This window comes from Anopheles bellator, chromosome 2 (genome assembly GCF_943735745.2).
Source record: "Anopheles bellator chromosome 2, idAnoBellAS_SP24_06.2, whole genome shotgun sequence".
Lineage (NCBI taxonomy): Eukaryota > Metazoa > Arthropoda > Insecta > Diptera > Culicidae > Anopheles > Anopheles bellator.
In genome coordinates, this window is record NC_071286.1 from 41945174 (window position 1) to 42080833 (window position 135660).

General features: G+C 47.7%; 7 protein-coding genes across 7 annotated transcripts in view; 4 read left to right on the forward strand and 3 right to left on the reverse strand.

Annotated features, from left to right (window-relative positions):
- Window positions 1-8981, reverse strand: part of LOC131207549 (ETS-like protein pointed) — a 101571-nt gene extending 92590 nt beyond the window's left edge. Inside the window, exons 1-3 of the mRNA XM_058200166.1 lie at window positions 8889-8981; window positions 8397-8582; window positions 3260-3380 (exon numbers count right to left, since the gene is read on the reverse strand). Coding sequence (XP_058056149.1) covers window positions 3260-3380; window positions 8397-8582; window positions 8889-8981 — 400 coding nt within the window. The remainder of the gene's footprint in view (window positions 1-3259; window positions 3381-8396; window positions 8583-8888) is intronic.
- Window positions 8982-23249: 14268 nt separating this feature from the next.
- Window positions 23250-24049, forward strand: LOC131209339 (ATP synthase-coupling factor 6, mitochondrial). Its single transcript, XM_058202390.1, has 3 exons — window positions 23250-23300; window positions 23468-23619; window positions 23694-24049. The coding sequence occupies exons 2-3, from the start codon at window positions 23468-23470 to the stop codon at window positions 23857-23859; spliced, it is 318 nt and encodes a 105-aa protein (XP_058058373.1). The 5' UTR covers window positions 23250-23300; the 3' UTR covers window positions 23860-24049.
- A 13-nt stretch (window positions 24050-24062) lies between these two features.
- LOC131207550 (DNA polymerase epsilon catalytic subunit 1) lies at window positions 24063-30827 on the reverse strand. Its single transcript, XM_058200168.1, has 3 exons — window positions 30781-30827; window positions 30597-30720; window positions 24063-30536 (listed from the first exon to the last, which is right to left on the reverse strand). Exons 1-3 carry the CDS (start codon window positions 30825-30827, stop codon window positions 24063-24065), a joined length of 6645 nt encoding a protein of 2214 aa, XP_058056151.1.
- Window positions 30828-31033: 206 nt separating this feature from the next.
- Window positions 31034-32865, forward strand: LOC131210158 (DNA polymerase epsilon subunit 2). The gene is made up of 3 exons (XM_058203363.1): window positions 31034-31137; window positions 31199-32429; window positions 32531-32865. The coding sequence occupies exons 1-3, from the start codon at window positions 31067-31069 to the stop codon at window positions 32795-32797; spliced, it is 1569 nt and encodes a 522-aa protein (XP_058059346.1). The 5' UTR covers window positions 31034-31066; the 3' UTR covers window positions 32798-32865.
- A 10161-nt stretch (window positions 32866-43026) lies between these two features.
- Window positions 43027-44955, reverse strand: LOC131207551 (mucin-6-like). Its single transcript, XM_058200169.1, has one exon. The coding sequence runs from the start codon at window positions 44953-44955 to the stop codon at window positions 43027-43029; it is 1929 nt and encodes a 642-aa protein (XP_058056152.1).
- Window positions 44956-51521: 6566 nt separating this feature from the next.
- Window positions 51522-121590, forward strand: LOC131208662 (dopamine receptor 1-like). Its single transcript, XM_058201474.1, has 6 exons — window positions 51522-51578; window positions 109159-109339; window positions 109488-109667; window positions 109727-109856; window positions 120089-120343; window positions 120826-121590. The coding sequence occupies exons 1-6, from the start codon at window positions 51522-51524 to the stop codon at window positions 121361-121363; spliced, it is 1341 nt and encodes a 446-aa protein (XP_058057457.1). The 3' UTR covers window positions 121364-121590.
- A 12001-nt stretch (window positions 121591-133591) lies between these two features.
- LOC131207552 (uncharacterized) overlaps window positions 133592-135660 on the forward strand; it is a 2838-nt gene continuing 769 nt past the window's right edge. The window contains exons 1-3 of the mRNA XM_058200170.1: window positions 133592-133727; window positions 133816-134112; window positions 134180-134475. Of these exons, the coding sequence (XP_058056153.1) occupies window positions 133592-133727; window positions 133816-134112; window positions 134180-134475 (729 nt within the window). The remainder of the gene's footprint in view (window positions 133728-133815; window positions 134113-134179; window positions 134476-135660) is intronic.

A 135660-nucleotide genomic window follows, 5' to 3' on the forward strand; every position in this document is an offset into this window, starting at 1 on the left:
GTGGTGCAATGTTAATTCGTATGCGCTGGAATCGTATGCACAGCCCCCCCCCAATAATGGTCGTTTGCGCCGGTGAGCGCAAACTACAATGAAGCGAGAAGGTCGTTAAGTTGGGAGGGTAAAACATCGTGTACCCAGCGTCATTACGGGAATGGTTAGAAGTTTGAGTCGGAAAACGTTTACTGATCGAAAATGCTGCTGCCGCATCAAGCACGCATTGTAATGCTTTTTAATAATGGATCAATACTTAAATTACTTTAATTTTAATTGTAAAGCCTAGCTGGGCGAAGCAACGCGAAGAATTTTTTGGATTGGTCGTATGGGTCGTTACTACTAGGCTTTCTTGTTGATGTTAGTGCTATGCTTACTGATTTACGCTTAATTTTACTTCTGTTAGATTAATAATCATGATAAAAAGCAACGAGCAGTTTAGCTACTGAACTTTGGCTTTGTGTTTCTGTTTAGCTTCGGGTTAATTTTTAATCATTCTTTTTAATTTTTAATAATTGATTGATTGTATAAGTATTTTTCGAAGTATTTAAAACATAGTAAAACTAAGTACGGCGACAATTTATCGTTGTTCAATATCATTTTTTGAATTCAACTGAATTTTCTATGGCTTTACTTCGAACAGCGCCATCTATGTGTGAAGCACTATAATGTTTCGGTCTCCTCTACCCGCCGATAGGTGTCGCTAGTGTGCTGCTCGGAAATCTCCGGGAAGGTTCGGGCAAAGTGAGAAGTGAGAGAATGTCCCTCAAAAAGTGAGAAGAACGAACAAACGAAACAGTGAGTAAGTTTGTCAAAAAGAAAGGTTTTGTTTTTGTCCGTTCGTTTCGCATAGATTCCGTGGCAATTTTTCTTTTTTACTTTATTACAAAGGTTAGAATTCCTAATAACTTTACGAGTTAGGTTCGAAACAGAACAATTCGTTAGGTTCGAAATAATTCAAATTCGTTCTTCTCTCTCCTTTCCAAAAGAGTCCCGGTCAAGAAAAACCGACAGAGCGTGGGTGCTCCACGGTTTGCAATTTCGTCGTAAGAAAATTGAAGAAAGCTCCTTGTTCTGGGTGGGGAGTGTATGTATTTGATGGTATGCGACAAAGTTGTGACTTTAAAAATGATTTCGAATAACGATCATCTACTACTTTAAAAATTACTTATTCAATCAATTAAAAAGAAGATAATTATTTCAAATGAAGTCCCCACTATAAAAAAGTTTCACCAAGCGGGGCACACTGCCTGCGTCTGTGTGGTGGAGTGTGGAAAGAAAACACAAAAAAGGTTTAATAACGATCAGGGAACTGGCTAGAGTGCACGGTGGACAACGATCGCCCTCTAGGATAGAGAGAAAAAACTTGTCTTGCCAGTCGCCGTCGGCCGGGTCTATAATTAGGCTCACGATCATAGCAATTGGCCAAGCCCGATGATCGACCTGACCGGTCGGAATCGGAACAAAACTGGTACTCTAACGCACCATCATCCAGGCAGCAGCAATCCCGCCGTATGAGTTCTGGACGGTTGATTCCGAGCACTCCGAAAAGGATGTCTTTTCGATTCCGACTGGTCGCGGTTCCCTTCAGGATGCAATATCACGGCACCCGAACACGGTAATAAACAAAGCGGAAGCACCGGGCGGTTGTGTAATAGGTTTCGAGAAGCCCCACAATTTGCGCCAGTCACCTCCTGCGTAAGGCCAATCTTTACAGCCGCTCGCAATATCTCGGAACACCATCACCAACCAGCGAAACGTTTCGGCTTCCTGACGTGGCGCTGATGTAAAGTCCCCAATTCGCAGCCCAACTGCTTCTTCCAGCGCCCCCGATTCTTTCCCATGACGCGACAAGGTGCTGGCTACCGAATCAGACGATTTCCGCCTTTTAATCCCAGACCAGAGCGTGCTATACGCTTCGTAAACCCTTAACGCACACGTTTCGCAGCTCGATATGGGGCTTATTGTTCGGCGTAATCGGTGGGCCCCGAGTTTACAGCTTTATGGCACCAGACCAGCGGAAGGTCTCGGCAGGACCGTTTACGAGCATTAATCTAATCGAGTATCGGATCTAATCAATAGTAGGACCCGGCCGAGGACCAACAATAACGCCCGCAGCCCAAAAATGTCTAGCGCAGTCGGACAGTGGCAAAAGTTTACAAGTTTGAGGGCGGATCTGGCCAGCGGATCAGTCGCGAGTTGCCGCTCCTGAGGTGACGATACACAGCAGTAGTAGTATGTTTGGCAAGCTTTTCCTGTTGGGCGCTGCGGCCCTGGTGCTGCAGCTGGCCACCGCTCAGCACTCCTCCCAGGTGCTGGTCGACTACGGAACGAACTTTAGCACCCTGGCGCGTGACACGCAGAACGAGATTTCCGAGCTGTACGAGTTCAACGGCGAGATGGTTCGCGAGTTCAACCGCGAGCTGCTGCTCGAGCTCGGGCGGATGGTGCCGCAGATGCGGGCTGCCGATGCCGCCTTCCTGCAGCAGATCCAGACCGCCGACGGCGTTAACGAGGACTGCCGGCAGTACGTCTACGATCTGCGTGAGCTGTACCTGCTGTTCCAGAACTGGGACATCCAGGACTGCGCCTACTACGCGCACACGGAGCTCCAGTACGACAGCATCAACCGGTTCCTGCCGTACGCGATCACGTTCCTGTCGGAGAACACGCGCTCAATCGGGCAGGTGATTGAAACGCTCGGCCGCCGCAATCTGGCCGATTTCGAGGGGATCGTCGAGGAGCTGGCCGGCGAGTGGGAGTACTACCAGACGCTGGCCGTGTCGTTCAGTGATTTCCTCTTCGACGAGATCCTCGCCCATGCCCCGGTCGCGGATCGCGTGTACTTGGAGTTGCTCGAGTGTCGCGAGGACTCGCTCTCGCTGCAGCAGCAAGACCACGACTACATACGAAGCTATCTGGATAATAATTGTTTGTAGAATAAAATTTGAAATATTCTGACCCCACCGTGCCGCCTGGTGTCCGATTTGTTCCCAGCTACCGCATATCGCACACAAACACACGCTTTATCACGCCCATTGCGCAATCATAATATGCTGTCCCGGCGGATTCAAAAATTACCCACAATTTAGCTGAACCGACCAATTGGCGGCCACTAACCGCTTGCGCTCTTGGGGCGCTGCTGGTCGGTGCTTCATCATATTTTGCATACTTTAGTACCCCCGAGTACACCCCCGAGCCGGTACCAATTGAAGCCAATAATGTGCCGGGCCGGGGTGGCCATTACGTGAGAGGAGTCGACACTTACCGAGTGATGCTTCGGGATCGGACAGATCCGAGAGGCTGGGCACCTTCTGCATGCCGCGTATCGGCCCATCGTCCAGGGGCTCCTGTTTCAGCTGGATCGGCCCCGTGTCGGTGTCGCAGCCCTGGCGGAGAAAGAGAATTTGGGACCGGGAATCAGTGACCCGTGCGATCGGTGGTTTGCTGGAAAGGAATGCATTTTTTTTTTCGGGGGACTGCGGTGAGGTTTCCTTCTTTGTGGCTGTGGATCGATTTTTTTACGAGCGGGGCGAGTGATTGGCACAACCACTCGGCTCTCAGGCTTTCCGGAGATTTTGGGGGCAGCTTCCGGTGTGTGGCCGATCGACGCCAACCGCAAACCGAAGGCTTAAATTACCGTTCACAGCATTCCGACGGTGCAGTAAGGAGCACCCCACTGGGAATGGGTGATCCATCAAGGGTTTGAATTTTAAATCGCCGATTCTTTGACTTTGAGAACGTTAAACTTCATGCTGGTAAACATTTAGTGAAAACTTTGACACTAACTAGGGACTAGGAATGCTATAGGGCATTTCATTTAAGCTCATTTCCACCTCATTTCCGTAAGCCGAATGGTTGTCCTTGAGGGTGGAAAACCCCACACGCCGTGCAAGAGAAGCCAATGCACCCACAACAAGTGACTGTTGCGGTGCGGATTTTGGTCCGGCGAAATTGAAGCTGAAAACATAAACGACTTTGGGTTTCATTCAGCGACAGCCACAATCGATATTTTGCGGCCCGGAATCTTCGGAATCCGAAAACACTAGATGAACCACCTAGTTCCCAGTTGACAGTCTCCGAGCCCCATGACGTCACACGCCGAGCCATTTAGTGACGTGCGCTCAAACAAACGTAATTACCCGTCGGTCTTCGTTTCACGCCCCTTCAAGTCACTAAATAGAGACATATTAATTTCCCTCCAATGAAAGGCCGCGGGCGCCGCCGTGTGATCGGATCCGGCCCCGGGCCGGAAGCGAGATCCCGTCCCGCTCGGAAGTGTGCCCGTTCGGAACGAACCGTGAAATTTAGTGGCCACGGAACACAGAAGGGCGGCGAGAGTGAGCGACGTTAAACCACCATAAATATGTTAACACAATAATGATTAAACGTTGGTTCGCGCGCAGGATCACCCTCACGCCGCGGGTCGTCCCGCAAGATTAGACACCCCTCGATCTGGCGCGCCCGGTCCAACAAAACCGAGGGGTGAACTTTATCTTTATGGGCTGTCATTTGTAGTGGTAGTTGTTGGTGGGGCGCACGAGATTATCGGAGCACACGCATAACGCGGCATAAATACTCCCCGGTTGCCCGGTCGTCTGTCACCATCAGCCAGCGTAACACGACCGTCAAAATGAAGACGTCAGCGGGAAAGGGCGACGGACAACACGGGACACGGGACACGGGTCCGGGTCCACGGTGCGCGACCTTCTTCCATTTCCTGCGCTACCGGGCTGCGTTGAAAGATTCGTTCGTTCACGCGATCCTCACGAGGGGTGCGTGACCTTCGGGGGGTCCGGGACCGACGAGCGCCCTCCCACATCTCCCCCCAAAAAGGAGGAGGATATTAATTTGATTGCATATTATGCAGTCCAATCAATGTACGAGGCGATGGCGGCGGCTCGAGCGTATCGCGTTAACCTGATTAAGATACGCGGGAGCGCACGCCTCTCTACACATGAATATGAAGATCACTGAAACGGGATTGACCGAACCGAAGTTTAGAATTCATTCAGAGCCGCGTTTGGTGTCACCATTAATGCCGATGGTTGTTGTTGAACTTTCAGATTTGGTTTAACGATTGGTTGGTTGCTCTTAAATGCCACAACACAACAATCGGTTAGCGGGGCCCTCTCTGAAATTCCAATTTATGGAAATGTGTACGGTAGTCCTGAGCCACACAGGCGGCAGGCTTACGTTAGAATACTGCGTTGTTCAATAAGCCAATAGACTGGGTTGTGAAATTTCGTTTCAATCGGTTTCTTCATTCTTCGTTTACAAGCCATTTAGTAGCGACGTGTTACAGTACTTTTTACAATGGAAAAAATCAAGTATCGTGCAGTGATTGAATGATTTTTTTTGGAAGGTTTAAAAGCAAAGGAAATTTATGTTGTGTAGTATATAGGGACTCTTCGCCAGTAAAATCACAGCAATTATTTCACAGTAACAAAAATAAAACCGACACCAGAAATCGTAAGAAAAATGCAGGATATTCATTGGGAAAACATTATACAGACAGGATTGGAAAATCCTCGAGTGACTGAAAGAGATTTAGCAGAGACCGTGGACATCTCATCGGGCAATATGAGCAATATTTTGACAGAATTATTCAGTTTCAGAAAGCTTTATGCTCCATGGAACAAAAATCGGTTAGCATCGGTTAGCATCGGTTTCTTGAGCTGCGAGTGGAATTTCATTTATAGATTTTTTGTAAACTGGTAAAACAATAAATTCCGATTATTATTATAACCCTTTAGACCAGCTGAAGGAGAAAATTCGTGAAAAAAGACTCGGTTTGCAGAAGAAAAAACCCTTTTCATCTGGATAATGCACCGTGTCAGAAGGGCATTTTGACAATGACCAAAATCCTTGAATTATCCATTGGAGTATGCAGCGTATTGACCTGATTTGGCTACTAGCAACTTTCATCTGTTTCCAGATAAAAAAATCACTCGTGGAGGGCATTTTTCATCAAATGATGATGTCATAAAAGCCGTGGAAGCGTATTCTGAAGGCGTTCCAGTTTTTCACTTCGGGGAAGGAATTTATCGATTGAAGTCTCGTTGGAACAAGTGTATTGAGATTTGAGAAGGCCACACTGAATAATAAAGTGAATTTCAAACCATGAAATTGTATCTTTCTTATCGTAGCATAAAATTTATTGAACAGCCTATGTTGGGTGTGGTTGTTACAGAAAAAGGGACGTGACATTAGACGCGAAAACCAAGCTTTGAATTAACGCTGCGAACGGGTCACCCTGTGCCGGGCTAGTTGGAAGGCGCACGGAAGCAGCGCGTCGTACCGAAAATCAATGAATGAAGATACGGAACCGGTGCGCGCAACAATGGCGCAAAGACATACATTCCAGCGGACACGATCCCTTCAAAAGCCCACAGAGAGAGGGAGAGAGAGAGTCCAGAACAGGGCCACAAGACAGACGGGCAGCCAGAACAACGCACGATTCGAGTTTCGCGGCGTCGTAGTAACCTGTGCTCCGCAACCAGTTCCCCGAAAGCGCACTGCCCCGCAACATCGCGTACGCACACATAAAGTGCCTCCCAACCCTGCACCGGCCTCCTACCGTGGCCACCGCCGAGTGCGTGTTTCATTCATAAAACGAGCGGGCATCGGCAATCCGGCGGCGATCACGCGTTTAGATCGCCTTCGATCGCCTTCGATCACACTCTCCTCCCCTTGGTCTCTGTAGCGACTGCACTGCACGCACACAAACACACACAGTCACACGTGCGATCAACATCCTACGCACTACGCAAGCGGTTCGCCTCCAGCAGCAGCGCCGAGCGGGCGCGAACCACGACCACGCGAAGCATCGACAGCTGGATAATACCAACGACACCCACCAGGCAGCTAAACACCGTCTTCGGGGCCACCACCAGCACCGTCGCCGCCAGCACCACGTGTCCCGCGCCACTGCTTAGACGATCCAGCGCTTCGCGGTAGCGGCGCTGCTTGTGAATGAAATCACACGCGAGCAACACGCTGCTGAGCGCACGCAAGTAAACTTCGCGCGTGCCGTCACGATCGTCAGTGCACAAGCCGACTGGAGGACGCCCAGAACACATTGGCGCACAACCTGCCTGGTTTGACAATTTACAACACGCCCGATCATCCTGCTCAGGCATTTTCCCCCGGGAATGCCTTTCCAATTCGCCGGGAGATCGTTGGCCACCGGCAAAGGGGTTAACATCCGGTGCGGGACCATAAATTTGCTGCAATATTTTGACAGCGCTCACCAGGCACAGGCAGGCCGACAGGCCGGCCGGGGGATAGACAAATGCGTCCGATGCTTGATCGTGGCGTGATCGCTTTCTCGCGCGACATCCTCGCGCATCCATTGATCATCCGCCCGGTCGCCACTGGCACCCGATGACGGTTCACGGTTCGGGTGTAAATAATTATCTCAAACGGCACAACAGATTAACGCTGGCGTGCGCATAAGAAAGCGATCCGTTCCGATCCTGGCACGCAGTGCAACAAAATAAATGGCGCACGCAGGCACGGCCCGGGGGAATGCGGGGAATAAATATGCCACTCGGTCCGACTGTCATAATGAAATGTTAAATATGTGATTATAATTCGACGACGACGGATCAGCCAGTCGCAACCGAAAGACACGATCTCGCGGACGATCACGATGGTGGTGTGGAGTGGGAATCGGTCCCCGCTCCCCGTGAGTGACATCATCAGCGGGGCCAGTGTTATCGACCGACCGGTGCTCGGGGTTCGGTCATCGATAAGGACCGCGATTGGCAGCAATCGCGATTGCGCGATTCGCGCCCAGCAGGCCAACCGTCCGTAATCGGGGCATCGGAATCGATGGCCACCGACGACGACGGCAACGCTGATAACGACGGGTTCGGTGCAAACGGAGGGCGAAGAGGGCCCCGACCCGCCGATATGATCGCGCGCTCCGCTCGATGATGGCCATTAACAGTGCGAGGCCAGCACGCGTGAACATGCTACTCGGCAGGTCGCTTATCGGCCCCAAAAATGACCCAACTCCTCCGACACCCCAAAAGTCGAACCGTCGTCTAGCCGAGACAAGAACCCGCGGGACTCCCCGAGGCCCACCGCACCGTGGTGTGTCCTTTGCGCGCTGGGCACGTACTCTCTACGAATGAATGAGCGAATGATGAATATTTCATGGCGCGTTTCGCTTCCCGCGTTTTGTTTCCGGTCCCCGGTCCGGTCCGGTGCGCGGGGAAATTAAAATACTCACTTTTCTTGCTGCGTATCGCGCGTATCAATGCCGCGCGCGATGATCGTTTTCCCCATTTCTAACCCAGCCCCAGGATCGCGCCCGTCAAATCGCCTCTCATTAATTCGACACACGTCCGCGGGGCCGATGGCCTGCGTTACGCTACGTGTCGGGCTCGGGCACTTACCTGCACGAAGGATGGAAGGAAGCTGACGGATTTCTTCATTTTCTTGGGCCTCGCTAGCCCTACGCCACCGCCAGAGAGCGCTAGGGAGCTGGAGTCGAGATTTGGGACTCCCGTCGGCACCAGCGCCATCCCGGATAGGGATTGGTGGTGATGGGACTGCTGCTGTGACTGCTGCTGTTGCTGCTGCTGCTGGTGGTGCTGTTGTTGCTGGCCACCGTTCGCGAGGTGACCACCGGCAGCCGCCAGGGACATTCCGGCCATGGTGCCGGCGAGAGCCGTGGTGGCGTTACCACCGGCTCGGCCCGAGTTCATCAGTTGCATTTTGCTGGCCGCCAACATCGACGCCACCACCGTCCGACCATAGACGTCACCGAGACGGCTGCTGCGGAACTGTTGCTGCTGGGGGTGGTGCTGTTGCTGATGCTGCTGCTGGTGATGTTGCTGACCGCCGCTGGCTGTTGGTGGGGTGGTGTTGGGGTGGTAAAAGTTGACGCCAGCCGCTGCCACTGGGGTCGGTGCCTCGTAGAATGGGGTCTCTTGCAGCGAATAGTCCGCCAGTACCTCGTACGCCAGGTCCGTTTCCATTGCTCGAATGGGCCTCCTGCGAAGAAAAGGAACTCTGTCAGATCGGGGGCTTCATAGATGAATGAAAACGGATCGCATTGGGACGACGGAAAGGAACCTTCAGCACTAACGGGACCACCAGCTATGTGTTGGTGTGCTGTCCAGAGGGATTACGACGATGAAGCTAATTAGTGAGGACCGATGGCCGTCCTCCTGCTGCTGCTGCTGCTGACTGTGACGAAATTCGAGACCTTGCGTGAGGTGCGTGGAATGTTCTGGAAGACGCCAGTAGCGGGAGAAAAACCCCTTAAACATATCCAGACGCACACACCCGCAGGAAGACCCCAAAAAAGCCGAACACACCGAGAACCGCACAGAGAACGCCGATCCTCAGCGAGGTCACCAACAACGTGTACAGAGAAGGAGGTACCTCTAGAAGCAAGAAAACCTAGGCAATGCCACCAAGAGCAGCTTTATCTTGGCAGGGGCGGATTGGGCGGTTTTTTGGCCTCTCGCCCGGCGTACGGGTCTTCCACACGGTAGCCCCACGGTTCTTACGGCGGCCACAAGGTTGAATCCACGGGCTATAAAAACGGGTTTAATGAGCTACTGGCTGCTAGGCTGTCCCGTCCCCGGTTTTGGGTGTGAGTGTGTGACTTCTTGATGGCTTGATGGTTTCTCGTTTCCATTTTCGGCGGGCTACCGCTTCTTTTTCATGTCGTTTCCCCACGTTTCCCCCAGCCAGCAACATTTGCTTTCCCCGGGTTGAGAGGCCGACGAGCGGTTCGACTTTCACTAGACGGTGCGCCGCGGGCGTCGGAGTAAGAACGGTTCTTAGGTTTGACGATTAGAAAATGGAATCTCCACTTTAAATTAGCGTTGTTGAAACAACTCTAATGTACTTTTGATTTAACTACCCACTTTGGAGGTATTTAGTGTTATCAATTTGTCGGATAACCGGTACGATTGTTTAGAACCCGACATTAGAGAGAGAGAGCCCTCCCGGGTTGGCTTGTCTGTGCAGAGAAAAGCTCAACGAAGACGGGTTGGCAAAGAAAATGGTTCGGCAAAAAATTTCCAACCTTCTGTATCGGTGCAGACATGTACTGGGTTGTTCAATAAGTCTTGTGCTTCATAAGAAAGTATGTGAAGTTTAATTTCAACTTGTTACTTCATTCTTGTAAATCCTAAATATGGCTTTATCGAATGGTATCAACGTGTTACAGTATTTTTTTCAATACATTTTTTTGAATTTTTTTTATATTCAAAGCAAAAGAAATTTGTGATCAATCGATCGAAAGTATATAAGGACTCTTCATCTTCAACTGACAGTAGAAAAATGGATTGCTGAACTAAAACGTGGCCGTGCAAGCCTTGAAGACGATCCAATTGAAGCTGAATAATGAATGAGACAATGCTGAATAATGTACAGGGTGTTCCATCGCGATCTATTTAAACTATTTAAATGTTGAAAAACTCCGGTATTTGTCAGTCGATATTGACAAATGAACAAGATTTATTTGGGGCCGTTTATTAACAATTTACTCAAAATACAACATCGATCAAATGACCGCCTCCATTAGACACACGAAAAGTGGTCTCTTTTTGGGAATTGTTCATTGTTTTTGACAACATTTCCGTAATAGACAACGTAATATCAGCAACTTCCGCTGTCATGTTAGCTTTTAGTTATTCTATGGTCTTCGATTGGCTGGAATAAACCTTACCATGACTGATCAATGATTAAAACGGCATAGAGGGAAGTTGTAGAATCTGGCTAATTTGTCCAAATCGACTGTCGAATAGCGGAATTATTCAACATTAAAATAGTTGGATCGTGATGGAACAACCTGTAGTATATTTCAAAATCATAAAATTGTATTTTTCTTATCGATCCGCAAAACTTATTGAACAACCTGGTAATTCTGATGCGTAGCGAGCGCTATAAACTCAGCAGAGCAGTGTCCTTCTTCGCCGTGACAGCACCACGTGATGTCACAACATAAGGAACAGCCCTTTTCTCCGGTTTCCGGTTAGTGGATCCGAGGGCCCGTTTATCACCAACGTTAATGACCACCTCAGCAACAGACCGGTGCTGAGGGCCACCCCGACGGTGGTCGTTCCGTTAGGTGGTGGCCGTCTCATAAAGTGCGCCAGCGCCAGTTATTCACAAGACACCGATTATGTTTGCCGAGCGGCATGTTTCGTTTGCCTGTTCCGTCCGCAAAGGACGTCATCGTCAATCGACCGTCCGACCGTCGGCCGTCGTCCTGGCAAACAAAGGGCGCGCCATCCGTAAGGGATTAGAAGAAAGCGCTTCCGATACTTGCGCACCGTGGCGCCATCGTTACACACGTTGGGTTTGTCTACGCATCTCTCTCTCTCTCTCTCTCTCTGTCGTTGGCTAAAAGGGATGACCTTTCAGAGGTGACCGGCAGCACGGGCAATAGACAAGATTAAAAGGTTAGCAAACGGGCCCGGGCTTAGAGTACTTCTGGTTGGGCTCCATAAAGAACTTGGACCGAAGTGCAAGATTCTCGAGCCGAACGCGATCAGCTGTGGCCGACGACGACGACGATGATGGGAACCCTCCGGGCAAAATGGAGAACCACTGCGAGAGCAACAGCCGCCGCGAGTGGGCGCAATAAATCATCATAACCGACTCATATTTCTTCTACACCACTTCTTCGCCCCAGACGCCCGAGACGGTCCTGTCCAAATGTTGTGAACGGGTTGAGTCTCCCCGGCGACAGCTCACGGGCCGGGCGCGCGCTGTAAACGATCTTGTTTTAACCAAATAATAAACATTTCGCCAAACACTTGCGGCTGGCTGGTGCTGAGCGTTGATAGTGATCGCCGTCCGTGGCCGCGCAAAATATTATTTATAACCTTTGGCGTGAAATGTTGAAGTTGCAAGGCACAACTGACAGCCGCCCAGCACACATACACACCGAGCAGGTGGAGAGGCGAACAAAGTGACGAAAAAGAAAGTACAACCCTTCTGATCTTCTGACATTGTCCAAGACGCGCCGACGATGACGGTGGCCACTCTGGAAGCGCGCGCCCCCAGGTTGGTGGGTCAGGTCGGAAATGCATGACGACGTCCGCAAGTCCTTTCCAGATGTGCATTGCAAGCACATCGGTTCCCTGGCCAGACGCGCAACTTCTCACGAGTCTGTCGGTTGTCCCAGGGCTGAGCGCAGAAAGTGAAGGTTACACTGCTCCCTAATGGTGTCTAATTAGACGCTGGCGTCGATCGAGAACGTACGCGCAGAGCTCAGAGGAACTGGAGGGCCTTACAGAACGACTGCATTTTATGTAAAATTAAATATTATGTCATTAAATTTTACTGATTCTCACAGTTCTTGATCAAACTGATAGCAGAGAATCGTTGGCCGTTCAATCGTCCCAAAGTCGATCTATTTGAATGAGTCGAGCTGATGGTGATGGGTGACGATAGAATGAGTCGATTGTAACCACATCAAGCATTGGTTCTTGTTTGTTATGTAACAATTCAACTCCGAAAATGTATTTAGACAGACTTTCAGGTTCTTGGTCCGTAAGGTCTAGATAACGGACTTACTTCACCTTGATCAGTTAACCACAGCAATGCTAAAAGTAAAGACTCCAAGACGCCTGATATTTTATGCTTGTCAATTTCATTACTGTCACATGTTAATTTCATTCAGCCCGATGGACCACAGGACTTCGAAACTATAGTTTGAAGACGTTTGGCCGCTTTTGAACAGATGTTTTTGATGCGAGTATCTCACGCATCGCCTCCGAGGCGCGTCTTGCGTCTTATCGTCTCGTCGTCCCTGCTGCACCGAAGCAACCTCCCAACCCAACAGCTGGCTGACAGATACGGTCACCCATCATATGCATCCTCGCGGGAGAGCGACCACTCCCAGGGATGCTGCAATCTGTTTGTGTCCGTGTGGTGTGAACTGCACAAGACCTTGCGCGAAGCTCCGGAGGATCTACTCTATGCTGCTGCAGCAACCGAAGAATCTCGGCACGGAGCGGCGGCAGCAGGTACCACGGATCGCGCGCGCCGTGCTGCTATTGGATCCTTTCCCATTCCACCCGAATTCGGTTCCCAGGCCCGGTTTTCGGTGCACTAGGAATTCGGAGGATCAGGTTCTCGAAAGCCCTGTGCGAAAGTGCGTTCCGTGGGCTCGTCGACGACTAGCGCACTCGGTTTATTGCTTTCTAGCGATCGGCGACGCCATCAGAGCATCGCCGCCGCCGCTGGCGAGACACACTTGCGATCATTAGACCCACATGCCCAGGGCAATGTTTATTGTGGTGTGCCGTGCCTTGAACTTGTCTGTTACCATCCATCCTATCGCCCTAGCCATCGTCGTCGTCGACGTGCCCACTTGATCCTTCTGCCCGAACTAATACTCGAAAAAACGCCCAAAAATCCTCCTTTTTGGATGGGTCGATGAGCAGACACACACAGGGTCAATGGGTCGACTTGCTGCTGTAGACGTGTGCTGTCACTCACACTGGCTCAGCCCTCATAAGCCAACAAAATTACCGAGGGATCCGTCGATTTCCTCCTTTCCGTGGCCCGTTCATTTCACTTGTTCTTGCTTTTTACACAGTTCCATCACGGTGCGCCTTCTTGCGCTCGGTGTGTGCCTTATGTTGTTTATCATGTTACTTCCTTCTCGGTATCCTCTCCATCGCTCGCTCTCTCTCTCCCTGTTTCTCTTTCTTAAGACCGACGGAAACGATGTTCGGACAAAAGGAACCAAAAGTGAAGCATTGGCCGCTAAAGGGCTCCTCGTTCCTTGCCTCTCCCTTTCTCTCTCTCTGTCGCTTGATTTTATGTACACCCGATCGATCCATTCGTTTGGGTAAACGATCAACACACCGCGATCTGTGTGTGGTGTGCAGTGAATTTTTAATTTATTTTTGTTTTATTCAACACTCGGAGCGGAATAACAAGAAGAACCTCGACGAAAGGGACGGGGTGCGGCCAGTGTGCGGTGTACGAGGAGGGTTACAGGGAACGGCCATGGGAGAACCAAAATCTGAAAACCAAACCCCCGAGAGAGGTTCCACGGCCGCCGATACGAATCTCCAAACGGCCACCAGCATAACCACCGCATAACAGCATAACAGCTCGCGGGTTGCACCTAAGCCTCCCTCGCACTACGAAGCGCATCTAAGCCAAACGGAGCAAATCAAACAGATGTCGGTCCTCCGTGAAGGGACCGACCAGGTTTTGGTGGAAGGCAAAAGGATCCCGATCGACTTGCCCCGTGTGATCGCCCCTTTTGCGGTTCTCTCGTGGTGGGGCCTCACTGGTGGGATTAGGACCGGTCAGTTGAGAAAATCGGCACGGTCTAAATTACGCCCCAGATGTGCTCGAAGAAGTTGCTTCTAATTGGGGGATCCAAACCCTGATCGTGGGTGTACAGGGAAAGCTGACCACCTCTAATCGCCCAGCTGGCGTTCAATCGACCACGCAATTTGGCAGTGGAGTCCGAGCAGGACACAACCGATCGATCGGTTCAACGTACTCCTTCGCTCCTTCTCTTCGATGATGATGATCAACACAAACACAAGCATGCAAGTCGCACGGTAATAAGATAGCCGGTGTCTGGTGTTTTTTTTTTGGGGGGAGTCCTCCGCCCCCCCCTTTTGGGGTACACGGTAACATAATCCTTTCCACCCGGCCACCGGGCATGTGGCTGCGCCCTTGTGGCTGCGCTGCGTTCCCCATCGAATCCTTTCTTGTTCGGTTCGTGGTCCCTGCAGAAGCAGCACCACCGGACCGGAGGAGACCCTGTGAAAGGACCCAGCATCATAACCGACCGTCAGACCGTCATTTCGACGAAACTGTCTAGTGACGTTTCATATTTCACGAGAGCTGGGAACAGGGGGCTTGGACCCACACGCCTCAGTTATCGGTTTCCCCCGATCGACAGAGGAAGGATATGTGGCGGGATGTCGATCGGATGTAGCAGCGATCGGTAGAGAGAGGTGGGGGGCAATCAAGCTGATCAAGTTTTATGGACATTATTTTTTTTCTCTTCGTATCGATTCGATTCTTCACTGGTCCTGGGGGTCCTGTAATGAGATATGGATAGACAGCAAAAACGCTCAATCGGATTCTCATGGCGTTGCTGCGTGAATCTGTGGTACAGGAAGGAGGCCTTCCAAGTGTTCGTCGTGGAAGTCCTTCCCCGGAGAACCTTGGAACTTACTACGGAACCTGACCAGAAGTGTGTTAAAACTGAGCGCTTCGAAGCAAATGAAGATCATAGCGAGCGCGGTTTTATCTATCCCGAACGAGCGAGCACGTCGGGAAGGGGCAAGGTTTTGTTGACCAGCAGCCACACCACCAACCTCCTCTCCTGCCGCCATGCACGCCCCGTGCCTTGTGCTCACGTGTTATAGCCGACGCCGACACGAGGCATGAGCAACGCGTTGAAGGACTCGGAGCATCACTACGAGCGACGTGTGCATCTGCGTGTCCATATACGCGCGATGAAAGGGAGAGGCCCCGAAAGGGGAATGGTGACGGTGTCGCTAAGTGTGCCGTCGTCATTTCTGGTATTGACATGATAATTTTGAGTCGATTCCTAAAATTAACTCACGACTCGTCCACGGCGGGGGCCGCGACCAGCCAGTCCGTCAGTCATCTGTCGTCGCCGTCTACGCGGCGTTGCCGGCCAATCCCAACAACGCACGTTCTAAGCCGCGCTTCATCACACCGGCCGGCCGGACAACAATTATGAGACAAATATTGACCATCTCTCGCGCTGCGCCGCGGCCACCCGACGCGGGGAAGCACGAGCTCCGTGGCCTCCCCCCTAGGCATCTACAGGGTGGCTCATTAAGGACACTTTTTTCTATTGGTTTAAAAAAAATGGCTTAATTTTTTTCGATGCTTGAACATTTTCTTTCAATTAAGATTGATTCACCAAAATTAATATAATTTTGGTTGCAGAAAATTTGGGAAATGTGAAAAACACATTTCCGCAGTGGTAGGTCTTCAACTCAAACGGTACGCAATTTGAAAAGTTCATTCCATTTGGGCTCATTTCCTCCGCAGTGGTAATGTTAATAAGCAGAATTGTTGCTTTAGTGTTTCCAACACCCATGAAGGAATGAAGAAGGAGCCGCCGGAACCGTCGAAAGCGTACGCTACCGAGAAATGTTGGCTAATTGGTTCTTCGGGGAAATCGAAGCTGAAATTTAGCCGACATTTGGTTTCAACAGGATGCCATACAGCGACAGCCACGATCGATTGTTTGCACCGCATCTTCGGACAGCGAATAATCAGCAGAAATGGTGTTGTGAATTGACCTCCAATAAATGACTATTTGAAACCATTGGACGGTGTAACATAACTGTTACGCGAATAAACCAGTAACTGCTGACCTCCTCAAGAGCGAAATTCAAGTTGCCATTATCGATATAGGATCACAGACAGTCAAAAATGTACTCAAAAATAGGTCGACCGAATAAGCTAAGCCAATCGAGGTAAACATTTGACCGAAATTGTTTTACTTAAAAAAAATTAGGAATCAAACTCTCAAAAAAACAATTCAAGCATCGAAAAATAGTAAGGGTTTTTTTTTCAAAATCAAATAAAAAAACAGAATCCCTTATGGGTCACCCTGTACCTGTAGGAGGCTCCCAATCATCTCGCGCGCCCAAGATATGACGATAGGGCAAAGTCGTCGTCACGGCAATGACGCATTCGCCGAAGGCTATATCGGAGGTGGCGGTGTTTTTGAGCAAACAAACAAACAAAAAAACCCGCTCACGATCCTTCTGGCCCGTGGCCGGCGCTTCGATCCATTCCATAAACTGGTCCACCCGGGGGGTTCCTATTTGCACCTATTTAAATGTTTCAACAGGACCCCAACATGGGATGGGATTTTTTTGTGGGTCGCTCATTAGGTCGGGGCTCTCCACACCGATCGGGACAACTACCGAAGGCCTTGTCCGTTGACTCACCAGCCAGCTGGAAATCGTTTGATTTTTCCGCCCAATTCTTCGCTGGACACGCCAACAAAAATCCCCCATTCTCGACACCCAGCCCAGGGCGGTTCTTTATCGCGCAACATCGATACCGATCTGCCAGACCGATGGGCGATGGTCACGCGCTCCTCTGTCCAGCCCTCCAGGTGGCGGCGGTCGCGAATTCATGTGTCTGTGGTTTGCCTATTATTTCGTAGGCCCGTATTTTTGTTGTTGCCAAACGCCCGACTTGAGGCTGATAAGCCGTGGTGGTGGGCGTCGAACGGGGGGATGGATACGCGGAGCCTGGCGTGGCGTGAAACTCGTGAACAAGTTTATGGTTATTGTTTTATCTTATCAACGATGACCGGGCCGCCTGGGGGGAATTTTGCTCGCATGTTGCCGCCCATGTAGGTGTGCGTATGGCGCGATCCGTGTCCACTGGGTGTGCCCAACCCGCCGCCCGGTGTTTTTGCATCAATTTCCGCGAAAGACGCGCGGTGATGAAAGCGCAACGCAAAGTCCGGTCCGGGGGAGTTCCAGGTATGACCTCTAATCGAAAGCGCGTAAAGCGCTCCTCGGTTGGCCCCGAACCGCCCAGTCCCTTTTTACTACCCCGCCGGGGGGGCCCAAAAACACCTCATTTGTCAATCCGCGACAGCACCTGTGCACTCAAGACGCGTGGTTTGGTTTGTTTTCGTTTTTGCAGCAGCAGCAGCAACAGAGGTCTCCTCGGTGCGATCCTGCCCCGCGGGAGAGTTGCGCAACCATTCGCAACCCCAACGCAGGCAGGCCCCGGGACGTTAGCGCGATTAGCACGGGTCCTACAGGTAAACAGGTGGTTTCGGGTGCGGCGGGGTGGTGTCGAAGCGTAAGCAAAACTTACACGCTCGACACTTAAAACACATACACACCCCGAGGGCCGAGGGTGGCCCTGTGGGGGCAGTTATCGCGCTGGTGAAGCAAAAATAAGCAACACTCTGTGCGTTGAGCCTGTCTCTGTTGGGGGGGCGGGCAGGACAGGAAGAACAGTGGGGAAAAAATGTGCCAACCGGTCGCCCCACGGTGTGTTGTCGCGGCCGAAGGTTGTTGTTGTGGGGGACGCGCGGCTGTCTGTGGCGAGCGTCACTATGAATCTCCAGACACCTTCCCCGGTCCGGGTTGTGTCACTTTCGCTTCCCAAAAACAGCCCGAGAGGCCAACCCCGGTGACGGTCGCTTCATTCATAAAAATTATCCGTGGTCGCCCTTCAATGAAAAAGGGGCTCCCGAAAAAGGGGCTCCCGAATTACGCGTAACTTGCCCAAGGATCTTCCATCTGGTTATGGCACAAAAACTGACGTCAGTTTGATCGCTGTGGCGCAGTCTGGAGGCATCAACTTGAGCGTTTCAAAACTTCAATTTGCTGATAATGGAGGTCCCCTTCTGGCGAAGCTAAAAGATAAAACAATATAAACGCTGGGCAGGGTGAAATATTTCAAGACACGCAGAGCTGATGGCCAGTGACCAATTGTTGAGAAATGCTGGACTCGCGACTGCGTATCAGGCGGGTGCGACCCAATTCGGGTTGATAAGACTTAATGTGCCTTCCCCCGCCCCGGGACATAACCCGGGACGCCCGGGGGTCCTTCTCTCTCGTACATGAGATTACCGGCACCGGCAAGGATACGATCGTAGAACTTACCCCACCCAGAAGAAGGCTGTCTCCTTCGCCGGACACGCGTTGGCCAATTTCCCAGTTGAGGCGACACGCGACTTTCTCTGGCCGACCGTTGTTGGTCACAGTTGCGGTGGCTGATAAGTGCTGCAGCTGCACAAAACGTTGTAATCAGTGGCGCAAACACACCAAACCCCACACCACGCACACCACTAAATACGACGCATTACCACACAGACACACACTCGCGAAAGGCCAAAACTAAAAACGATTTGTTTATTAGCGGTCACTTCACTTTCTTCTCCAAAGTTTTCTTCCCATATCCCAGGAGGTCCTATCACACTGAACGCGGCTCACAATTAGAGTGCGCAGCTCACTACGATGAACGAAAAACAAAACACTCACTCAAAAATATCACTTTCTCCACTTACTGGAAAGAATTAAATTTATTCTCGTTACTATTCGACTTGTTGATCGTTGAGAATCCGGAAAGAGCCTCGGGGCCAAAGAAACTTTTGTAGGGATCCAATTTCTTGATTTGTGCATTTCGGGATCACCCCAAAAAATGAAAGGCCCCTTTGCGAAACAATCGTCGTAGATCGCAAACGGACCACAGATTAGCTGGAGACAAAGAGGAGTCAAAGTAGGCGCGCCGTGGCTGGCTGTTTTTTGGCCCCCCCAGTCGGCCACCCAAGAAAAGCACGCGCTCCTAGAAGAAACTCCCCGCGCCCTAGCTGGCTGACCCGCACACGAAGGCAAAGTTCCCTTCGTCGCAAACGACACAACACAGACAGACGCAGCAACGGATTTTATGAATGAACGGATCGGCGTCGGCCGCGAATCGCTCCGTCATTATCATCATCATCATCATCATCCGTCGTCGCTCATCATCGTCGTCGTCAAGGAGCTCGCTGGTGTGTGTGGTCGTTGATTTGTTGATCACCCCGACCGACGGACGGGGTGGTTTTTGTCCTGTGTCCCGTCCCGTCCCGTCCCGTGGCGGGGTGTTTTTTGTTCTGCTCCATTCAACAAAAAAACTGGGAGCTGCATTTTAATTCCCTAGCCAACGCTGCTTCTTCTTCACTGGCTTCGGCCGCGGGTGGGGGAGTAGGGCCAGCATATTAATTCTCGCGCGATCGACTCTCTTTCGGCCGTTTGAAAGGAGCCGCGAACGGGGAGCGCAAGAGAAGCGCGTCAAAAGCGCGATCAGAAGATACAGCCAGTGGGGCTCGTCGTCGTCGTCGTCGTTGGCACGGCACACAACAAATCGCGATGAATGAATCAGATTGTCAGCACACACATACAGACACACACGCACTCGCGCACCATTCACCATTCCGCTCAACAACAACTCCGCCTGCTGCCTGTGGCCGTTGCGCAGCTATCCTGCGGCGAATGGGGGCGATTCTTGGGCGACGCAACTGTTTACGATTATGCAAAGCACACACCGGCCCGGGAGGTATCTGATCAGCGCAGCGCCTGAACATGGGCTTCACTCCGATCCAGCTCCGACGTCGCTACTGAGACCGTGTGTCGCGCCGGGTCCGAGTGTCACGCGCTGCGCGCTATCGCGAACCAGGAGCCCCACACATGGACACAGTGGGCCCCCGCGCCTTAGCGACTGGTCTTATCACTTGCCGCCGTGCCATATGGCTACAGCAACCCTCGGTGAAGAATGATAAGAAACGATCTATGTGTGTGCTGTCCGGAACCCCCCCCCCCGGAACGCCTTCGCCAATTTGTGGCCCCGAGAGCCGAGTTGGCAGTTTCGACACGAAAATATCACACCAAAAAAGTGGAGCGGAGAAGCGGAGGCTTATCGTTTAGCGCGATAAACAGAGTCACCGGCCGCGCGCCAGGACGCGGGACGTACCGCTAATGAGCGAATGACGCGAATGAGATGTGTTGCGTTCGGCGGATTTCACTGCGTGTTCAGCACACGCGCGCGCGCACAGTTCTCTCGCGAGACTGGGAGAGTCACACGCAAGCCGCGCCAGAGCCTGTGCGCAACGCGATCGCCCTACGATCGTGTGTGCGACGAACACGCACACGCGGGACACGATCGCGTGCTTGGCACAAACACACCCGCCGCGTGTCGGTGTGGTGTGCGTGGCCGGTTCATCGGAACGCCAAGCACTGCCGACGCCGCCGCCGCCGCCGCCGCGTGATGTTAAGGATCAGAACCGAAACGGAACGAAACAGCCAGAGCGAGAGGGAGAGCGCGTGAATGGGAGAATGAAGGAGAACGGTTCGGAAATTATGAATGAAAACCCACACATCGGCTGGCGTGTTGAAACGCGACATTCGCTGCGGCTCCGCTGCCGCTGCCGTGCGTAACCGCCCCCCCCCTGGCTCAAGGCAGTGTGGGACGCGCCTCCCCGTATCCCTTCTCCCGCGCGTGGATGGCTGGAAGCTGGTGGTGCGGTGACATTCGCGCGAATTGCAGTCACAACGATGATGGCCGACAGACACCGCGCACCATTTGCAGCCGAATAATTAATGTAAACAATGATAGGGGCAGGTAACTCCCGCGGGGGCTGGGGGTGCCTCGTGGTGCCCGTTCTCGCGTCGTACCCCGAGCCGATATGCTAATACAATGTTGTTTTTCTGCTGCAAACGGAATAAATCCTGCCGGGGACGACGGGGACTCTCTATGAATAGACCAAAACTCTTTATCTAAAATGCGCATCTGGTTTGGTAGGCTAATTAGTGTGTCAACCTCAACATGCACTTGGTGGCACAGGCTCCCCACACCTAGTTTGGCCTGCCTTTCTTTATGTATCGTTATGTAGATCGCCCGCGATCGATGAGCTAACTCAACGGCGGGGTGATGTTATGAAAACTGGGACTGGGGCCAACTTTAAAATCAATCTTATGCTACCGGGGCGGCGACATCGGTTACATCGGTGGGTGCGCACAAGACATTTCGGGATGTACGTTTCGTCCACCGTCCAGAATCGATCTCTGCGCTTTCCCCGAAAAGCGCTGCGGTCGCTGCAAAGCGTTGGCGAAAAAGGAGGTTAAATGCCCCGTCAAATGTTGAGTGAAAACGGAAAATTACAGTAGCAACGATACCAATTACTTCTCCAACTCCGCTATTAAACGGCGCACACACGCACACACATGGCTCCGGGCCGCTTCGGGATCCTTCGTCGGAACAAGAAGAGAAAAGCGATCGCGAGAACCGCGATCGCAGAGCCCGATCAGATGCGAGCGCGCCTCAGGGCTTGCGTGTGCGCGAGTGTGCGTGGCCGCGGGGTGCTTGCTCCAGGGGCCCACACCCACACGTGCGCCAACGTCTGCCCGATTCTGTCCTGATTCCCATAATCTGCCCGCGCGCCGTCCACTTGCGCTCTTCCGTATGCGCGCCGATGTTTGTTGTCATCTGCTCTGTGCGTTGCCTCTCCGTCTTTTCGGTGTCTAGTTTCTTGTCCTCACACGGTCTCTTACGTATCTTTGCTCTACCATCATCATCATCCTCGATCTGCTTCGAACCTTAGGACTGTATTTATTTTCATCTTTACCTCTCCTTTCTTTTGCTTCGCTCCGGCAGGGTGGCGGTATATTTCGGTACGCTGGATTTCAGATGCTCACTTGTGCTCCTGTGTGGTTGGGTTGATTTGTTTTTTTATGCCGGGGAAATGGTGTACTTGTACACTCGACATTCGTTGCCATGCTCTTGATGAGGGTTCTGGGGCAGAAATACACCAGCGAGCAGTACAACCGAGCGAACAAGTGCAATTAGAAGTGGTGGTGAAGCTAATCGTTCTTTCTGGGCCGCGAAGGCATGGGCTCTTTGTGGGTAAAGCTCCTGAGAAGAACAAGTACAATAACGTTCAGTAACGCACTTTCAGTAGAGGAAGAAATTCATCAATTGGCAACCTTTGGTCTTTCAAAGATATCACTGTTATTTTTATTGGTTTAACTGTTTGTCGCATGAGGTGCTTGAAGGATCATAAGGATCATGAGGTGTAACATTAACTATTCATTTGATGAAGTAGAAAGAACAAGAAAAATATTTAAGAACGTTAATGAAAGATAACAAAAACCGAGATACAACATAACAGCTAGATGGGACGTAAATGTGTTCTACGGCCTAGGTATTTTGAACAACTATGTTTAAACATGTGTTTTCAAAACGAAATAAAATACTTTCGTCTGATTGAACGAAAATCAGGTTCTTCATCATTGGTTTCATGTTCTCATAATTATCGTATTTATTTATTTATTTTTTCAAATGTTCCTCTCAATACAGGACAGCCTTGCGGTGTCGTCCCCAGCACTATAGTCTCCGTGATAAGGCCGGATGGTTAGGAATGCAATAGTCAATCGCCTTTTATTCAGCCCCGTAATGTAGTATAACAATAACATAATTGTTATACTTATACACGAAATTGATGTGCCTATGAACTTATTATCTACAGATGGAGGGAAAATCGAGCTTAGCATAACTCTCGCAACGAACGTACAACCGTAACATTTTGAATTGCAGTGCTGTTTGCTAGTGTTCACACACAGAGGCGCTGCTGTCGCTGCTATCGCTTTCGAAATGCGCATGTTCGAAACGTGACAGCTGCTGTCAGACGCTGGGGCCAGAAAATCAACAGACTTTGCTTTGGGAAAACTTTGAGTGGAAAACTGCTTTCAGTTCTATAAGAGCCGAAGTAGTCCGATTTCGTTCCGTGAAATAAAATAAGGGTGAGTTTGAATTAATCGATTGTGAAAAATTAATTTGTCCTTCCGGTTAGCAACAAAAGCCGTCGTGCCGTCGATTCGTGTGCGACCTTTAGGGCCAGGCCGGGATTCCACGTTACATAACCCGAGTTTGGAGGTTAATATCTTTTTCCTTTCCAAACCGACCGCAGATGCTGACCAACCAGATGCTCTCCGCTGCCCGTATCGTGGGACTCCAGGCCCGCCGCAACTACGGTGTGTCAGCCGTCCTGCTGTCGAAAGCTACCGATCCTATCCAGCAGCTGTTCGTGAACAAATTGCGCGAGTATGGACAGAAGAGCGCGTAAGTTGCACCGGAGAGCCCTAATATTTCGGCAAGGAACGATATCAGCTTTTTGCTTTTGTTGCTTCGTTTAGTGGTGGCAAGCTGGTTGACGCTACTCCGGAAATCGAGCGAGAACTGAAGCAGGAAATGGAGAAGCTGGCCAAGCAGTACGGCGGTGCTTCGGGCGTGGACATGACCGCCTTCCCAACGTTTAAGTTCGAGGAACCGAAGATCGATCCGATCAATTCGAGCGCATAAGCCCAACCCAGCCGTGTGTAAAAGCGCTTTCGCCGAACATCTGCGATCACTTACGATAGGAGTTATTACTGAACCGTGCGGATGGTACTGAAAAATCACCGCTTGTAAAAAATATTTTCCCATGTTTTAGTGTTTATTTAGAGGTGAAAAGAAAATGGGGATAAAGGCAGAGCTTCATCCAACTACGGCACCCTGCGGCCTTCTTAGCAGCTCTCACTTTGCAGTGCATGTTGCACGGTTTCCTCCAGCACTAGCATCCGGTAGTTTTGGGCGAGCGTATGAAATGTTTGCAACAAACGGCGCAGTTCAGCGGCCGAGATGAGGTTCTCGAAGACTCCGGTGCAGGGACAGTGCGTGGCCAGATTTTCGCGCTTAATTTGTTTGCACTTGGTACAGCGCAGGTCTTGCAGCGTATAGGACATTAGCTTGCGCTGGACCACATCCAGCAGCCGCATCTCGATCTCGACATTATCGTAGTCGACATTACACTGCGCGCAGAGCCACACCGGCTGTTGACCGTCCTTCAGTGCCCGATGGCTGTCCTTGCACAGGTCCAGATCGCGACAGTGGTTGCACGCCTGGCAGATGACCTCTGGCAGGATGTACGATTTGACCGCCTCCTTCCAGTGCGCTTTGTCACTGAACTCACCGACCCCTATCAGGAGCAACATGTTGCGACGCATGGCCGTCAGTTCCTCCTCGGTGTCCTTGGTGACGTGCAGGGTACGGGTGACTGCTTTCACAAACTCAAGCGCCGGCCCATCGGCTCCGCGGGCATAACCGTCGTGCATTTTTTGTACCATGCCGTATGCCATGCAGGCTAATTTCTTGAGCGCGCTAGCGGGCGTCACACCTTCGGCGATGGCTTGCATGAAGGCTACGATAAAGTTTTCGAAATTCTCGCGACATTTTCGCTCCTCGGGCAGTTGCTCCGAAAGGCTCCAGTTCATCTCGAGCGCCAGTTCCTCTTCCTCCTCGCTCTGCTGCTCCGACAGCTCCGTCCCTTCCTTCGGCACATTACCTCGCACTCCGCCGTAGTTGGTGGGGTCGATCCACAGCACGAATTCCCAGGCCTGCTGGAAGGAAAGCGACACGCTGTGGAAAAGTTCACGGTGGCGAATGTTCTGCACCACATAATCGGTGTAACCAATCGCGTCGACCGCGGTCCGTTTGCCGGTATCGATAACGATGCGATTGAAGTCGGCGTAGATGATGTCCGCTTTCATGCGCCGGAATTCGGCCACGATCTGCAGGAACATCTTGCGCATCAGCGTGTTGAGGGCGCGGCGCAGTGCCGGATCGTACAGAAGGGCACGGCTGGATCGTACCCAGCGGTAGAAGTGGATGATTTGAAAGTCGGCGAACACGTTATGATTGATGGACACCTCGCGCAGCCACGCATTCACCAGTAATCGCATTACGCGAAAGGCTTGACCGCAGAGGGCCGTTTCGTCGTAGTTCGAAAGCGATGGAGCCCCGTTGGTGGAGATCAACTCCTCCAGCGACGCTTGTGGCACCGTGTCGAATGTGATAGCGGAAGACGTGCCCTCAAGTTCCTGCACCTTGGCCGCTTGCAGCAATGCCGAAACGGCCAAACTTTCCACCGTCAGCTCGACGCAAACCGTGCGATACAGACCGGGCCGATTCTGTACAATCGAAATGCTGTCCTCAAACTCGGCCAGCAGACGGCCGTCGTCCGCTTCACGTCCTCCCAAGTCGGGCCGAGGACCCGACGAACACCAGAGCACAAAGTTGTGCCGGAAGAGAAGCCGCGCGTAAAACAGATCCGCCCCGAACAGCACCGTGTCCGGGGGCATGTTACCGAGTGGCAGTTGGAAATAGCGACACTGGTCCAGCATCATCTCGAGCACGCGATTGAGGTTCAGAAAATGGCGTATCATCGAACGGGCTCCGTGTCGCTGCCAATCGAGACCGGAAAGCAGGGCCGCATCATCGGCAATGTGTATGGGCACTTCGGGGAACTCGAGACACACCGGGAGTGATTGGTTGAGCTTGTGCAGTCCGAGTGCCGTCTGCAGGCAGAGTAACGTGGGGCCACGTTTTTCGTCCCGATACGCAACCAGCGCACGCGTGATGCGCTGATAAACTTGCTTTGCGTCGACTTCCATAAACACCTCAAAGGTCATATCCACGGGGGGAAGTGTATCCTCGCTGGTGCCCCCCGTCAGAAGAGCGATCCGTTCGGAGGCGTACAGATTCTTCACCGTCGGCAGCTGATTCGTGCGCACGGTGTCCAGCACAATCACGAGGGCTTTGCGGTTGCCTGGTGAAAAAAGTCCCCACATTTCCCGCTTGCCCGTCGGGGACACGTGCTGGTAGAGGAAGATCTTGCGCAGGCTTAAGCTCGAACCGGAACCACTGATGGATCCCTTCAGATAGGTGCCCATGTTGGAAAGGGTGCGCATCTCGAGTTGCTGGATGGTGAACGAATCAAGATCTTTCGTAGCGAGTGTGGACAGTTTTCGAGCTTCCGAGCGCTGCACTCCACAGAGACAACCGAGCTCGGCCAGTGCACGGAATTCCAGTGTCATCTGCGTCTCGTAGATACCCTCGATATCGGGCGCTGCCAAATCGGCCAGCAGTCCCAGCCGATTGTCGCGGAACACCTGCTCCGGCACGACGTACTGGTAAAGATGGTAGACCGGCCGAGCACGGGGCAGTACACGGTGTACCTTCTTCCACATCGATTTCTCTCCTTCTGCCCCCGCTTCCGGCGGGGCGGGCGTCCGTTGGTTCACGTAGAAAATGCGCGGTACCGTGAGCCGAACTTTGTGCAGCTCCTCACCGACCACAGCCCACACGATGAAGTGGCCCAGATCGTCCACGGCGAGTACCTGTACGATCTGCCACGTTTGCTCGATCAGCGATTGTTGCGTTTTACGCAAAAAGCCACCGAGTGTGGTCGCACGCGCAGAAGTGGAAGCTAACGCATCGGACGGTATGGTAGCTTGGTCCGTTCGCATGCGCTTGTTACGTCCGCTGCGATAGAGACGATTCCGTCGGTCCAACTGCCAGCGCCATTTGCGCTTGTGAAATCTTATCCACTCGATCAGCTGCTCACTTGTGGTGCCTGGCGACGGAGGATCGCCTAGTGCTTCACGCCAACTCTTCGGTTCCGATTCGGCTGGTTGCTCGACGGAACGCTCCCGCTGTCGTTTGTTCGTAACCGACGGGGTCTGGCCGGTTCCAGACGATTGTTTCTGTACCAAGTCCTCCACATCGGTCAGTGGGGCTGAGTCGCACGGTTTCTCTACTCTCATCGTGAACATCTCGTTGATGCGTCGCTGCTTGAGTGTGTCGTTCTTTTCGAGCATCTTTCGATGCAGCCAATCCGGATGCTGGACGCGTGGCACCGGATTATTAAGACCTTGTAGGGCCGCCGGAATGGTGATGATCTTTTGGATCGTACCACCCAGCCGCTCGATGTAGTACCCCCAGTCCAGGACCTCGCGAATGTCCGCGTCACCCATCGTGCTGTCCTTTAGCCAGCGGCGCAAATAGTGCCGCCGGACGCTTGGTTCCGACTGGAAGATGGCTAGTGGAATGGCTCGCTCGGTAACGGGGGCGCCCTCGGGTTTACGTGAAATCACAAATTTACACGCTAGCCCCGCATCCTTCACCATCTGGTCACCGAGAAACTCGGCCAACCGTTTCGCGGTCGAGATTGAGGTGGACTTTTGCTGTCCGTAGTCTTCCAGTTTGCGCGACATCGAGCGATTCTCGGAGATCAGCTCGAACAGTTCAACGTCGGGCATGTTGTGACCCTTGCTGTACAGCACGTCGAGCCAGTAGTCGGCAATCTTGGCCACGGCCGCGTAGCACTGCTCGAGCGTCGAACCCTGCAGGAACGCTTCGAACACGGACGATTGGAAGATTTTGATCAGCTGCAGCTCACCGCGGCGTTTCACTTCGAATCCCTTCAACTCGGCGAGCGATCCGTCAAAGTTGAATACGGCATAACGTTTCTTCAACCGTTTACCTTCCTCCTTTGCCGCCGGCAGAACCATCGCCAGGTATGGGCCGTCCACCTCGAAGAAGATGGAGTTTTCCTTGCGAATCGAGTACTGTGCCTCCGTTCCGGTGGCTTCCCGCTCAAGCTCGTGATACTGATCGTTGGTGAAGTGGTCTTTCACCATCGTATTAAGCACGGCGTTCGGGTATGACACGTTGATCGTTTGTTTCTTGGCGTGCCGTGTACGGATGGTGAACTCCTGCGGGAACGACGCTGGCAGGATGCACCAAATACCGTCGGTGTCGAGCTCGAGCGGACGACCGACACGCTCGATGATTTCGCGTGCCTTCGTAATGATGTTCGATCCGGTCAGACAGACGATTCCGGCCATTGGCATGCTATGCCAGCGGGCGCCTTTGCGCATGACGTAACCGTAGAACGAATTCAGGATACACTTGTGGGCCAGCTGCAACGAGTCGTACAGCACCTCTCGGCCCTTGGCTGCCTTAATTTCACCCGCATCGCCACTCTTGACCGCGGCTGTAACGGCCGCTTTGGCCACCTTCGTCATGCCCTTGTACTCGTAGCGTCGATCGCGAAACGCTCGTACCGTATCGACGTAGAAACTGTTCTCCCGCTGGCAGATGGTGGACGTGCGCGTCTCGAGTCGGGTCACCTTGGTCTTCTTGTATGCCTTGCGGCAGTAGTCGGCAAGGCGCTTCTTTTCGTACGCGGCTTGATCTTCGCGTGACAGCTCGTGGAAGGCGCGCTGCTGTCCACCCGGGAACAGGGGAGGAAACTTTTCCGTCTCGAGCTGCTGTTGGATGCGCTGAAATTCGTTGCGACTAGCGGGCAACATCTCTCCACGCCATAGCCACTCCATGTTGCGTTTGCAGCGTGCCTCCGGTCGGTTGTACTCACACGCGGCACAATCTGCATCGCTCACCATCGACGATGGTTGCAGTCGGTTGGTGAGGATGATATTCGGGTACATCGCTCCCACGTCCAGATGGTAGATGACGGGCTGCTCCAGGCGTGTCGGAATGTCGTGCAGTTGCTGCAGCGTCGATTGGATTTCTTCCTTCACCTCCTGGAAATTGATGACATCGGCCAACGGAACTCCCTCCTCGGTGACGATTGCTTGTTCCAATACCCTGTCGATGTTCTGCTGCAGTTGGCGAATCATCTCCTGATCGAGCCGGAAGCGCGTGCTAATGTCCGCCCGGAAGACACCAGACTCGAGCGCCTCGACGTGTCCTCCGACGTAGGTTTCCGAGTCCAGAACGTGCCCATCGTTGCTGAGCTTGTTCAACTCACCGATCTGCTTATTCGGGAAGACGATATTCACGTTGAACGCCTCTTTCATCAAGAGAGACTCGCACAGTGTGCCCGAACCTTTGCGAAGAATCTCATCCGGCTCCAGCGGAATGATGGTGGCCAGGGCAAAGATGAACGGGTGCACATACTTCATGTAGAGATAGTACGTGGCCACAGCATCCGACACGGAATAGTTTGCCAGCACTTGCGGTTGTTCAACTGCCATCCGACACATTTCCTCCGGATCCAGCTCGACCGGATCGTAGCGCAGTTTGCTCTTGGCGACCGCTTTCAATCCGTGCGATCCGACCGGCAGATACGAGTCACGCTTCACCCAACACAAACAATCGAGGTGCATTGCCGGCCGGCAGAGGTAGTTACCGTCGCGGGCGTTTGCTTTCGCGAATCCAATCTCGCGGCGCATATCCAACTCGTACACGGCCGCCCTCGCCTCCACGAATGGCCAGTCGAAAAAGTCTCCGTTGTAGGTGACAAAGATGTGCGGCTTGACGTCGAGGATGTGGTCGAAAAACTTTTGCAAAAGACCCAGCTCGTTCGGTTCGTTAAACACGATAAAGTTACCTTCGAACTCTGGCTTCGGAGTGTACTCGAAGTCGTCCACATCGCCGCTTATGATCTCCCGGTTGGTGATCAGGTAGCCCTGTCCGTCGATCATGTATGAGATCATCATGATCTGATCGGTTTGCGCATCCGGGAACTTGAGTGGCAGCTTCGTCGTTTCGATATCAAACGCCAGGACAACCGGCTCGGGACGATCGAGAATATCGGGCCGCGGAGTGATCACTGGCAGCTCGTCGTTTTCCATCCCACTGCGGCACCGAATCGTGTACCAACTGCCACAGAAGATGTTCAAATCGATCGAAACACGCACATGGTACGGTACGTCGTGTTCGCGCATGTCCATGATGTAATCATAGAAATCCACATTCTGATTCGGTGCTCTTCCCTCGCTCTCCTCATCGTCCTCCCAGCGGATGGCGGTCGATAGCGACGTACTTAACATTTGCATGTAAAAAGTGTTGGCCTTTTCGCGCTCGCGATTTTTCTTGACCGCAATGTTTAGATCACGCTTCACCCGGTTCATCTGTGTCGTGTTGGGGAAGGAAAGCTTTAACAAATTTTGTTTCAGGCCGCTCAGATGGTTGGGAAGATCGAGATCCTCTTTTTGCAGGTGCTCGACTTTGAGTAGTTGGCCGGAGTACTTTTTACTTAAAAATTTCGCCAACTCAAACGAGTGGCCTTCGCGAGTGATTAGCAACAGGTACGGTGCATAAATCACGGTTATCTTGTAGCGGGTCCCATCCATTTTCAGAAAGTACATATCCAGCGCTGCCACAAGCCGTCGATCATCGTTCAGTATTTCCGTCTGCAAATCGAAAGTACTTGTTAACGTGATTTGTTGGATGGCAGGTAATTGTGTACTTACAGAATGCATATTGATGAGATATCCGGTGCGTTCCTGTGTATCCTTGACGCGTTCAAACCCATACTTGAGATCGATTTGATCATTTTCTCGCGACTGCCGATAGCCGATCTCGTTTGTGTCGTCGCTGTAACGAACGTTTCACTAATTCCCTACTTAACTTCATCATGTGAAGCAATTGTCTTACCCGACGGGCTTTTCGGCAGCAAATTTTCCTGTGTTAGTCGAAAACATTTTGCAGTAAACCACTTTTAAAAACGAAACACAGATTTTTCACACGACTAACTGTTCAGCTGGTTGACAACTCGGGACTTTTTCGCGCGAAAACACACATCGCGACAGTCAGAATCATAACAAACCGACAGGTAGGGTTGAGTCGAACCCTACGGCAGACGTTTCGGATATGGCGCGCTTTTCAACAGTCAAACGGCAGCAAATAAACAAACTGTGTGCGCGTATCGGACCTGAGCGAAATGAACGAAATAACGCGATTAAAATCCCAAATTACGTCCCGTTTCTCGATTGGTGGTTTCCAGATACGAAGGTGAGTATTACTTAGTTCCGAAAGTGATGCTCAACTCAAGCACGGCTTCTCTTTTTTGCAGCGAGGCCAGCATTTATCTGGCCCAGCAAATTCAATCGCTCTCCGAATCGGAACGTAAACAGTGGATCACAAATGTGGCCAATCACGTGCAAAGCCAAAATTTGCCCCAACCGATCGTCGAACGGACGCACATCGAGCTGGCCATCAAAGAGGCAAACCATACCGGGCTGGACGATTCAGAATCGGTGTTTAGAGTGATCGGTGCGTTCGAGGTGCCTTCGTTCGTTTACAGCGAAGAGAAGAAAAAATTTCTACCAGACACGGACAAGCGCCACATGCTGGCCGCTCCGATTGCCAAGTCCAACTACCTCCGTGAACGATATTTGCTGCTGTGGCAAAAAACTTGGCGCCATGAAATGTTTTCCCAACGTACGACACCCGGCACCACGGATGTGGCGGCCAAAAAGGGCAAGCTGACACTGCGCAAAGTGGAAAATCTACTCTCAACGTCCAAAATGAACGATGTCGTGCTTCTGGGTTTACTGACACAGCTTACCGAGGGTCGTTTTTACCTCGAAGACCCGACCGGATCGGTTCCGATCGATCTCAGCTCTACCGTTTATTCGGCTGGACTGTTCTGCGAGGGTTGCTTCGTGCTGGCGTACGGCAAGTTTCGCGACGGAACGCTGAACATTGAAGAAATGGGATTTCCGCCGCCCGAGCTGGCCTCGAGTAGTCGGGCATTTTTTGGTTCGCTCAACAGCTGGGGTGGTCCATCGAAGGCGCTGCTAAAGTATTCACGCAACTTGGCCGAAGTGGAGAAAACCAACGTCGATCATAGTTTGGTGTTTGTGTCCGACTGCTGGCTGGACAATGCGGAGGTCCTGGAGAAGCTAAAGCAATTGCTGAAGGGCTACGATGATTTCCCGCCCGTCGCCATCGTACTGATGGGTCCGTTTGCAAAGTGTAAGGAAAACGTTTATGCGCTCAAAGGCCGATTTCAAGCGCTGGGTGAAGTGTTGGCCAGTTGTGAGAAGCTAAAAGCACAAACCGATCTAGTGTTGGTGCCATCGTGCGATGATCCTGCGGCAGCAAATATTCTGCCACGTCCACCGCTTCCGAACGCGCTGGCGGGTGAATTAAGCAAACGATACCCGCGCACGATTCTGACCACCAATCCTTGCCGGCTGCAGTACTGCACGCAACAGATCGTTGTGTGCCGTGCGGACCTAGTGACAAAGTTGTGCCGAAACACAATCAACTTTCCTAAACAGGGCCATCTGGAAGAGCATGTAAGTAGAGAAATAATCAGGCCGCCGATCCGCGTGACCAGTTTTAGTGTCTAATGGTTGTACGTACAAATAGCAATTTGACATTCGTTTTGTTCTTTCAGTTCGCGCGAACACTGATCAATCAGGGAACGTTGGCTCCGTTGCACCCGATAGCGTTTCCCACTCACTGGAGCTACGATGCATCTCTTTCACTTTACCCAGTGCCGGACCTGATCGTGATTGGTGATCCATGCCAGGGTTTTCAAACAACTGAACAGGAATGTACCGTGATGAACGTTGGGTCTTTTCCAAAGTCGAAGTTCACCTTCAAAGTGTATTATCCATCCAATCGAACCGTCGAGGATTCACAAATACCGGATGACGAATGAGTATGAGAGGTGGTTTGTTTCAAGTTTGTTTGCTCATACTGCTGACGGTTAACAATGCGAGAAAAGAGAAAAGAACCATTCTATGATCTGACTAAAGACATGTCAAATAAACAAGAGTTCGAGGTTTGTGATATGTTAAAAATAACAGATAGTTTTTATCATTCATTTATATATCATTTTCATGAAACCGAACTTGAGCAATGGAAATGGTAACGTAATGGTCTTGTGATTCATGCTCACATGAGTTGCTACTCGTATCCACTTGTGCAAACATTGATTACAGACATTGTTACATTCAAATTTTTAGAAACGGCTTGGTGTGAGCGTGACAAGCTTTTCGCACGCAGTCTGTAACAAGGTTTTCGATTTGTTGTGTGATGCAGAGCTTTGAACAGATGGCCCCGAATGGCTTTGTTTCCGTGAAAACGGAAAGGTGCAATTCACGATCGATATCGTGGTATTTCAGTTGTTCATCTTCCCTCGAGCCCTGAGAACTGGAGTCAATATAAAGTTTTCGCCCCAAGGTTCTTTCCGTCTTTCGTTACGATAGCCGGTCTAGTCTTGAGGGGATAGTTACTTTGCATTTTCAAAGAGACACAGTTTCGGAGCAAACTCGATATAAAATGAAGTTCACATTCGTTTTCCTGATGACGATGGTTCTGCTATCTGCGGTTCTATTTGTTGGACAGACTGGTGCCGATCTGATGTGTGAAGGTATCATTTCAACCGCCAGCGCTGTACTCTGTCCTCTAAAGTGCGCCGACAGACATTATCGTACCGGGCAGTGCATAAATGGCAAATGTGTTTGCACATCTTGAGTATCATCTTGTGGAATATTCCCGTAGAATAAGGTCTTAAGAAAGGTCAATAAACAGCAATAAACCGCAACAACAAATATCATACAGCTGGATTTATTTCTTTTTTAAAAAGAGAATCGTTATGCATCTTCATGCATATTATAATAAAAGAAAAATCGTTTGATAAACACGACTAAGAGATATTAAAAGATGGTGAAACAAAAAGCTTATCATTTTCAATTATCATAACTCGGCACTATTAAATGATCATGATTTTTTCATTCTATTGATAAATTGATAATAGAGAATTGAAGCGAAACAATGTTTTCGCATTAAACTTATAGGCGAATGCTTAAGAGAACGTGGCAAATGATGACTTAGAAATTCTAGTCGCTTTCCGCAATACTTTTTCTTATCACCAAGTTGTCAATCTTTATTAGATCTTCAATCGATCTGGTCGATAGTTTGAGAAATCGATCAGCAATTCGATCAATTGTAATGTTTTAAGGGACTCTTATTTTAATCTACCCCATACTGGTCTTTCATTATCTGTTCTGAGATGCTTTTTACCTTTATCTGGACCACTGCTGATCTCTAAGGGCGTCTAAAACCATGGACCACAACCACAACCATGGACTAAAACCAATGACGGAATGCTGATGGTATCATCACCGACCAGTCTGAGAATTTCCATTGGGTATTTTGACGAAGTTTTTTTTGTTTCTGCAAAATATGATGGATGGCGAATGTTTACTCACCAGCTCGTTGCACTTGGATCAACAGAATGTTCCTGAACGAGGCCACGCCGATGTTACAAATATTGGCAAGAAACGTGGAGAAACCAACGCATACCCCATCTAGAGATTACGCTATAAATTAAGGAACTTGCCAAAGGATAGTACTATTTGCAAGGTAGCTACAACTAGCAACGGTTCCTCTGTCAAGATGAAACTCTCGTACTTCTTCCTGTTCTTTGTGATCGCGCTGTGCTCGTTGATCGGTGGAATCCATGCCGACGTGTGTGATTCGGATAACAAGCAGACTGCCAAGGCCTGCGAAATGAGGTGCCATGCTAAGCACTTTGAAGTCGGAACATGCAACAAGGGGACATGCGAGTGCACCATCCCGATGCTGGACGAATAAACTAAGTGTACTCATCCACAAAAATAAAATGCTAAAAGGCACTGTCTGTTCTGTGAATCTGTAATAAACTCGCACGCTTGGAACTAATTACGGTGTCATTAATTTTATTTTTAAAACATTTTCAAGAATGGCTTAAACCAGAAACGTTTGTCGCTTTGGAACCATCATTGGGACCATTTCAAACGATAAAGATTTGAGTTTAACCATAGGTACGTGAAAGTTGGAACATTATTCGCAAAATGCAATGAAAGAGAGGTGAAAAGTATCCAACGCCGCTGGACTTGGTGGTCTACTTCAAACTGACGAGGTTGATATTAAACTTAAATTTTAATAGTTTAGCTGGAAGTAAATTACAATCGTAATTGGGACTATTATTAAGTTTGATGCCATTAGCTCTTCACCAGTGGCATCTCCGGGAACCGCGGGGAAATCTCTAAGCGCAGCAATTTAATTTGACCACTCTGGGCGTTTGCAGCTCCAGCAACCCAGAGGTGTCATAGTACGAGTTGGCGGGTATTTTGTTATGGGCCCAATGAAATGCTTTGCCGAAGGACCGTCGATTTTAATTAAAATCAAACTTGCCCCGTAACGGTCGTTCGCTGCAGGCCTTCGGAGGGGTGTCGGCTATCGGCTTGCACTTGAAATGCAATTAATAATGATGGAGAGGGTATTATTTGGATGGCAAAATTTGTCCTATAAATCATACTTCTCACGGGACCCCCGGCATCGTATCGGATGCCCAGCTGGGGTCACTAATTTCGGTGCCGCATTCATTTTCGAACCGCTGTGGCGCTTCGATTCGAGCGGTCTATTTTCGGTATGGTCAAGCGGGTCATCGGCAGCATTGTGCAAGTTCACCCGATCGTCCGGAGCGAGCCCTTTCGTCTTGTGGATGGCTCATCTCGGGAGGAGTAGTAGCTGTTAATTAAGCGAATGTCTTTTAAATTGTTCAAAACCATATTACACACGACGTGGCTGGGGGTCCTTATCACAAGCTGTGTCTATGAATTCTGGAGAGCCAAAAGCTGTGTTTGTCCACCCGACAAGACGTCGCACTTGTGTGTCGGCAGTGTCGGTACCAGTCCCAGCCAGTGAGTCCGAGTTGAAAATTGACTGCATAAATCCGTTTATGTGCTACCCAGCTTGACGTCCAGCTTGAACAGAGTTCGGACGATGGCGAAAAGAACGATCGAGGAGCTCTCGGGAGCAAAACAACCATTCGGGGTCGGTGTCGAAGGTCGCTTCGGGGGGATGATGCAGTTCGTCGTCACCCAGAACCGTTGGGATCAACAACAAGAAAGCTGGCCGTTGTGCGAATGGTGGGTGCTGGCTCGGAACTCGAGCTACATCGTAATCCCCTCAATGGACATAAAAGCTTACGGCAGACACATCCCCGCATATGCATATTCCGGAGTTGTTGAGGTTCAGAAGAACAACAGTCCCGATGACAATGGGCCGGGATGCAACAGATGCACCGGCGGCATTCGGTGCATACTGCACGCAGCGGAGGGTATAGTTAATTAAAGCTGTCCTAGCACATGTAACCAGCATCATCTCGGTTTTATTATGTGAGAAGCCCTTATGTTGCGGCGTTCGCCGGGTAGAGACTGAGACGACTGAACGCACGTTGTAAGCACAGTTCATTTGCACGTTTCCCGACCGGAGACGAGCGTGGTGGCTTAGCAATGCCTGTGGCTCTCGCTGGGTATCAGATACCGACAAGTGTGTTTGTAATTTATGAAAGCACGAGTGCCGATTCTGGGCCCTAAGAAAGGCTATGTTACGAACCGGTGGATTTGACTAAGTAATTTATCACTCTTCTAATGCAGGCTTTCTTAATTAATGTTCAGCAACCTATCTTATGTATCTAGCCTTATATATAAATCTTTACGATTTGACTGCATCGCATTGTTAGACATTTGTTTAACATGTGGTAAAACTCTGTTACAAACTTAAATTCAACGATTTACAATCCGCTATCGTATCCTATAGCAAAAGCAAAACCAAACTTTTCAATTTGAGCCTATTTATTTTGCGCCACAAACCACGGATACGCCAAACCGTAAACCCGCGCGTAAGTGTATCATGCTCGAGAGCGTGGCGGCAAAACCGGGTTTATGCACGTAATGAACTGAGAAATTGAATATACTTGCCAGCTAAAATAGAAGCCCTGAACCCTGAACGAGGCTTTCAAAGCTTCGCTGTGCTGGAGTTCGCTTCGAGAGATTCGCTTGAAAGTGCTCAAGATTTCCCAGCCAAAGCCCCGTTCATCATCCAGCTACTCTGGTTGCTTGGCGGCCTTGGCTGTTTGTGGTTGGTGAATGTTTTGTTAGTGTTTCCGGGCGCGAATGCTCCACCAACACCAAGAATTGTCGCTCTTTCTTCCGTCGTTCTTTTCCTCTCTTTTGTTGCAAACACTTGTAAATGTTTCTTCGCGTGCACAGTAAACAAATCATGCTTGAATCATATCTTTTCCCGACTCCGTTACTTCCTAGCGCCGAGGGCCGGATTTTATTGCTCTCTTCGCTCTTCGGTGGTACGCTGCGGGGGATGCGGTCGGTTGAGCGAATGTGATTTGACGATTTGATAAGATTTTCGATTTTCACCCCATTCGCCCGCGCACCGGAGAAATCCGTTCGGTAAACTTTAACCTAAATCACGGCCGGTCGCGTTTCGCGCCCGCCGGAAAATCTCCTTGGAGTACGAAAGAAAAAAAAAGTGAGGCAAAACCACTCGATAGGAAAGAAATGGGTTTTCGAGGAAAGCGAAAGATAAGGAAACCCGGGGGCGGGGTAAAGCAAGTCTAGGGCAAGTCTTCCGACAGTTTTCGTGACGGAAGGCGTTAAAAATTTCGACAGATAACATAACAGCCGATGGAAGATTTTTCCAACCCTTATCCCAAGTGGTGGCGCGTTTCCCGCTAAGTTATTACTGCTTCCGATGGCATTTCCCGGCCTCCCGGATCCCGGTGCTGGCGGTGGGGAAAAGGGTTTTCGCCATCCGGGGGGGGTTTCGTTCGTGCGTTTCGCGATGCTCGCAACGGGCCCCAAATATCCGAAGATTGATGCCGGCGGTGCCAACGCAACGGTTTGTGGGTGGACGGGCGGCCGGGAAAAGAGTTTACTTATCTCTCGAGCATATTGCTTTTCGTATCAGTCCCGTACGCCGGTACGCGGTCGGGTTGTTGAGCGTGCGTCGAATCAGTTTGCGGTTGGTAGAAACAAATGGAGATAAATTGAGTGGTTGAAAGGTTCCGATGCCACCGAAGGATGCTAAGGATGCGTCCGAACATACGAAGTGGGCCATGGGATCTTGGGGCAGCATAAGAACGCCGTTTGGGGAGCGATGTGGCGAAAGAGTGCAAACAACCGTTTTGTTTAATCGCATTCACACTCGAAGTTCCTACATCAAACATCCGTGTCGCTTGAGGCGGGACGATTTGCAGGTTAACTAAATCATTTGGGCTTTCGGCCTGCGAATGCATAAGAGAATTTTTATCTATTTTTTTGAACAGCTTAAACAAAAACACTGCGAACTGAACTCTGTTCATTAGATTCATACGATCCGTTTGGATATGTTGGACAAGGAGCAGGAGTTTACCCTAGCCATTAAGACATTAATTGTTAAGCACACAGAAACACTTACTTAGCCCGTGTACGAAAGATGCCTCACGATGGCGTCGTCTTTGAAATGAAATACTTTAGATCGCTATGTCGCCGTGGAACAGCTTACCGTGAAAGCTTCAAGCACGACGTCGGTTTCGTGTGCCAAAAAAATCTCATTAGCACGGCACGTGAAAAATTCATTGCCATCCCTGGCAGCCCGTTCTCGAAAACAGCACTCCTGGTGTTTTGTAATTTACGTATTTTTTGCGCCCTTCACTCAAACATTCAGGTGGCACATTTTAATTTGAAAGCGCGCCAGAAACGTGGAAAGTACTTCACAGTGTGCTTGGACCAATTGCGGAGTGTAAATATGAATGCACCTTTCTGTTTGAAAACAGACGCGAGACATGCACGGCGTGAAGTTCACTTTGCAAAAACCTAATGCTAGTCATTTTCAATGGCAGTGCATCTGGTATTATATCGGAAACCGACAAGATGCCATCAACATTGCTAACACATGAACTGATAAGCCTCGGGCGTGACATTATACGTGACGTTAGACTTACTGCATGATATTATCTACTCAAAAGTTGTGAGTTATTGCGCTAATAGTGACACTACTTTTGCTGTATAAAAAACAATGGATGAAAAACAATTCTTGGTGGTCAAAATGAAGGTATTTTATTGTACTTGAAGAGAAAAATTGTATAAATTTATTTAGTTGGTCGTCGGATGAAATCACGAACTTTCTGTGGATTGCGCGCCATCATTGTCTACACAATCTTCTGGTTCACCTCCGCGGCTATTTTTTCCAATTTCTCGCCATATCTGCAGCATCTTGCATCAACTTTTCAGTCTTCTTCAACTTCCTATTGATTGTTACCCAATAATTTTCGATTGGGCGGAGTTTAGGGTAATTTGGTGGATTGATATCCTTTGCGATGAAATCCACCTCACGGTACTACTTAACTACCTCCCTGCTGCAGTGGCAGTTTCCTCAATCAGGCAAAAACTTAACCGGACCTTTGTGTGTCTTAATAAATGATAGTATTCGCTTTTCGAGGCATTCTTCCTCGAACAGCGTTGAGATGAAAACCTTGCTTTCCGTCCACAGGTGCAAATTCCTTGCCAGATCATTAGTTCCCGTGCAAATTTATTGGCGAATACAAATTTGAACTTGTTGAGGACATCCCCCAAGCCGCAGCAACATAAAACGTTGGTCCAGGAAGCTGTCCAAGATCCATTTTCACGTAAGTTTAATCGTCCATAAGCAAGAATCCCTTGCACCTCGCTAGAACCTTCTCGTACAGGTTTCTTGTCTTGATTGATCCCAAAACCTTCCAGTTCAGCTGCCGGTCGTATTTTTTACTACGACAAGTACCACGAATCGTTCGATCTTTCATATTGGGTTCCCGAAAACGGCGAAGCACAGCATATGTAGTTGATTTAGCGTATTTTTGTGTTTTTGAGATTTGTAAAGCAGACCACGTGCGGTTATCGACGTGAGTGTACAGAATTATTTTTCTTCTTTGTAGTTCCATTAAGCATAACTTTCTATAAACTCCGCGTACCAAGATGAAACTGTTAACACTGAAAGTCGAATGTTTACTAAAGGTATGACTATCAACACATTTGAAATTGAAATTCGAAAACAGACCTTAGGAAGGAAACAATGTGTCAGCACAACCTCTGTTCTGAGAAAGAAGCGTGTTTGTATAAACACTGCAAACGGAACCCCATTGGGACCTCCTGAGAGCTGCGTCTTCTGAAGGAAGCGTGCATCGTAGAAGGGGATAAAAACATTGCGCTCAGCAAAAACGGGATCACGCCAGCCGCGCGACGATCGGGAGGGATTATGATGAGCCTAGCAGAAAGGGTCACACATGGCCACCACATAATTATTACGATCATTATTACGTTGGCCGCAGATCGAAGTGGTTGCGATATGCGAGAAGAGCAATCTATTAGTCGCAACCAGTGCACCAAACAAAGAAAAGTGATTAATTGTCAAATGAGCACAAATTGTAAAGCGACTAAACAAGCGAAAATAAAGCAAGTGAAAAATAACATGTGCTTCTTCTTCTTCTTTGGCACTACAACCGCTGTGCGGTCTTGACCTGCACCAGAGACAATATTAATGTCAATTATCCCTGGGGCTATCCGTAACAGTTCGTTTTTACGGGCGGGGTTGTTGGTCCCGCGCCAACCCCCCTCTGTCAGCGCCGGTATTGGGAATCGAAACCATGGCCGGATGAGCGACAATCCGATCCCGGGATTCGAACCCAGGCCAGCTGCGCTGACAGCGAAGAGCGTTGCCGACTACTCTATCAGCGGGGGCAACATGTGCTTCAACAGAAAAAAAACACGTTTTCTTTCATAAACCCGGGATTTTTCAGCCCATGTGCTACGTTATGGAACAAATGCCAACATGCCCATGTCCAACCTACCATCCCTAACTGCTGAACCCTATCACTGCTGCTATTAGGAAAAACTTTGCCGCTTGAAAAGAGCAAAAAATCGGCCATCGCAGTGCGAGGATTCGGAATTCACGTATTTCGCACAAAAAAATCAATCAACCAAGTTAGCGTCCGGAAGGAATTAATAAACTTATTCCCCCGTTTTTTTGGAGCAACGTTGGGTGGCCAACCCGGGCCAAGTTTGTCATTAGGCGACTTTTACATCCTCTCAACGCAGCACCGCAGCGCTTCAAGTTCCTAAACAAGAATCTTATCCAACTTTCGCTGGCACTGCAGTCAGCACCGACGACGACGACGACGGCGGCTGTGCGGCTCCGATTTTGGTCCCAGTTCCTGGTCTTGCGCCCTCGAACCGAATCCATCTCTAATTAGAGTATCTCCGGGGAGTGGTAAAAATGTTCGTCGCTCATAATTTAAGCTATTTCGGAGTTTCCGCCGGGAAAGTTTATCGGTGGGGCGACGGAGGATCGAGGTGCGCATTTTCAGTGAGCCCTCAGCTATGCCAAGCACTTACCGCACGCCGCCGTAGAGCAAGAGAAACAAAATCCATCCGCCTCTGAGGAAATAGTTTTATTTCACTTTGGTCGGGCGCACCCGGAAGGTAGAGTAGGGCACAAAGTTTTCGCCGGAAGAGCCACGAGCCGGTTCGGAAATACCTTGGGTAGCAAAGGGCACTCGCCAGAAATGGCAGTGTCTTTGAATTATTGTGACGCCGAAGGGGTAAACTAACACCCATCTTGGATTATGCTAAGCGCGATGCTTGACTATCTTTATCTGCAACTTATGCGTCATCTTCGACCGAGTGTTGTTGGCCGGAGGAAGTTTGCACCGGCGCCAGAGTGTTCGTAGCTGATTTAATTACTCCGATAGTCACACACAAAAGTTTTGACCCAAATTCTTCCAAACATGTCCCATACGTCCCGCAGTTATGGCCAGAAAAGAACCGTCACACTCCGTACGATCACTGAGCGCTTGAAGCACTGGGGGGCCGCCCGGTTGGCGCTGTAAACTTCACTTTAAGCCCGACTTTCGATGGCTGGCCCTCGGTGAAGTGGTCTGGGTCTCGTATGGTGAAAGTTGTACGATGAAATCAGGACGGAGCCAAGATAATTTGCTCTCCGGATTCCAGATTCCGGACGATCGTCGGCCTGGTCCAACCGACACGGAACGGAGCAACTTGTTAAGGAATCATTATCACCCTAATGGCGAGCGCAAAGGTGCGTAAATTGGTCCAATCGGGTCGACTTTCCGGAATTTATGGGGCATACTTTCCGCAAAACATTCTAGTGGGGCTTAAAGAATTAGCTGATGGTTAGTACGCTGCAGTGGAACAACTCACCACTTGAAAGAGCTCGGGAAACTCGGTTCGGCATCTGAACTTGTCCGAATATCATTCAAATCACCCGTCACAACAGAATGTTTTATTTATCTATAACGTTTTAACGGTCACATGGCGCCTCTTTTCTCTTTGTTCCGCTCAGCTGAACCCTCCTTACATACAAATTGCTTATCAATGGACACTAATTCACACGGCAACCCAACCCGATAACTCATCGTGGCGCACTCACGCCACGAGCTCGTGAATCTAACTGTTGCACGCACCCGGTGAACTCGGCCGAATCCTTGAAATGGTTCAAACTTCCCCGCGTCACTCGTTCATTCGTTCGGCAGGACATGCGCAGGACTGCTGGCTGGGACCAAATGGAAGAACTCAGCGATATCGGATCTGTTAACTGGCGCGGTGGTCGCGACACCGTCCGCCTCAGTCTCAGTAGTGTTCACGGTGGCGAAAGTAAACGCTGCTAAACGCCACCTTGTAATCGATTCCGAACCTGGCCCAAGAATATAGACGTAGGCTTCGAACGGGCGCGCTGTATGTTTGTCTTTCTAAAAGATGAAAAAAGAAACAACAAACAAACCGACTGATAACAATGGGCCATTATCAGTTTCCTAGGCCAAAGGCTTCCTATCTTATCTAATCACTAACTTTTCCCGCATATTCGCATACAGACCACCAGACCACGGAAAGGAAATGTGGTGTGTGGTGGCGGTTCCTTCCTCTGCTTTCTGGCCCATTGTTGGCCCTTTGTTCGTTTATCTGTCGCCGCGTCCCACCGCCGGTGAGGAAAATTATTGGAAGACAAATTTATCTCTGCCACTTTTCTTCTTGGCACACACCACACACTACACTGCCACGGCCACTGCTGCTACAGCTTGTTGAGTCTATTCTTGTACTTGATTTCGTCGATATCGTCCATTGGTTCCAGCTCGGGGAATCTGGGTCTGGTGGTGGTAGTGGTGGGCCCGCCGGCGGCACTGGCTGTGGCTGGCCCCGTCCCACGGTGGTGATTGACACTGATTCGGGGGTACTGTTGACGGATTGCCTTGCTGCTGTTGTTGCTAATGCTGCTGACGCTGTGGTGTTTCGGTCGGAGCCGGGTTTTGAGCTGCTGCTGTAAATGGCGGTTGTAGAGCAGTTCGTCCGCCGCGAAGTTGGTCGGCGAGTTGGCGGCCGTTGGCGGGTGGTGCTGCCGTTCCCGGTCGCCATGTGTGGCCTTCCTTCGGTGCAGGCGGAGAAAGCGTTCACCACTGCCGAGGGCACGGTGCAGCTGGAGGCCGGCCAGGTATAGATAGAGTGATACCGCGCACGTCAGGACCAGCAGCACCATGAACACACCGCTCAGCGCTATCCAGAGGCCGGCGGCTGACGCACGGCCCACGATGGGCAGTGTGGTGGGGCTCGGGACAATTGTTGATGAATATTGGTTCGACGATGACGATGAGGACGACGACGGCGATGTTGGGGAGCCGGTGGTGACCGTAGAAGGGTTTGTCGTGCTACGTTGATCCACTGTGGTCGGCAGGGCAGTGGATGAAGAGCTGACGGGCGTGATGGTCGTTGCCAGTGTCGTGCTGGGCGGAGGAGGATATGTGGCTGAAGTTTCCTCCGAAGGAGTCTCGGTTGTCGTCGTCGTCGTCGTGCGCCGTCTTCTAGTCGTGCTGGCGATAGTACTTGTTGACGTCGGTCGGACAGTTGTTGTTGGCTGAGTTGTTGTAGTTCTCATCGTCGTGGTTGTTGGTCTCTCCGTGGTAGACCGTGTCGTTGTTGTTGGCTGGGTTGTTGTAGTTCTGATTGTTGTGGTTGTTGGACTCTCCGTGGTAGACCGAGTTGTTGTTGTTGGCTGGGTTGTTGTAGTTCTCATCGTCGTGGTTGTTGGTCTCTCCGTGGTAGACCGAGTTGTTGTTGTTGGCTGAGTTGTTGTAGTTCTCATCGTCGTGGTTGTTGGACTCTCCGTGGTAGACCGAGTTGTTGTTGTTGGCTGGGTTGTTGTAGTTCTCATCGTCGTGGTTGTTGGTCTCTCCGTGGTAGACCGAGTTGTTGTTGTGGGCCTTTGTGTTGACGTTGTTGTTATCGGTCGGCTTGTTGGTGGTATCGTAGATACCGGAGCGGTGGTTGGTCTGGCAGTGCTGAAGTCCGGAGTGGTGTAGAACTCATCCAAAATTATGCAGAACTGTTCCATTACCAGCGGGTTGAAGACGGTAATGTATTCGATCGCCAGCAGCCCCTCCGCGCTCATGTCCGCCTGCACCTCTATTCGGGCCCGCCGGATTTCCCGCTCGACCTGCCCCACGAATAGACTCCACGTGGTCGTTTCGGCACGGGTCGTCCAGTTCTGAGCCATCAGCGGATCACCGAACAGATCGGTTTGATCCAAATCGTACACCATCAGCGTCAGCGAGCACGGATTGTTGAACATCAGCTGATAAATCATCCGTATTTCCGTGTAGCCGTTCATATAGAAACTATTGATGGACTCGGTGCAGCTAATGCCACGCACATCGTTCGACAGGAAGTAGGTGCTGCGCTCGCGGAACGGCCGTATCGCCGGCGTGGTGGCGTAGGTTTTCAGGCGGAAAATTTCGCGAACCTCACCGGAACACTGTCGAACCTTCCAGGTGTTGATATCGTTGAAATCAATCCGTTCGCAAATCGAATCGGCCGCGCTAACTAACCGCGTGTGGGGATTTAGCATCAGCACTAACGCGGCCCCCCACAACATGGTGCTGCGTCGCACCACGGCCGACGTGTGGTCCGCCGCCGCCGCGAATAGAACACGTTTGCGCAACAGGCGCATCTTCGTTACACTTCGGTTGGCTCGGTTCGAATGTCCACGAGGGTACTGATTGATGCCACGACCAATACGCGGTACGCGCGATGGTTGAAGCAATTACGCCCGATACTCTCCGATGGCTCCAAAACATCGGTCCAGGCGCGATATGCGCGCGATCAAAGATCAGAGGTGTCAGATAAATTGGTCAAATACGCGTAGCACCAACGTTGGATGTGCGCACTTCGTCACAACCTTTCCGATAAAATGCTTCTAAGAAAAAAATGGTCAAGACTGTGGGCTCCCCCTGAATTGGCAATGTCTAGAACATATTCGATTTTTGATATCAAGTCGTGACCATGACATGCTTTCAAATATTTGGCAGAAATGTTCTTGTTCTTGTTTTTGCCTATTCTAAGTCTAGGCATAAACGACAATATTCGGAAACGGATTTCAGTCATTTGAATCGCAAAAAAAGGAAGCTGTTCTTTGGGAAACGGGTTCTTTGAGTGTTTTGTTCAAACATTGAACGAATAGTTTCTTGAGTATCATCACAAATCATCACTTGAAGTTAAGACACTCTTTAACATAGCGGTACCTTGCGGACATCAGATTCTTGATTGTGACAAGAGCCAAGAGTAATTACATTTCGCCGTCGAAACCTTCAAGATTATTCGACAGAATGAGGAGATGAGATGAGCTCCCGAAGCCAATTCCCGAAGTCATGATTTTGAAAGCAATTAAAACCGTGGGGCGATAGTGTTTTGTGTTGCCGAGGGTGAAAGCTACGACTGCTCATGTTACTCTCGGAAACTAATTTGCGCGTGATTATGCTAGTTAATTTCTTCTTCTACGGCCTCATTCCGACCGATCCAACAATTATGGAATGGATACCGAGCAATCTCTGGTGCACAATGGAGAGGCCTCAGGCCAGCAGAGGACCATTAAACTCGACTCGGAGCATACAAGGAGCAATACAAGACCGAACATTACACTCGCTCGGCTAATAATTGGTTTGTACTGTTCATTAACCAATACTCTTGGAGTCAAGAGCCATTCATAGAATACGGAATGGCAGCAACACTCAACAGTGAAGAGTTATTATTATCGTTTCTTAAAGCGTAACGCCACGAATTCTACCACAGATTAAAAGCCATTAAAAGTTATCCATTCCACTATTACAAGGTGTTTTAAGGATGGAAAATATATCTCAAACCATCAAACGAAAGGCGAGTTTTCTCAAATGAATTTTACTAATCTAATACACGACTAGTTTTGTTCAAAAACTCAATTAAATTATTTTTTTCATATAATAAGAAATTATAAATTAAAATGTCTTAAATATTCGAGAAAGTCATCAGTGTTTCGAACAGTTGCAGTAGCAACTATGAATACCAAGTTTGAACTGAAAATAGGCCGAGTTTGGACCGAAAACCGACAAAAAATGTGACTAACACTGATAAAAAGTTTGAATGTACAAAGTGGCAACAAGAAAGTGATACACTCATTCAGGTGCCCATCGTTTTAATTTTTACAGCAATAGGTCCGATCTTTGTTTACTATTTAAAGAAGTACTATATTTACAGTTTATTCATCTCCTTCTATATTATAAAAATGAAGCTCCGTTTTGTGTGCGGTTTATAGACTCCGAAACTACTGGACCGATTGACTCGAAATTTGCTACACAGGGGTTTTAGGGGCCAAGGATGAGCAACGTCATGGTTAGAAACCCCTTCCCCCTCCTTCTTACCCCTCCCAAACAAACGAACTGTTAAAACATTGATTACTCTACAAGATATGAATCGAATCGAGTCAAATCTTGCACAATTGTTGATGGTCACCTGAAAAATGACGTGACCAAATTTGGTCCTTCTAGGACGATCTTGCAAGCAAGATCTGCAAGATCAAGATCAAGATCTGCAAGATCTTGCATCTTCAAAACCTCATAAACATTCAGATGAAGAGGAAGCTGTCAAATCTGAACTTGACCAGATTATTTGTGTATAGCACCATCAAAAGTTTCGAGGAAACTGGTACAGTTGTCCCCAAAAAGAAACCGGGGAAAAAACGGGCTGTACGGACTTCAGCGCTAATCAAAGCGGTGAAGGAGCGTATTCGACGCAATCCGGCCCGCTCCGGAAGAAAAATGGCACATGATATGAAAATGTTTCACACCTCCATGCAAAACATAATCGAAAAGGATCTTGGATATAGTCCTTTTAAGAAGCGGAGGATTCATGGATTATCTCTGTAAAATATTGCCGACAGAGTTGTCAGATCTCGGATGCTCCTCGGATGGACGACGCACGCTGCTCACAACATAATTTTTTCAGACCAAAAATTGTTCACTTTGAAGGCAACTTTGAAGAAGCCAAATGATCGTGTATATGGTGGAAGTCAAACTACCACTGTTATTCATCGATCGGGTCGTGAAAATCAACAAGCATTACTACTTGCAAAACGTCATCAGTTGAACTAAGATTGTAAGTTTACTACTGTAACATGTTATCAAAACAGCTAGAAGAGAGAAAAAAAAGATTCTTATGACATACATTAAGTGTATCACTTTCACGTTGCCACCCTGTACCATAAACCCTACAAACGTGAGGAATTTACTATATTCAACTTTAAAATATATAACCAGCGGAGTAGATCTTCGCCGAACGGCGATGCTCGATGTTCGCTGTATGTGAGAAAGAGCACATACACATTGTCAAACCAAATGTGCCGAGTCCTTCATGACCCTATCTTTTGTTTTCAAAATTAACAATGAGTGGAACGAAGTTCGCTTGGTAGGTTAATTAACAAAATGAAAGTAAAGGATATGGTTTTTGAGAGCTTCCCTTATTCCCGCTTAGCAGCTGGTGTAAAATATTGACTTACAACATACAAGATTTCCAGTTCACTGTTGGCACCGTAATGCGTTCACGGCCGCATGTATACTCAAGATGTTCAAAAACACACGTCAAACGCTGGACGGTTCTTCGCGCTTAGGGTAACATACTCAGGGAGCAAATCGCTAAGGGTTCCTCCGCTTATCTCCGATAGAAGACTATTGTTTATCGAGCTGTAGCTTGTACTTATTGAAGCATAAACTGTAGCTCTCACCGTAGCACGGTGTAACTGAAATGCAAACACCCCGGGCAGCGGCACGGTAGTAATCTGAAATCCTTACAAGGAGAACCTTAAATCTCGTCGACCGTTCACCCTGGAAAGCTTCTCCGCTTGCGATGGAATATACATAACTGGAGAACCGCAAGTGACGAAACGTTTAACATCTGTCCCGGGCACCATACTGGCAGCTGTCGAGGCCGAGTACCGAGAGGAGGTGTTTCGCTGGGGCAAAAAACGTGACATGTACCGAGCGTAGTTTGTAGGACTCGCAAACAATGGGCACCGAATCATGCGATCCACTGGAGCTCTTTAGTAAACGATGACTCCACACCGACTGCTGATGTTCGGGTGTTTCGAAACTTCACCGGAACACTGCGACCGGGCGAAGGGATGTGCGATAAATTATTCCTAATGCCACGGAGCACCGAGCACGAGTAATGAACGTGTGGGCTCCGGTAGCATTGATTAAGGATGTGCTTGTTTGGCGCGCTGCAGCTTAACCATGACATGCCAGTACGCAGTGCACATTAATAGGGCTGGCTGGCATGCCTGAGTCCTGGCCAAATGGATGATCCTGGCATTCATTTAAATGATCTCCCTGAGAAAACCCTTTTCGAGTGGCACGTTCGTGTTTTCGAATGACTTCGAATGACAGCAGCAGCGCGCTTTGACGAAGCCCATTGTAACTTTGGCGCCATTTCCCTGAAGTATGGCCTGGGTTTGGCTGGGAACCAAAATAGTACAAGTCGAAACCAACACCTTTTCTGGGTGCTTCGAATCGCACCGTAAACTGCTGCTTCCAGTAGCTAGGCATTTCATGCATCTTTTGGACGGAAAATACAAAATGGAGTGCCGAATCCTGTGCCAATAAAATGTGCCTACGAATTGGGCCTTGATTGTGATTTGGAAAATAATGCCAAAGGAACCGAATCAACGTTTCGACGTAAAAGCCGCAACGATTCAATCGTCGATCTGTTGCTCGTTGCGTTATTTTGGGCGCATTTTCCCACTTACTGTGGCAGACAGGTGGCCTGTGAGGCTTCATGGACCAACACAGTAAACGTCCCGAAGGCACTCACTGCGTGTGTTCATCCCGGGCTCGATTCACTCGTTCATCCGATCGCGCAAAGGATAACGGTGTAATGAAAGGAGGCGAGGTTCCCGGCTCCCCGAGGATACCGATGGACGCGATGGGTTTTGGGGACGTTTGCGGCGAGATCGGAACGACGGGCCCAACGGCACCCGAAGCCCATCGCACGGCCCTAGCGGTCCGCCAGTTAGCGATGGGCTTTCGGGTAACGATGTTGTTGCCAACAACATAGTGGTGGCCGCGAAGTCAAAGTCGAGACCAGAGAGTGTCTCCCCCCACGTGTGTGTGAGAAACGGGCGCTCTGATCCTGTGTCCTGTCTGAAGCCATGGCCACCGTGCTCACGTTCGCCACGCCACGCTGGACCTAACCCCGTTCCCGGTGGAACGTGCCAGGAATTGGCGGGTTGGCGTTCCGACGGAGACCGACGGCCAACTTTCCGGTGGTGGCGTTTGTTTTGGCCGTCGGATTGAGCCGTAAAAGTAAGTGTCACGGCGTGACGGGACACAAGTGGCATTAGCAGCGCACCAAAGTTCAACGCCGCGTTCTCGGCTGGGCAAACTCCGGAAGTAACGCACTTCGGCGGCGGGCCGTTGAGCTGGGTTCGCACGATAGTGAACAGTGTGGGGCCAGCCGTTACACTCAGCCCCGTTACCGATTGTAATCTTGGCACTGGGGCTTTTGAATAAAAGATGAGACACTGTTGCGTGGCCACGTGTCCGCGTGCGGTCCGATGTGCAGCGTGATGGATTAGCGGGCGCGGCGTGGATGCATTCCGGTGTTAGTGCGTGCGAATCGTGCGTTCCATTGTCCCCACTCCCGCGCACGGTCTGACCGGGTTTGGGTGATCGGTTTTCGCACGAACGGAAAATTGGTTCCATTTTTCCACGCACGCTCTACCGATCGCTGGACGCGCCAGTCGCAATTCGTAGGTGATGAGGCCACATCGAGGCGGATTTGAAGGGAAGCTGTAAATACTACAACGTTATTCAACGGCCCCAGAAGTGAAGCGTGTGGAGAAGTCGAAGAAATTTTAGGCCAACGTTTTGTGAACCGTAGCGAACCGGTTCGTCATTTAATTATTCCGTCATTTTAAAGGCGGCCGCCTTTTTTTGTTCGTATCCCGATCTCGTACCCGAGGCCAATAAAACGGGAAGTAGGCGCCAACGTTTCTAACCGAAAAAGGGTTAGACAGCATAAAACAGGCACCCGAACTGGAACAGCTCGCGGCCACCGGCCATCAATCCATCGCGGAGGTTTATCCGTAACTCTTGCCGAAAGTGATGATAGCGCGTAAAATGTAAAACTCGAAAGTCGCCGCCGCTAACCCTTCCGTCTGAGGCGAGAGAGAGGAAAGAAAAAAGTGTAAGTGATTTCCATAACAGAACAACACACACAGCGCCCCACAAAAAAAACACCGAATGTGAAGCCGAACGGACCTTCAGAGTGGGAAAACTGTGAAAAACTTCTTCCTCCCATTGATTAGACCGACCGCCGGACGGACGGAGCGGACGGACAGCACAATCGTTTCAATAACCTGCCATCCTGCTTATCGTACCAGCCTGCCAGCCGGTCAGCCTGCCTCGTCAGAAGGCCTGACGGGGCGATTGGGTGGAAATATTGAAGCTTCGACGGAAAGTTCGCAGCTCGAGTGCTGCAGGCACAACTTTCGGAAAACATAATTTTCCTGCCCTCCAATCCCGTGGAATCCGGGTGGCGATTCACTGGCCAGCTGCTGGTGTGTTTCTGTGTGTATTAGTGTTGTAAATATTATTTTGCCACGGTACGGAGTGTCAAGGCAATAATACTGCAGCGCTGCAAGATGGTGACAGCGGAAAACTCGACAACGGAGCGAAAAGTGTGAACGATTGGTTATTCTTGTTGTTACCGCACGACATGCCTCCACAGTGTGTTCTATAGTTACGGTCAGAGATTGGGAAAATCTAACAGCACAACGGCAAGGTTTTTGATTTTTTCAGTTACTTCGATCGGTTCGATCGGCAGAGGCAGAATTGTGTGATCGAGGCCACAAAACGGAGCGCAAACAATGGTGATTGTTGTCAGTGGCTCAGTGCGGATGGGCTAAGCAACTGAGTGAGAGCTCGGAAAGTTTCTTGGAAAAGCTGTTGGCGCGTGAATTTGAGAATAAAAATAAAAACGCCGAGAGATTCAAAATAAACTCACGGGCCGCTTCCGGTCGAGACGGGGGTCGCTCGCAGGAATGTGCAGGCAACTCGTCAGCTACCGTTCGATGTGGTGGCGGTGGTAAAACGGTTCCGGGGAGCTACTTGATTGTGTGACCACGTGTGTGAAGCACAGCACAGGGAGGCAACGGGCAGTGCCGAGGAAGCGGAAGTCATCAATTGGTCGGTCACGCCAGTTGCAGCCAGGATGGACATCGACATCATCGACATCCGGACGCTGGGCTATCTCTCCAGCACGAGCACGGTAAAGTTTGATTGTTGGTCTATTGCTACGGTGTTTTTCGATGAATCCGGGGCTTCTATTTCGAGGAAGGACGAGTGCTTCAACTTAAATGCTCACAATCCAGATCCAAAGAACAACCGTACTTTTGGCCTAATCATTAAGGATTTTAATCGGAATCTGATCGGAAAAAAGAAATGCTATGAGCAACAAAAAACTAGAAGCAATAATTGCAAGAATTTCAATAAAAAAACCTTTAAATTCAGCAAAAGTACTAATGAACGCTGAAAAAGGTGAAATAAGAACAGAAGCTTACAAAGATTATAAAAGAATCTAAAATTTTAAAATTTGAAAGTTTCTTGTCTGTTAGAATAAAAGCAAAAATTTTGCTTTACTAATCACAACCGTTGAGCGGTCCTGGTTTGCAATAGGGTATCCGTTTTCCTGGCCGTTCTAGTTCCCGTGGACGGTATGAGAAGACTTAGCAAAAGAAGACTTTGCCAGGCAAGACGTATATGCTGCACGACAGTGAGAATCTCCTCAGTTATGTCGTCGTTAGTGCTAACCTTTGACCCAAGGTAGGTGACAGGGCGACAGGACTTCGATCTTGCGGACTGTTAGTACATCATCCTCACGTATGCTCACCGATGTTACTGGCAAGGCTGCTGCTGATGGTAGTGCCATCATGAATGGTCCGTGATGTCTCCAGAAAGAGATGTTAGAACAACATTTTCAAAACAACTATTCATGTATTGGTTAAGCATAAGATTACTTGTACCGGGGTTGTGGAAGATTGAGAAAGCCCATGGGACGTTCGCAGACTATTTAATTGTTGGTGTTTTGTTGCCATTTATGTTTGTCACTTTTTTGCTTTACGCAAGAAGCTGATGAAATGGGTACAAGTCCGTGAAGGGCGTCACGCAAATAACGTCTTCGAACGTAATTCTTGTGATTGTAGCAAACCCCATAGGGCGCGTAAATAAATAGAAGCAAATAGAATACAAATCTCACCGATTGCGCTTTATGAGTATAATTTGGGCCTTGTCAGGCATTCAACTGGAACATTACTGGAGCCCTTCGGCCTGTCATATGAACGAAAAGAAAGAGAGAGAGAAAGTGCGAACGGAAGTAATGAATTATCATTAATTAGTCTGCGAAAGAAAAGAAGGGCCGGGTCTTGCGCGGCCAGCAAGACGAATGATATGGAAAATTGGGAAGTTAATTTGTTTATCTGGTCGCGCATAAATCGTGACAGGAATGGAATGCGCCGCCGGCCATTTGCCAGGCGTTGAAATCGCGTTGGCGCTCGGGGATCACGATTCCTTCCTTCCACAATCACGATAACGCCCAAAAGTACATTTCCACTCTGTCCGATTTGGAAAACGTTGAAAGTGTCGTCCTCCCCGGAAAGTCCTCCGGGAGCGTCGTGGTGTCCAAGGTGTCGTCCGCCCGTCGGGAGGTGAATTTATCATCATCATCATCGGTGACATCAATGAGGGTCATAATTTTTATTCCCACAGCGGACGCCGGACGCTGCATTCGGCGGCTTACGCAGCCCTGCGGACCATTAGCCGGCATTAGTTTCTTCCCTTTACCGTCGGTCGTTGTTCGTTAACTTTTGGCACGCCGAAAATGGTCCCAAACACTCCGTCATTAAAATTCGCGTGAAATGGTGCGCTCCGCCTTCGTCTCGGGGAAGCAACAGGGTCAGTCCGAAGCTTACCGGTTTTTTTCATCGTGGAAGATCCAGGACCCTTTTTTTAATTTTCCATCAAACGCCGGGGTTCGCGGGTCACCGGTGTCATCGAGTGTGTCCTTCTCGGTGGCAGCCCTTCAAAAGACACCCGATGAAAATTACGTTTTATTGAACTTTTAATGGCTTTCTTACCTTTCGCTTCGCGCCCGGGCATCACACTTCCGGAGTCAATTGGACGCTCGACCAACGATTTCGATTCTTTAAATCGATTTTCCCACGGCCACGGCGGGGAAAACGCTTCAACCGTTTTCATGTTTTCTCCGTTCGTTATTGATTTTGTACGGCGTTCGTGGGAAGGTTCAACGTGTCCAAGGTGCCGAATTGTCATCCGATCGCCAAAGGCAGATTGACTGGAAATAAATTGACGCCATCACCTACCTCGCTGGGGCCTGGGGCTGAAATTTGAATCCATTTGTCACCCGCGAAACCGGATTTGGAGGGCGAGGGCCACTCAGTCTAATTTGGGGTGAAAACATATTAGATGTCAACCACACATCTACCCAGATTGGCCCCCGTCCGCTGTTGCACAGGATCGTAGGACCAAAGGGTTGCGAGGCCAACGTTGAGTGGGCAGTGAGACACGCGAACAGTGAATTTAGTCGCGCTGCGCGTTTGTGTGTGTGTTGTGGACAAATTGTGCCTCGAATGCCACACTCTGATGGAGGCGCATGGTGTTAAGAGATGGTTCACTGTTTGGCAATCCATTTATCATACCGAAAACATAAACTCGTTCGTTGTAATCTTCGAGTGTGGCGTGCGGAATAATAAAGTACTCGACTCGGGTTCTGCGGACGGATTGCAGTGCCCGTCGTCGTTTTCCTTGAAGTGCCTTCCCGTGGCGAAGGCGCCTTTTCAATGCCATCGCGGCGTGGCCATGGGCCGGGCCAAAGATCAAACCCACGTTTTTGCTCACACTTTGGCACGAGGCCCACTGTGAGACTGTCACGCCATAAACACACGCCATTTCTCTTTCGGTTTACAGCCACGAGGCAACTTCCGGTTGGATCTTTGCCATCTCACCCGGGCCGCGCGCCATCGTTTCGTTTACGTCCCGAAGTGTGCCATCGTCACGGCATGTTGCCGCAGAGTGGCCGGGCCTCCCGGGGCCACCGCACTACGCCATCGTTCTAATCAATCAAACGCAGTTTTACTTTTGAACTCCCACCATCACCGGAAGTGTGCTGGCCGGAAAGGAGCGAGAGAGAGATGGAGAGAGCAATCCGCAATAATATAAGTCCTATTAACGCCCGAAATGTACTTCTAGCGAGAACACACACGCTTTGCACCACGTCGGACGTCGAACGTCAGGACGAAAGTGGGTCAAACGCTTACTGTAAAACTACAACTACATATGGCGCCGCTCGTCCGAATTCTAAAGTGGGGCCCGCTGACGGACCGGAAGGCCGGCCCCGAAAGGTTACCGAATTGACGTTTAATTTCCGCCTAATTGCAAATCGAGCCCGCAAACGGACGGAGACGAAGGCGGATCCTCCGCCCCGGGGTTGCAACTCGTTTCGCTTTCGGTGATTGGAAAGCGTGGTTTAATTCCTTCCGCCGCCACGTGATGGGTTTTCAAAATGTCGGCGGGTCGGTCGGACATAGAATAAAATGGCCAGGCCAGGGTCCCGAAAACCATCAGCCGAAATACGGCGAAACGAACATCTATTGATAAATAATACAAAATAAACGACAGTAATGACTTTTTTGTTCCGGCCCGCCTGCTGGCACCCACCCCCCTCTGGGTGTATGTGTGTTTGCTAGTGTGCTAGTGTTTGTGGTGTGTCTCGTCGTCGGTCGGTGTCCGTGGTCGGTCTGGCGAAAAAATGAACCATCAATCAGACCGGATCGCTTTTTTTTGGTGTCAGTGAAATTGAAAAAATAAAAGCCAAATGAATGCGCTCCACCCACGCGGGTGCGCTACTGCCCAACCCTCCCCCCCAGAACAGGATATGTTACCAACGGGCGGACACTATCTGGTGCTGTATCGAGAGGTCCTGAAAGGAAAGTGAAGGAATTAAACCATATCGAGCACGGCATCGAGCTCGGTACCGAGTCAGTGAGAACTAATAGATTACGAATTAGCCGGGGCAATGAAGATTAATGAATCCGTGCAGGGAACTCGTGCATAAAGCATCAGCAACAATGGAACATCGCAAAAGGAAAACATCGCGAGTGTTGATGCTACGACTGCTGCTGCTGCCGCTCGTTTCATGCCTGGGTAGTGTTTTGGTTTTTTATATGCGCTCTGCAATCAATATAAATAAAAATTATTCCTTTTTCTATTTTTTATGACAAATCAATTGCTGATTGCTGCGAAAACCAGCCCCAAAACAATAAATAATACAGGCTATAAAATATTGTTGGCCCTGCCTTACATTCTCTTGTTTTCTTTTACTCTTCTGTTTATAAAATAATATTTATTTGTAAATGTTTTCACATTAGCCCACTCAACAATAGGGATCTTAAATTTGTGTTACATATTCCTTGTAACATGTTACATGTTACATATGTTACATATTACAGTGTTATGTTAGATTTTCCCAATTATCCGCATTTTGTTTTATAAATTGCAGTAGGGAACGTTTTCAGCATTTCGTTTGATGGTTTTTCCTACTCAACCCGAACGTGTTTCTTGAGGTGTTAACTTTAGTAGAAAGAATAGTAAAAGGCTCCAGGACAAGACTTTTTGGCTAAACGCTGCCTAAAAATTGATCGTTTGGGAGCTACTTCGGGGCTTTTCCTGAAATAACGCTTTCCTATATTGGACCTTAAAATCCTGCGAATTGATTCCAAAGAAGTGTGATTTCCCATAATGCAATTATTATTAGGGAGCACCAATTCTTTGCTAAGCTTTAGTATTTCTCATTTTCAGCCGTTCTTGGAGCGTTTTCGTGACGCAAGTCGCATCACCAATATTGCAATGCTTATACCTCTCAATCTTTCGGTAGTACCGTATGTCTTCAATAACTTTTTGAACGATTTCATTTAAAAAAAAATCCTGTGAGAACACAAAACACTTTGTTTATGGTTTAACAATCGGCACTACAAACGGAGTTTTTGTCCGATAGTATTTTAGTAACAAAAAACAAAAATTTCCAAAAGGTTCCAACAAAGAAAACAATCCAGATACTTTCTTCGTAATGGCTTTTGCATTTAAATTTAATGCTTCTTTTAACAACAACAATCATGCGCATCATAAAATTACGTTGTTGTGTGATAATGTTGATGCTGCTGTGGGTATAACAAGTTTTCCTTTGTTGCTTGAAGTTCTCTCTGCTAAGTAAGTCAACTTCCGCCAAATGCATCCTTAACGTTATCGCGAGTTCCGGTCCGGATTTTATTTTAACCGTCAGTGCAACGATACACGGTGCAGCAGGGTGCAAAAATCGTCCGGAACCCTGCAACCCTTCAAGGTGCGCCGGTGGAACACATTATTCACTGCAAGCGGATACACCGACGGAGCTACGGTTAAAGTTTTATGATTGAATCTGATGTAATAAGTTTAGAGCCCGACACCGCAAACCGCAGTTCTTAAATCCGAACGAAAGCCCCGCACTATTCGCGGGGCTCCAGCCCGGTCTCGTGCCCTGTCGTGCCTGAAATTCATACGCCAAATCCGCAGTAAACTTTTTTCCATGACACACGCGAACACGGCGTCAGTTAGTTTGACAGTCAGCTGAATATCAGACGGGTTTTTCAGAAGCCCAAGAAAGCTTCCCCGGGGAAGCCAATCGCAGGAAGTAGTAATCCTATCTTTTCGGCATCTACACTAAATTTTATAATCTTCCCCATAAGTCCCGTGGGGAAAACTCCAGCCCACCGGCTGCCGGTTTTCCACGGCCACCAGCGCTCGACCACGGGCGGGCTCCGTCGGGAATTGAAACATATTTTCAGTGCCAGTGCCGAGCGGGCATGCGACGATACAGGGAGCCCGAAAAAACTGAAAGAACCCCCGGCAGCCAGTCGGCACATGTCTGGGGCGGCACCATACGCTGAGCGATCCACGGTTCCATGGCGCTTGGCAGGGATTTGTATTTTTTAAGCTCCTTCCCGGTGTCGAGCTCCGCGAGTCAACGGAACTGGCCAACTTTCCAATCAGATTAAAACGAAATTCATTTCGATCGAACTATCGATTGGTCTTCTTTCGCTCGCTCGCACTCGCTGTCTCTCACTCTCTCACTCTCACACTCTCTGGTAAGTTTTCAGTGAAACTGAACCATTGTTGGCCGCTTTTCCCACGGGCAACAATCGAAGCTCGTGGCCGGCATAGGGTTTAATTAGTGCGCATCGGCGTTTCCGAAAAGGGTGGTTTGCGTGTGGCTTTCCAATTTTCAAATTTTCTCACGCCCAACTGGACGCCTTATAAGCCGATCATGCACACTCTATCGCCTCGCGCATTACGCACACCGATCGACCGGTCTGGCCACCGGGTGACGCTTTCTACTCGGTCCGGCTGCGATCCGGTCGGTCGATTAGCAAATTAGCAGTGTTTCGGCTGATGTGAAGCGGATCTGGTCGGTAAACAATTCGCTGGAAAAACAACGGCAGCGGAAAGCAACAAGTTTTCCCTTCTTGCATCAACAGCCGGAGGCTGCACGTGGCAGGGCCGGTCGCGATCTTGGCCACGCCGCGTGTTCGCGCATAATTAAAAGAGCGAGAAAAGTTTACTGTTAAAACGGAGGCCCACCTTGAGGTGAGATTTTTATGGACTTCAGCTCCGGTTCGCCGCAAAAGTATTTTAATTAAAAACTCCTTGCGACACAGCATCGCTGGGGGGACACTCTCGTGGCGGCTCAAAGATTGGACTCGTGGCCCTGGCGTTTGCACTCTAAACGATCTCGGAACGGAGTGGTCGGAGTCGGAGATGGATGTGCCAGCGGGGATGGTGGCGGCCCCCTTTTAGTGCACAAATCTGTGCAAATGTTACTCCATTTCCGAAAGCGGATTACTGCAGGTGAGATTGGTTTCCGTCATGGGGCGAGCGATTTTAAATCCTGCGCCATGTCATGTCCGCTGGACGACGCGCGGGTTGACGATGGTTAGCACTTAGCCGTGAGTCGGATATTACGAATGGCCTGAAAGTGCCTGAAATGCTAAGTGCCTGCAACGAAGTAGGCCGCGCGTGAATAGCCAAACGACCATCGGCGGGGAACATGAGCTTTTCACAAAGTCATCGAAGCCATCGTCGTTGTCGGTGGCCCGATTTAACGAATGCACCAAATGGTTCCGGCCGCCAATGATTGTTTCGCCGGTGACATTCGAGGCACGCACGGAACCTCTTTCGCTGTGGTGGAAGTCGCACGTCACGATGCAGACCGGTAGGGCAAACATTTGCCCAACGATGGGCTCCTCCGATACTGGCCGAAAGGGTCCATTTGTTTGCCACGTTTTTTTGTGTGCCAAATGTTCCCGACTCCAACTGGCGAGAATGTGTCAAGAATTTTCACATTCTCAACAATCCACCAGATTGCGTGTCAGTCGCCGTGGTCCGAGAAGTGTCCAGGGACTTTCGGTCAGTCACGACTCCGGAGATGGAGATAAGGAGTGCTCTACATGGTGTGCGGCGACCTTCAGGAACTCTTTCATTCTGGGTTCCGAACACGCAGCACCGCATGTGGCCGGGTGCACCACGTTCCGTTGCTTCGACAGACTCTGGACGAGCTATTTTCAATCTGTAAAATACCGAATGCTCCGAGGCTGAGCCACCGGAAGGCCATCGGCGCTTGCACATGGCACACGGTGGGCAGTTGGACAGGAAATAGGGTCCGGTTCCGGGGCTCACTTGTGCAGGTGCAGGTGGTGCGTTATAAGTACGAGGAGAGATTGCAAAATTTGTCAACAGTTAGGCTTGAGGGCATCTCGCCAGATGCAGGCACGTTCGCTGCCTACGTTAGCAGCGGTGAAGAAATGAATCCTTGTTCCCGCTGTTACTGGCCAGGTAACAGCCCCAGGGTACCCCCAAGTGTGTGCCATTACTTCAACTCTTACGTCGACACGTGTTCTTACATTCCAAAAGGTCACCCAGTATTTTTTTAAACATGGTCGTTCCTGTACCGATCGCAAGGCCACGTGTAATTTATTGGCAAAGCAATTATCCGTTTCGTGCAGAAAAATTAAGGTTCAAGTTCAAGCATGTGCTGGGGGGGGTGGGTGGTACACATGCAAAGCATCGTTCACACTGCCATCACACACGGCGCAAAGGTACATAAACAATAAACCCCCAGGGGGGGCTTCACTTCCTTATCGCTCGCCTTGACTGGCGGCTGCTGGTGATGATTTGAAACCGCCGATGGGATGGAATGGGAAATGGTCTGCACGTGGGCCATGTACGTCGCCGGAACGAATGAAGTATCGCCGGGTCTGCGATGGCCCAGGCCCGAGATGATGGTTGGTAATGACGTTGGACGACCCAAGAAGAGGATGCTTTTACTGCACGGACGTAAAGTGGGTCGCCCGTCGTTAGATGATTGCCCGTCGGTTTCGGTGGGCAAGCAAATTTTCTGCTCAATACCACACACATACAGAACTTGGTGTGATGACCGAGAAGCTTAGCGCTTTAATAACGGACCAAGGGGATCATCATCCGCCAGCGCCACGCGGCGGGACTGCGCGGTGTGCGTGTCGGGTTGAATGCCGTAAGAGCACTTAATGCGGGGAGAGATAAACCGAATCGCCGGAGGTACGTATGTGCCCCATTTGCTCGGGTCCCAGGAAACTGAACTATTAAAACCGTTCCCCGGTACCTGAACAACCTGCCATGGGAACGCTCCAGATAAAGCTCCGCTTTAAACCTCAGCTAGCGTCCTGGGCAAGGCGATTGTCGTCCCGGGTGTCGGTAGGGTTTGTGTTTCGCAAACCTGTCAACTCGCACCAGTTCCGGCGTCCGATAATCCCATAACGTCACTGTTTCTACCGATAGGTAGAGTGAATGGAAATGAAAATTATGTCGCCCCTCACGGTACCGTATGGTCGGACTAACCAGCGATCGCTTCAGGTTCCGGTAGCATCCGTTGGGGAATGCTAACTTTTGCTGTTTTCTTCCATCGAGTAAATATGGATCCACCCGGAGCACAATGCAGTGATTCGCTGATAAAAATCGCTGCTGATGGCCCAACTCCAGACACTGCCCGGATGCCCCAGGAGTGACGGTAGGTCCGGGTCCGGTCCGGCATCCGGTTGAAGTACTGCTGCCCAATAAAACGGTAGCGAGCGACAGCGTTTCCTTCTGCCGGCGATGATTGAACGATTTGTGGTGCAGCGATCGTGCGCTACGTGTCACACTCTGTGTGTGGTTAAGGGAACCAATCAAGAAGGAATGGTCCGTTTTTCCGCTTCACTTTCCGGTCGGTTGATATCAATCACCGAACGGACGTAAATGTTGATGACATTCTCCCGTCAACCCGTTGGCGCTGACCACGGTCGTTCGCGCGTCCTTTGTTCGGACCCTCAAGGCATTTATCTCTTCCTTATCCTTATCCTATTCCCATCATACGCGTGTGCGTGTGGGAGGTTTGGGTGAAAAGAGCCACAGCTACGCCAAGTGGGTGCGTTACTTTGTCGTGAAGCGTAACGGATTGCTGCACCGTAGGGTTTGGCCGGTCCCCGAAGCAGCCTCTCGGCAATATCATAAATAGCTCTGTAGCAACTGTTAATCCGACACACTGGCTGGCTGATGGTGTGCTTGGGGCCCTCCTCGGGTTGGCACCGCACAGCATTGCAGCGTCGGTACAGTGTCTCGCTGGTGCTTTCTTTGGTCGCCCGTGACGGCAAGAAAAGCGCTGATCGGAGGAAAACCGGGAAATGCCCTACGGACAGGACACGCAAGCGAACCCGAAGCCCCGATACAACAGCAGGGTCCGGCACCGATTTCATTCACAACATAGAGCGGAGCAGCACAGCCCAACCCGCAACAATTACAATCCGACGCCATTTGATGGCAAGTGGCACCTTCGGGTGGCGTGAAAACTGGCACCGGAGAATGGGTTTGTGTTGTTGTGGCGTAGGGGCTACTAATGGTGCTGTTGGCATTGATGAGTAGATACACTAGCACAATTTGGTGAAGCACATCTTTATGCTGTCCAATGTTGTGCTCGTATATGAAAGATTTTTGATGGTGAGAAACGTGCTATCGCTCGTTTGGACCAGATTGTCTGAGTCCTTGCTGAGGGTCACGTCCATCGTATGTAGATGGCTAAACTTATTTTCTCGGCTGTGAGTCATCCAACAAACCCTCATAATGCTGTCAATAATGATTTTCCCTTATTTCGGTCTTGCCAATTCAACGCCATATTTTCCCGGAGAGGAAGATGGATGAATCACGTCCACGAGTCCGTTGCGGAACGTTAACCTGCATAATTTTCACATTTTCAGCACTATTTTGTTCTGAAAATAAAAGATAATAAAATGGGTACAAACTTCAACCGATAAAGGGTTTTGGATTCGTTCATAAACTACGGACATGTGGTCATAAATCTACATAGAGTAAATAATGGAGAACTAGTTCTCAATTTCTCGGAAGAGTACGCCATCGATGGTTACGGCTCCTTCTTAATTTTTTCAATAAAAATAGGCTGATGATGCCGCCAGACCAAAATCCGCACCGCAATATTTACAGGTCTAAAAGTTGAAAATCGGATGGTTGAAAAGATGGCTCCAGCTGCCGATTTGGGCTTCCCACATTTGCTGTTCATTCTTCATTACCTTGGTTTGACATCAGGTAATTGCGTTCAGGTCGAAAAAAAAATCACTTTGCAACCGATCCTTAAAAGAGTTAGACCATGTCAACTTTTGTACCTAAAAAAACGTCGTTTTGTGGGGATTATTATTTTCCTGCTACCTCGTGAAAAAAACTGCTTCAGAATCACACCAAATGAATGTCGAAGCTTGGTTTTGGAAGATCGCAGTGCTTTGACTGGTTTAAAAAATTTCAAAATGGTGATTATGAGAAAGGGCGCCGAATTTGAAGAAAGGGCGTCGGAGGAATAAAGGACTTTTGATGGTACCAGAAAGGTGACAATCTCGTAAAAATTAGTGAAATCGTTAATTAAGATCGCTACTGACAACAAATGATCTAGTTGAACCATGCATTGATCGAAAAACGATCAGAATGCCGTTTTTACCGGTCCCCATGGAGGCGCCAGGTGGGGTTCAATGGCCGCCACTGAACCTGGCGCCTCCATGACCCACAAAGCTAAACAGGTTCAGGATACAATAAAATCACTTGACAGGGAGATGCTATCCCGTCCTGCTGTATTCACCAGACATAGCTCTTTCCGAATAAGAGCAGTTACTTAATTGCACCTTAATTTGTGCAAAGAAAACGGTTGCCGTCAACCAAATTCAGTTACAATTTCACCAGCCGTGAGGGAAGCGTGTTTTTGAAATGCCCAAAACTTATGTTTCTTCTCGTAAAATTGCTCATTGCTTCGTTGCCTCTATAAACCAGCTGCTGTGTTGACCCTTAATCCCAATTGATTGTTGAAAACAAAATTAAGTGGGAAGGACTCCCTTTGAAAAATTGACACATGACCCTCGAAAGGTCCTAGCAGCCATTGGAAACACTAGAGTCAAAGCCTCTAATGACGGTCCCAAAATCCCACGCAGCTACTCGTTGGAAGGACGCCTCCGAAGTTCCGCGGCCCTCGAGCCTGATTTAGAACATTCTTCGCCATTTACACGCTGACCACGTCGCAGGCCGACTGTCGTCGTCCGGCACATCGTTTGTAGTTTCCGGGTGACCGGCAGAATCCGTTTTGATTATCGTGCGTCCTGCCAGCCGTGGCCGGTCAGCGGTGGCATTTGTCACGTCAGAATGCTTCGCGGCAGTGCACCGCACCGCAGTGGCAAATCAAAGTTAATATTGGCGTGTGTAATTGAAACAGCTGGCATGTGGGGCCGTTCGGCTGGTGATAAATTAATTTGCGTTTATTACCTTGGGCCGAGGGCCACGGGCAGGATTGGGCAGGTGGGCACTCGGCTTCTAGGGCCCGGTTGCTAATGGTTACAAATCTCTCGGCATCATTCAGAGTGACCACGCTCCGGTGTTCCGGTTGAGCCTGTTGCGGTATTGGGGACGCCGAGACCGAGCCCAGAGTGTATTGCCGCCATGATAGCGCACTACAATTCGTGTGTACTCTTGTGATTTTGACCGCCATGGTATGACTGTGGTGTAATGAAATTAATTACAGCTCATTATCATAATTTATTAACCATCTTCACAACACCACCGCTGCCGTCGCTGTATGTTTTGGCCAGCTGCAGGACCGCCGAGGCGGGTGTTAATCCCGCCACGGTCAGTGTGACAATATGGTACGGTTCGCGTGGGCCTGATTATGGGTTTAGGAAACCGGAAGCGGCCGAGGTGTAGAGTGTCTAGTAATGAGCAGTCACGGGCGGACATCAAAGTGCCACGGCCAGTTACCAGTGATCGAATCGCAACGCGTATGACACTAAACTCTCACGAGGACTCGACCATCACACGCGGTAATGACTGACGACACCCGACAGGGAGTATAAATAATCCCTAAACGGGCTTACCAACTGTGGCTACCCGTTTCCGTATATCGACACCAGATGCTGCACTGCGTGTGAGAACATACGGATGACCTTACGACTTTGCCAAAGGCTGCCAACATCAATCGGCCACAAAATGCTGTAGGCTTGCAGTTTCGACGGATTTTTTCTTTCCCTTTCGAACATCACACTTTTGCTAGATGCTCGGCCCCGGAAGGTGCCACAGACTTTGCTGCCGATCCCTTTTCTGGTTAAGGCCCTCGAGAATCGAGAAGTCAGCCACAAAAAGTGTCATAATGCCCGCACCGTACGGATGACAAAAACTCATGACAAAATTACACTAACCCTGCGGATTAATAGTGGTGCTGCAGTTTCTGGGCTGGCCCACCATCGCGCCCACGTATCTGTGTCGTTGTTTTAGGGATTTGTTTTGGGTAAAGTTGTGGCTTCACCGTTGGGCAGGAGCAGCAGCAACAACAAAGAACTCAACAGAAAAGTAGAGCAAAACAAAGTAGAGCCTCCGCCTTCGGTAAAACGCTCATCAATCATTCGCACACGGCGAAAGCCAACATGACAGGGCCGGATCCGGAAAAACTGTTCGCCCCGCAGGAAGCACAGGATGCGAAGAAAAGGAGACTCTTTTTTGTTTGGAGGGCACAAACGAGGCCGCGTCTTCTGATGGTGGTTTCCCTTTCGCACGGTGATTCGGCTAGTACCTGTATACCTGTTCGCCACTAATTTGCACGAGATCCTCAGCACCGTGGCGCCGATCTTCTGCTGACGCAATGTTTAAACGGACGGCAGCTTTAATGTTCCGAAATGCGGAGCGCAATCGGGTTTCGTAGCGCGCGATAATTATGGCTTTCGTCGCGGGAGTAATTATATGGCGAGTCCATTACCTTGAATATGCTACAATCAGAAGCTCGCGAACGCGCTGCACAATGGAGCTGGCGCGTTCATTTGATTAACGTTGATCAATTTATTTGAACTTATTACCGGGTTAATTGGATCAATTGAGTTGGGCTGATGTAACAAACGATTCTAGGAACTGGTAGGCAATAGTTCCACCAACTTTAACGTGCCGTGTCAGCGCATTCCAAAAATCGGGATAAAACGAGACAGTTTTTAGCACGTTCCTAAGTACCAAGTTTGGTACGAGTGTTGCAGGAACTTTTAGATGGATGATGATATTAACGTAACATTTTAAAGAATGATTCTTCCTAGCATAATACTTCAAAGCATACTGTGGCGAGCATAAAAATTGAAGCTCTGAGAGGACTCTTCTCGGGCTAGCGAGTTTAACAAAATCCCCTTTGACTTCGCCATGAAAGATCGGAGACCCAGGGCTTAGGATTCGGCGATGGATATCATTTTCACCGGTGGCAGCAATGTTGACCTGCTCCAGGTAACTGCCGGACCCTGGACATCGTTACCACGCTCATGTTGCACGATGTTGGCGATGGCCTTTTCGCAGGACTTTAGTGTTTTTCGCCGTAGCCAGAAACATGGTGCGATGACCATGTAAAAGGACCCCGCCCGTTGGCGCTAGACGATGGCGCTATTTTGAATCCTTCTGATCAATCGCCATGCCATCAGGCCATCGATGGAGCGGGCCATACCCAGGAGCGCCAAAATGTGATGGTTACGTGCACAGACGATGCAAACCAGATGAGGTTGCAAAATTTTGCCATCGAACGACCCGATACGATACCGTCGGTTTGACGTCAAGCTGCGTTCGTTTGGGTTGTGGGAGAATGGAGAATTCACCACGTGCATCCCGATCGATGGTCCCGGGTCTGGGGTTTGGGACGATGCACTCAGGATGCGTTTTTTGGGCGCCGCCTTCGCTGCAAGCCTTCTTCTGCATCGTGCGGCTCGTCATTCAATCATAACCACATTAGGGCATTTGACAGCCTGGGTGTGGCAGAGAGTAATGGCCTAACGGTTGCTTCCCCGGCTCGGAGGGCTTCCAGTTTGCACTCTGATTTTAATGAATTGCGACTGTGTCCAGTCCTGCAGGGCCCGTTGCCGTGCTCGAGCCAGGACTTGATGCTCCATGGCGTCCGTAGGTCCGCTGGCGATTGCCCCAATGTTTTGGGTCCCCGTTTCCCATCCTTGCGGTCATCGATCAACGAAACCATCCCACCATTACGGTGATGGCACACCCTGGGCATCAATCGATACCGGTCAGCCGGTCAGCCAACTCGAGTCCGTAGCGTCCCGGTTTAGTATCCCGGTCCGGCCGCGACAGCTCGTTAAATAAATTTCCTTGCCGAGGCACGGACCATGAATTAGCAATTGAACTGGCCGAGTCGAGGGCAGGCGGAGGCCGCGTTTGTCTTCCGTTTAGTAAGCGCGCTCGCGTCTCCTGTTGTTCGGAAATAATTGCAATCCACCTGATCTGTTGACAGCCTGTCATTCGGAACCCGGGGGTTGGTGAGGCGCGGCGCAAGACGAACGCCAACTTTTAACAACCTCCACCGTTCCTCCGTCCGCGCTTGGAGGAACTTTTGTGTCCGCCACTTCCGCCGCCGCTAGTGTCCTGGGTCACACTAATAGCCATTTCTGCGCACCACCAAACGGCGGATCGGCGATCGGTACGCCCGGAAGCAGAGATGGAGCAGCGTGTCGGGAGCGTGTCTTCGCCATCGAAAGAAGTCGTTTGCAGAAGAGAACGACAGAAAAATGGCGATGGTGTCCCGGCCCACGGTGACATCAAATCGGTGTTGGCGTGAAAGTGAATCGTACTTTGCTTTCGGTCGATTTTGTTGTTGTTGGCTGAAGACGATTATTGATTTTTTGTGGCGTTCCGGTTCAGCTTTGGTGATTTTTTCTTCTGCTAGCCGGAGTTGCAGAACTCGGGCAGAAATCGTCAACTCTTTTAACGATGCTTATCGGATGTTAGTACTAGTGTGTTCAATAAGTCCGTAGCCTCGATAACAAAGAGCGCCATACTTTTTGTTTGTTTTATTGGTACACTCTTCATACGAACGTAGGTCAAGTTTCATTTCAATCGGTCAATATCGTGCAGTGATTGAATTTTTATTTTTGGATGGTTTAAAAGCAAAGAAAGTTTATGAACGAATGTTGAAAGCGTATATGGGCTCTTCACCTTTAATTTGGGGGGTAAAAGGGGTATTTCTGAGTTTAAACGTGTTCGTACTAGCTTTCAAGACGATCCATGTCAAAGAGATACAATAACAGACACAGCACCTGAATTCGCAGAAAAAAAAGGATGTCGTATTGGAAAATCGTCGAACCACTTAAAGAGATTTAGTACAAGGCGTAGGCATCTCATTGACCAATATTTTTACTAAAGTTTCGGGTTCCAGAAAGCTGTTTGCAAAATAGCTAAAATTAGCTAAAATGCCGAATTAGCTAAAAATGGAATAATGCAGTCACAAGAGCAATTTGTGAAAATGGCAAAAATCCATGAATTAAAGTTCGAATTGTTGGAGTATCCACCGTATTCACCATATTTGGCCCCTAGCAACTTACATCTGTTTTAGACCCAAAAAATAACGCGTGAAATGCGTTTATCATCAAACGATGACGTCACAATAGCTGTGGAAGCGTTTTTTGTAGCTCTTCCAGTTCCTCACTTCTTTGATGGAATTTATAAATTGGAGTCTCCTTGGAACAAGTTTATTGATGTTCAGGAAGGCCGTTCTGAATAATAAAGTGAATTTCAAACCATAAAAATTTGTTTTTTTTTATGGAGGCTACGAACTTATTGAACAGCCTAATAAGTTCAGGTGGGCCATTATATTTTTTGTTTGTGTAGTGGTAGACAGTTCAGTGTGTGAACGCGCCAACAGTTACCGAAGTCCGTGTGGTGTCGCAGGTACAAACGATTAAGGAATAGTATTACCTTCCACGACCAGCCACACCATACGGTGCTGCGCCCGAGGATAGCATGTTTCGGACACGGTTGACATCGTTTCCCACTGCGGCTCGGAGATTGGATCTAAAATTATACCCCCGCGTAAAAGCGCATCCCTAACAGCGCTTAAACCAACTCCAAAAACTCCATTTTTCTACCATCGTCCACTCTGTCCGGTCCACTCGCTGTGTGTTGGTTGAAAAAAAGGGAATCACTTGACTTTGATTTTAATTTCATGCATCGACTCTCTCCTTGCCATTTGCTGGCAATATGCAGCCGTGCTCCGCCAGGGATGCGATGGTGCAGAATGTTCTCCGGAGCAGCGATCCGGTTACTGTCCTTCAGAATTCTCCAGCCCAGGCTCGCTCGCCCCGTGTGTTTTTCGTCGGAATGATTCTTTCCGGAAGCCCGGAACCACCCAAACCGATATTTAATCTAACAAACCTGAATGAATGGAGCTCCGACCGACCGGCTGCGGCCCAACTGGAGTGCATCCTGCCATTCTGGACGCGTCCCGTTGGTTGTTTTCCAGCTTGCTGGCTCGCTGCCCGGACCCGGCAGGCAGCATATTTGGACATGGCATGGTTTTCGGTGCTGCGCATTTCGGTACAAGAAAATGGCGAAGGAGCGCCTTATCGAGTGGGCGGAATGCATGTTTTCATTATTAATATTCACTCACGTTGGCATGTCGGTACGGTTCAAGAGAAGCACACCACCATTACCACCTCATCTACCCAGGACGCTGCGCTCCCAACGGGTTGCTCCTTGCGCTGGGAGTTTGTGTGTGGAATATTTTTTAATGACACTTTTCAATTTGGACGTTTCACGCTAGAACGGTTTCCGAACGTATCGCACGATGTTTTCGAGGGAACAGATAAGCCTTTACTCCGCCACCGTCACTTCACGCCATCTTTTCCGGCTTAGCTCCTTTTTGGGGGCTGTTTCGGGAAAAACTTTGCACTGCCGACTGCGCCGTTGCCAGGGTGATGAAACTTCGAGTAAAGGAGTGTGCGCTGAAATGCTCGTTCCCAGTTTGCCTGCACACGCCATTGAACCGGGGCGTAATGGCGAAGCGAATTCACAAACGGAACCGTCGTTACGTGAAGTGTGCCAAATGTCTACGCACCATTCGTTCGCGTAAGTGGCGACCTGCTTCACGCGCCACGCGCCACACGCCGGCTGAAGATTGTTTTCTTTGCGCTGGTGTTTTCCGCAGAAAGCTAAAGTTACTGAAACACCTTGCCGTCCCGTTCCGTCGCTCAACCAGAGGTGTCCTCCCAGCGGGTCCCCGGTGTTCTTTTCGTGCGCCGATGATTTTTCAACTCGTGCATAGCGTGAAGACGTGCGATACAAATTGCACTCAAGCGTAGTGCCATAAAATTTTAATAACTCTCACATTCGTACATTCCGATACGAGTATCGACCGAGACCGCTTGCCTCGTCGGTCGGACTGTCGCCAGTCGCCTTGCCCGTGCGAGCGAGGCAAAATTCCATTAACCAATCTTTCGATCGTAGCTTTCGCGACGGAAGTGATGTTGCTTGGAAATAATGTAATACCATTGCATTGCTGGCAAGAAGTACAGGGCTCAAACAAAACAAGTAAGCCCGCATACAGGGGCCCAGCACAACGTCCTGTGGCGAAAGCGCCTTTAATGAAAAACGTCAGCATACGGCCCAATCACATTTCGGAGCGGATTAAATGTGGAACCGGGCGGATTACTCACCACGTGTTTGCTTGCAGCTTGAAAGTTTAAATCGTTTCGTTGATGGAGTCTATTTTTTAAAATTGTTAATCCATGAATTGCGGTAGGGCTCCTGGGACAAACTGCCAAGACTTTCCTACTAACGTTGCTTCTGGTGTGTATTGAATGTTTTAAGTAAAGTAAATTGCACCATTTATAATATTGTGAAAATACATTCGACCTTAATTTGCTCCTGTTTTTCCAACTGTACAACCACTTTTTCGTTTCAACTTAAATTTTCACCAAGCTTTTCAAGCTCACTTTAGCAACAGTTGTGTTCTGTTTTGTATGTGGGCTATTCAACATTCTTCATCAACTTTGTATGTAGCAAATAGTGGTCAGTTATTCCACCCCATTACACAGCCCCGGGCTCGTAATTACCCAACTTTTAAGTACTAGTGGTGCATTGTGCGGTGTTTCAAAGCAAATGAACGATAAATTGCAATCATGAAGCTCGTTTCTAGTTTCGTTTGTAAATGTTTAAATCACAGGTTGAGGTAGCATAGGAATTGAATTGAATTGAAATGACCCAGATTGATCGGGTTTGCTTCTTCCGTGAGCTGCCAGGCGCCTCCATTATGGACTACAAATTGAACGCATACACTGTATTCGTAAAACTGTATTCGATAACAATTTATATTACTCCTTCGATTTACTAAAATGAATGTTGTGGCGGTATAGTGTTTGCAATAACAAAAAAATATGGTAATATTTTTGTTTTGGTTTTGATTTAGGTATACTGCTGGGTTGCTTGAACAAAATGGTTGTAGCTTGATTGCAGGTTGCATAAAAATGACTAAACTATTTTCGGGTTTTCTAAAAGATATATTATACCCAATACTTAATTGTCATATTTTCAATTTGTAGTTATATTTCCAATATGGTACTGTCAATAGTATTAGTATTACTAAAAAGCTGTCTGAATTGCCTAAACCCTTCTAGATGAAGCACAAAAATACAAATGTGCGAAAAAGCCTCACTACTGACTTATGTTACACTGTCATGGCTTCTCCCCGAACCATCTATAGCGTCCCTCTTTAAGCTTTCTCGACTGCATAAAACGACTACCGCTTTTCACAAATGCAATTAACAAACGAAACTTCCTCTGTCAGTAAAACCACGATCAATGCGAGTACGTACAGGATCACCAGGCAGTGACGAGAATCTAACGTGAACTTAGGCCAATGCATTTATCGACAATTTGTAACGCTACGGCAAAGTGCTAGTGGCGTAATCAGTGAAGCAATTAAGAGTGGCGTTCAAAGAAAGCACATCTTACGAAGCGATTAGATAGGACACTGCAGCATCTGGCGTTCACGTGGCTGGAAGATGGCACGCTGGGCAAGGACAGCGTAAATTCCATTAAGTGACAGTGATCGGGAAGTTGGGAACGAAGAATGATGGTTTTATTAAATGCTCTGAAGCTGCCGCGGTCAGGGTTTGGAACAGATACACTCCCATTTGGCATTTCGATGGATGTCTAAATATTTGATACGCCGAAAATAAAAAAAAGACACTGTTAGCGACCATACTGGTGATAGCCGGACTGGAATCGCTCCTTAACAGAGCACGAACGAGAAGTGTTAGCTTTGCCGTAAGTGCTCACTAATGACCATGCTTTCGCCTAACGTAGCATCAGGAAACTATTAGTGATGCTTCAATGCTGCCCAATATGTTCGGCAGCGAGCAAAGAGTATAATCTACTTAGCTTGCGGAAATCCATGGTTATATCGCATATTTTTGTACACTTTTTGGTACACTTTTCAGGCGATTTGGGAGTGTTCCGTTTCAAAATAGAGCGTTTAAGCTAAAAGTTCCATATATTTGACTGTAGTTGAATATTATGTATGAGATTGTAAAACTGTTTTGATGGCTTTAGTTATTTTAAATCACAACCAAATTTTTTATTAGAAAACAATTGGTTTGTTTATGTTTTAAGTACACCAAAAACCTACTATTTACTAGTAACGTACTTTAAGTTTATATGAAGCCGCCTTTAACAAGATAATAATCATTTTTTTTACTGTCGTTTTAAATACCTCAGAAAGTAGGTTGTACACGAATGCAAAGGCGGTGTGGCGGTTTTCGAAAGTCCACTCAAGTAGCTTTTGAAAGTAGAGGTCATTGAAGAGTTCAAACTTCTTAATTGCCCAGCTCTTCTTGACCAAGCTCCTACCCCGCACCTTTTGAAGTCTTCGCCGAGCTCTTTCATTAAAGCAAAATTTAACCATAGCGCTGTGTGGACAAGTTTGAAGGTCTAGTAGAAAGTACTGGTTTCGCGAGTGTTCACCATGTCCTGACGAAATTCAATGGCGAAGCTTGCAGTAGACCCGAAAAAATGCTTTAGCAGTCGACTTCCAGTTGGAAGGTTACTTAAAATTGCACTGGTGCAGCGTATCTGGGGTTTATTGCATTTTTGGAGTAGTGCCAACATGGGCCCTTTTGCAGGCACTCTGGCTTATTTCGGAACATAAATTTATGTATTGGCTATAGAGCAAATAATTGACATTCCGCGCTGATGGAATGTCAATTAGCAATAAATTTGTAATCAGCTCTCCGTGTCCTTCAGCTGGCACTCACTTGGTCGCAGTCTCTTTGGAGTTGTAAATGTGTTGTGATTACACTTAAAGTGCAGTCAACTTTAAAATGTACTGCATCAGCTATAGACCATTTTAAAGTGCAAAGAAAACAGCATGCCAATCGTTCCCTTCGTTGTTGTATTCCACAATTTAATAACTGTTTGTTTTACTTTTTATGGTTGATGTGTGTTAAGTGTTGCATTTACATGACGTTAAACATCAAACATCGTGTATTGTCAAATAACAATCGCTCAGGTTAGTTTACACGATTTCTATGTATTGTCCTGGGAATACGTCGCCAGCATCAACGGTGGAAACCGGCGTACCAGCGATAGCTGGATTCCAGGCCACTTTGTTCACAATCTGTCTGTGGGCGAGTACCAGCGTGAACGTGGGTGCTTGCCGAGAAGTCACCATAGCCGGGACTTCTTTGAAAATACGTATCGTAGTGTCGTGGCACGCAGTCGACCCAGCAGACCCGCGTTCGTACGCCAAGCCACATCGCAGACGCTGCGTGAGGCCAGAATGGAGAAGTAATTTCAAAGCAATCCACCGAACTGGGGTCACCATAGCATTCGTTCGCCTCAAATTCCGGCGAAATTTTAACCGTTTTGTCCTCGCTGCAGGACGCTAAGCGTTTGCCCGAGATATCGCACGAAATACTCGAACAGCGTTTTAGAGCGTAGATCACGGATATCCTTCTACGGGTGCCAGCAAACTTGCCTCACGTTCTGGTTGTGAGTGGCGTGCTGCGCCGACCATTTCATACTGGTCTTCTAGGTTCGGAAGGTTGTATTTTTCGCATACCGCCGATTCGTTCCGACAGCATGTGGCCGTGGCAGTTTACCGTGTCGGGACCAAGCCACGCACCAAGCAACATAAAACTCAATTCCATCGGATAAAAAACATTGAAAAATCTTACAAATATCTACAACTGTATGTTGTGACGGCAAGTCACTAACCGGGATTTCGTTCTGAAATAGCGACAGTGGCTTCGAAACTTGCCAGCGCCAGATACACGGTTATGTATCGTCTGCCGAGTTGTTCACTGCCAAGATGATCTGCGATACTCATCTTTTCTCGGTCAGCGTACAGATGCATGATAGTTTTGGCTTCACCACGGAAAACGAACCGGAATGCCACCAGGTGGCACTTCAAAACCGTCCTACATGTTTGGATACAGATCGAAGCATTGTGGTAACCTACATTTATGTATTTGTAGAAACGGAAATCATCAGCAAATCAGACATCACCACAGGTGATCATAGTAATTTGCATCTGAAGTTAGGGCCACGTCATTCGCATTCGGTACTTGGAGTAATTTTGTAAATAGTAAAATTGTTAAAAAAAAAACTCGAAACCTTCAATCAAAACAGACTCCATTAGGATGAATCCTGCCTGTCCCGATTTTCGAGCGGAGAACATGTAGAGCATTGTCTGGAACTACTTGGAACGACATTTCGAACCACTGGAACTATAGAAAATGTGTTAAAAAAAGAAAAACAATGGAACTTCACTTTTTCACGCTCACACACTCGTGCCGTTCACGATCAACCAGCCTACATGTGGCTTCATTGGTATTCCGGCACGACCCGTTCACGAAACATCAAATTTGCAACGCATTATAATGCATTGCTCGTTTCTTCGTAACCTCCCGTGGACGTTGGCACTTTACCTTCCTAACCGTAAGTAAAACTTTCTCCGATGTGACTCGTTGAGTTTGAATAAAAACTACGACAAGCCGGAGGAACAATGAGTTCGTCCGCTCAGGATTTTGCTAGTTTCTGTACCCTCTGACAATGTCAAGTCGTTCGCTCATACATAATTCATTTTTGATTGAAACCATTCGGTGTGCGGGAGGCTTAAGGGAGGTGGCTTCGCACTGGGAAATGGACGAACACGCTTCTCCCGTGCATTAGCCGGGCGAAGTCGAAAGGACCAACTTCTCTGCCGGGTCGCATGCCGGCTCGGCCCTGGGTACAGTGGGTCATTCTTTTTATGCTACGTGAGCGTATCATCGAACGCTGGTCGCAAGCCGGCTCCCAGGTCCCCGGAGTGATCCTGTTCGTGTTTTTTCCTCGTTCAACGCACAACTTCCCGGGCTCGAATCGACAGCTCCTTTGCCTTTGCCGCAAAGGTATAATTGACGCTCACGATTTACGATGGGTTGCCGTGCCGTATGACCAGGCCTCGACCGGTTGGGGTTCGGTTACGCCGAAAGCCCTGCACCGGTTCTGGATGGAATGACTTCCGACCGAACAAAGTGGTGCAATTCGTGTGATCAGGTTGGTAACGCTGCACTCAGGAGTCCGGCAAATCGTGCCCGAATGGGACGTATCACAGATCTTATGCTGAAAACGTGTGTTCATAAATAATGCATCGAGCAGTCGACACAGAAAGTAGAACGCCGATAGTCTATGAAGGAAATCTAATGTTGATACGGATATTATATTACGCTACGATAAGTGAGTGTTACTGACGAAAAACAAGGAAAAGGGCCTAACTTGATTTGGGATCGGCCATAGCAAATAAGTGTGTTCTTTAGAATAAATTGCAAAGTACTCGAAATTTCGATGTCGCCCATTGCGAAGATGTTTAGTCGGAAATAGTTCGTGCCATCGTCTTGGGGTTTCGAGGTGGTTACGATAAAGCATTATTATAATCATTCCTGAAGTAACTACTTTATGTTTACGCCCTATTTCATCATCCACCATAATCACGCCAACCTTCTGTGAGTTACGAATAATTAAGCCCCTGTTTAGTTTTTCGTTTCAAAGTCACACAACCTCACCACACTAGCTCAGTAAATGGGTTATTTACAAACTAGCTAATTTCTCTTTAAACACCGAACGGCACCGAAGTGCCGGTTGGATATAATTACTCAGCCCAGCCCAGGGGAGTTAGGTGCGTTGGAAGTCGGAGACAAGGTGCTCATCAAATATTAACAGTGCAAATATTCGCCGACTACTGCTGCGCAATAAAGCTCCATAATTCAATCTTAAAGGGCCCTAATTGCCATCGACATATCAAAAGGATACGATTATAGCTATAGCTGAAGGAAGAAGTGGATCTGAATTGCTGCAGGTTTTATGATTTCTCTATTAGCCAGCAGCAATCGGCCCATTGGATTCTTCGAGCCCGTCTTCGGGCGTTGAGTGTTTAGTGTACCGACTTCTTTAGCAAATACTGCCCAACGTCCCATTAGCCTACTAAAAAATCAATGACAAGATGTTGTTGATTGAAATTGCCACTCTTCCCGTTTGACAGTGCCTTTGGTTTCCGGGAAAACTTTACCCACCCGGCCCCGGTCCTCGGCGGTCGGTTGAGTGTCCTCCGGAGATTTGCCATTTGAAAAGTTTTATCCATGTACCAAATATTTGCTTGTCTTCCTGGATGGCTGCCTGCCGAACAGGTGGCACATATTGGAATGTGGGACGGCCACACCGTACGCCGCGTGCACAGTAACCGTACACCGTGAGTTGATGAACACCGACACCGGTGGGTCCTTCAGGTCTCCGCAGGGAATGAATTTCATTAAGCTCAAGTGAACATCGGCTGTCGGCGGGAATGTAAGCCGACCTGCCCGAGCCACCCCGGCAGGTTGGGCTCCCCGAATAGCGCCCGGATCGGGGGGCTGTTTTATTCATTCTACTAATTATTTCAAGTTGTGATGTTCCCAAAACGCTACCTACGTCAACTGACAATACCCGCCCGTCGGTTGGGTGCATCGTTTCGGGGGGAGAGCGTGCGACGGCGGATGATCCCATCAGGAGAGCTTCATCGTGCATCTTGACGGAGCAGGACAACGCGCCCACTCCGAAAACACGTGCCTCGTCACTCGGGAGTAGTCCTTGCCGTGAAATAAACTCTCGATCCGCAGGCCTACAACTTCACTCGCTCGTTCGCTCCGTACAGAAGGTGACAGACAAGCGGTCTGCATAATTAATCGAATACCGATGGAAACTTTATGGAGTGACAGTGTGGCAGCCGGGATCCAAGAACCGTTACAAGCACGAGGATGGGCAGAGTAGCAATATTTCTACTAATGTTGTGCTAAGCTTTACCTGCCCCGACGAGTCCATTGCTCCATCCCTTATCAAATTGGGAACGTTTCAGGCTTTGCTTTCACAAATCGTCCTTACACGGGGCGGGTTTTTGTTTCCGAAAAGTGTTGCACAATTGAGCTGACATATTTCGGGCCAACACAGAGCCAGTAGAAGGGTACAAAAATTCTTCGAAACAACTCTAGAGGCTTTCATGGCTTTGCTAAGATAGCTTCGAATAATGTTCGTAATGTTTACCATTTCGGATGACTTCCCTGGCCATCTTTCGGGACATTACTTTGCAGAAAATGATTTGTTTATTCGAACCTTCCGACCATCTTCCCAGAAGGTAGCCGAGCAAAACAATTCAAGAATACTGCCACTGTTCGTCAAACGGTAAAAATCCGCTGGGTTCTATCAATTTTCTTCACAATCATGACCACACTTTGAGCATCATATGTTATAATCGTTATATTATCTATTGGATGTAGTATGTTTTCTCACGACATAAGGACATGTTTTCAAAACAAAAGCGGGATGCAAAAACTGTCCATCACGCACGACGTTTACGAATGAATGGCACGACATTTATGAATGTTTTATGCTGCTTTATGTCGTGCTAATGCACAGTTTAACGGCGTTAAATTGTTGGCTCTATTTAAAGCGACGCAACACTAACGAAATTGTGATCGTTATGATCTGCGAACGCGCATCATCATAACTGGTGACATTTTGTGCGTATGCGAAGCGAAAGTTACATTGAGTTGACGGTGAATTATGGTCTTTAATATGACCCCTCTAATGCAGCCGACACCAAGGTTACGATCTTACGAGCCCTCGCTGGACCCGATGATGGATTGCGACAAATGTCGCAATCAGCAATATTTTCAACATCAACGTCAAACCCGTCGTCAACGGGGCCCGGGTGACACATGACGGATGGAGACATGCACATAATCAAAGCAGCATACGGCCACCACCCATCTGTCACGAACCCGGAGCCCCGGATCAGACGGCAAAGCTTCCCATACTAAGCGGTGGATCCCCAAAACCGGGGAACGAAGAATCCCAAGCGATTCGTTTGATGAAAAATAAGCGTCCCATTCTTTGGCCACCATTCGTCGCGAAAACTCCGATCCGAAGATGTGGGGCCGATGCTTACCGTTTGCTTCTTAAAATCCACCGACCGGGCCTAGTGTGCCCCGGAACGGATCTAATTATGCTTCACTCAGCGTTCGCTCCACTCCACTGACTGTAAGTACTTTAAATTTCCCCAACACACTTAACGAGTCGAGATTTCAATCGAGTCGAGGCAGAGCGTCTTCCGACGCCCGTTTCTCCCAACGGTGCCACAATTCCCGCGAAAGGCAGCGTTTAGTTAATGAGCTAAATTTATCCTTTCCTTGGCGCCATGGTACCGACAGTCACGTGGCTCCTTCTTTAGCGCGCTCAGCACGGTTCGACTACGCGGGTTGGTGACGTTTTTCGTGCGTGCGTGGAAAACCGGTTTTGATTTAATCAAAACCAGTGCCAACCACACCGCCACCACCACCAAACTCTTCGATTCGGCGTTCATTCCGGTGGAAAATTGCGGTTTTCACAATTTTGATGGTGAGTGTGGTGAAAATCTGGACGGAGTGGTGAGAAACGCTACACGATTCGCCCGTAACTTAGATACGACGCAGACATATCAAAGCAGCCGGAGAACAAAGCAGTGCCCATCGTTTCTGGACACTCTTGGTTCCGGTGGTTACCACCTGCGACGAAGGCACCGGAACGGTCCGAAGTTGGAACGGTGTTCCAGACAGGACGATTTTAAATATCTATTTTAATCCCGCGGTTACAGTGCCACAGTTTCATTACTTTATCGGTCGGTGGTTTACTGCCGCTACCGTCTATTGGCGGTGGGCGGTTTCCGTTTTGCACACTTTATTTGGTCCGCGGTCCGCGGAGTTGCCGCCGGCACCTGCCAAGTAACGCGCGCGCAGGCGACAAAGTTCGCTAGAAATGGGACATGAGGATGGCGCGCGGAATAAATTCAATCTCAGCCACGGGGCCCCGAGCAAGTCGACCGCGACGTTGGTGCGACGTGCGGTGGCTAGGCGGCGTGGCCGGTAAGCAGACTTCGAAGCTGGCCCCTCGGGTGTGCGCAAGCCGCTGACGATGCTGCGTTTAGTCGGATGTACGGAAATGATGACGATTGGCAGCCGGTGGCCGGGATAGGAACTTCCCCGGGCACCAGGGAGTCGAGAATTTACAAGGTTTCCGATCAATTTTCACACCTGACTAACGATTGAATTAAAGATGGGCCACGGCACGGCAGAAAAGTGGCGTGGCTTCAGCGTGGTAAGGGAAAATTTTACCATGCCGCCTCGTGTTTGATGAGGAAAAATGTAAGGTTTTCCTGTTTGGCGAAAACCCCTCCGACGTGGGTTGGCCCGGCGGCCGTTGCGAACCATTCCGCCACATTCCCGACCGTTGGCAAAAATTCCTTTGATCGCCCAGCCGATGATGTTCGATCGTGAAGCATTAGCTTACCTCGGCTCGGTTCCACGGTGCTGGAATGTCTCGAGACGAAGAAGATATCACTACCGTGAGATGGTTGAGATACACATTCTGGAACTCACAGGACGAAGGCTTTCCGAAATGGGGATTCGGTGTGTCGGTGGTATTTTCGGATGTGCGAAGAATTTTAAGCTCCCCAGTAATGGGATCAATTTATAACTCAATTGAGTGTCGGAATTTGATGATTACTGCGTGCGCGTGTGTGTTGAGAATGTAGCGTATCGTATCGACTTGCTACGCACCGGGATCCGGATAGGCCCGTTACTGTTGCCAACTGTTGCGCTTTAATGGCCACTATTAAAAGACACCAAGATGCGCGGAGCTGTAGACTGAAGCTGCGAAGCTGAAGCGTTCCACGGAAGTGTATCAATCATGTTCGTGGCACTTGGGCGGCTTTGAGTATTACTGTTACGGATGGCCGCGATGGTTACGAATGCTTCAAGTGGCAATCAATCATTTGTTTCCCCCTTCGAAAATTGATCAAATTGCTCGTCTACGGTTTATGGTCTAGTTAACGAATGGTAAATTTGTTTCGTTTCGCGTCCAGTGTTTATTCAGCGGTACTACGGATTTGCTGCTCAAAGTGACACAGAGACACCCCTCTGCTGAAGGATGTTTTTCAGCGCACAGCAAAAAAATCCAACCACAAGTGCTACACACTGTCGTTTGAAATGTGACCCACTCGTCAACATAATACCACATGAAAGACAATATTCTCAGAAGCACACAAAATATTCAATATCGTGCCAGCGAACAGTGCTCAGTGAAGAATCTGCCCGGCTTTAATAGAATCTGCACGAAGCAGCGGACCGTTGAAACAAGAAGCCAAAAAATGTGTTAATTAAATCATAGTCTGTGTACGGTGCGCTTCGGCTTTATCCTTTCTGTCCACCATCGAAGGTAAGGCACTGGAAAACACAGGCACCGAAGGACTACTGAGAATGAAAGTTGAAAATTTTACGAACAATGTTGGGAAATGAGGAACCAAATCTGTTCGCCGGTTGGTGCCGCTGTTGCTCCGAACCAACGTACAACTCGCACAAAGCACACAAAAGGTGCAAGCTGACCGGTAGTGCTTGGTCACGTTGAAGATGATTTCTTTCCCCACCATTGGCTCCGTTCAAATAGAGTCCTTCGAATCAGAATGGACGAAAGGTTCCCTCCGCACCGTGGGCTGGGCTGGGCTGGTAGAAGCGAAGGATGGATAATGAAACGATGAGGTATGAGAAAACATTTTCAGGCTCTATCTATGTTTTACTTCACGGGCACACCGTTGAACCTCTCCCACCCATCGATTGAAAGATTCGATTACGTTCTGATCCAATCGAATCGATCATAATTTGCAGGTTACTCGAGCAATCAAAGGGAGAGCTTTTCTCTGTGGGAAGCGCCCTCGTATCGATGTTGCATCAAGTAAGCCATTGCCAAGAAACGGGGCAAGACATTTATCCTGCTCCTCGACAATGGAATCCAATGTCCAAGGAGTTCCAACCGTACCGTACCGTACCGTGTTTGGGTAGCAATGGATCAATAAATGACGAGGAAAATTCACTGCTCGGTTCACCCTAATCACGAGCATCGTCGGGCGCTTCCGAGTTTTCCAGCATGCGCGCTTGCAAGAGGGTCTCACATTACTAGAGTGGATGGATCGGGTTTGGTGATTTGCATAGAACGGCGAACAGTGAAAAAAATCGATTTCCCAAACGCCTCGGTGAAGCGCAAGCACCAAAGTCTTCGGGCAAATATTGTAACTGCTTTCCAAAACTGCGCAGCCATTTTGTGAGTGTAACATCGGAAGTGCATTCTTTCTGTCGACACTCTATTCACCATGCGGGCGCTCGGCGGTTTGACTGTTACCACCACGCTACTTTAGATTTGTGCAGCTTCGAAATGGATTTGAGGTGACGATTGAAATGCAAATTTTGTTGATAGAATAAATAAAGCGAGTGGTTGCTGAGCGAAAGAAATCCTTGGCAAACGCCCGCCTGCCGGTGGCAGTTGGCACGGTCCCAGCGTGCCTCGTACCCGGCAAAAACATCATCGCCGTACCTCTGGCGGAGCTAATTACCGAACGGATTTAGCTCTTTCCGGCAAACACTTTGGTTGTTTGTTTTTCTTTCCGCTTTTTTCTTTGCTCGCTCGCTTGCCGGTAACGAATTTCGTCACCATCGTTGTCAGGGGCATGTCACATTGTCAACTTTGTAACGCTCAGAACGATTGCTGTTGATTGCTTTTTGCTCCCGGCCGCCCGGGATGGGAAGCTTTCAGCGTTAACCGCACATTCCGCATTCAACCTGAATGCACTTTCAAGCGCCTGGTTGGCGCTCTCTCCTAGGAATGCACTTCTGGTAAAAAATACTGAGAAAGATGGCGGACCGGGTAAGATACTCGGTAAGTGTAAGCCTTACGGGTTAGCCTAAATAAGTATCGAAATTGGTGTGCGAATGGATGGACGCATCACATCTGTGGGGAATTTGTATTGGGCAGCCGTCCAAAAATGGGTTCAGGAAGAATCTGCGGATTCTTTTTTAACTTTTTTGTATTTTTTTATATATATGGTTTGAGCAAATTTAACATTTTACCTGCAATACACGCGTTTGCGATTTCTAAACTAGTATTTGTTTGATAATTTAATGCATTTTGACGCCCAAAGGTATGCAATCAGCGTGGCAACTGCTCGAATAAAATCATAGTTATGATTTTTCAAAAAGATCTAAAAATATAAATAAAGACCACGCAAAACATGTTACTCAAATGCGAGAGGAAATCTTCTGGGGTTTGGAAAAGTTAAGGATAAGAAAACACGACAAGACTTTGCAAACGTTACATGTGACTGAGAAGTCCAATTCTTGGTGAATGTGGAAAGTTCTAAGGATAAAACAAGCATTGAAAAGCCAACAACAATTAGAAGAAGCGAATGCTGTTAGCAACGTATTGGTGAATAAATTTTGAGCTACTATTACTAACACTACTAAACCCAAACTGTAAGTCGTCATCGCGTCGAGAAGTCGAGTCGAGTTTCACGTAAGGTTAGCTTTCACTATCGTAATCGCAAAAAAATAAAATTGACTCTTTCGCAACTCATAATGATGGTAATCATTCTCAGAGTTGGCCGTGTCACCCGGTCACGGTGGCCGGAGAACTGCATTTCCATTTTCCACCGTCACATTTCCGTTGCTTTATTTTTATTAGTTCACTTTCTGATTATGTTCCCGCAGTTGACACGGACAAGGACCTTTCCTTTTATCTTTCGGCCCGCCCTTGCGGTAGAGCGAGCACATTTTATGCCTCGCCACCGACCCAGCGGCCAACGGCTTAGTGCTATTTCAGCTAATATTTTCTTTCGCTACCAATTTACATTGCAATGTTTGCCAACCGGCCACACCAACAGCCGAGCAATGCGGATCCGACGTGTTTCAACACCCTCCGCACTCCATTTGGCCGTTCGTTTTTTCCTTACGACTTCTCGCAGGACGATGCAAATGCATTTCCGTTCCGCACTCGTCCTGATGATGTTGACGATGTTGACGGGTGATTTCGCGGGTCCTCTGTGTGTACCCGTCTTTGCGTGCTGCAGGCCCGCAGATCAACGGTACCGTTGGGTGGCTAGCGAAGAAAAACTTTTACGTGGAAAAGTGGAAAGCTCATCGACTGCGCCCGAACCATAATGCGGTAATGTTTCACTGCCGGTACGCCATTTTTATGGCGCCCGACGAAGGGCACAAAATAGGTTCCCGCTTTTTTTAACCACGTCACGATAGTTTTGTTTGTTTTTTCTACCCTTCTTCTTCTTTGCTGCCCGCTGTTAGATTGTATACTTTGAATATAAATAGGGATGCTATGGGGCCTACGGCGCCGGCCACACTGAATAAGCAATGGGAGTGGAATGTAAAATCATCGCCCGGTGGTCGCCTCATTTGGTCGCTAATAAAACATGAATCCACACTGCCAGGCCGTCAGGCCACGATGTCCGTTGGCCAACCGCAGTTGTTTTGCTTCACGTTGGCGCCCATTGCGATCTGGCCGCCGAAAGCGCAAAACAAAAACTCCGAGCATAAAAATCAGCCCCAAGGCTCGCGGAGATGCAGCGCAGCCGGGGACTGGTATGCTCCGCTAGGGTTTCGCGCGGCCCAGGTGTAACTATTCATCAACCTACCGCGCGACTAGGCGGGGACTAGACTCTGCGAAGCTCCCATGCGCCCATGCGACGAACTCCGAGTGTTGGTTTATGTTTTATTCAACACCAACGTTTTGCGATCGCTCCGGGGCCGCGCAGCATAACGGAAGCTCGGCCTGCGAAAGTCGTTCGCCTAAAGCGCCGCGTTCGGAGCGTCCGGAATGAAAGTCCGCTGCGAAGATTAGGCGCAGCCAAGTCTGCAGGGATGTTTCGCATTGTATTACGCGGATCGTTGGGTTTCAGAGGAAAAAGAAGAAAGTTACGGAACGAAAACACATACATCTGGCATCAGAACGACCCCGGTTCGGACGGTTCGATCCACGGTCCGCTGACCGTCGTTGCGCGGCAAAATACCATAACTTGTCAGGGATTATGTGGGAAGCGTTGCAAACGGTCCGACACGGTGGCCATCGCTAAATTCGGATCGATTTGCGTGACTCCACTCGAACGCGTGGCGGTGGATTCCACGCCGGTAAGATGGACGGAGTAGCTTTAAAACCTCGACACGACACTGATGCCGGGTCTCCGGGGCACACGCACCTGCCAAACGCGGCAAGCAGCCGCGCGGGTAATTATCTCGAAATAATTAAGTCCTCAACCGTCGACCGTCTTCCGGTGGCGTCCGGTTCGGGGTTGCCGGTGCCGCTGCTTTAAAGACAGAAGCCCGCGTTTGCTTGTGTGTGAAAATCGCGAAAGTGGCTACGCGAAAAACCCACGGCAGTGGTGGTGGGATGTTCCGGCGGGCGCATTAGCATTATCCGCCCCGTTGGCACCGGGGACTCCCGGGGAGTGGAACTCATCAACGGTGTTAATGTGGAACTAACACCCTCGGACGGAGATAAGTGATACTCTTTCGTTCTCCCGCCCGGTGGAGGGATGTTTTACCCGATCCTGGCCCCGTGGTGTGGTTGGGTCGAAACGTACCGCCCGCAAGGATAAAGACCCAATGGGTCGGGTCGGGTTGGATAGCAGACGTGATACGTAACGGGCGACGTGAGCCACCATACGCCGGATTCAGCGGCACCTAGGACACTTTTGCTCGGTAGCTCAAGAGCCTGTGGAAATATGATAAAAAATCGTCTTGGCTAATCATGCCCCACACACAGTGGGATCGCGACGCCGGGCATGAAAAATACGATAGCTCATAGCTTAGCCCCATAAATACGGCCCGGTCCGTTCTTTTAAGATTAAAAATAAAATTGCTCAGTCCCAAAATTTTAGAGCACCAATGCTGCCTGCATTGGTCCCGATATAATTTGATGGTGGCGATTGTGAATCGCGTACCCCAAAAAAATGCCCAATCGAAAAATATGGTACAATCGGGTTTTTTCGACTTCAGCTTTATGCAGGCATCCAAGCAGAATTCTGACCCACACACCGGACCAGTCCGGTCGTCCTGCGCTAATCCTTGTCCATGTTTCGCACAATGACGGCGGGTTCGATGGGAGGATACAAGGGTTAGCGATAGGGATGGTCTCCCGTCACCCATGGATTATGATGAAGAAAGTGACGTTGATAGCGCCGGCACACGGGGTGTTGAAAAGGTTCTAAAGATGATGGAGCTGACGAGCTTTTTGCGGAGACCGCTTTTTGCCGACCGAGATTTGTTTGCAGAGCGCCAACGAGCCACGTGAGCAGTGGAAGAAAAATATTTGGCCAAGGATGCCGCCAGAGTGCCCCTCCGGGCCCGGGCCGTCAATCTCGAGATTGGCGTCCCCAGGCCGGGAGATAAAAATAACCTATTTCACAAATCTACAACCTCGCCGGTGGCTCAAATCGACCGACGCACCCGACGTTTTTGATTATTATTATTATTATCAAAACGACCCGGTTCAGGTTTCGGACATGACTGCCAACTGACACAGGCAGCGGCCCTCAATTTTGAACCCATTTCCTCGGGAAAGGTAAATTGTGGAATTTGTTAAAACGTACCATTCTTTTGATCAGAAAACTGGGTATTTTGCAATGGAGAGAAGATTTTCCCAAATTTGTGCTGATTGCGTCGTATAGGACGAGTTATGAGTCGCACGGCATGAGAACGATTTCCAATTCAATTTATGGTCCAGTTCCGGCACCGACATTCCTCTGTCAGTGACCATTCTGACGGTTTTTAGGTAAGCTCACCACCACCACCAACCAGCAACGCTGGCTAATAAATAGAGCAAACGAAGCAGAGCCGGACAAAGGAACAAAACACGCGACAGACGTCTGGCGCAATTCACGTAAAGTGCACAGCTCATGATTGTAATCAGCATTTCCGCCCACGGGTCGCCAAAACACACCGCCCCAAAAGTGGCGGCAATACTTAGCGCCCAAGAAGTGGGTGGCCTAAAGTAACTCGCGCGGCCACCCACGCGAGCTATCTCTCGAGCCCGGCCCATCCTGTTGCCTAATAAAGTACACTTTCCGCTTTTTTATCTATCAAAAACAATAAACTTACGGTGGAACGGCGGCTCCACGGTAAAAGTAACAACGTAATGGCCAGTCGCGAATTTGATGAGGGAAAGAGAGAGAGAGAGAGAGACGCGCGGCGCTGTGTTTGCCGAAAGATCCCTCACGGGAAACAAGATGAATGTCTTATGAACCATCAAATCGCTCCACGGAAAGGCCGGTGGGATCCGGGGGATGGACCGTAAAAAATGGCCGAACCGAACACAATGGCCGATGGAAATACCTTGCCACGGTTTGTCCGATCCGTTTGCGCGCTACCGTCACCGTATATTTCATAGGAACCGTTATTAGGTTACTTTCGTGATGGAAGGAAACTACCATCCTTAAAGGACTTTTCTTTTTGCCCACCCTTCGTCCTCGCCCTAATGCGCCCTATTGTGTGGAACCGACCGGGACCCCGGCAGGGACGGATAGAACAACAATTTGTTTTTCGGGCTGTGCAGGAAAAAGTGCAGGACCGCGAAAGCGTGCCTCGGCCATCGTAAGCACCATTACGTAACGGAGTGCGCAGTGGGAGATGATAAAATGAAGATGCCGCGTGGTAGCGAAACGAGGCGAAGTCTTACCAAACGGATTGATATGCGGATTTTTTTAAAAATACAAATAAATTCATTAATGCTCGGTCTCGAACGGTTGGGCCCATGAGCTTTCTGGCAAAGCGAGCAGCATAACCGGATCATAACAAAGTCATGATTCGATTTAAAGCGCTTCATAATTAATCAATGCTTGATGGTTGATTATTATTCATTTGAACAACGTCCCGTGATTGGTGTTTTCATTTTAAATTTTAATTTATCCAGCGCACTTTTAATTGGTGGGCCTTTTTGGTGACCCATTTAAATGTGACTCGACCTCGTTCAACACCTGCGTTGGCGTGAATCAACAAGAAATGGCTAATTATTTCAGCACCCTCAATACGAAACGCTCACGGGGTCCGGGTTAATTCACCCCTTCCGGTCGTTGTTTACTCGTTACGCGCGCATTACCGGTGTTTTTCTTTCGAGCACTTAATTAATCGCCATCAATGTGGCCAGGGCGACGTACTCTGCTAGACCGTTAACGTATTCCAACATCCGCCGATTGACTTTTCGTTGCACTTCGCAGCCATTAGTTGTGCTAATTAATCTCGAACGTTACATAATGTCCGTCCACTCACAAAACGGAAACTGGTGCCGCCCAGCGCCGGAAGTAACAAATTATCCAAGACATGTCAAAGTCTACCATTAGTGGCACTTCGGGCATCCCGTCACATCCGGGGAAGCGATCACAATGTTTTGCTCAATCACTTTTGCACGCCTCAAAATTAGTCACTTCTTGAAACGGGCGCGCCCCCCCTCTAGCAGTGTCATCCGTCTCACTCGGCCGGGGGGTCGGTGGGAACAAAACGGCGTCGCCCTGGTGTCTGCCGGTGCAGCGATAAATAATTATCCCGGACCTGACGCTGACTGCAACATTAATTAACGCCAAACGGTTGAACGGTTTGAACGGAACTTCCTTGCCGGCGACTGACACACCCAGGACCGCCACCGGAGCTGGAGGCTGGCTGTCACGCAGACAGTCTTTTTGTTTCGTTCGAGTTCGTCCGTGGCCCCGTATGCTCGCTTATCCGTATCTTTGCCCGCCGGTTCCATCCGCCGTCATTCTTCATTTCTCGGAGTTTAAACTCTCAGCGTCCGGGTGGCCGGGTAAGAGAATCACGGTGCACCCGGAATCAGAATCCTTGCTGCTGCTTATTGTTACCGATCCATTCTGGCCCTCCCTCGCTCTTTCTCTCCATCCGTCTCTCTCTCTCTCTCTCTCTCTCTCTGCGACGATTGTAAGAGGGCTACATATTTTTAATGAACCGTTGCATCGTCACACTGCACCCGCGTATGGGAAGCGAAACTGGAACGGAAGTAACTTTATCCTTTAGGGCGGCCAAACAAAACATCCATCGCCGTGGAACGCTCTCGTCTCTGGCGGTTGTGACTCTAGCCATTGTAGTGGTGCCCTCGTTTCGCGCGAAAGGTATATCCTTTATGTTACCATTTTAATCGATCGACCCCACCAATCGATCGGTTCACGAAGTCCACGGTGCGCATACAGTGCCGATGCTGCCGATCCCGAGCTCGGTGTTTCTTAGCCGAACCAGAAACCCGGTGCGGTTGGAGCATAATCAATGCAACTTACCACAAATTAATGAACCCGCCCGCGTATATGGTTGGTGAGTTTACGTTTACCAGTTCTGCCACGCGTTTTGCTGGCCGGAAATGGGACACTGGTTACCGTTGTCTCGAGGACCGGCCGACAGGGCGAGAGGATGCTACAGATCAGTAAATAACCATCGCCAGGCTAATGGGCAAAAGCTTCCAAAATGACCGAGAATCGATCAATTGATTTTGAATCATGGCCAATTAGAAGCGTATGGACTGCGTTTGGCTTCCTAGCTGCAGCGGACACGGTTCCGGGCGGCGGTCTGATTTATGAAGAAAAGTTTCGGAAAGTCTTCCCGGAACGGTTATTTAAAGCTTTCGGCCGGCTCAACGTAATCCGTGCCGATGACTCTGTTCAGGATCGGGAATTGGTCACCGATAGTGAGGTGTGAAAGTGATGCTTTTTACATCCGTTGAGATCTTTCTGGGTGAAAAGGTTACAAATCAATCTCCCCAACAAATCGTTCCAACACTTGTGGTATTATTTATCGTCATTTGACTTTAACGTATCTAGATTTTAACCATTACAAGATGACAAACGTTCCTATAGTGTGATTGCGCCTCATTCCCGTGCCCCGAATCGATGCCATCCTCGAGGGAAACTGTCAACGCCGGTGCTACGGTACGGTTGCCTCAGCCACACTAAGCATTCGACATTAGAATTGATGCACTCTCGAAGGATGCGGATGCGGGACATTGTATGCGCTGCGATGCAGGAAATGCAGCTACAACTAATGAGTATTAATCGATCACAGCTCGTCTCGTTGACGTGCGGGTAACACTCCCCTCGGGTGAGTGATACTGATGGCATCGAACGTTTACCAACCTGCCCGGTGACAGCTGCCATCGGTGTTTTGCGTGCACGGTAAATATCCCGATGCTTAACACCACGTGCCGGGGCCACTTCACATCAAACGATTTCGAACGGTTTGGTCGGTCTTTTGCTGAAGGGTACTTTGGTCAAATTGATGGTTTCATTTAATCAATGTACGTAAATCCACCGTCGATCCGAAGCGATATCCGCGCTTTTGTAATTAAGCAATATCTTAAACAGTGAACTAAGCTCACCGCCACAAGAGTCCTACGAATTACAATCCCTTCAAGAGAAATTTTTTTGCGCTGGTCAAGAGGTCCTCTTCACCGGGACAAAAGAGGACGGAAGAGAGAAAAGTTGGGCGGCTTTCTATAAAACATGATTAATAGGTGTACGTTGCCGGGGTTCGCAGCGTTAGACGACACGCCATAATTGCGAACCTCCCAAAACATAGTGGAACCGTGGGACACACGCAGACGAAGACCAGACCCATGCGTGAGGGGGTGGCCGAAATCACCTAGAGGGCAGTGCTCATCATGATTTACGATTATTGACAATTACTTCGGGCGACGCGGTTAAAACCGTACGCCAGAGTCGTTCGCCTGTCTCGTGTCTGTATTTTTGCTGAAAACAAAAAAAAGGACTCGTGGAGTTCCCTTGTTCAGGGCGACATTTTTAATTCCACAAATAGCCCCGGTGAGCATAGCCGGGCCCGCGTGGCCCCAAAGGTGGTTGGCCCCGAACCACGCTAGCCCACCACCAATCACACAAATCACGGCCAGCCAACGGCCAGCCCTTCGGAAGTCCTGTGGCGGGGCGATAAACAATGGCGACAAGCCGAGTTTCTCGATTTGTTTCCCAAAGCCGCCTCTAAATATGGCGCCATTTATTATGCTACAAACTGACAGCATTTCGACCGCATGTTTTTCAATCCCCAACGATGGCTTCGACTCTCACCGTAGTAAAACAGAGTAGGCCACAAGAAACGTCAAACGGATATTGATTGGGTCGCCGGCCCCCCGGTTACTCCGTTTCGGGAGCGTCAGAAAGTAAAGGGCTTCGAGAAGCTCCTTCGTTGCCACTGTTTAAAAGCGGCCCGAGTCGATGCCGGCCGATGGCATTAATTTATCAGCGAAAGGCTCCACCGTAAGGCGTTCGTAAGGGCGACATTCTACCCACTTAAATATGATTGGAAAAGTTTGTCGTCCTTACGCCGTCCGCGGGGCGAGCCAGGGCTGGGTACGGCGGGTCTAAAGTAAGGGTAAGGCAGCCGCCCCAAGCACCCATTTGTTGCGCCAGCCAGTCGACCACGGACCTGCTTTCGATGTTCGAAAGTGCGGATTTCCTTCGAAACAAAGGGGCTCTCCTGTCTAGCCGGCTCAAGGTGGGTAGTCCATTCTGGCCACCTCGGAATCCTGAGGGCCCCCCGGTAAGCTGACAAACCACTGGAAATGCTTTTTTAAGACGATCGGAAATCTTTTAAGCGCGAAATCCCTGCCATTTTCTGGGGCACATTCATATTCCAGGGGTTACCGGGCACGATTATTGCCGCACCCTTGATCGCACCTCCTCTCGATGACTTCATCCCGAGCCACGCCTTACCACGGTGCCACCTGGGAGAGGCTGATTTATTGACCCCGGGGTTACCAACGGGGCGCCTTGGGGGTGGCTTCCTTCCAGCCGACCGCCATTGTCACCCCGGACCGGGCTGGGCTTTTCCGGGTGCGCGATTTGTGACCTGTGCCCTGGCGGCAAAGTGAATAAAATCCTCAATAATTTATTGTTTCACAACCATTTGCTGCCCGGGAATGGCATTGCCTTTCGAAAGTCATCCAAAGTGTAACTTGAGTCAACAAGCCCGCGCACCGAACCGAAGCGAAGCACCGAACCCCGGTGGCCGAGGCACATTGGGTGAGCCCATTCATTAGCTGCCGTTAAGGCAGCTCACATTTTATGTGTGCCTTTCGGGCACTGGGTGGGAAATAAAATACGCGCTCCTTCAAGCTCGAATGTTCCAGCCACCAGGCGCCTCCATCAGGCGGGAAGGTGGATAATTAAAAAACGCGCCTTAAAAATGAGGTTTTGCCATTGACCGTGTGTGTGTAGGGGGGAGGAGGGGGGGGGGGGGGGCGGATTGTGTGATTTCAGCAGTAGCCGGCAGACTCGCTGACCGCTTGCAGCGTCGTCAGTTCTGCTTCGTCATAATATCCTTTCAGTGGTCTACGGTCCACGACATTATCGTTTGGCGCGTGACCACCGTCATGAAAAACTCCGTGCCGTGCGGTGCGATGCGTAGTAAAGCACCCGGCCCGACCAGACCCCCAGTGATGACCCTTATTTGCCGTTGACAGGAAACTTAACTCCCCTGACATATGCTCGTCAGCGTTTGGAAGACGCCTGGCGAAGGACAGCCGGAAAACGAAACGGCCGCTCCGACAGGCAATAAAGGCCATCCACTCGAGTGACACGTTCCACGGCCATGCAATCCCGGCCCGGTGGAGCCACATGAAGCGGTGGCCAAATGCTGACTTCATACGACAAAGCATAACTGGCCCGAGAGGCGGATGAGCTGAAAAGAATATAGCCAACAAAAAAATGGGAAACATTCATTCCACAATCGCTCGGCGGAGTAACAGATGAGCGAACGGAGCCCTGGCCACAACGAGCCTGACAGATGGCGATAGTTGTTGTATGGTGTTTTCTTGGCTATCGCTACCGAGCACCCGAGTGGCCACGTGCCACAGCATAGCCAGGAAGACGCAAAATTTCGCTGCACCGACCGACCGATGGCACGCAATGCCGCTCGGCCTCCGTATGTGCGGCGGGCGCAACGGAACGAGAACGTGCCTCAACAGAGGTTTTGAAGTCCTGTGACGGGTCGTGGTGGTACCGCAACGAGTGGGAACACCTGAAGAGGTACCAAGCAGCAGGAAACAGCAAAGTAAAGCTGAATGTAAAGTACCGAATGACGACTGCCGGGACGACGACGATGATGTGTGGTTTTGTAGTTTTTTAATTAAATCCGTTTCAATTTCGGTGGATCTCACTCTCATCTCGCCAGACAGTCGCGTGGCGTGCGCTGCGGTCAACAGGCGATCCCGACGCACGCCCAGACTCGGCACGAAACTCGTCCGAAATTTCCCAGTCCCTGGCAGGTTTGAAGCCAGATGAAGTGTTAATCAAGTCCAGCGAATGCCGAGCAATTTGAAAGAAAGCAATCAAAAGCTGCAGCGAGCTGCGCATTTGTTGGACGAACTCGGCCCCGGCCGGAAAACCTTTGCGCTGAGATATGCACTACGAACGAGCGTAATAAAGCGCCCAATATTCCGTGGTTTTTCCGTGGTGGAGTATGTTGAAGGTGAATTTACACAGAAGTAGGAATTTTACAAAATATTTGGTTCGGGCCGTGGGTTTAATGTCCAACCCCAATTAAAAGCCGTACCGTTCGTTACCGTTCGTTGGTTGCTCCGAGGGTAGTTAAATCCGGGGTCAGAGAGGTAATTCACAGAATGGCTCGGAATTTCATCAAACATTTTGCATTTGGTTTTAAAGTTTCTCTTTTTGATGAAGTGGTCTGCTAGTTAGTGGCGATATGTTTACTAATCGACTGCGATAGATTATACAGTGGATGGCGAAAATAAACTTATTTCAAGAACACAAAAAAATTTACTAAATACGAGGATGAAAGATTTGCTTTAGTCAATCAAAAATCAATCAAAAACATAAAATAAGGTGTGTAAATTATAGTTTTGCTGTATTTAGGAATGATTGATACAAGAGAAAATTTTTATCCAAACATATTTAGAACAAGCTAAATTTCTCTTCGGCGAAAATAACCTTAGTATGTGGCCAAACATCCTCGTTTTGTTATGTGGTCTTTTCTACAATCCTCATTTATTATTTTGATACAGATTGTTTTGATTATTTAAGCTAATTCGGGTAAATTGAGTGGGATACTTTCGCATACTCCAAGGGTAATGAATAACCACATGTCCTCAGTGGTTGGCTGGTCTAGACAAAGATGTTAATAACCTAAAACCTTGATATTATCATCAACAAAATACTGCATGACTACTTCTGGCTTGTGGATTGCCACAAAATCCTGCGGTGCTGAGAAATCTTCACCAATAAGACTTCTTCATTCATGAATGTTTTTGCTTTCATCAAGTTCTGGCCAGCTTTCGAGTTACGATGACCAGGTAAGGTCACCAACTTGTAGGATTCATGTAAATAATGATTTAGGTCCCATATAGCAGAAAATTTCAACTCCTCATAATGATAATTGAGTCACACCAAAAATGAATCACTCCAAGGCAGCTGTTATCAAAATAAGTGAGATTTCAAAGCATGCACATAGTAAAATACCGTTCTTTTTTTGTATTGGCCATGGTTGGGTGCAGAATTTTGTTGAAAACGAGGTTAGATTTGTCTACATGTTATAGGCTACGTCGAATGATATGCACGGAAGGGAATTGTAGACCTTCTGATTTTCGGTTTTGGCCAATATATAAGGCAAATTGAAAATGGTTTGCGAAGGAGATATTAAGAATACGTGATTTAACTTGTTTTAGTGATGATTTCTTGCGACCAAAAGCTTTAATATGATACAACCTTCCTTTTCATTCCTTAATTTTCATAAAACTTGATTATTGCTGTTCAGGAGCTAAGGTTATTTTCGCCATCAACTGTAGGTTGGTGGCGACGCTGCTTCTGCAGCTGATGGTGCAATTTACTTGCGAAGATGATCGATGTGTTACACCACAAGCCAAACCTATGGTGTCCGGTACGCTGTGGTGATTGGTCGGTGTCGATGTCATAAATCTGGCCTTTACCTTGTGGTTAATGTTTACAAATTGTCGACTGCCATGCCCGTTTGGTATCGCCGTTTATGTTAATTGATATTGATGGGGCACCGAAATCGATGACCGATCGTTTGGGATTGATTTTTTCGGCTCTCCTGGTTGATTTGGCCTGGTCTTCAGGTTGCCCCGGTCCGATGTATCGGGACTCTGCTGGAAATCGATACCATTAATTAAGGCGTCCCGTGCTGATTTCCACGCACGAGTGACCTGCTTTTCCCGCGCCAGACACTGTGGCGCTCAATAAATTGCTTCCCCAGCAGTCTCCTGAAAAAAAAAACGCCGCTGACTGTGATTTTCACAGTTCGTCGACGAACTTTGCCGACGAGAGCAGATTGTCACTTAAACACCCGCGGATGTCCGCAAAATTTCACTTTCCTGTTCGCTGGTTCGTCAGCACCGACACCGACCACCGGGTGGCTGATGGTGGCCCAAAAACTTTACGATCCCTGTGCAACCTATCAAACGATCAATTAATTATGATTAGCTTTGTTGTCGAAACTTTATACCATCGACGGGGACGGGCCAATGTTTGTGGCCGGGTGGATTTTTATGATTTCCCGGCTGCTGATGTGCGACCGAAGGTGCTTTAAGGATCTCCCTTCTGTCACGTGGGTTTACGCGAAACGGTCGAGACTTTGTGATGACTGATAAAATTTACGACGCTCCCAGAGTCCGTTGGTAACGGAAAAAGGCTGCTTCTCGCCACGACGTCCACGTTTGGCTCGGGCTTTGTAGTTGGCCGTTCTGCATGAGATTGATCATCTTGCAGTTTCCTCGCGTGGTTCCGAAAAGATACACCAAACCACGAGCGAAGAAGCAAAGGAACAAATGTTGCTTCGTAATACCTCTTTTATCCTTGGAACGAGGATCCGTGACGAGGATCTGAGAGTTCAACCAGCGACGTAAACACGTCAAAGGCAAGCCCCACGTACCGCGGGGGCAATAAATATTCACGTTATGTTGCTTGTTTCGCATTCGCCTCCTCAGTGGTTCATATTTCGCTCAAGTGAATACAATTGCACGCTTTCAGCCACACTGCTGCCCATCGTACGACCCCCACAAGTCGATCCGACCTGGCTCCCGGGTTGGTTGAGGGATTTTCATTTTCAAATGCACGGAACTGCTACGCGGACGCGACTGCTGGCAGCGTACAGAAGTGCAACATTCTTGCGCCACTATTTTGCCAAAGGATCAACTGCACCGGGAACCGGGCAGAACGTGATTTTCTCGGGCGTAATATTTTTCTTGCTCAATCTATCGCCGACGACGACGACTACGGACCGCAGTGGAAAACAAACCGTTTACGGAAACGGAAGACTGGGTTGCACACCGCAGTGCTCAGCGTTGCAAGAAAAATGCTGTTCCATCTTAGAAAATCCAATTATGGTGGTGCTGCGCTGTTTGCAGCCCATTTCTGCCCGGGAATGGCTGCTTAACACACGGAAATAGCGAAAATCAAAAGTAAACGCTACAGTTCTCCACAGCGCCGGGAACAGCACCGTGCGCGGTGCTAATTCGAAGGCGGTTTACGTGTACACTCCCAAGTGCATCGGTGTTAAACGGTTCGGCTATCAGTTCAGATCGTTTCCATTTGCCGTCACAAATTCGATGTTCGAAAAGCGTAAATAAATTGTTTCATTTTTTGAAGCTTTTAAAATCATGCATTCTCACCATCGGTCAAGATGGGAACTTCCTTAACCTCATTCTATGCTAACGTACAGCTCACGTATCTAAACAAAGTTCATGTGCAACTTTATATCCTTTTTTTGGTATTCAATGCTGACTTCACACACTCCTGGAGATGGATGTTTCCTTAACGACTAGACCCAAGGCTCAATAAAATTGGTTCGCTTCGAAACACCTTGCTAATCTCATCGCCTAATTCAATTCACCAAAGCCATCCCGTGACTGTAACCTCATTAGTATCGATTTTGAAACTTTTGATGTCGAAATAAGATTAACGCGCGGTGAATTTCAATTGAGTTATTCCATCGCAAGCCCGGACCAGCTGACCATAGAGGTGTCCTATTTTCTATCGGTAGCCCAGCATTGACTTTTCTAATCCTTTGTAAAATGGATTTGATCTGGACAGGGTTTATCGGACTGGAGCTTAAAAGCAGATTGTCATTTCATATAATCCAACAAATTGAATCGTAATCGAAGGCCGACATCAGTCTTTATCGGGCTTTCGGTGAGCGTAGCGCACGGAGCGAATGCTGTAAGCTTCGTTGGGGCAATGGATGAACGTTTCTAAAAGCCATGCAGTTTCATCAAATATATGTTGCCGCATAAAAGTCGTTACAAGAGTAAAGAGATTTTCGTTTAATAATAAACCTCAATCTAACTCTCGATGATGCTAAGGTATTTAAGTAAAAATAATCACTAGCTTACAGCTGCTTAAAAAGATTCGTATTAAAATTGATTAGCTTGTGCTTTTACAATTTTCTAAAATTTTTAACGGTGTTAAGTGAACCTTTGTAGTGTTTCTTGTCATTTACGCCACTTAATACTCGTGTGACCAATTCCTGGAATCACTAACGAGCCGAATACTGTACTCAACCCAACTGGGTTCCAATCGAGCGGAACTTGCTACGGCCTTGCTGTCTTTGCTTAGAGGATGACATAAAACGTGCTTCGATGTTTTCCGCCCAGGTTGAGGACGGTCCCGGTAACGGTAAACGAAATAATTCAAGCAGCGATCGGATCGATCCATGCTGTCGATTCATAACCAACTAACTATCTGCACACACGCCATTTCCACGCTTTCACCGTCTGGACACGCAATGCCACTCATGCCCAACGCTGCTGCTCCGTGTATCAGATTTTCTATGAACCACCTTTGAACCTTATTTTTGAACAAACATGAGCCGACGTTCATATGACATCCCTGGCGATAGCTTGCGCTAAACGCGGCACATCCCCACGGCGTTATTTGCTCTTCGTAATATGGAGTGTTTTATGATGATAATAGCACACGGTATCAATACATTTGTTCTAAGAAACACTTAGCTACTTCAGTAACGAAACACTGACCATTCTCGTGACTGAGTGTCAATATGAGAGGTCTTCACGCCAATTACATGTTCAGGCGCAACAGTCAACGAATACAACGGCAACAGTCAAACGAAGTAAACGAATTACGAGACAATTTTCTTCGTTAAATCACTCAATAGAAACAGGCCCGCTCCCTTATTATTGCTGTTTCACGAACGCTGGCTAATGGAGATAAATCATGCTTGAACCATGACGGGGATGACATCTTCTCAGATTCGTATTTAATAAGAATTGCTGTGTGGTCTACACAATGATTGCCTCTAATGCTAAATAACGAGTCTTACTATGTTATGCTACAACCATTTCAAAACTGATTGTAGATAAGTTACTAAGTTTCTTATCCTACCTCAATTAGAAGGTTAAAAAACCAGTGCACAACTTGATGGAAAAGTGTTTCAACTTATGCTATACGAATAGATTCCATTCCGAGGAGTTTTCAATCTGTTTAGAAGAAAAAGCAACCATCCTTTTATGATATCTCCGAGCTTCCGAGCGGTTCTTGTTGACAACGTGTTGCCAACAGCAGCGAAAACATTTTCCAATCATAAGCCAATCACCGACATCGCCTATAACAATCGCTCAATCCCGAAAACACCGAAAGTGGTTGACGTTCACTGCCGAACGATGGACGTAGAAGCCAAAAGCAGCCCAGTCAGCGGTCTGACGATAGAGACCGTGGGCATCCAATGAAACCGAGGCCGTTGAATGAAACATGTTCGACGATTGTTTGCCAGGGTGGTCAGATAGATAGAGCATGTGTGTTTGTTTTGCAAATACACTCCCCTTTCTTAAGACGTCGGGGTCCTACCTGCAGGTTCCAGGTTCCTCAGGTACCTCACCATGTGGTCGGCACTGGGCCTCGGAATGGATTTGGAACTCGCATCGTACATTTGTAATTGCCGAAGCAAGCGAAAGGCTCGGTAGAAACGGTCGGGTTTCTTTCTTCGTCCTCCCACTCACTAGTTCTTTTGAAAAGGACATTGTCAGAATGGTCCCTAATGGAACTGTATTGTTACATACTCGGGCAGTGTATACACACGCATTACGGCGAACAATGATGTGGCATTACACTAGACAGGCCGCATTCATGTGAGGGAGTTCGATGAACTTCGTAATGTAACAATGCAAACGTTCCGTAAGCATGGTAATCATTAATTACATTCCACCGTTACGAAAGAGTGGCGAAAGAGGTAATATGCGGGGATTACACCGAAGTCTTGTGGAATGATTTGGGCGGATTGCGGCTTGAGAAGCCTCAATGGGTTTGCCATACAATTCAAATCAATCTAAAGAAACGTTAGTGAGCTTCAAATACGTTTAAACAAATACAGTGGCTATCGCAAAAAAGTTTAGCAACTGATCATTCAAATAAATTGTAATTTTTTTATATCTATTGTTTTTGACATCTTGTGTGGACATTGAACGTTAGTTTAAGGTACTAAGAACAACATTGTGATGTTTAAGAAACATTTTGATATAATCTTGCTGACGGCCATTTGCATCAATCGGTTAATTTGAGCGTCACGAACATAATTTAATTTGAAATTGTAAACTTAAAGTTCTCAGTTTTTCACACCAACTTCCTTAGTTTTGCTCGGTATTAACGGAACTGAAGTAGATTAGTTAATAATTAGTAATAATAATGTGTTTTTGTGTGGTATAATATTCAAAAAATTCGCACTGTGAATAATTAACAAGACGGTATACTATTTCTCCGTTTGTAAGATAGTAAAAACCTCGAAATATTGTAAACTAACCGATGAAGAACGCCGAATGGTCATTTATACGAGTTTTAGCGGCTACCATTATTGCTAATATTATTATTGCAAAAATATTCGACCAAAGTGAAGCAGCAATTGGTTAAATAATTAAGGGTTACGAAAACGAAAGTCGTATTAAAGGTCGTCTCATAAAGCTCTTGGGCACAAGAAATCAACACCAAACGAGTTGATAAACATATAGTGCATATCTCCTCCACGAATCCTTTTCAATCAACTCAAAGCTTTCGGCAAAAACTAAAATCAGCAGGTAAAGATCTCTCTTTTCGCCCATGTCATTTGATATAGTCTACAGAGTGCAGGCAAATCTGATGATTTTTTTCTTGGAATTTCCGCAAATAAGGCCAATTGAAACAAAGGATGATAGTATCGCCATCGTTTGAGCCCTTATTGTGAGAAAAGATGCTCGGGACTGACAAATTGTTCTTATGACTCAAGTACCTTCACGAGAAGCTGAACTTTCCTGCTCTATGAAGTTTGGGTTTTGGGATTTGGGATGCAATGTTTTCATTAAACTTACAAGTTTTTGCTGTTTCGTGGACGAGGTGACTAGAAACTAAGCCAAAATTGGAAAAAAAGAAAATAAAACATTTATGAGTCTGAAAATCTTATTGGTGAAAATTTCACCCTACAACAGCAATCCACAAGGCACAAGTAGTCATTCAGTACCTCGGGGATGGTTATGGTGATTTTTTTGGGGCTATTTCCATCATTGTCAGAAACGTGACTTGAGTGCCAACCAATGAGAACATGTGACCACTTATGAACCTTAAAGTATCTGTAAAGACTCCAATCAATTGAAAAGAATTACTTGAATTAATCAAAACAATATGGATAAATTGGGTTTGGATCTGGATGACAATAATAACTTGGGACTGTAGAAAGGGTTCCATGACAAAACCACGCTGTATGGCAATGTTATCGGTTCTAGATGTGGATGGGCAAAATTTTTCATGTGTATCAATGATCCCTAAAGACAACGAAAATATCATTTATACATCTTATGTAATGTTTTCCTTTGGTTGTAGATTGACTAAAAATAGTTTTTCCTGTTCGTATTTCATAAAATCTTTCGTTGTCTTTTTTGCACTAGCTACTGAAGATTTTTGTACTTACGATCCTGTCCTTCAAAATAATACAACAATCGTATCGTATTTTATTCAGTTCATCTTTTTTCGTACCGTTTCAATGTACCACTGGTTACGTTATTTTATTCCTCTAAAAAGAAAACACAGGAAATGAGAACTTTTATGATAAATGCCTTCATTAGATTCCATCTGTAATTAACCAAAATCTCTTACAAGTTATTGGGAGAAATATTAATTGCCAGGACGGTTTAAGCAATTTTCATTCATTATTAGCACATCCATAATATTGGAGCGAACACTTCAGCTCGTTGGTAAGATACGGATCCGTTCTTCCGCTGGAAGACCGTAAATAGACAACAAACAACAACACTCATCAAGAGCAAACTCTTCGCCGCTTACTCACTTGACGCATCTGCTTCGCGACCTTCGACCCGGCACGGCGAGAACTGTCCGACGAGGTTTCCTCAAACGGAAGCCATCCATTCGCTCCCGACGTGCCAATAACGATATCCCAATGATAGAGACGTTGATTTTTGCTGTACAAATCTTGTCGGACAAACTTTCTCAATTAACTGTGACGGTTGAATTTTAACCACCGCTCATTTTCTCCGTGGGCCGGCATCGATACTACCGCACTACTCACCACCACTCCAACTCCAGCTCGCCGTACCGACCCCGTTCGCCCATCGTCGCTAACGAACGGCGCAGATTATAATTCTTAATAATAATCCGAGCAATTAATTTCCTACCGCCCCTTCCGGTCGCCGTGGCGCAAGCCAGGCCCAGGGGTGGAAAAGCTAACAACTTGCAACGACGTTGTAGAAGCATGTTGTTTGCACGATCTTTGGCGCGCTCAATTTGGCCTGAGCGCGACCCGGGGCTATTCCTGGAAGCAGGCAGGCTTGTCGTCACGTTGTTGCAGATTGACAGCGTTCTATGGATATCAGGCTAAAGACATTCGGTGAGCCACCGGTGAATAATTACTTTTCCCATATTTTCACTGACCTAAGCACCTCGGCGCACTCTGGTGAATTAAATGTGCTTACTCTATCAGTTTTAAAATACTTAACAGTCACCGCTTCGCTCTCTTTACTCTCCTACACAAACCAACATGTTAAACCTAGCGTTCTAATGCAGAGCATGCTTTGCTGAATTTAATTTCCATGGAAGCCTATCCATGTTCCACGCCGAGCAGGGAGCCCTAAAGCGAAACATGAATCACAGGAGCCTGCTTCTGTGGAGCAAAGTGAGTCCCTTGGCGGCGTCTGTTAACAACAACACAGATGTTTATCCTCCGGGATAGAAGTCGCACCGGGCGGACGGACCGGGAATAAATCTCGACAGCACGGCTGGGATCCGACCCTGTATGGATGCTGCCGTGCAGCAATTCATTCGATGCCGATTTTATTTTTATTTCCTCGTTTTATATCCAGAATGTGCCAGAACAGCAGCGATAAACTTATGTTCCGACAACCTCGGGAATTATGGGCACATCCGGTTGCCAGCTCCCGTAGCCCCGTACGCACAATTTGTCGGGATCCTGTCGCGCACTGAACGATGTGAATCTTGCTACGCTGGGAGTCGGTGGGTACATTTGTGGCCTTGTTTATCAATCCTTTGGGAGAGATTTTTATTGTGTTTGAGTTGTTTTCAGGGATGCCAAATGTGCCCCACATGAACTAGATCAAAATGTAAATTTGCTGCACATGCAAAACAACAAAACAACTACCAAAACACGGATACACATCACACCCAAATAATAGTGTATCAACTTTATTGTTTCTCTTTTACATACTGTGCGTTATTGTGTAGCGACGTTTTCGATAGCGAATTCGAGCAAAATTAACGTTTTGCGTCGAGCGCATAATTTTAACAGGTCGCAAGCTTGCGAAGCTTTGGATGCTCATGCGATAAATTGCTGACATTGCTCCATTCGGGCCTGAGCCGTTTAATTAAGGCCTGTTCGAGCGTGGCCGAGGTGAGCCAAACCGATTCCAGGCCCCTCGAAAGGGTTCGTTTGTACGCGTCCCATCCACCCGTAATGGTGGAAACCAAATGTGTTTACACTGGTGAAGGTTAAAAGCGATCGCCAGGGAAATGTGGAGAAAACAAAATAATCATTCTAAACATTCTGATGGGTTCTAGCCCACGTGATTGGCTCTGGAGACGGAGTGTTTGTTTAAACATAGAAAAGAAGACAACGAAATGTTTCAATGTTGCTACAAATGGATACGGATTCGGCATAACAGAAGTTCTAAGAATGCTCGGTTTTACAAATAATTCCATTATCGTGATAATGATGAAAAGTTTTATTTACAGGTGCGTTTGGGAAACAAATTGAGCACTTTGAAATGCGTCGCCTTAATAGGAGTTTAACGTTAATTTAATTGAACTGTGACGACCGGCGGGCTGCATACTAATTCTTTGTTGGCCATTGTCGTCCACGGTGGTCGTACCCCGCGTGAAGCAGCCAGTTGTGACACTCAAATTCAATTTGATGCAATTGATAACGCGTTCGTGTCTTCAATCATGTACTTGCGGTGCGCCGTGCGCCATTGAACGAAGAACGGCCGCTTGGGTCGCAACATAGGAGCGACCACCACGACAAGCCACACACCACCACTCAACGCGGGTTAAGTATCGATTACCGGAAATCATTATCTACCCTGCACGTGCCTGGTGGGACCGTTTCGGGCGCGCTTAACCGAGCGAACGTCGAGAGCCAGAATAATATTTGTTCAGGAAAAAAGCCATTATTGACGGGACCGGAATAGGAAATCGAAAGTCAAACCATACGTCAACAACCAGGTCCGGGCGTGCGGAGACACGCTTGTCTGTACCTCAACTCTTCCGCGACGGCTTGAGAGATTGAGCGAAAGGGGCAAGCACCACGGAAACGTTGTTTACGTGAGAAAAAGTTTGCGCCGCGGGAAGCAAAACATAACACTACCTGTGCTAGCACCGCACCGCACAACAACAACAACGGAACTGGTACGGGGTGGATCAATATCGAATTTCCGAACGAGTCAATCGATGCGACCACGACACTAGACTAGACTTGCCAACAGCATACTAAGTAAGCGGGATTACCCGTGGAGTGCCAAGGTAGCTTCCCATAAATCTGCGGTTCAACAATAGGTGTACAATATTCGTTGGTTTTATTATGAATATATGATACAGGGTGATCAAATAAGCGGTCTCTTTTTCGTTTGGTTATAAAACAAAAATACATTTACATGCTTGAACATTTATTTGAAAGGTTGATTCTTCAATTTTTTTAAAGAAAAACAATTTAGGCCAAATGTCCGCCATGGCTAACTTGGCAGTGGCCCATTCGGTCGATCTATTTTTGAATACATTTTCGATTGAATCTGGTCCTATTTCGGCAATAGCAACTTGAATTTGGGTCTTGAAGTTGTCAATAGTTACTGGTTTGTTCGGATAACATAAATATCGATTGTGGCTGTCGCTGTATGGCACGTAGCGCCGTCCTATTCAAACCAAACGCCGTCCACGTTCTCAATTTCGCCGAAAAACCAAACAGCAAAAATCCGCATCAAACAGTCACTCGTTGTGAGTGCATTGGCTTTTCTTGCACGTTATGTGTGGTTTCCGAACCACCATGCTGCTTATTGACATAGCCACCGATGGGGAAATGAGCTTCAATGAAATGTGCTTGGTGGTGATTGGTGAATCTACCTTTTAAATAAATGTTCAAGCATCGAGAAATATTAACCCATTTTCGCTTTATAACCAAATGAAAAAGAGAACGCTTCCTTGACCACCCTGTACTAAAGGGTGACTTCTAAAGTACAGCGCACGCAACGCGCAATAAAATTTAACAAATTTATGAGAATGTTTCAACTGGGTATAGAATGTTCGAATGTTCGAATGTATCACTGTTACTACTGTTTGATTTTTTTTACAAAAAAGGCCGACTCCGAGTGCCATTCTCTTTGGGTACAAGGTACAATCGATCCGACCGGCTTAATCGTATTCGAACCGTAATTACACTGCATCACGGCTATTTGCATTATTGATTGCAATGGAAATTCAAACTTTGCAATCGAAGATGATCCGCAAAATTGAATGATACTTACGTTTCATTGAAATGGCTACCGCCCGGCACCGTAATCGAGTTCCGGTTAAAACACAGGCCGGTTCGCTTTCCAGGGAACTCTTGAAATAATTACACGGAACGAGTGATGTATCGTAACCATTCAAATCGAAACTACGTTCCGTGCTCGATGTCTAGTGGCCGTCTCAGCGAAGGAACGAATCGAACGCCAGGACATACCTGGCCAGCCAGCCGGTATCGACGTACCCATGTTTCTGCACACCCTTCCACACACATGGTACCCACTTCTTTGTCTCCGGTGCTTCCCATTCAAGGAAGTAAACCCAGCGCTACCGGTTCGGGGGGGCCCACCCGCCCGTTATGGTGCCCCGGATCGTAATGATAGTCCCCGCTTATTCAATTGAGCACAAGGGGCTCAAACGCAATCTACTTTTCCAATTGAAGCGAATTCGTACGCTCGATACCTTCGCGTGCCGGGGCTAGGGGCTCATGTTTCGCCAGCGTCTTTCGTCAGCCGCGAGAACGGCTGATTGCTCATATCAAGGAGCATGGCACCGGGCGAAAGGGACTCCAGTGTGCCGTCACCGGGCGGATGACCATCTTTCCGTTGGGCGGCCGAACACAATAATGGTGCGAATACCCTTGAACCGCGCCGAAGATAAAGATCAGTTTCTGCCGGAATCACGTTCGCGATTGCCGTGCCGTGCCGTGCCGTGCTGCGTTGCCGCGAATCCGGAAGGAAGCGCATCCGATTTGGAGTGGTTTTTTCCCGTGTCGTTAAGTTCCGGTATGTGTAGGCGACTCGCTCGCTAAATGTGCTTCACGTAGTGAGTTCCATCAGTGTTTTGCAAGATTATTGCGAACGTGAGCAAGTCGATGGTTGTTCGAGGTTCCAAAAATGACGTGATTCGAGCCGTAGCGGTTGACAGTGCGGGCCATTCTTCATGGATTACTTTCTCTACGCGGTAAGCTGGCATACAAACACTAGTGGCCACCGGCCTATGTTGCGGTTGTTTAACATTTTCTTCCGAGCCCGAGAAGCGTTTGAAATATTGGAATGAAATTTGGACAGCGTTTGATTGATAACCACTCGCGAGCACCGCTCATCACCGAAAAGCACTGGCCACGAATCACGTTAGGGGTGTTACGAAACGTGGTGCTAATAATGCAACATCGCACCAGCCCGGTGAACCGTAATTTTCACAACATCAACAATGTATGAACGGCCGCAAATTTATGTCTGCATTTTGTGCAATGGTAGCTGCTAGCTGTGGCGTCAGCGAAGCACTACGCGGAGCATTCCATTCACTGACGTGCACGTACTGCCCATCAAGCGGGAATTTAGCCGCCGTTGCACCGAAAGCACTACCGCCAGGGCGATCGATTCCAGTGAACCGTCGAACCGATCGGTGGTCGTCCGTCTGATCGGGAACACAATGAGCTAATACCCGGTGCAACCGCATCACATTGTGCGCCGCGGACATCACGAATCTCCGAAGAATGCACGGCACCCCACGGTGTCCAGTCGATGGGCCTGGGTGAGCTTTCATTGCATTATGTGCGCGGCGAGCGTGCAAAAAAAATCCCACCCCCAGGACAATGCAACCCGTGAGAACTCCGTAATATTGGGATTCCATGCAGCGATGGGGGTAATGATGGTGGATGGGCGATGCGCAAGAAGTGCATGCTAGCTGAACGGAGCCGACGTGTGTGCAGCTGTAATCGACTCTGCACTTGCACTTCACACACTCGTACGGCTTCCTGTTGTGATGTGATGAATTTAATTTTATCGCCCTCACGTGCGTGGCGCTCGACGGCCTGTTGGCGGAGCGTGTCCGGATCAGCTGTAGGGGCTGTGTAATTTGAAAGAGGCGACTGTTCAGCGTAACTTTCCAGCCATCCGGCAGTTGGGATGGTAGCGATCATTAGGGAGACCACCATCGGAAAAGAACCCTGGATGGAGGCGCATGGTGCTTTCTTTCCGTTGGGCTGCAGACGGGTTTGTCGAAAACTACAAAAAACTGTTCTGTTCGAATATGAAGAATGCCAGAGTGACTGGGAAACGTTTTAAAGCTGTGTTCAGTGATCCGAGCGGTTTCAGCAGCATTCAAGCGAACCTAGCGATAGTGGAAGAACCTTTGCGGCCGTTTCTTACGGGTGTGATAATGCCCGAGACGGCTACGGAGGGCTCTAGGGGTTCAGGAGCACGGTGTGAAGAAAGGAGCGTCGAGCTGGCAACGAACGAAACGGGCAGCAAATTCAATAAAATGGGCTCTTTTGACGCAGTTTGGCTGCACATTTTGACATCTGCTTCCGGGCGGGCGAGATTACACACCACCCGTTGTGACACCACGGCCGACCGCCTGGCCTGGTCTGGACTCTGGACCAGATGCTGCGGAACATGGTGTTTCTCACTCTCTCGCTCTCTCTGTTTCGGTATTTTCGTTGGCACGCCGCATCCGGTTCGCACGCGGGCGGCCCGAAATCGTTTCCGGCTACGAAGGATACAAAGTGCTCACCGTCTCGCCAGCCATTGCTAGGCACTTTCGCCGGGTGGATTTCAGGATTTCATTACATCCACTAAATGAGTTCCGCCCGTTTGTCATTCTGCTGCCAGGGCCAGATCCAGTGGTGCAACATCAAAGCTTCACGCATAAAAAAAAAACAATAATATCCTCTAGACTGACCCGGGGGGGTCGTGTAATTTCCAGCTCCAAATTTGCTTACTTTTGTGACATCCATCAGCGTGCAGTTTATAAACAACCAGCAGACCCGGCGAACTTTGTTCCGCCCCAAAGGTAATGGGCCCCCGGTGATAGAGCACTTGGTAACGCTCGTCGATGTCACGCAGCTGGCCTTAGTTCGAATCCCGGGACCAGTTGTCCGCAGCTGGCCATGGTTTTGATTCTCCATTCCGGCGTCCGGTATGACGCGGGACCAACAACCCCGTCCGTAAAAACAAACCCTTACAGAAAGCATCAGACATTAACATTGTCTCTGCTTCAGGCTAAGACTGCTCAGCGATTGTTGCCCAATAAGAAGACGAAGAAACATGATACGTAGGAATAACTATAATAAGTTATTCTTCCACTATACTGTGTGTTAGTATTTAAAAAATAAATAAATAAATACCTTCAATGTCGGATTAAATCCTCGCTCATTGATAATTTTTGCCCCAAACGACGTCATTTAGAAACAGCCATTGTAATTTCGAATGTTTTCAAGAAAATGACGTGATTCTGGTGTTTCGCCACAAAGCAATGAAAGGTTCTGGTGGCGGAGTCAGTAATGGCAATTTAACTTTAACACTAAGGCAGCACAATTCGGCCGTTTCTCCGGAAAATTTGCAATGCGTCGCATTTGTTGCAACGAACGTTCATTGGTCAAATGCCAACGCTGTTATGTTTGCTGTACTTAGCTTTGCAATCATATCGAAACGCCGCTCGATACAAATCAGCTTCTTCTTCGGGCACAACCACTGATCGGACATTCAAATCAGCACCACGTCGAAAATTATCTACTTGTTGATCTCTATCTTTCGCTCGTCGATTTCTGATTGCCAACCGAGTCGTTGCACGGACACTGTCTCGTCTCAGTATGAAGAAAAATCATTGTGCACATTCATTGTGACGCGGTCGGAATATAATTAAAAGATATTCTAAAGCCTTCCTTGTGTTCTAAGCTACCTCCGTACCAATTTTCAGCCACATTGGTTTACTCGTTCTTTAGTTATGAATTATGTTACGTACGTGACTCACATGACTTTCTTTTATATATGTTGATGTTTTGTAACGAAAAGAGCCACTCTTCTCTCGCCAGTTGGGATTGGAATTTAATAGAAATAAAACCTATGTATTTATTGGTTGAACTTTTTTAACTCTAATCGGCGTACCAATTCGCGTACCATTTGCGGGTCTCCACTAATGCATCGCAGATATAATGCGCGCTCCCCCGGCAAGGTAGTATACCGTTTTCAGTCGTTCTGATTCTGCCCACAGTCACAGCCACTCAATCTTAACAGAAAACCGTTCTTTCGATTGACGTCCTCCAATCAGCCATATCAAATACTTTACCTTCAACACATTTCCCGTTCCATTGTCGTGCACCCGAGGGACACAATCCACTGTGGCCCCTGATTGAGTTGTGCGATTTTTTGTTTTTCGACTTCCCCCTTTTTGTGTATGTGTGTGTACGAACTCTCGAACCAGATAGCCCTTCAGCCCTTTCTTTTTCACTGTCACACGTGGGACACGAGTTAGTAAAGTGTCACCAACATAGTCCAGCATCCGTCACAAAGGTAGAGGACGCGCCTTCGGATTGGAAAACATTTTCAATCGAACACACTCGCTCTCTGCTGACAGCTTTATCCGTGGCGCAATCCCCCGGGCTCGAGTGAAGAAACGCCACTCCTGAATTGCTATGAAGTGTGGTCGGTCTAGGGGATGCGAATGCGAATAAGATCTGCGTTTTCTTCCTCCATTGTTTTGTTTTTTTTTGTTTTATCATCCACACTTTTACTTGCCAATAATGCACACGTGTCCTGAAAGATTTACACATCGCGCGCACCGGTCCTTATTGACGTCCCTGAACCGGAACCGGGGATCGAGCTATCGGGGCGAGTTATTTTTCACACCGAACTGCACTCCATTCCATTTTCAATTGACGCATCGCACCTCGTTTGCTGTAAGTGTTTATCGGGTAGTGCTTAGAAGGCTTACGGGTACTCCATGCGACCCCCAGGGGTTGACAATAACAGTTCGACATGCACGACGCAATTTCCACAAATTTGGAACATCGAAATGGGAAATGGAGTGTAGCAGCAGGTATTCCTTGAGAATCGGACTGTATTCAAAAAAATCAAATCAAAGTACTATTTTACTTAAAGTATGTGCCATCGCTAGCTCCAAATTTCTCCTTTCTCTCTGCTAAATCGTGGAATCCCAGACGAAAGAACTCTTCGTCTTTTCAAGTAAACTAATTAGTCATCCGAATTCGCCTTCCTCGTAGGTAACGAAGTGATACTCAGCCAATGTGTGTCCCATCGATTAAAATGAATGATATTCGGAAGGCGGGGAATAGCAGCTCCCAATCAAGAGATATGATAGTGTCCTGAACCAGTTTTGCATTGGGGTTTATGGAGACGCCATTCAGTTTCACCTGGCGCCTCCATTTCGGAAAGAAGAAACGGCAGTTTGGTCGTTTATCAATCAATGCATGGTTCAAATTGATCATTTGTCGTCAGCAGCAACCTGAATTAACGTTTTCATCAGGTTTTAAAAGCTTATCCTTCCTGTCCCATCAGAAAGTCCGTTTTTAGAGTCCTCCAACGCTCTTTATTTTTCAAGTATTTTTCAAGAAAAACAATAATCCCGGCAAAACGTCATTTTCTGGCACAAAAGTTGATATGGAAAGCCTTTCATAGATCGGTTGCTACCTCAATTAAATTTCATTTCGACCTAAAATCATTTACCTGTTGTCAATACAAGGTAATGTTGCCAAAAAAGGAAAACGGAAAGGTCCTAATTGGCAGGTCGAACCATCCCTTTAACAGTCCAATTCTCAAGGAATAGACTTGGAAACGGTTTAACATTTAGCGCACGAACAACAAATCGGAACATGCCTGCGCGAGGATTCACGTGTCGTCATTCGCGTGATGCAAACTCCCGACCTGGGCACGTTAAATTGAAATGCGACGCCTGAATATGTAATCAGGATATTAATTTCGCATAAAAAAATCCGTGCACCCTGGTATCCTAGCACCTTGGCTGACGGCCACGGAATGAAAACAGCACCACAAAACATAATAATCATAAGCCCCGCACGACCCATCAACAAACTAGGTATGTCCTACGGGTGGATGGATGGCCCACCCAGCGCAGCATCGCGCATCGGTTATAAATATTGATGAAGTTCCGCTGGCGCTGGGGCTCCGTAAAGTAGCATAAGCACGACGGTTTACCTTTGTTTATCGGCAGATCTTGTCACTTCTCACTTACGAACGCGCCTGGTCCGCGCCCATTTCATTTTCAGGTTGTGTCTGCGTCGGCGATCGGTAACCTAACCTCGGTGAACCAAACCGACGGCAGCGGCGATGGCAGCGGGCGAGTGCCCGGAGGTGCCAGCGGGCCCGGCCTCGGTGCCGGGGGCGCCGGAGAGGACACCGATGATGACGATGTTGATGTTCTGTCGCCCCTGTCGATGTCGTTTCTTGGTAAGTACGACGGCGCTCGGCGACGGTATTCCCCGCGCGGGACCTCCGTCTCGGCAATCTGTCTTGTGACAGGCGGCAGGAGGTCCCAAACCACAGAGCCTTATGGTACCGCTTCTGCTTCTTCTTCTTCCTTCCCCCGCACACGCAGGCGTATTCCTTTCGATTGTGATATTTCTCTCGGTAGCGGGTAACATCCTGGTGTGCATAGCCATCTACACCGAGCGGAGCTTGCGGCGCATCGGCAACCTGTTCCTGGCATCGCTGGCCATCGCCGACCTGTTCGTTGCATCGCTCGTAATGACGTTCGCCGGTGTCAACGATCTGCTCGGTAAGCCGCGACCGCAGTCACTCCCGGGGGTTTTGGCTAAATTTGGTTCCACTTCACAGGCTACTGGATATTCGGGGCCCAGTTCTGTGACACCTGGGTCGCGTTCGATGTGATGTGTTCGACCGCTTCCATCCTGAACCTGTGCGCCATCTCGCTGGATCGATACATACACATCAAAGACCCGTTACGGTAGGCCACTTGAGCTTTTCTTTTCCATTGTCCATCGACTGATTTTCGCGGCCACCCAAAAAAGGGACAACATCCTTGCGTACGAGTAATTGAAACCTCACCCAGCGGATACACAGTCACCTTGTCGTAGTGTCCTCAAGAGAGTCCTGAGGCCGGTGAAAAAGGTCTACAAACATTCGACCGATAGGTACCCAACTCAGAACCACCCGTCAGCCGCATAATAGACCGAAACAAGCCAACAAACCCAGTTAGGGCCACAGCAATCGGTTGAATGTCTCACTTAAAGTGACAAAACTGACGTGAGAAAAAAAAAAGGCCGACACTACAGCGTCGTAGTCCGAGGACCGGTTAGGACCCTGGTTAGGTTGTTTGCCTACTTGGCCTGCCACAAATGTGCACCCAACGCCCGTGGCTGGGTTGCACTGGGCAGACTAATGTCTCATTTGCATAGCATCGCAGGCACACGGGTCCAGCCCGACTTCCCAGAAGCTTCGGCGATCGGCCTGATAATCCGGAGCCGATCCAACATTGATTGGATTAGCCCGGCCCGAAAGTGTTTATCCTTCTTGACCACGGCGCCACCAAGGGGACGGCCGGGAGCGCCGTGATTGAAGCAATCCTGGCTCCCACCCCTGAGGTTAGCCGGTGGGACCGTGCCACATTAGCACACACACGGCCACCACGCCGTTTACTTTGGGGAGCTTAGTGGGGAGCGTCAACATCTACAGTAAGGGGGCCACTGTTACTGGGTTCTGTTGGTTTTATCTCGGATTCATTCATCAGCAAAGAGCTGCTTACAGAAAATGGAAATGTTAATGTTGGCTGCAGGAAGAATGGTGAAAAAAAACCGAAAACAACGGCGTCCACATGAGGCCAGTACATTAAACAAGGCGAACGACGTACGACGAACTCACCGCCCTACTCGGTACAACATCCCGGGTTTTGGGACCGTGTGTTGTCATTTTTCTTTGTTCGTGTTTTGATCAATCCCACCCCGGCAGTCTATCAGGCGGTCGTGGTAACACCCAGCAGACGGCAGACTTCTGTGTCCTGCGCTCGGCATCCCGACCCGGAGTTCCGGTGAAATCATTTTAATTTGCATAAATAATGGCACTGTAAAAAGACACATGAACCATTATCAAACCGAAGTTACGACCCCGCTCCTATTGTGTGCACAGCTGAGTGTTTTCATGCACCCGTACATTGTGCCACTGCCCGACGAATTTTGTTACAAATTATAATATTTTTTAAAATGTTCATAAATATTGTGCCAATGAGAATTTTGGGTGGCGTTTGGACGAACGCAAAAATAATCGAAATTTAAATATAAACATTAACTCGTTTTCTACTGTTAGGCTTAAAAGGCTTACGGCCTTGGCCTCATTTTCCAACGGAACCCCCTGCGGAGTTCGGAAGTAGTCGGCCAACAAAGGCCGGCGCGATCGGTTTCATTTTGTGTATTTGGCGCCAGTTTTTGCCGGGCCACGTGCTCCGGAAGGCAAAAAGTGCACCATCCTGCTGCCGGACCGTGGGATTTACGTTGGCAGGGCAGATTACCGTACCTTTCGCGCGTGGCAGTCGCCGGCGCGGCGTTGCTATTCGTTATTTTCGTTAACCCAAAGCTCGTCCGCCACAAAGGATCATTACATATTTTTGATGTGTGCTTTAATGTGTACCGGGAATCACATTTTTATCCGCGCTGGTGTTGCGTCACAAAAGTTTATCTGCTTTTTAAAGCTTCCCTATTCGCCTGGCCGTTGCGTTACGTCCTGTGTGCGTGCTTGTGTATGGGCTTGTTTCAATTAATTCTTCTGCTAAGTAACGGTGAAATGTATGTGGTAATGAAGAAACTTTTTTATGAAGATGGGGTTATTAGAAAACTTCGGTAGGGTTAAGTGGAAAGTTAGCAAAGAAAGGGTAGTGAAAAAATCGCGGTGCCTCGGGGTGACGCTTTTAATGGCAAAACACTCCCTGGCAATAAAATGATAGAAGATTGGAAAATCCATAATTGGAAGTGAAATAAGTGAAACGTCCTCGGATGACAGCGGTGAAGCAAAATGTTAATTGGGATTCTCGGAGAGGACACCCAAACGGTTCGAACGAAGAATGTGTGGACGTGTGAGAAAGTAGTGAACGGACCTTAAAATTGGTATCGCAAATGAAGCGTAAGATCGACTCGAGTAACTTTCAAATTGCATTTAGCAACTTTCGTCTGATATGTCCTCTGGTTAAAAGGAATTAAAACAAAACTGTGGGGCTCCGTCTGTTCCGTAATTCCCACTCTCAACCCTGGAGACCAGCCAACTGGATAACCCCCCACTGTTTGGTAGCTCTCGGTCCTCCGACGAACCAAAGGGGCCTCCCAATGCAGTTGTTTGCCGACAAAAAGTGACACACAATAACAATACCACCGGTCGGAAACTTTTGATCCTCACCAGCACCGGCAGCCAATGGGTCGAAAGCACGCAAACGCAACCAACTAGTTCCAGGAAAGTCCAATCTTTTGTCGCTGGCTTTGTGAACTCAAAGAATTGTGAAGCGAAACCAACACGCGTATCGTTTCGTCCTTAGTTCGTCTGAACTCGTTCTCACGGACCACAGGATCGAGGCTAAATTGGCTTGATGGCTGGCTAGTTAGCCGGGCTATGTACGACAGTTGAAGTAAAACACTGCACCAGCCGGCAGTCACTATTCGGGCAGCCCCAGGAGCCGAGAGGATGGCCGACCATGGCCATCCCGCCCGAAAGTGTGCGGAAAACAATTGAATTAATTAAAACTTCCTCCTTCAGGAATTAAAAACCCACAAACAGACCAGGCAATGCGAGGTGAAAAGAATTCGCCGAAGCAGCCACCGGCAGGAAGGACGATGATATCCAGCCGCCACAGGGGCTGGCCGTCAAGGGCCATTGAGTCAGTTTAAATCTTGCGCCAAACTTGAATCTGCCGACAAATTAATTTTACCAATCGAACCCATGGCGTGGTTGTGAAAATGCATCAAATTTAAAGAATCCCATAATTCGGGCTATTGCCTCGAAGCCTGGAAAACCTATCGAACCGGCCGTACCGAAGTTCGCTAAACTTTGTGGCCTCACAACTTGTTCCCCTCATCGGTCCCTTGAATTGGTGGTGAAATTTGTGTTTTTACATCACGTATCGACAAGAGCAGTTCGCCCGGTGATGGTGGCTCTCCCCTTGGGCTCCCTGGGCGCTGTCGAACACAATTAATCATGAGCCCACCGCCGAAAGGTAATCGTGCCTTGTTTAACACTTGTTTAGCGCCTTCGGTGCCTTGCGGCGGGCGTGGTAAACCCAAGGATCAGGGAGGATGTTACTTTTCCTGACAGTTGACAGCATGTACCCTTTTGCCCTTTTTGGAAACTTCGCACTGGTTTCCGGAGAGATTATCGTAGTCCTCACACAGTTCGCGTAGATGTGTTACACCAACAATGTGTCGGGCTCGTTGTTTCGAGTCAACCAGTGCACCCAATCCGTTGATGGGAAAAGATTCGGTTAAAGCACGCAAAATGATCGGCCACAAAAGTTGGTGGGTTTTTTTGCCATTTTGGACAGCTTACGAAACTTGTTACTTCCTGGTACGTTCAAGGCGGAACAAAAAGCTCGTCTCGTAGAGTCAAAGAGGTCCGGTTAAAGGTTGCGCCTGGTAGCCGAGTTCGCTGAAAGTCAGACACCGGAGTGCTCTCGACTCGACTGCCTTCCGACGCCGTTTGCTCGTCGAGCGGACATGTTTGCTCTCGATGCATCTAGTTTCATCGTTGGACAAACAGCTTTGATGCTGAAGTTGCTGCTGCCGTACAAGGACGACTTTTTGACAATAACTTCCTCAATCATGTTTAACTTGGGCGCTAGAAAATAATCCACTCTACGAAGGTGCCTCTTCTTCTCGACGGTAGATAAATCGGGCGGGAACTCCTTTGCCAACTGCACGTTTGCAAGGAACACAAACTTTTGCAGTGCACAAGAACTGTTCCATTTCGAATATTGCATCGAATCTGTATATTTTCTAGCGTCACTGGTACTTTTTGATGTGATTTCTCTTTGGGAGCCATCTTTTTGTAGTTTGTAAGCCCAGAAATAGTACCCGCTGCTTACTCGTTTGCTGTGTAACGTATGACTGTGCTTTGGGCGGTTCCTAAGGACACAAGCAACGGCAAAATTTAATTCGGACAGCTTCAAACAGTCGGTTGTGCTGTACCGTCGATGGTGAGCCGATATGCTTGCTGTGAATTGCCCTAAAGAGATTCCCAAAATGTTCATAAAACTCCGAAAACGTATAAAATGTGAGCCTTTAAAACTCATTTGTGAAAATACTATTTAAAATTTAAACGGTATAACGCTGAACTTAAATCCGAATTCGAATTCGATTCAAAAACCGATAGGTTTTATTGAAACCGTATTAGAAAGTGAAGTAATTGAAAGTGTTTGAGACAGGTATAAGAAAACGTGGCTCTCAGTTCTATGGCAAAGAGTGAATACAGTGACTTTTAATAATTTACACAAATCAGCTGCCTTTTTTTTCAAATTGTTGAGTACGATTGGCAACAATCATATTTTCACCGGTGTTTCCAGGAGACAGGGTCGTTCTAAGCAACGGTTGCGTCGTTGCCCGAGCCCGACTCTGAATTGCGGATGACAGGCTTTTTATCTTGAAGAACATTTTTCCATTAAAATCAATGTGCGTTCCTTAACAATTGCATCACCTTGAAATCAGCGACTAACGAGCAAATGATCGTTATGATCGTTGTGAAATGTTTACCGAAATGTCGTTTCCGAAATTCAGGTTCAGTCATTTCCAACTCCATTTTCCTTCAGAATAGGAACTGATTGACCGACATTATAAGGTAGTTATTATAGGATAGAAACATCAGTTTCGCTAACCAAATCTTCTCTTCCCGTAACTGAGCCAGTGCCAGTGATTTGGGCATTACTTGCAACTTGCTACCGTGACGTGGTTTACTTCTAGGCCTGGCCACCGAAACACCGGGGTATCCGGCTGCAGTGGCCACCCGAACCGTGGCACCCAATTGAGCCGTTTCAAAGTTGGCAGCAGCAGCACATTGATGTGGCCATCTTCCCTGACCGACGTTCACACTTTGCATGACGCTGCACACACCACCAAACGGACGGGTTTCCGTGGTTTTGGCTTACGACAATCTTGCTCGTCCTTGCAGCAGCGGCTTGCTTGACTTCAGCTCGCATGGGCCAACATCCGGAGCGAAGCTGGGCACCCACCCACCCCTACATCGGGGCCGCACTCGGGTCATAAGGACGACGGGCGATCGTAAATACAAACACCTTCCTTCCGCACTGCCAGCACAGCATTCTAATCGGAAAAAGGACCCAACGTTTCGCCGGGTTCAGCCCACCCACCAGTGGCCATCCTCGCCATCCTTGCCCATCCGCACCATCATCATCATCGTTGAGCAGCGTCATCCGCTGGCGTCATGCATGAGATGTTGTGGAACTTTCTATTTTTAATATCCACACGCTCGTGGCACTTTGGCGCCCGGCGGAAACCGTGTCCATCATGCCAGCCACCCGTTTTAAGCATATCGATCGATGATCGTTTATCGGTGCGCTGGTAGTGGTGGTGGTGGTGGTAAGCCCTCACCAGCCGGTCCCGCTCGGTCACAGGCCACACGCCAGCGCTATCCTTTCCCGACAATCGATAAACAATGGTTAATTGATTTATAAATGTGCCATTGAATTTTGCTCACTTCACTGAACCTATTTATCGTTCGAGTGAGCCGGAAACGAGCCCCAAAGGGATGCCGATCCCGGGGGTCCGGCGGCGTTTGCCTATCTCGGGCCTCGGTTCGGCTCGCGGGTAGCTTATTTACATTAGAAGGAGCGAAATAAAATGAAGCCCTTCGGGCTAAGAGTGGGTTCAATTCGGGTCACATTTTGTAAACCTATTGCGCGGCCACTTCAGCCTCGCTTAAACCAACATTTAAGTGTAACGCGGCGCACTTCGGGGCAACATTTTACTGCACGAGCCTGAATTAAAGTGCGGTTACGAAAGGGCTGCGCCTGCGACCGTAATCGCTCTTGCGAAAGCCCTTCCATACACTGTATCCTTTTTTGCGTCCATGGCGTTTATGCGGCAGCGCGCAAAAGTTCCGCCCTGGTTGTGGCATAATTATCATTATTGATGATTTAAAGTACGAAATTGCATCCATCCATCCACTCAGGCGAATAGCTCTCGTCCTGGTGCCGTTCGAGCTGGGCCGCCGGCACGGTGCTGGGCTTCGGAACTGTCGCAAAACCCGTTGCCACAAGCGCATGAGTACCACTCGGGAACAGCGTCTAGGGTTCTTGCGGTCACGGTACGGGGAGCCAGCGTTTTGAGGTTAACACCGAGGTTGCATGTGCATGTGCAGTGGCGGGCGGTGTTCTCGACAAGAACGCCCAACGATGGCGCTGATGGCGGAACGGTCCGTTCGTTGGGACTGGGCAACCGCAACGGTCCCAGGGATCGACGCGCAGCCCCACGGGGAATGCTGGTGGCCGTGTGGCCATAGCTACAACTCAACACGATCCTTATTATTTCGCTGGCGTCGCTGTGGTAATTATGATTACCATCGATTGGTCGGACGCGAAATGGCGGGCGTGTGTCGGTGATGGCATGCCATAACTTACCGCCACAGCCTAAGTGCGCCGGGCGGGTGAAATATCCATAATTGAAATAAAATTCCGAATCAAATTGCCAATAGCAGGGTGGTGTGCTTTTACATAACGCCGAATTTCCGGTCATCAATCAGGAACTCTCGGGCCAGCCATTGCGATGCAGCACTCGGCAGTGCTTTGTGCGATGGTCATTGTGCGCAATTTGGTGTGCGGCAGTTTTTTTGTCACCTACCGGGTGGAAAGTTTTACTTCCACATACCGTTCATACCAAACACAAACTACACTGCACAGCAAATCACATCCGACATCCAGGACCGAGGCGCGCGACGCTCAAAGAAAACATGCTGCAATTTATTCACCTCGTAAATTGGCGAGCCCGGCCGTTGCGAACAACTTTTACCACACTGGAATGGCAATAAAATTAAGCAAACCGTAAACGACAGCAAATAAAAAACAGCGAAGTAGGGAGTGAAAACTCGCACCGGGCGGCCAGTTGATCGGGGGCGGCCGGCAAATGAATACCGGTGGCAAAGCGGTGGGATAAATAAATTTCAGCCAAAACTTTTTATTAATATTTTGCATGCTCCTTTGGCCGACACTTCCGACGGAGGGGTCAAAACGATCGAGAGAGTGAGAGAGAGACAGAGAGACAGATTCGTAAAGAAACACGCCGCGAACAGTGTTTGTAATATTTCATGGACAACAATGCTGCTTGAGATTGCAAGGTTCATTATGTCCGGGACCGGGAACAAACGCCTAAACGTGGTGGTTTATGGTTTTACATATTTTTAAGGTTTTTGGGCGTTACAAACTATCCTGAACCAAAGGTAGGAAATGGACGGTTGCACCCTGTGCCTCTTAAATAATAAATTTAAAACAATAGTGACAAAAGTAGCGACGAACAATAGTTTAAAAAATGACCCTCCAACTTATTTATGCTTATTTTGTTTAACATTTAATTAATTTTTTTATAACATTCCTTACATCCATAGTTACAAAAGGCTGGTGATATTCCTCCGATGCCCAGTTAACGTAAACGAATGAAAGGATTTCTTTGCGAACTTCACAACCTGGTCGGATTTATTGGAATTCTTTTGGCGTCATTCAATGCTCTGGATTGCACTTGCTTGCTATCTTACGGTTGTTGGTGATTTTGCTTGCGAGAGACCGTTTCAATTAAACATAAGAGACACATAGCGTGCTGATGGCGGCATGAGGGAGCACACAAAAAGAACAGAATCCAGAAATGCAACACGATGTAGCAAAGGTTATTGCAATTCTTTTATTGACTTTCTTTTCCCATCATTCAACACCGTTTCGCAGGTTGAGTATTTGACCGTTTACAAACCAGCGTGTGGCAGAGTTGTGTCCACAGAAAATCTAGGGTCTTGGAAATGCTATATCTTTCTCCGTTAAAAACAAGCTCACAAGGTCCGATAGATATCTTTGGCAACCCTATCTTGTCCCGCCATAAGCCACTAAGCCAATAAGAGTTGCTGAAGAATGAAAAGAATCAGTCAAGTCAATAAGACGCCTCTGTAATGAAATTGGGTTTCCGGAGTACAGTGAGTTTTGTTTAGCAAAGCTGTAGCAGCTATTTTACAAGACACAGCTAAACTTTACCCGTTTTAGTTAATATGCATCTAAAGTACAATTTATCCATACATCATGTTTAAAAAATTGATTGTTGAAACTGACTGACTTCTTCATGAGCAAACTAACAAAAAGTTTCACGTTTCCTTCCATAACCCGCCTAGGTTGAATGTTTCATTAAAAAATTCTACCTTCTGCAAAATTGCAAGCATTAAATCCGAACCATCTGCAGTGCCTCTAATAGCGGCAAAATAAGGAAGCAGCACGTATCGGTTGTAAAGTATTCATTCCTCCAAAATTGAAGCTAACCTCCAATCAACCCGTAAGATGAAGGTGGTAAAGAAACATTACATTGCCTCTTCGCTTTAATATTACGCTTCCCGTCTCTGTTGCATTCAGTTTTTGGTTTCCGCTTTCACAGGACGATTCCCAATTCGAAGCGTATCCTCGAAGCGTACAGGTGCCGTGTGGTGCGATATGTTGTTTTGTTTTTATTGGTGTCGTAATCGTTGGCGGGTTCAGTGCCGTTTCGTGCCGCGTGTTGGTCTTACGAATTGTTCCCATAATCCTTCGCCGTTTGCGATTCAATATGGTTCAACTTGCGTGCCGCGACCCTGCGATCCGATGCCTTTGGCGAGAGCACCGCGAATCGAAAGAAAAATAGAAAAGAATATGAATTCTAATGCGCTGCTTTCGGATTCGAGTGCCACCTGCTCCGAGAAACAAATGCGCGATGGTACAATGCAATGCAGGTTGTCCACGTTCTCTGCTCTAGCGAAAGGCAAAACTTTGTGGTTGTAAATTTAATTAAATAATCTTCTGTGTGCCTTCATTTGGCATTATCTTATTGAAAAGAAATTGATTGTGGCACCGGTAATTTATGCAAATTGGACTTTCTAAACATTGCAAAACATGCCCAACAATAGACAGAATCTTATAAACTTTTCTACTAGTTTATTAATTGAGATATAACAAATTCAGACAAATATACTGAATTTAGGGCAGGGAAATTCTTCGTCTAATGAAAAAGGAAGAATTTTGAATGTATTTCGGATATTACAAGATAAATTTGTCATTCAACCAGGTTGAGGGTATTTGCCCAAAAGGATACAAAAGCTCACCATACTTCCTCCAAGTGCACTGTGCCGAAGCAGCGCACAACAAGCTGGCAAGTTGGCAGGAAGTTCGCCAGAGTTTCCGTGTATTTTTTATACAGGAAATTAGCAGAGCATTCGCCACTATGAGAAAACGATAAGCATTATTAATTTACCGTTGAACATAACGAACACTCTGCCCCACCGTAAATCCCCGCGGCTTCATTAATACGAAATCTCTCGTTGGCTATTTGCTGAGTCATTCGTTTACCGACACCATTCAATGTGGTGCCAATGGACATATTTACCGAACAGCTTTACGATGGATATTTTACGTCCATCGTCATTTCTTCGAATGACAGAGACCCTTCGGCCGGCGTCGACCTCGTCAACCACCCAACAACACCCGGCTCCCGTTTGGACGCATGTCCTGCCAGTCACACTGTTGGTTGCTTTACTGCAGCGTAATGGTTGCGTACGGTTGCGAGCTGCGAAACAAGGACGAGCTTTTCGAATCGACGAATTACGTTTCTGGCGGTGCCTGCATTTTTCATCATTCGTTCGTTTTAATGGCGAAATGGGCCAAGCCGAGCTGCCGTGCCTGATGGTTTTATATCGGAGGGTCGATCAGAGCATTAACTTTTGACTCGTTTTAATTAACCTTCGCCGTTCCATCGTTCATTTCCGTATCATTGATGTCACCCCAAATGACAAAAATCGAAACAAAAATTGATGAAATGGATAATTATTAATTTTCACTTTAGGATATTTGAAAATGGCAGTAACCATCATTTTCGCCATTAGAATCAATCGGTTGCCCTCCTGCCCATTAAGGATTAATATTTCTCCATTTTACGGTAATCGTTTCCGTGCCTTTTTTCTTTATCTTTTACCACACAGATACGGTCGATGGGTGACCCGTCGGGTGGCGATAGGCACGATAGCAGTCATCTGGCTGCTTGCTGCCCTGGTTTCGTTTGTACCGATTTCGCTTGATCTGCACCGGGACAAACGGGACAAGACGGATATGTCGCTCAAAATCAACGGGGTGAAGTACGAGACGTGTGCACTCGATCTAACACCAACATACGCCGTTGTTTCTAGTTGTATAAGTTTCTACGTACCTTGTATAGTAATGATCGGTATCTACTGTAGGTAAGTAAATCCAAATCAATGTTGTTGTCTATAGTACCATCGATTCGAGAGATTTTAAATACTATCTTACATGATCTGTATTGTTCTTTAAATTTAAAATACACATTATATCGTTCAGCTATCATAATCGATCTGTGGATAACTAATTCCCGTTTGAAAAGAAACTGTTCTCAGAAAGGACACAGAAATAGATTGAGGATAATATCAGATTCTCTAAGATAGCGGGCAGTGTCTACATGAAATTAGGATGGGTTAAACATATCCAATGTGCAATTATTTTGGAACTTATGTTCTGGGCAATTTGCAAAGAAATGAATTCTTGGAAAACGAGTCGAAGATGTTTCTATGGTCAGTACGCAGAAAAAAGGATAGGCTTTCTGGTTAACGATAACAACCTATTTTAAGCGGTTAGGTTTGTCTAGGTATAATATTATTCTGCCTTCGAATTTATGTTTAAATTTTGCCATGCATTTGACTTTCAGATTGTACTGCTACGCCCAAAAGCACGTCAAGTCGATACGGGCCGTCACTCGACCCGGTGAGATAAGCGAAAAGCGCTATCGCAGTATACGAAAGCCGAAGAGCTCGAAGAACAAGCTAAAGCTTCGCCAGCTAGCGCACCACGCTTCGTCACCCTACCACGTGTCCGATCACAAGGCAGCGATCACCGTGGGGGTCATCATGGGCGTGTTCCTAATCTGTTGGGTGCCGTTCTTTTGTGTAAATATTATTGCTGCATTCTGCAAGACTTGCATCGGCCAGCAAACGTTCAAGGTCCTGTCTTGGCTGGGGTACTCCAACTCGGCTTTCAATCCAATCATCTACTCGATCTTCAACACCGAGTTTCGGGAGGCCTTCAAGCGCATCCTGACGACTAGGAGCTCCTGGTGCTGTGGGCAGGAAATGGGGAACATTTATCCTCGCAGCAGCGACCGATACGTGACCGACTATGCCGCGAAGAATGTGGTTATGAACTCGGGACGGTCGTCCGCCGACCTCGAGCAGGTGTCAGCGATTTGACCTTACTAAGCAACATCAACAACCGCAGGACAAGCACTACAGCACCCCGATCCCCGGCCTGTTTTCGATATGCAAACCCTGGCAGAGCTTAGCCATTTACCCTGCGCTCCGAGGCAGACATCGACTGAAATGGCTTCGTCAAATGTCTAGACGCACGTGACAATGAGCGCCAGAGAAAATTGAATCAATTGTAAGGAATTGGTCTCAAAAGGCGCGACACCTTATATTCCGAGCCTCTCCCACTCACTTACCACGCTAAGGATTTGCTACTCAAGACTGGCTTCCCTACTCTCTGTTCATATAGACCGAACTCACAAAGCAGGATCGCCGCACGTGTAGTATTAGGGTTTAGGGATTTATGTTCTTGCTGTTGTTGATGTTGACATTGTAGAGCCAATCAAGTTGACAAAGAAACGAAATCATCACAAAATATTCAATTCTATCTAGATCCTGATGATACTCGGAAGTACCGTTCCTCTGAGTCCCTTCTAGAGTGGTCGGTAATCGGTCCATTCAATTAAAATCAAACCAAACACATAAACACAAAACCAGAAACCAAATTACATATCTGCGATCATTTCAAAGCTAGTACACTAGACGTAGTTAGTGGGTTAAGTTGCAGGTAGCTCAGCACGTAAGGACTAGATAAGTAAGCGATCTAGAAATTTCAAATCAAACGCAATGCTACCAAGTCCCGTGATAGATGCAATTATAAAGTTAAAATGAACAAACTATCAGTCCTGCGTTTGCATGCGTGTTAGAAACGTAAAAATTCATGTCCACCGGCATTCCACCCGACGGACTGAGACGAATCTGTAAAATATTAAATCCCACGCACTCAAATCGCCCACACTTATGGAAGTGAAAACAAAACATTCGTAATGTAAATGTGTTCCCTAACATTAGTAGTCAGTAGTGAAAATGAATGGCTTTTATCGATTTCAAGTAGAACTTTCGAGCCGTACCACATTTATATTTATTTCTGTCTGAGTTGGCAAATTTGTCTCGATTTTCTTTCCATTCTTCCAAGTCTGCATACCTAAGGATCTGGGTGAAGAGTCGAAAAATATTTAATAGTTACTTGACGATAAGACTGATTACCGATTATTTACATTAAGCAAAGAAAAATTTTATGTTAGTTTTTTATCCGTAAAAGGCAATCGTGAAGTGTAGCGTACTAAATCGCTGTTATACGGCGCGCCGAAGAGGCTCACTGCATACGAAATTCATGAACAGTTCTTTAAATCTATGTTTTCGTAACAATAAATGACAGACGAACTAACAGAGAAAAGCACCGCCGAGGTACATTTACAAACTTCCAAAACGTTGACAATTATGGCGTGAAGAAAGTAAATGTTTGAAGCAGTAAACTCTACGACCGGTTGGAAGGATCGGAGTTGATGTACGAGTAAGTGGTTAGATGGTTTCTAAGATAAAAAAGTATTAAACAAACAAATAACAACCAAGGAGCGAGTTTTGTAACCGGGAACATTGCAAATTCCTAAATACCTTCCATACTAACTACTACACTAGTAACGTAATGAAGCAATCATTAACTACAAATGAACCACGTTATATACTTCTTCTACACATAATTGCGTTGAGGTGAAGCATCTAGCGAACCAGAAACTGATTACAGATCTAGAAAACACTACGTACGGGTTGAGTATGTTATTTAATTAAAAACATGTTTAATATTTCTGTAATTGTTGAACGATGACTGTAAGCAAATGAATATCTCTACTCTCCGTTGTCTATGAACCGAAAAAAAAAACAATCATTTAGATGGACCAATGTTGATAATTTTACTCCCTCGTTATGCTTCGTTATAGACGTTTACATTGCATTGTTTACTCGAGGACTGCATCTCATTGATGCAAGTCGTCTACTACCGTAGCCACTGTTGAAAGTTTGCTCAAGCTAGCACCTATGGGGAACGGAACACGAAGTACGACGGGAAACCCCCGGAAGCCTTCGCCCCTTTGATACAGGATTGCGTTCTAACAATCTCTCTACTACAAATTATCACACCAAACCCTTTGAACTAACTCTACAGACAGTCTGGTTTGGAGTGTGAATTAAGAAAATATATAAACTAAACAAACCCCATCATCAAGTATATGTTGTAGAGACGTTTCTACCGACAGTGTGAACATTTCTAGTGAAGAAGATTAAAGCTTTATGTAACTTGCGCCAGGTGAAACAAGACAAACAATGGTGTTGAATATCCGTTCTAGTGCCCCCGTCACCATTCCAAGCACGATACAAGTAGAAAGATCCACTGAAACTATGTACCCATTAGTTCTACCTGCTAGCAGTGCCCTTACCTGATCCAAACAAAAGTCAAGAGTGCAGTGGGGAAAGGAGTCCAGAACTATTTTTAAGAAATTTCATGATCGCATAGTAAAGGTAGTGAGATAGGGTAAATGATGAAATAGTCAATGCGAACCTACAACTAATTCCCAACTCACGCTTGAGCTACAGCAACTAAGCAAACGTGGAGAGTGTAGTCCAGCAGCAAACAGGGAGCGTCCACAGGCAAACCAACCCCGCCGCCATCTTGTGAATGCAAATGAAAAATTATGTTCTCGTTGAAAAAATCGAACAAGAAATGTCGAATAGAAGCGCATTGAAAGCCAGCATTTTGTGCAACTTATACGGTCGACCAAATTAAGTGAGAAAAATACTGAGAAAAGGTATAACAACACACAGGTAATGAATTTTCAGGTGAATCATATTTAAACAAGCTACATCTTCTTCGGTTTGGTGAGTACATTGCTATTTTATTCTTTTGTAACATTTTGCACCAAAATAGTCGAAAAAATCCTCACCTTAAAGTCTATCTTTATTATCTTCACATGTTTTAAAACGACTCTGATATCGTCTCAGGGAGTATTTTCTTTTAAAGAAGAGTCCGCGTGGGGCAAGCGATTTTAATGAAAAACGTTCCGTAACAAATTCGCAAACAGCGACCGTGGAGCGACCTCTTGCGTTTGATGTTGATTTGTCCAAACCCACAATCCGTTGCGAGCATAGTGCACTTGTGTAGAAAGTCCGAAGCGATGGGAAGAAAATTGAATTCTATCACCTTCCATTTGCATAGGATTTTCCTAAGCAAACCACCGTTTAAGAGATGGAGAGAGAGAAGAAAAACCGGTAGATCAGTACTTCATTATACAGCATGGCCCTTCACAAAATGGACGCGAAGTGTACTTTCAGCTTTCTCCGTAAAGGTGTACGTCTCCATTAAAAAATAAAACGGAAACAGTATTACTAACATTCTAAAACGGTTTCTCTCTCTTTCTCTCGCTCTCTCTCGTACTCTCTTTATCGCTCTCTTTCTCTCTATCTCTCTCTCTCTCTCTCTCTCTCTCTCTCTCTCTTCGTCCTCGGATTCATGATCGGGACTAGAATGCGAGGAAACTTTTTAACGAGTTTCTGACACTGTCACAACATTGGCGCAGTTTGACCATGTATATCCTGGCAAGTTCGTAACCTTCGATTGAGTACTCCTGAAAAGGAAGTTGCCTTAATGCTAATCAAACACGCCTGTGTCCCGATCCCACAAAGCTTTTTTTTGACACCTACACTTATCGCATTAACATGAATTTTAATTTATCGCACCGTTGACCATCAGCAATCTGAATGAATAATTCAAAAAAGTGTCATTTTGCACCGGAAATATATCTGAAATTCCAGATTTCCAACTGCTCCGGTTCCTTCTGAACAACTGTTTAAATATAAATTTTCGACATGGAGCACTTCCTACATTTAGCTTTGATTAGTAATTTTTTTTTTAATTATTTCACCAAGCTCAATAAAATATTGCTTTCCAACTCAAACACATCCAGTTACAACAAGGCACAGGACATGTAAAACGCGTCACCGTTTCAGTGGTTGCATCAGTCAGAGTCATTCTTTTGGCAGACAATTTCGCGTGCTTTATGAAGAAATTTATATTCATCCTTCCTTATATTTATGTCAACAGTTCGCACAGTGAAAACAATAGAACCCTTTTATTCTTAAGCTTTTCTTTATGAAATTCAATTTAATGCAATTCACCACAAAATTTACAGCGGATGTAAATACACAGAGCTCATCAGAATACCCTAAGACCTGCAAGATTATCTGTGGCTTCCGTTTGGAACCAAATTTCGGCTTTTGCCCGACGCATTGTTAGATGTATGTTATGGACAATGTGATGCCACGCGTTGTGAATGCTTTTTCTCTTTTCTTAACAATAACAGAATTTGAATATACGTATTGGGCTAAATATTTGCTTTCGCCTCACCGCCAATGTCCCATTATCCTTAAAGGTAGAAATTATGGACTGTGAATGCTTCTATATGGGGAAATGTTTCTATTGTCAGGATTAACATAATACCATAATACCATCGCGTTTCGGGCTCCAGCTGCAATCAAGAGGAGAAGAATCAATGTAGAGGCATGTGGATTCTACACATCAACATCATGAGAGAAATTGTACTTCCCACCGACCCGAACAATAGTTTCATTCAGTGTGTGAAACGATGTTAAGCATAAATGTTTTCATTTATGCCGACGAAGTAAAACAAGCACCAGGGACGAAAACCTATATTTCTAAAAGTATATGACCGTAATTAACACATTTCGGTAGCTCTAAATTAAATTTAAATTTCGTTTATCACACATTTAAAGCTGTTTATGATGCTGTTTCTTTCGCCCTTGGAATAATATCACATTTTTGAAATTACCGTCAACAACATGTTTAGCGCTGGAAAGTCAAACAAACCGAGGTTTGCTCTTAACAGGAAACAAATGAGCGCCTATTTCCAAGGCCAGTAGATTTTCTTTCGATGTGGTTCCCTACGTGTGTCGTGTAAACTACGAACATTGTGTGGTTTGCTGTGGGAGTTGCGGTTTTCTGGCTTATATTATCCCGACCCGAACATACCTACGTCGTGCTAAACATATTCATTTGACCCGTTGCATGATGGGAGTTTGAATTTAATACAATAACCACTCGGCTGGGGTTGCCCTTCCGTTCGGTCGGACACATGCTGAGTTGGGCTGTGCCTTTCAAATTCACAACAGACAGCACGTTTTTAAACTGCAAACCACTAAATCCTCGCAGCGTAGCAACCGTTGTCAGGTTTCGCTCTCCAAAATAACGGCCAACCAAACGTGCTACTAGCGCAAGGATCATACGTATCCTTGGACCACAGCCAGGATTCCATGCATCTTTTGCGATACTTCTTCTATTGCACACACTGTCTATTGTTTAAACGTGGAACTTTCCAAGCGGAAGTGGATAATCCCCGTTTGCTGCAGACTTTGTACAGTTCAGAATATTTGAACAAGCTGAATTGAGCGGTATGGTTTCTCCCCATAAATCGTATATCGTACACCTCCCCGAAGGAGAGCGTTTTTCAACTGACCGGCTTTTCTCTCGAACTGCTAATGGCTTAAAGGAGAAGTTTGGCTTAGCGAAAGGTTTAAGAGAACCTGTACAATATTTCAAATGATTATGCACAAAAGTTCCTAAATTGATTACTGCCAGCAATCCGCACGTTCGTCCGGTTTCCATCCTCTTAGCAAACGATTCGAAGGAAGGTTTTCAATTCAATTTCAAAGCCCCTGCGCAATCATCACTCACCCGAGTGGCTCATTCTTTGGCAAATGTAATTAAACTACAGAAACGGGATTGTGGAAGCGCACGAATTCGTTTTCCGCGAACCGTGCCGTGACTCCGGGCGCACGGTCGTTACGGACACTGTACTTTTTGAGCCGCGTGGAGTTTTAAACTATTTGCCGTTTCAGGAACCGGCGGAAAACAGCGTTCCGGTCTGGTACCTCCGAATTGGTGTGCATCGGAACCTACGACTTTGCGCGCCCTACACCGAGCGGCAGTAGAAAGATAAAAAAAATAAACGAAATCGCCACGCTGGACTCACGGACAAATTGGAGGAAAACGAATCGGATGTAATCACATTTTGAATTAAATCTTACCGAAGCACTAAACATGACTAAAAGACTGCTCTCGGCGCCTCGCTGGAATAGTGAGAGAAAAACCTCTTGACTTGTCACGCGTACCCGGGTCAACCTGGGCTCAAGTGATAGATCATAGCACTATCAAAATTTCCTCAACTGAGCTGTAGTCACACGGTTTTAATCTTGTTTGCTACTGCGAGACGCGTCCACGCTAGGATATCTGGGTACTCATGGCTGTCTAAATTTTCCTTGATTATCTGCATTCATCCGGGCAACTTCCTGCGCTAAGCGCTATCGATTCGGCGTGAAGGCAATCACGGGTAGATTTTTGCAGATTTGGTAATCCACTGTCCGGAATCAGTTGACGATTCTATCCATCTAACACCTTTTCCTAGAACCCAATGGAGGTAGCATAGGGAAGGTCCGATCGGTGGACCAAAAACGTGTTTCTTGCACCAAGTCTACGTAGAAGGCGACCATCGTGAACTAGTACAGATGTTGTGCTTTATTTGCGATTTATCTGAATGGCTAACAGGTTCGCTAACGAACAGTTTGAACGTCCATTATCAAACCTTAGCTATATATTTCTCCCGATTCCAAGAATGATTTGAATGCTCATGTCCTTGGTTACGAACGGATTCGTGTCCTATATTTTTCAACCAATTTTGGTGTCAAAAAGGCTTAGCATGTGAATTGCTTGCAAAATCAGTCTCGCCGAACTTCACGACACGTGTACCAACCCAAACCGAGCACCCAAATTTGTCGGATGTTTGATGAATATTAATCAGAAAATGTACTTCTACGACGACAATACCGGCCGGTGACGCATCCACATCGGCGTGACCATCATAAATATGGAAATTTTCTATTTTTTCTATCGATACAGATGTCCCATTCGTTGCAGTTAAATGTTTGCTGAAAATGTACCAATCGGAACCAGCGTAGTTGAAGGATTAGCAGACCGGCATTCACTATCGCACAGTTCGGGAAGGAGGAAGGACTTTTCACCGTGACCAGAACTTGTGTTCCCACCTGAAACAGCAAGTCCATGCTGGCATTACACTTGCACTACACAAAACTCCGAAGGTCCTCCGGTAGCATCACACTCCGCCCTGGCATCACCAACATTCGATCGGTAATCCATTAATCTTACTACTGGCCGGCACTAGAGGTAACGGTTTGTGAAGTTGGTTCGTGTAAGTTCCAACTACCCGTCGGTTCCGGTAGAGGCAGGCGAACAAAAAAACCGCTCCAGTGCCGCCAAAGCAGTTCCCTCCGCTTCCGGGAGTGTTGGAAAAGAAATTGAATTTATCTATCATTTCCATACTGTTCATGCGAGGCCCCTTTTTTCGTGGGCACTTTCTCTCGTTCGCAGTAAAACCCCCAGATCTACCACAATCTTACGCCTTTTGGTTCATTTCCTGCAGTGCTTTTGCTTCAACGTCCGTTTTTTGTTCGGTTTTTGTTTGCCCAAACTCCACATTCCAATTTCGATGTTCTTGAATGCTCTCGGAGTGAGAAAAACGATTTTTCTTGGCCCTGTGCGCCCATCCGTTGCCCTCTATGATTGGTCTCGAAAATCAATGATAGATTTGGGATTTTCCGCGATGCAAATTGCTGTCCGCATGGTAACGATAGATTCGAATTTGCCCAAATTTTGCTTTTCCGCTCCGAAGCACGTCGAGCAGTTCAGGGAAAGGGAGGACAATTTCTGGCAAAAAAGCGACGACGAATCGATGCGGGAGTAGAATAAATGGACCAAAAAGTACCAACGTCGGCTCAGCGGCAGATTCAACTGGCAGCTTTTCTTTGTGGGCTTAAAGGCTGACTTTTGTTGGCCCGATGTAGCATTGTGCTGTAAAGATGATGCTTCTAGATGGTTCTTTCAACGGTCCCATTCGCAAACCAATCGGCTTTACGATGCGAAAGTACTAACAGACATGCGACACACGCAAAAACAATTTCAAGGAATAAGCTGTAGTGACACAAAGTTCATTTTCTCGCTGCTCTAAATTTGTGCTTTAATTTAAGACCAATTGACAGTGGAAAAGGCAGTATCGTCCAATCTGCATCTTGTAGAGTTAGAACGAGGACAAAGTTGGATCAAAACGTGACTTTGGCCAAAAAGAATCAGACTGATTGCTGGCTCAAAAACGCAATTAGAAATGGATGTAAATATGATTATGCCACCGAAGTGAGTTCTCCAGGCTACATTTGGCTCTGTGCCCTTCACGAAGATTGTCAGGCCCGCGCAGTACAAGCAAATTTACTATGATTAACCATATTATCGCAGCAAATGAATGGTAATGTTGTGCCATTGTTGCCATTAGCCATACCACCGGAGCACCATTCTGCGTTAGCACAGTAGACCGTTCATTGATTTTATGTCCAGATACTGATACCTTTCGACGCGACCTAGACTATTCTGCAACAAACACATTTTCCAGTCCAGTCTAAGTGAGGTCTTGATTTAGCAGTAACGGTTTTCCGGAACCTTTCTCAGTACCGAGTAGCACCGCGTCAACGTTTTATGTTTATTTATGACAAAAACAGTGCGTCCGTTTACCTGAGGATTAGTTTGTTAAAAAGGGCTTTGTAGTTGCTGTAAATGAAGCACGTAGCATAAACACAGCCAGGCGTTAAAAATAAGTCCTTTTCACGGACGCCCTTGGCAATCGGGTAGCTCGGGCTTATTCGGTCCAGTGATAAAATGGTGACGAAAATTATAGCATGGCCAGGCACTCCGGATACTTTCCTGAGGCGAACTTCGGAGAAGATTTGCAGCGACCCAAAAGAAAAAAAAAACACGCAACAACTCTTGATACTGAACAGTAAAATTAATTCAACTTTTTGTTCCAAATGAAATATACTGTGGGAAAATGCTCGAATAAAACAGGTAGAATAAAGGGAAAACAAGGCAGACAATAAAGAAAATCATTAACGCTGGTGAGGACCCGGTACTACGGAAAAAAGACAATTCCAGAACATAGAGTGTAGGACGAATGACGCACTTGCTCAACTTCGTCAAAGGAAAGAATAATTTGGCCATGTCTCATGCCAGTAACTTCTAATAAACTTTAACTTTTACGTGATAAATTTTGTACCCCACTCGTAACTGGTGTGGCTGGTTGAACGGTGTTCTAAAGCCATTATAGACCACAGCCAGACGTACACAGTCAAGCCACAGAAGCTGCAACGTGATGTATGCTGAATATAAAACGGACCAAATACTTTTCCCCGAAGCAAATGATGTATTGATGAAATGGTTCCAGAAATACGGCGAAGATATTGCTTTAAGGAGCCTGTATAAGAGCCTCAAAATGGCGAACCAACTTTCTAGAAATAAACCAGAAATTTCTGGCATTGATAGTTGCGTACATATCAAACCTGATTTCCAAACGACACAACTGTGAGAAGTTTTCCCGTGTATGATTCTCGTAACGATCCTTTCTGTCTATGAAAATCAATGTTTAGCATGAAGCATTCCTAGGCACATACCAGATGTCTATAAATGGTGACAAAACTGGTAACGACTCCATGGTTTTCGCGCTATTTAACGAATCGTCTGGCAGAAATGGTTTATTTATAGCTTGAACGCGGTGACTTCCGGCACATCTAGAACAGCGCAACGCCGGAAGTGTATCCAGCGGGAAATCAAGCATGTTTTCACGACATCTAGATTGTGTAAGCGAAAAATGTAAGCAGTCAACGTTATTTGCGTGGCATTTATGTAAGACATGCGTTGCTGTGCGTTGATTAGATTAGAATAATAGAATTGTAAATAGTTGATGGGGAGCATAACATTGCATAACAATAAAATTAACATTCACATTAAAATTGTAAAAAATAAGCTTGAAAGTTATGGAGAGATTGTGAACATTCGTTTACAAAGCTTTTAGAATAGCTTTGGACTTCAGACAAATCATACATATAAAGCAATTCAACCAGACCATTGGCACACAGTTATTGTCACATTGTCACAGTACTCGAATAACACTCAAAAGTGCTCGAATTGCTCGACGGATAGTTCCTCGAGCCGCCGATCCACTTCATTTCCGTATTTTGAGATTGTGATGTTCAAAATTCTAGGTATAATCAGTACTGTTTTTTGCTAAGTCCTCTAGAATGCACGATCCATTCATGGAAGTATGCCAGTGTAAGATAGGATAGGATTTCTCTCAACCTCTCCTATTTTATTTCCTTGTAATCATGACTAAATTTTGAATTGTGTGAAAAACTACGTCAGCTAGAATCCCAGGAGATGGATCGTAATGTACATTTGAATTTGCTTTACTGGATTTGCACAACATAGCCGAGCACAACATAGCCGTCGTCTCTTCGTTTGAAGGTCGGTTTCCAGTGCGATGGGCAGGATTTGCGTGGTTCCAGAATTTGCCTTAGAAAAGAAATTGAAATCGCAATTTTAAAGAGACACAGAAATATAACAGTCGTGTGAAACATAAAATCCCAAATTCCCTTTCGGACTGAACAAAGTTTGCCGGTCTGCTAGTTTATTATAAGGTTAAAAAAATAAGTATTTACCTCTTTTTCGAGAAAATCCGGAGGAAAATCACTGATACTATCCTGAAACCCTCTGATACTATAAGGTTTGTATAGATTTCCGGAGGAAATCTGATACTATAAGGTTTGTAGGAGTTCCCCGCCGTTTGTTCCTCGTTGCGCTTAATCTAATACAAAGAGAATACATAATCGTTAAAAAAAAATTTATCTAATAATAAAAAAACAATTACATTACCTGTGTTCTTTTGGTTTCACAGAACAGGTTTGGTGGGGTTTGGTTTTAGTTTTGGTTGGTTTGGGTTTGGTTTTCTGTAGGATTTTTGTTTTGTGTTTTGTGCCTCTGCCTTTTGTTTAGCTTTTTGATTGATTTTTTTGTTGTTCTAAGATTTTTTATAATAAAGAGTAACTTTTTTAGAGTTTCAACAGTTAATTTTTCTTTTTTTACGAGTTGCAACCTTTTCATTTTAACAAACTGTCTTCGGCAAGCTGCCATTGACACTCCCATTCCGTTTTTAATATTTTCCCAAGCTGCTTCAAAATCTTTTTTTTTTGGATAAATGCAGTGTTGTCTAGTGCTATTGGGTTCGCCAATAGCATTTCTATTAATTTAATACACTTAGGGTTAATAGCTTTCATTTTATATGTTGCTGGATGCGGTTGGGGAGGGAGGATTGTCTAGCTCTCGCCTGTCGCGCACGTTGCGACGCTCGGTGCGCGATTGCCGTTTTGCGCGTTTGCTGATGCGACACGTGCGTTTGCCGAAGGACACGCCACTTTGGGCCGGATCAGACAAAAAACATTCGTAAACGTGCGAAATTGCTCACTTGTTGTAATTATTGAACGATAATTATCGTGAAAATGGTTAATGACTTCGCGGGCGACAAGAAAGAACATGTCGTGCCGGAAAGCAACGGACTAATTCCAAGCAACTGTCACTCGGCAGTGCTGCCGGGCAGTCTGGTTTACGTTAAAAATAAAAAAAAACGACAGAGACGGGAAAAAACAAACGACAGAATGAAACAAGAAAAAATAAAAACCTGAAGCAACTTGGTACAGCAAACATTTCTGTAAGGCGGTAAGACATTTCTGTATCGCTTTTTATACGACACGGTCATTTCGTTTTTAAATTTTTGCTGCCACACGAAGCAAGTTTGGCATTAATAATTAATGTTATGGCAGTTGTTACGGCAGTTGTGGCTCCGCAGTTACCAGCAAATAAAAACTTATATTATTTCTCCACTTGTTGGCAACCTTGGTGCTAACGTCAAAACTTGTCAAAAGGTAGAAACGTCAGAACGAAAATCTGCAAGTGGAGAGAAAGCACGATTTTACGTTTTTCCCGTGTGTGTTGTTCTATTGTGATCGTGATTTTTCCAACCGTTCTTACGGAACGTAAAGGGATTTTCAGTGTTGGGGTTTTCAGCGTCAGCGGCAACAGGTATTTCAAATTGTTTCTCACCTTGCACCACCACCACTACCACCATACCACCTTGCAGCATGTCGGCAAAGCGACGCGGGACGGCAAATAATGGCCAGCCGGGTCCCTCCAGTTCCAGGCGGCCACTCCAGTTCCAGGCGGGTTATAACGACTATCACAGCGACAGCGACTGTGAGGAGTTGAATGCCCTTCCCCTTCCCGCTACCGCTTTTGACTATGAGTTGGTTGACCTTTATAGTCAAATAGAGGAGGTATGCGAACGAAGCCCGATGCCAAGCCCATCGGCAACTTTTGCCCAAATGGTTTGCGTTCTGGAGCAAATGATACCGGGCTTGCCGAGGGACCCACGGGCCGTGCTGAAGATGCCGTGGAACATCACGCTTCAGGATGTCACTGGCCTTCCTATGCCAGCGAGCTTCTGGCAGCGTGATGTGAGTAAGTACACCTCCAAAACTTTATTATCATTAATAACTAACTATATTATATAATAACTATATTATAATGTAACACTATTTAATTACAGAAGAGGCAATAGCACGGCAGACAGCACGACCGTCAACCGTGTTGGATTTGTTTGTGGATTGGGCACCCTTCAAGCAGTTGGACAACCCAAAGATGCTATCTTGGGTTGTGCTTGGAAGGGTGCGGGATATGGATACCGGGCCACCGGGCAAACCGTTCGGTCTGACGGTATTTTGCGGCAGCCAAGCGCCAACTGCGCAGATGTTGCTTGGTCCGCTCTGCCAGCAGTTGGAGCCCATGACGCACGTCACACCCAGGGCAGTCCTTTCTGACGCCGAGGGACGTGCGCGTGCTAAAGGTAGGTTTCTTAGCGTCGTACATCTATTTAAATTTAAATTAATTTATTGTTTTTTTAATAATTACAGAGACAAAACATCATACAGGTTTTCATTCGTGCCACTACTGCACCATCCCGGGGGTAAAAGTTAACGATACTTTTAACTTCTACAGCGAACACTCTTACCCCGCGAGAACCCACGATGAATTTGTGGGTCACCAGTACGACGGCACACATCGTACTGGTGTTCGCACGCAAATGACGCCATTAGCGCTTTTGCGAATTGACATCGTTAAGGACGTGATTGTCGGTGACGACCGTCATTTACTGAACGGTGTTGTTCAAAATTTTTTCACCATTTTTACCTCAAATGCCCGAATGATCGTAGGTGACTTCAACAAGTTGGCGAATCTATTGTGCAATGTCCACTTTCCGCATGAAAGGAAAGGCGGTCAATTCGGGAGGACCATTGGCCTTTGGACCCCGTCCATGTGGGGATATCTATTGGACGTGGTAGGTTTTGTGGTTTTGATGCAGGTGCTGTCGCGACAACATTATCAACTTTATTGCAAGTTGCATTGGGCGGTTGCAATTTGCAAGCGCACTCGTAATGAAGTATTGTTGCGATATGCAGAAACTTTGTTTAAGAGGTTCGTCAAGGGTTATAATGAAATTGTCGGGGTTGTACCTTATAACGTGCACTGCTTGTTACATGTTGTGGACGAAGTAAGAGAAAAGGGTCCAATGCCGCGTCAGTCAACCACCCCATTTGAGGAAGAGATAGCCGGGTTGAGAAGAAAAATAAATACAACCGACCCTCAACGGGCGGTCAAAATTATAGCAACCTCCCTGATGCTTCGGGAGGAAGCGCGTCGTCACCTCCCTTTAAAACGTCCCTACCCTACGGTTACGAATGAAGGCCGTAGGGTTAAAATAAGGGATAAGTTGTTGCTGAGGAATGAGACCATCTCAGCAAGCGATGCCGATAGTTGGTTTTTGGCAAAGACCGATGTTGGTGTTGAGGTCGTCAAATTTGAAGTAGCATTGGCATCGGGAAAGGACTTTGTCGTCTTAGGACGACCTTTGGACGAAGCAACGACTAAGTCGTTCGTACACCCGATACAATTCACCAATTACATTCCTGCTACGTTGAACTTTTTCAGCGCACAGAATAAACGAAATTTGAAGCCACCACAAAGATATCATGTGAGCAATATAGTTTGCAAACTTGGTGTAGTAACCCTGCAAAACTACACAGAGTTTGGGCCTCTGTTTGAATCATTCGCAGATTTCGAAGAATGATTCAATCAGAGTGCAAAAACGATCTTTTGTGCTTTATTGAATGTTTGTAATGTCTCGTTGTTTGTGCCAGTTCAGCGTTGCTGTGATGTGTGTACGGTGTGTTGTAGGTTAGTGTAGGTTGTTAGGGGGGTTGGTATTAGTTAGTTAGGGGGGTTAGTTAGCGTTTTTTTACTTCAGCGTGGGTGTGTTGTGGGTTGGTGTAGGGTGGTAGGTAGGTGTCGTGGTGTGGGGGATATGGGGAGGGGGTGTTGGGTGGTGTGGCTTGGT

What these genes read in the sequence shown, in the direction of transcription:
- LOC131209339 (XM_058202390.1), top strand. Translation starts at nt 23,468, where the DNA reads ATGCTGACCAACCAGATGCTCTCCGCTGCCCGTATCGTGGGACTCCAG. An exon ending in GAGTATGGACAGAAGAGCGC is followed by an intron (nt 23,620 to 23,693) that starts GTAAGTTGCACC and finishes TGCTTCGTTTAG; the next exon opens with TGGTGGCAAGCTGGTTGACG.
- LOC131207550 (XM_058200168.1), bottom strand. Translation starts at nt 30,827, where the DNA reads ATGTTTTCGACTAACACAGGAAAATTTGCTGCCGAAAAGCCCGTCGG. An exon ending in GCTGCCGAAAAGCCCGTCGG is followed by an intron (nt 30,721 to 30,780) that starts GTAAGACAATTG and finishes CGTTCGTTACAG; the next exon opens with CGACGACACAAACGAGATCG. An exon ending in ATCTCATCAATATGCATTCT is followed by an intron (nt 30,537 to 30,596) that starts GTAAGTACACAA and finishes TTCGATTTGCAG; the next exon opens with ACGGAAATACTGAACGATGA.
- LOC131210158 (XM_058203363.1), top strand. Translation starts at nt 31,067, where the DNA reads ATGAACGAAATAACGCGATTAAAATCCCAAATTACGTCCCGTTTCTCG. An exon ending in GGTGGTTTCCAGATACGAAG is followed by an intron (nt 31,138 to 31,198) that starts GTGAGTATTACT and finishes TCTTTTTTGCAG; the next exon opens with CGAGGCCAGCATTTATCTGG. An exon ending in AGGGCCATCTGGAAGAGCAT is followed by an intron (nt 32,430 to 32,530) that starts GTAAGTAGAGAA and finishes TTGTTCTTTCAG; the next exon opens with TTCGCGCGAACACTGATCAA.
- LOC131207551 (XM_058200169.1), bottom strand. Translation starts at nt 44,955, where the DNA reads ATGCGCCTGTTGCGCAAACGTGTTCTATTCGCGGCGGCGGCGGACCAC.
- LOC131208662 (XM_058201474.1), top strand. Translation starts at nt 51,522, where the DNA reads ATGGACATCGACATCATCGACATCCGGACGCTGGGCTATCTCTCCAGC. An exon ending in ATCTCTCCAGCACGAGCACG is followed by an intron (nt 51,579 to 109,158) that starts GTAAAGTTTGAT and finishes TTTCATTTTCAG; the next exon opens with GTTGTGTCTGCGTCGGCGAT. An exon ending in CACATCAAAGACCCGTTACG is followed by an intron (nt 109,857 to 120,088) that starts GTAGGCCACTTG and finishes TTTACCACACAG; the next exon opens with ATACGGTCGATGGGTGACCC.